General features: G+C 35.1%; 5 protein-coding genes across 6 annotated transcripts; 2 read left to right on the forward strand and 3 right to left on the reverse strand.

Moving 5' to 3' along the window:
• Positions 1-3,168: 3,168 nt before the first annotated feature.
• Positions 3,169-99,125, reverse strand: LOC124630491 (neuronal acetylcholine receptor subunit alpha-7). 2 transcript variants are annotated; one of them, XM_047164437.1, is made up of 13 exons: positions 98,973-99,125; positions 37,842-37,981; positions 29,193-29,237; positions 24,996-25,105; positions 18,300-18,480; positions 14,601-14,676; positions 14,202-14,396; positions 11,898-11,984; positions 10,743-10,829; positions 8,905-9,014; positions 8,314-8,540; positions 7,324-7,527; positions 3,169-5,470 (listed from the first exon to the last, which is right to left on the reverse strand). In XM_047164437.1, exons 1-13 carry the CDS (start codon positions 99,016-99,018, stop codon positions 5,386-5,388), a joined length of 1,593 nt encoding a protein of 530 aa, XP_047020393.1. In that variant the 5' UTR covers positions 99,019-99,125; the 3' UTR covers positions 3,169-5,385. The 2 variants fall into 2 exon arrangements, with proteins under 2 accessions (XP_047020393.1, XP_047020385.1); XM_047164429.1 differs by lacking the exon at positions 10,743-10,829.
• A 6,997-nt stretch (positions 99,126-106,122) lies between these two features.
• LOC124631222 (mediator of RNA polymerase II transcription subunit 27) lies at positions 106,123-107,560 on the forward strand. Its single transcript, XM_047165482.1, has one exon. The coding sequence runs from the start codon at positions 106,230-106,232 to the stop codon at positions 107,130-107,132; it is 903 nt and encodes a 300-aa protein (XP_047021438.1). The 5' UTR covers positions 106,123-106,229; the 3' UTR covers positions 107,133-107,560.
• Positions 107,561-107,698: 138 nt separating this feature from the next.
• Positions 107,699-114,053, reverse strand: LOC124631214 (RCC1-like G exchanging factor-like protein). The gene is made up of 7 exons (XM_047165470.1): positions 113,852-114,053; positions 113,384-113,559; positions 112,989-113,180; positions 112,623-112,825; positions 112,090-112,262; positions 108,198-108,362; positions 107,699-108,083 (listed from the first exon to the last, which is right to left on the reverse strand). Exons 1-7 carry the CDS (start codon positions 113,964-113,966, stop codon positions 107,746-107,748), a joined length of 1,362 nt encoding a protein of 453 aa, XP_047021426.1. The 5' UTR covers positions 113,967-114,053; the 3' UTR covers positions 107,699-107,745.
• A 385-nt stretch (positions 114,054-114,438) lies between these two features.
• LOC124629731 (centromere/kinetochore protein zw10 homolog) lies at positions 114,439-118,885 on the reverse strand. The gene is made up of 6 exons (XM_047163258.1): positions 118,689-118,885; positions 116,560-118,311; positions 116,239-116,445; positions 115,533-115,662; positions 115,028-115,169; positions 114,439-114,856 (listed from the first exon to the last, which is right to left on the reverse strand). The coding sequence occupies exons 2-6, from the start codon at positions 118,058-118,060 to the stop codon at positions 114,641-114,643; spliced, it is 2,196 nt and encodes a 731-aa protein (XP_047019214.1). The 5' UTR covers positions 118,061-118,311; positions 118,689-118,885; the 3' UTR covers positions 114,439-114,640.
• A 221-nt stretch (positions 118,886-119,106) lies between these two features.
• Positions 119,107-121,625, forward strand: LOC124629738 (translocon-associated protein subunit beta). Its single transcript, XM_047163271.1, has 3 exons — positions 119,107-119,237; positions 119,408-119,784; positions 121,074-121,625. The coding sequence occupies exons 2-3, from the start codon at positions 119,413-119,415 to the stop codon at positions 121,272-121,274; spliced, it is 573 nt and encodes a 190-aa protein (XP_047019227.1). The 5' UTR covers positions 119,107-119,237; positions 119,408-119,412; the 3' UTR covers positions 121,275-121,625.
• The last annotated feature ends 271 nt before the right edge of the window (positions 121,626-121,896 follow it).

Genomic DNA, 121,896 nt, shown 5'->3' on the forward strand with positions numbered 1-121,896 from the left:
TAGATGAGACTCGAAATAGTTAAAATCTTAGTTTACAGCGTCTGAAGTAGAATATATATGGAAATCCAAAATACCTGTTTCACGATTAAAGCATTTTGTTACTGTTGTGCAGTATGCAGACAGTCTGTATGACATATGTATGTATATATAGTTATATAAAATCAAATAAAAATATTTATCGAAAATAAACTATATAGTTGACCTAATTTTGAAATAGACATTTTTCTGCAATAAGTCAGCTAAAATGTATTTATAATTTAATCAAGAAATTATATGAATCAATATATATTATTATTTATATATTGTTATAATAAGATTATTAATAGCTGGTATCATTTATATAAATGTAAAATAATCTATAATATAAAAATGAATCGCAAAATGTGTTGGTAAGCGCATAACTCAACAACGCCTGGACCAATTTGGCTAATTCTTTTTTTGTTGTGTTTGTTATTGTCAGGAGAAGGTTCTTATGAAAAAAAATGAAAAATAGGGTAAAGTAGAGAAGTCAGTTGACGGGAGCGAAGCCGCGGGCAAAAGCTAGTTTTTCATAAAATTGTTAGTAATAATTTAAATATTTTATATATTTCGAGCATACAGCCTTGGCCAAAAGTATTGAGCACCTTACAAATTTCGCTAGATCACGGTAATTATGGGAGAAACCCGAATCTATCGTTGAAGTATTCTTTTATCGGTTATCTACAAAGATTTTAAAACAATGACTTATGCCGCAGCTGACAGTAAAACACCTGGGTGCAAAAAAATGTGTCTTTTACAATTTTTGAATTTATTTTCTAGTTCGGTACCATCGCTCGTTGTGACAACATCCAGTGATCTAGTGCGCCTTTGGTATTTTATTTCAAAGTTTTAAGTGTTATAGTTGCGATATGCCAAAATGAAACGAACTTTCTTTAGAATAACGAGTGCAGATACAGCTTCTGCACAAGCAAGGGAAATCACAAGTAGAGATTTCCAAAACTGTGAAATGTCCGCGCCGATCCGTGCATTATGCTATTCAGCGATTCTCTGATACCGGATCACATCAAAATAGACCGAGAACCGGGCGCAAACGCATCACCATAGGCCGTCAGGATCGTCAGTTACTGAGAGAGTCTTTAAGAAATAGCAAGAAAACATCTTCAGAGCTCGCTGCTGAGTTTTCAGAACAATTGAAGAAAACAATTTCTGCTCGAACTACTCGTAGAAGGCTTCAGGAAGCTGGTCTGAAAGGCTGTAAAGCTAAGAAGAAGCCATGGCTCTCCGAGAGCAACAAAAATGCTCGGTACAAATGGGCCTTACAACACCGAACTTTCACCGCTGAAGATTGGTCAAATGTTGTGTGGTCAGACGAATGAAACTTTGAGGTGAGTAAGTCAATATAATGCCCTCACAAAATAATATAAAATGTTTTAAATTCTAAACGCATAGAGGAAGTTCTTTTTATTTCCGGAACTCAATATTTTTCTCTTTATTGCAGATTTTTGGTACACCTGGTGTGACCTTTGTGCGTCGCCGGGTGGACGAAGAATGTAAGCCAGAGTGTGTGGTCCTAACCGTAAAACACGGCGGCGGCAGTATAATGGCCTGGGGTTGCATGACCGATTCTGGAGTTGGCGAATTGTTCGTGTGTGAGGGCCGCATGGACTCTTCTAAGTACATAAATGTGCTAGAAACTGCGTTGCTGCCTTCATTCACGAAACTTTTCGGTGACACGAACATGGATAGTGATAAATGCCAGCAGGATAACGCGCCTTGCCACAAGTCTGCCCGCACTATGACTTGGTTTCGGGAAAATAGCATAGAGCTTCTTGACTGGCCTGCCCAGTCGCCAGATCTGAACCCCATAGAACATTTATGGGGTTTATTAAAGCGTCGAGTTAGGCGCCACACAATTAACAACAGAGAAGAATTGAAACGCTACCTGCGCCTAGAATCGAACGCGATTACTGCTGAAGACTGTAAAAATCTTGTTAGCTGTTTACCAAAAAGAATTTCTGCTGTAATTAAGGCAAAGGGTGGACCCACAAAATATTAATTTTCAATTAATAAATAGTAAATTACAAATAAAAAAAAAGTTTTGTTTTATTTCTATTTGATATTCCGCATAAAACTGAAAGATGTCATGGGTGCTCAATACTTTTGGCCAAGGCTGTATGTCATACAAACATTAAAAATTATACATACATAGATGTATACATATACATATTAGTGTAGACATAGACGAAAGTGTGTAAACTGGTTCCTCAGTGTTTAGTGAAATTCGGAAATAGATTAGAGTTAAAATTCACAAAATGTTTGAGGAAACTTGTACACTGACAAACAGTTATAAACTATATTTATGAATCTTAACAAAACCATTTTTAGTGGGAGTTGAAATGACGGATTTTTCTTATTTTAATTAATTTGTTGCATTATTTTAATACAGTATCGAATTTAAAAAGTAAATGTTATAATTAGATTTTGATGAAATAAAACTGTTTTGTCAGTGACCACAGTTTCCCCAAAAAATTGCATTATTTTCGAAATGTGAACAAATTGTAAAAAATATCAGAAAATTTGCTATATCATTGTAAAAGTGAGAGATAAAACAATGAATACTGCTTTTAAATGTGTACGCATCGCATCGTATATGTTGTGGTTACGTCTGTTCGTCTGTTTGTCTGTCTGTTTGTACGTTTATAGTGTAACCCGGTCCCATGCAGGCGTTTTATTATTCTGTTTTATTAAATCGTAGATCGTCTCTACTCGTTTTTAATTTATCAATATTTTTATTATACTTTATGATTGAACCGCTACCACGGGCCTTACATTCGATTTCACAACCTCTCGTTTATTTTTTTCAAACAAAATAAGTTTAAAATTGGCTGAATAACCCGTAGCCGCGGCCCAATGCAAACATTAACCCGTTAAATTACATGTTAACAAAGACCCTAGTTCGTTTTTTTTATTTTTTCTTTACAATAATCTTCTCAACTTCATCGTTTATCCCTAAAACCAACTTAACTTCAATATGTTTATAAACCCTATTTTTGGCACTAACAAATCTAATTAAATATATTAATTAATTTTACAATTTTTATCATCACTTTCGAATTGAAATATACACAATCAAATATAACAATAGGGTTTATGAAGTTTTAAATAATTTTAACAATTGTTAATACGAAATAGTAAAGAAACTGCCACATGATATACTTCAGCACCACACTGTTGGAAATAAATTCTGCTAAACGACAACGTTTATAATCAATCTCAGGAACGATTAACATAATTAGGTTTTAATAATACAATTCTGGCAAATACAATTTACGCACAAGCTGTACTTCTCTCTAGAGACGTAATCTCTCCAATTCCTTTTATCTTAAGGATCCAGACATCGAGAAAAAAGTACAACTTGTTAAATACATTTGTTACGTCTTTTTTACCTATCGAAAAAGGATAAAAACAAATAATATGCAAAAACACTCAGATTGCGTAAAATTTTATATCTAAAGTTTAGTGAGCTTCCTTATGAATAGTTATTCCATTATAAGTTTAGCTTAAATCAAGGGACACGACATTCACTAGGCTATCACGACATCTATAAGAGTGAAATTGAGGAACGGACATAGATAAAGACTTTAAATTGTTTATTTTTAAATAATACGACTATTATATAGATGCTACAGTATGTGCTAAAAGGTTCTAATCGAGTAGACACTTGACGAATTAAATCGATTACAACCAATTTCAATGAAAAAACTTTTTCAATTGAATATTCGTCAGAGCGACATGTTGACGTCTTATTGGGCGCGAAAAAATTCTGATCGCCTCCAATCGATCTACTATTGAAATTAATCAGATAATACTTTACCTATCGAGGTGATATCAATAAAGACATTATCTAGTACTTACGAGTAATAGTGTACTCCTGCCCAATAAGACTGGTTGTTATAATAATAGAGTGAAAAATGCGATATTTTAGTCTTTTTTCCGATTTTTTTCTAAAATTTATATACAAATACACACCGCAATATTCTGTATTTACATTTTATCAATATGGTTACGTGATGGTTAGTGATATCAACAGCATTGTAATATTTTCGCTAAGCATAACATTAACATAAACCGATTCCTAATTAATGACTATTTCTGATGCTAATGACTTACTCCCATATCGATATACTAACAGTATAACATTACATTACGTTTAGTGAGCATTTATCGATACGAGAGATCAACAGTTATCCTCCGTTTAATCGACAATGAGTTTTAAAATTAAAAAGTTATCAATACACTCGCAAGTTCCTTTTAAGTCGGTCCTAATTTATGTTTTAATTCAACCTCCTGATGCTACACCTAGTCTACCTTTGGTTCCGTATTAATTGTTGATTTCTTATCAATTCCATAACTGTTTAACAATTCCTGGATTTAATCTTCGTAGTACATTCTTTAATAATAACAAATTTACGTCCATACTCATTACTAATGTTCCGATCTATCTAAATGTATACAATATCGATTCAAATCGATATGTATCAAAGTAGACGCAGCGACAATCGCTAATCGAATTTTAATATCGAATGGAATAATCTTAAATCGTTAACTATTCTTGACGCTACCGATATTTGATCCATTATGTACATTACTTAATACCCTAAGGTTTTTTGTCATCATCTGTGTTCCCTCATTACTTGTAAAAAGGATGCCGGTTCAAATCTTTTGTTTTAAAGGACCTCCTTTTCCCTAATATTTACGAGAATTTTAATTCCAGTATTAGCGCAGAACCGAACTTTTGTTTTACAAACTTTTTTGATCAAACCTTACTTTCCGTCCAAAAAGTTCCATTTTCAATAAACTTTTTTTCGTAATTTCTTTTTTCAAATTAATGCAACTCTGTGCCAGCTTAGCGTTCCGTTAAAGTAACCCTCGTTAGTACTTCGTTTATAATATCGTTTAGCTATAGTAATTAATATTGTTTATTTTAACAAATTATACACGTCAACATTTATCTGTATAACATCCTAGTCAACATCACATTTGTTTAAATAAATGCTAATGGAAATTTCAGCCTAAACTGAAGTGTATCTGCCATCGAAGAAACAATCATTTCAAAAGTCACATCCTGAAAGAAAACATTAGAACAACGATACAATATACAACAATAAGAAAAAATATATACAGACCTTCACGAAACTCCTTGCGCCGGCTAAAATTTCCATTACCACTCGACTTAACTACAATATGTAAATTTATCATAATTTAATGTCTTAAGACTTTGTTATGGAGACGTGTGCGTTTCAACCACGTATTTAATTTAATTACATTATCAATTATAATTACAAATCGGCGTTCTAATAATTATTTCTCTCATTCATGCGCCGGAGTTGCCGGCTAGTGGTTGGTTCATTGCACGATGATATGCGGTGCCGATAACAGGACAGCTACTGTCGCGATGATTGTGAAAAGTGTGAACACGAACAGGCAAAACCTGGGGACAAATATATCCAGTCAGCACACGTGGCCATTCTAAAATAATATTGAGTTGGCAACAAGATATGTCCTTGAAGAACCCCTTTGTATGAAAATACAATCATATCAATATTTTTACCAAAGTATTCTATAAATTGTTTATTGTAAGTCAACACTATTTTTAGTGCTCAAAAACGTATTTCACAGAGAGAAACGTGTTACATTCATCATACAATTCCTCAATATCAACTTACGCGCTAAATGCTCAGCGTGTAGAAAGCTTTTCTTAACTCTGTTACGAAGCAGCACTTTCTACATAAGTTCAGACTCGTAAAGCCCTTACTTCGTCATTTAAAACTGCTTGTTTGAAATTCAAAATGTATGACTGTATAGGATTTAGAGCATTAACTTAACATTTTAAAACAAATGTGAATTTCAGTGAAGGATTTTTGAACAACGGACGAGGTTTTGCAACTAAGCGTGCTATCCTATCTGACGGTTGCAGCCAGACTGTATTAACAGATTCTAGGACATTGCCCTCAGTCTGTCCACTGGGCGATCTACAAACATATTACACGAACAAGAGGATAATAATATGACGGCAGCGACGTGCCCCCATTTTTCATGTTTCCTTTACAAATTGTTCTACAAACCTCAAAATAAAATGAGCTCAAAATCATGTTCTAGTAAAACGTATTATCGTAAAAGTGGCGTTTTACGAAGTCTTGCTGCTTATTAATTTTCAGAGATTCTTACATTTTTATGAACTTATTTTTTTAAGTATTGTTTAAAAACACACACAATTTTTATATGTGATGGACACCAATTGTTTAATATTGTGTTTGCATCTCAGACAGTGAAGTGGTTAAGTTTCCAATTTTGGCTGCTCTATTATTTAGGAATTCTTAATATTATGTCCTTACTATATTTTTGCTCAACAGGTGAGCAGACTTGTTGAATTCAAAGACGATAGTCCCATATCACCGTCGACTTTACTTCATCTTGGCAGAGGCCATAAATTCCACGCATTTTATATCTTACCTCAGTCCACAACACGTGAATAATGCATATAAATTTTATGTGTCAGCCGTTGAGAGCAAAATGTATAAAAATGATAACAAGTCTGACTATCAAATTGTGCTTTTCATATTCCCTTTTCAATTATAAATGAAATTACTTTTACCGCTATATTTTTAATATCATTCATAGCAAAAAGTTTTATAAAAAATATTTTATACATGAAAACGTTATTGTACCGACCTAAAAGCGACAAAATGTAACAAAATCTTTTGACAAATAAAAAACATTTGTTCACAAAAAGTATCATTTAACACAGAAATGTAATACCAACGTATATTGAAGTGGGAACAAAAGCACGGCACTGGTTAATCCTCCTTCATTGTGAAAACAATACAGCCATAAATCAATGAATGTACTTGTACCATATTCATTAATCAATTCACTGGAGCTTTACCGATTTCAGCGAATTCCAAATTGAATCGAATTATTTCTTTATCCTTTACAATATTATAATCTCTTCCTGTTATTTACTTTCGTATCGTTTTATGGATGGTTAAGTGTTATTTACTCAATAACATATGCTCTCAATATAACTTTATATTAATATAATTTTAGCGCTGCTCGGAGTTCATTGTGACTAATGTCCAACAATACAGTAATTAATGTTAAATAAGTGCTACCTCCAATACTAGCACGTCAACTTACGCTTTTAATAACCACATAAAATTATCAAATCTTTCTACAAACCTAAAGCTTTCTCTTACAGAATCAAACCCTAAATTACCCTCGCCTGATCTCTGAATAATCAACATATGTGTGTTTTCCAATTAGACTTGCCATAAAACTCCTTACCTATCAACAACCATCGCAGCAAACTTCCAGTCGCTGATCAGCTCTGCTTCCTCATCAGCCTTCTTCATCCTGGCCGTGATGAACTGCAGCTCTCTCAGTATGAGGTGCAGTTCCCGATGGTGGCTGCCCAGACCCCCGCCCACGTCTTCCATGGTGGACGGACGGACGAACGACCGACGGAAATCCGTGCGGAATATTGAGCACCTAGCATAAAAGTGAGAAGTGAAGATGTTATAAGAGTGAGAGAAATGATGAGTTTGTCTTGTATGAAGGGAATTTAAAAATCGAGGTAGCGGTGCTAGTCTCTGGGTTTTATTGATGTACCTACATACAGACTATAAGATTCATGAGTAGATGCAGTTAAAATATATTACTATCTATAGTTCGGCCATTCAGAGAATGCGTTCCTGACACGTCGCGATTGAACTGACGACGTAACTACATTCATTGATTATTGATATAATAATGTTGTTTTAATGCTCCTCAATTGTTAAAACGGTAAACAACCAGCAAAAATATTTTTATCGTAACTGCAACGCCATTGCAAAGTTACGTCGTCAGTTCAATCGCGACGTGTCAGGAACGCATTCTCTGAATGGCCGAACTATAACAACAAATAACCCCCAAATTTTGAAGAGTACACTCGAATATTATGAGCAGTTTGGTCAAAAGAAATAGAATAGAATCATTTACACTAATTTAATTACCGAATTTGAAGACTATTTTAAGACAAAAGAAAATTTAGGCTATTGTTGGAATGAGTCCCCAGCGAATACAAGTTACTTATATAAGTATTTTTACGAAACAATTTCTGTTACCACTGTCATTTATAAGAAAGCCGTTTTTGATACTATTTTATTAAGCGCAATTTTCTTAACAATCCTACTCCCTTCATGTACCAGGGCCGCGGTAACTCTTTCGAACAATCCCGCAACCTCGGCAGGCCTTGGCTCTGGTGGGCTGTTCTTACCAACCGTCTCTTTCACTTACCCTGGTCCCAAATTCCCGGTCGAGGCAGTACTGTTAGGAGGCGGAGGGCCGTGTCTGAAATCATCATCGATGTCCAGAACATTCGCCAACAAGGACTTGGAAGACCTCTCCTTAAGTTCCAGCTCTCTCATCCTGGTGTTCATCATTATAGTCTTTCTTGTTATCTTCTTCCCTGGCCTCGACATGCGCAGTATCCATGGCAACCATTGTAGAAATACGGATTTTATCTGTGAATACAATTATAGTTATTATATAACTCGTTCCAAATAGTTACAGTAAGTATTTTTATGCAGTTATTGGGAAAAAAATTAAAGAGTGGGCATAAAAAATTGCTTTGGTAATTTTCATTAGTCATTATAATGAAAAAAAAATGCTCGTACTTCAATTTCGAAAATAATGTTTTTTTTTTTTTGCTTAAAGCGTAAGTATTTATTTATCGATTGAAAATTACTGTATCCCTTAACTGTGACACACTATTCACACTCATAGGATCATTGACAAGAAAAATGAACAGAAGTTGAATCACTACATTATACTGTTTTAAAAAAATGAGAAAGGTACTCATTCTAAGTAGTCTCTATTGATACTCACCCACTGCGGCATCTCGTGTATATCAGCGGTTCGATGATGATAGTTGAGTACCACGACCGTCAGTACCACAGACGACGCTACCATGAACATGATGCAATTGAAGTATGTTCCTGTTGCATACAATACGTATGTAGTACACTGTACTATACTAATCTTTTATACAGTACATATTTTTGTCACTTTAGGGTTAAAAAGCAAAATTTTTAAATTTTGTACATTTTTTTAAAGGGATTTTACTGATACTCTGTAAGCCAAATTGTAATTTTATAGCCAAGGGACTTCCAAAGCAAATTAAAAAATATATTTACATTCTCTTAAATCTACAATGACACGAAATAAATGGAAAACGGCAAGGAGAAAATTAAGTACTTTTACAATTTTTATTTCACAGTTTTTAAAGTTACATTTTAATTTGTAAATCTCATGTGGTTCAAGCTATAATTATGTCATAAACTAATTAACATTGACACAGAAAGCCACATTCATGCATTTTAATTGTTCATGCGATGGACTAATCTACATTTAGATGAGTTTTAACATTTATACGTTACATTAACGGTTCCAAAATTAATGAGTCGACACTTTATAATATTCTGTCGTGTCTATAAAAATAATCTTGGTTAAAAAAATAGACACGACAAAATATGACTCCAATTTTTGTAACAACCTACTTTTTATTTAAGCCAAGAAAGTGCCTGTCACTAAATTACTGTTAGCGTGGAAGTTACAATTATCGTAAATTATCGTTGTTTAGACAAGCTCTTTCAATTTATTATTTAGCGTCTCCTGTAACGATGAAGCTGATCTCGTAAGTTAATAACATATTAAAATTGTTACTTACGTTAAAAGAGACGTAACTTTGACAAAGGAATTTGTTATTGCTAGCTCGAAGCTCGGAATATTTTAATATGAGATCAAGAATATGTACGTAAATACTCGTAAATGGTATGAAGAGAAGAGTTATGCAGTGTAATATCTGTTTCAGTGAAGTCTATGTTGTTTTATCTGAACAAATATCTTTGTCAAAGGATTGAATAAGTTTTATCATTTCGTCAATTACAATGATAGTAACAGACCCGACAAAGTTGTGCCGAAGTTCTCGAGATACTTGGAGGCTGCCCCTCACTACCCGCATCCACTTTGTTGCTTTAAACTGTTGTTTAACTTTAAATCCTGCTTTTAAACTACAAGCAATTAAGTATTTAGAAGCTCGTTTAGGTAAGGAGAGTTTTACGGTAATTCTCGCCGTTTTACTGATTTTAAAACCATTTCAAACCATGCTCAAAGCTGACGTCTGTAGTCGCGTGACTGGCTGTCTACTGAGGCCAATAGAGAACAAAACAAAACAAACAAAATAGATTTGAAAATGGAATTTAAATGAATGGACCAAGAAGTAATGTTAGTAAATTATTTTAATACATTACAAGAAGATCGAAGTGCCAGTATGTTCAGGAAATTACCTTTGATAGACTCTGTATAGCTACGTATTTGAACAGCACGAATTTAAAGTGCAATAATTCTATTTGAAGTGTTGAGAGAGCCGCAAGAGCGCTGTAAAAGCATAGATCAGTCTCCAGAGACGGCGAGACTCTAAAATGCAAGTTGAAAACAGAAAAATATAAGAAACTATACGCTCTCCTTCAAAAGTTCAAGCAAAAATATCTATTTAGATCTTTGTTAAGTTGGTGTTTCACGAACGAGCTGAGGGACATTTTAGGTGGGGCACCACAAAATGTTCCTCGAACTGCATTCTTCTTTAGAAAAAAAAACTATTCATCATCATATTTAATTTCAGTTATTTAAGAAAATGAGTAACAAACGCGTGGTACTTTTCTCACCTATTAGGGGGATCGCCTCAGAGGTTTTTGTGATGACGTGTCCCACCAATAGAGAGAAAACAGTTTGCGACAGGAGGATTGTAACACCTGCAAAGATTAATATAAACTATGACAAACAAAATCAAATGAAAATATTTCTATTTACAATTAAACCTAAGTACCATCCAGTCTATATATCGGCGGATATGTCGTCCTGTTTGTGTGCTGAGTCGGTTTCAGGGGCTCAAGTGAAATCATAAACCAAACATAAGGATAGTCATGCAAACACTAATATAGAGGGTTTTATCTCTGGCGTTTTATCGTTTGTATTATATTTTACTTTTAGTTTAGAAGGGTTTTATCGAAGTTCTCGCTAAAATTACACCACCCTCCAAGTATCCTGAAACCACGGCTTTAAGCCTATGGATAAAGTTAATATATCAAAAAAACATTAACATTCAATAAACACCCAAATACAAATCTTACACCATGGAATCGATTACGTAGACAGCGAACTTACATAAATGTTTGAAGATAATAAATATACGAATGTAAAACATTTAGAATAAAAATATTTGAACTTACCTTCAGGGTCCAATAATAATTAAAAAGCTCTTGACAGAGTTATAGTCACATGCCATGCCACTCAAATCGGAAAGTTAGTATCGTTACAGAAGTGTATCGATCAAATAAACAAAATAATGAGTAATCAACTGACAAAGCTAAAGCGAAGAATCACGGAATCGATTCCAAGTTTTTAATCGAAATTATTATAAAAAAGAACAATACCTTCACAATTATTCTTGTCGGAATACTTTAAGTCGAGTTCAAATGAAACCATTTTCATGAATTAATTATATTTTAAGCAAAAGCTTTTAAAACGTCTAGTGAGTAATTGACGTTATTATTTGACAGACAATAATATAAAAGCTTGAAACCACTTAATAGCAACCTTAAGCTCACAACAATTTAACGTACATAATTTACTCCTTGTAATGTTTTAAAATAATTAATTAATTTATCGTTTTTAATAACAAAAACAAATGAGAGCTGAAATTAAAATAAAAATAGTATGAAAGATGAAATAAAAGTAGGACCTCATGAATATGAAGAGAAAATAAATGTGGGAGATAAGCGGGATGGACAAACGGTGTGGGTTAGGTTTGGGTAGTGTACCTAACAGGGGGATAGCGTCGGAGACCTGTGGCAGGGTCTCGGCTACCAGGTTGAGGAACACCGTCAGCGAGAGAAGAATAGTGACTCCTGCAATCAAACACATGGTTAACACCCTACAGATGACGATGACCTTTATCGAATGCTGATGTTAAATCCGTAGTCCCCTAAGGCCGTACATACAACGTATGAATGATGACAATACCGATGAATTCTACGCCGACAAAGACTTACCGTATCTAGCTTACATTTGTCTGGATCTTAGCGGGAAACTAACACAGACACAAACAGTCATACCACATTCTAGACAATCTAATATTCATTTCAGTACACGCTGCTTCCGAACGGCTCTTAAAAGTTTTATTACCCCTTTGGTACGTTCAACAAGCTGTAGAGCGAATTCTTGGCTTTTACGGTACACGTTTATTATTTCTGATTAATTCTTGCCTCCACAGTGTAATATTAAATGGTTTCTTGTTGCTTTTATCGTCGGTTTGGGATGAATGTTAAATGTGTTTGTAATATTCTGTTGTATTTTTAATATCTACTTTGACTTCTTGGCTTTGAGTTGTTTTATTATTATAAGTTTGATATCATTTTGCCTTAATATTCTGGTTATTATTTTATGATAAGCTTACTGTGGTCATAACATTGACGATATAATTTTAAGGCCAAGAATGAGGCTTGATGAATGGTCATTAACGTCATCCCCGTTACATTTTTGTAACAACGTTGGCTCTAAAATGCTGCCTATGGGAACCCATATCAAGCCAAGGGCAGCAGCGTGCACTGTTCCACCAGCACTATGTCCTACAGTGCGCTACCTATGAGAGGCACTGCATCTGACGTAGACGGCATCTTTTCTGCAACCAGGTTCAGAAACACGGTCAACGACAACAAGATTGTCACACCTGTTAACCGGCCAATGTATAGCATGAGATTCTTTAACATTATCAAGTGTTTCACAAAAACTCGACGAGTTCTACTAAGCACTTCATAGCATGTAATAAGATCATTAACAGTTTTTGTGTGTGATCATTATCTCTCAATAGCTATCGTAATTTCATTCGCATCAGCATTAAGAACATAAGTTGCAATCTTAGACTAAATTAATTCTTATTAAACGAAAATTCAAGCTTCATTTCACACTAACTTCACATAATCATAGTTAAGAACTGTATCAATTTATCAAACATTCTCATTAACATTGTGGAGTAACTCAGCCGTGACTGATACTTCAAATCTGAGACTGCCAACGGCCAATTTTCTAGTCTGTGCAATAATAATTCTAACGCCTCCTTCAGACACTGCCCCATTAAATTTAAGTACGTTCTTATAGTTCGGCCATTCAGAGAATGCGTTCCTGACACGTCGCGATTGAACTGACGACGTAATAACATTCATTGATTATTGATATAATAATGTTGTTTTAATGCTCCTCAATTGTTAAAACGGTAAACAACCAGCAAAAATATTTTTATCGTAACTGCAACGCCATTGCAAAGTTACGTCGTCAGTTCAATCGCGACGTGTCAGGAACGCATTCTCTGAATGGCCGAACTATAGTTCCAATAGAGCTGCTTTTAAATACTTAAGACGCATCTCTTATAATTAAATTGTAAAACTGTCTTTTATGGGCCATGAACAATGTTTAGTTACCACTTATAAAATCACATTTGTTGTCCATTAGCTCCTTTCTATCTGTCTTATGCTTCATTTCACTGACATTTGGTAAATTAATTATTATCAGCAAAGATTAGAATCCCAAAAGAAACAATATTACAATTCTCAGTCTCAAGCATACTTTAACACAATCCATTGTCATTAGCAGGATAATTTCTATTATGAACGCTAACCTACTTCGCAGATTCTCTGTTGACACATATAAAATTCACTGCAAACTTGAGCGTACATCAGCCGTCGTGCCATATACTCTAGCGATACGAATATGCACATTGTGGCCTTTTCAAGATAAGAAAATGGAACACGATTTCGCTCCGTTCTTCCGTACCTCTTTTACTAACGTTCTGCGTTATTCAGTTGTCAACGAAATTTTTTTTTGCTAAAGATATTTGGAGAGAATTATGCCCGTTTTCACTGACATCTTACCTTGTGATTATGTGATTTTTAGCTTCAAAATTCCTCTTAATTTGTTCAAAAAATTTCAAAGTCATTAGTGTTACTTCATATTGAATTACCTTCTATGATCCTGTAGCCATTACTTTATAGATCATCTCCCCATTTAAAGACTTAGGATGTTCTTAAAAACGGGCATTACCAACATACAAAAAAATCTGCCATACTGACCAAGTGTGAGTTTCTCTCCGGAGTCCGGTGGCAGTGTGAACCCGAGGAGTGCCATCGATGAGATGAGCACGCACGGGACGATGAGGTTGAAGAAGTAGTACAGGGTCCGTCTTCGTATCATGATGGTGAAGGTGACGTCCACGTAGGGCTCGGGGCAGCACGCGTATGTTATCGTGTTCTTTTTGCCTGGCATTCCTGTAGGGAACAATTTAGGAGCGTTAGCAAGAAAAACATATTTGGAAAGGATATCAAAAAAAAAGATTGAAGAAACATAAAAAATTAAAAAGAAAACATAAATTAGAGTAGCCATCAACACCTGGCAGATGACGGAAAAAAACAATAAATAAAAATCATACCCCTTCTTTTCAGTCGGGTAAAAATACAATACAACAGACTCACCTATAAGATACCACTCCCCATTTGTTATGAAGTCCGACAGATCCCCGCCCGCCTCATCTTTTAGCACCAGATCCAACTGTCAGGGCGAAACACGGTGTAGTTTCACACATTCAAACAAGATGCACTAATACTCAAACATATTACCCTAACTCATACAAGAAAAACATGCCAATCAAGACAACAGGACCAAAAGGACCAAAATTCCGACGAATTCAGCATTATTCGCAAATACTTCCTTGTCAACGCAATATCATTGCTGCTGAGGAAGCAATTTTCTAATGAAATCGTCCATACTTTTTCCTCGACTTTTCCCTTTTCCTATCATTCTTTTCTGAATATAAAATTCCAGACTTCTTAAGTTACAAACGTCTTCAAGCTGCCATTCGGGATTGGCTTAAAAAGTGCTGACTCATTAACCGTCTTTGATCCTGCTGTCTTCAGGGTTTTGAAGTTTCTTGTAAAATATTTATATACCTCGGACCGAAAGGGAAATGTGAGAACCTCTAAATGCAAGACAAGGAAAGGGATGCAAGAGCATGCTTAAACAGTTGGAAATATCGCCGCCATACGGAATTTTGTTGATAAAAATCTAAGATACAGTATAGGTTTGTAAGACTAAAATAATAGGAAAGATCTAAAAGTACTACAATGCAAAAAATATAACAAGAAAAATGCAAGCAATCTACTATCTGAAGCTATTGAATTCTGAAGGTACAATCTTTTCTTACCAAAAATACTAAGTATAAAAATTGCTTCACAATACCTAAGATCTACAAACATTATACCTCCTTACTCTTGAAGCATTTAACTTGTCAACCAGTAACTCTGCTAATCGACTTGCCGACGTCAGGCATCAAAAACTACTCATTAAAGTTCAAGTTAAAATAATACGCGAGTAGCAAAGTTAAATTATGTCAGTAGAGAACATAAGCAACTCAACGCTACGGAATTATTTAAGAACTTATCACTCAGAATATGGTATATTTATGACAGCCTCTTTGGTAGATTTTACTCAAGTTTTTTTTAAGTGGACAGTTTGTAAAGTTATATTACACAAAAAAGAGGAATACTTCAAAGAAAATAGTGGTGTAAGCAAAAAAGACCTATAAGTTATCGGTGAATTTGGGCGTAAGAAGAATTTAATATTTATTAACGTACCTACATATACGTTGTTTAGCATGCAATAAAAGCTACGTAAACTTACTGTTAAAAAAACATTCATTAATAAAGAAAAACCGTTCGTCAGTGACCGTGCAACAATTGACAAAGCTCGTGATTTTGGCACGGCAGCCATTTGTAAACACGACGGTCGCTTCGGTCAATCGGTCACAAACACTATGTACAATGGACTACAACATTTGTCTCCATCAACCGGATTGTTCAACAGAAATCAATCGAGTGACGAACTGACAGTACCGAAACACATTTAAACACGTCACATTTTATTTTATTTCAAAAACATTTGTGCAGGAAAATCTGTGGAGTAGATATAGCAGTCACAAAGAAACGGCCCGATTGAGCGCTTGATCGAAAATCAATACTACATTCTAATACTTTCGCTGTCATAAATTCCCGATAAGAGCTACAAATCAAATTCTATAATAACACGCGAATTTAGCTTCTACATCTAAAGAAAGAAGGGTTAGAAAAGCATGCAGATTGTAAAGAAAACACTACAACTGTAACTATACTAAGGCTTTAGAATATAAGGGAATAAGAAAGTGTGAATATGCGGAATTATTCGAATTATATGTAACAATGAAAAATAGGTTTTAATGCCGATGCAAGCAGCCATGTTTAATTTACATTGTATATGCGATAAAACCATCGGAATTTTATTTATTATCCACAATTACTCCAAAATTATTAAAATAAACGATAAATTACTATTATGATGATATTTTCTACAAATAGTTTCATAACTTATGATTTTCATTAAAATTAAATAGCAGAACGAGTGTAATTATAATTTTGCAATAAACACCAATGCTTTAAACAATGGCAGTCATTGTATAAAGTTATTAATTACTGCGATACGGTTTATAGAATGTTTTCATTTAATATGCATTGTTTTCATCCTTTCATCCTTGCATCGTGTATTTAAATTATCCATGACAACAATATTTGGACTTTTACCAATTTGTATATTTTAGGAGTCCTAAAAACGAAAATTAATTAAAATACTGGCATGCAATCAGATATTCCATTTGATCATACTTGTAAATAAACAAGAAAAACTCATTGCCAGCAGAAATTAAATTCGAATAATTTTGCATTCACAGACAACATCAAAATTATAAAATGTGAAACACACATTGCATGTGCATTTTTGTGCACACATAACGTGCATATTTGGACATAAACTATAATATAAAAATATACGCTTATAACAGCGTTTCACATTAAACATTTTGATTAAAACCAGTAATTTTAAAAAGCATTTAATAATTTAATCAGCGAGGTATTTAATTAATTTGAAAATTACAGAACAACCGCAGATTTCAATCAAAATATTTGTAATAAGGTTTGAATATAATACATAGATATATACACACATATTCTACAGAATTTTCCGTATGACGGTTCGTATTATTTTCATAAAATCAGTGACTTTTCTCCTTGTTATGTACAGTGCTAATTTTTTGCATCATGCAAAATAGTACACACAAAACTGGATATATAAATATCCTAGGTTTCTCACATGGTTCCCTTAGATTTCTCCCAAACTTAAACCTAGATCTACCTAAGTACTGAATCTAGCCTAATTATCCTAGTCTAGCTTTTAATTTAAATATCGTAGCTACGGCTCTTATTTGTGATGTTATTTCGTAATTAAATGTTGGTAATTTAACAATAATTTATTGTAACGAGGCTCAAATTATCTGCCTTGTTAATGAGATAATAAAAGTTGGTTGTTTTATTAAGGCTTTTATAAGTAGAAAGATTTATTCGCTTTGACTTATTTACAGAATCACCTGCGAAGCTCATTTGAAAGTCAATGTATTAGAATATATTAGCGCTGAAAGAAAGTAACCTTTTTACCATAATTGCAAAATCTAATAAAACGAATTGTATTTAATCTACAATTATGAAAACAAGATAACTACCATTAATTTGAACCAGTAAATACACAGTGACTTGTAATTTATTTACATGTACCCATTATTGTGTTCAAAGCCGATTCCAACGGGTTTGTAAACCCAATTAGGCCATAATAGATCTTCACAAATATACACAACATCTTATTTGTAATTCATATAACAGCTCTCAAGTTAATTACACTCCCTCTAAAATATATCTCGAGGTAGTACAGAATTCTCATTATTCACGTAAAATACCGCTTTTCGGTACACGTGATAATAAATCTCCAGTCAACATGTAAAAGAGACAGGTGAATCCGTAAAATGTAACTAATCTTCACAAGAAATATTTACATTACATACAACCTATAAGAGGCAAGCAGAATTAAAATCTATTCTAACCTAAGCAGAAAAGTGTTGACTTGTGCTTCGAAATATTTTAGTGAAAAAAAATTCGTGAAAGAATCGAAATTTAAAAATTCAAAATTTGAATTCAGAATGTTACTATCAAAGAGCTAGATTGTTTTGTTTTTTCTTAATGTGACATAAGAGCCAGAGAGACTAGATAGAGTGAGCCACTTTTGAAAAGTTTTTTTAACGTTCTAAAGAGGTTAGCTACCTGATTGCCGTCATACGTCCAGCTACCAAACTTCATATCACAGTGTTGGTCGTCGAAGGGAAACCACGTGATGTCTATCTTGCATGTGCTCTTGAATATGCCAGGAGGCACGTACAGGCAACTGCCGTTGTTTCTGACCACCACGTTGGTCTGGTATGTCCCGTCAAAACCCTCGTCAGCACTACGTGTCAATACAAATTGTTTCATCATGACATTTGTTTGGTAAATATGGGGTTACTGTTTCAGTAACTTGACATTTTATAATACATCAATAAGAATAATTACTGGAAGTTGATTAAAATTTAATATAATTTTCCCCTTTTTTAGGCAAATTGGTATCTTTCTTTCCCATCGTAAGATTTATATAACAGCGTTCCTCTCATTTAATAATCATAAACGAAGGAACATAAAATATAGAAAAAGTTGGATAAACCAACTGACCCTTTTCAAACCCTCACAATTTATAACGAATGTTGGGTACTAAAAGCATTCTTTGATCAGCTATCGTAATTTAATTAACATTTTCTTTTGAAAATGCTCTAGAGAGGATAAATTAAGATATTTTTTTAGGTCTTCTTAGAAAACAAAGTCAGCAAAGCGTCAGTGAAGTCGCATGAAAAGAATCGGTGTCAAATAAAATCGGAGTTCTAATTTAAATTAAGAACGTCAAGTTTATTTCATTTTAAACTAAAGAGTTTTTAATTAGATACAGTATGCATTATTTACTTTTTATTAAAGCTAAGTCAAAAGCAAAATGTGCCTTAGTAAAGCATTAATTATTTTAATTAGTTATTTATTTGTCAGTGCTTCGGATTCATCTGGGACGCTATTTAAAACAGATGTGCTGTCATTGACAAAGGTAATTAGAGTAGTTTTATCATTGACTGCACTTAAATCATCATCTCGCTCACCAGACAGAAGAAAAAAAAAGTAATTTATTAGAGAAATAAAATATTCGAAAAAGTGTAGCCAAAGAATAAGTTGCCAGTTATAAAAAAAAACATCTGACAAGCGAGACAATGACAGTGGTGTCTCAAATCAGCGACTAGCGTGCCATGTACGTTTATTTTATTTTTATTTGTGGCAGCACCGAGTAGGAGTATTCAACCACGCGAACGATCGTTACTTTTGAAAATAAAATAAAAAATATATTATAAAAAGGGGGGTCAAGCACCGATCGTCACATTCGGGACCACCTCCTACTGTGCTGTCACAATTCTGAAAATTATGTAGTTAAATATATTAATTTTAAAAATAGGAAATAAAGGTACACAAAAACAAAAAGTATAATTTTATAAAATTCACCTTAGAGCTAAGCAATAGAAAAGGCAGAATGAAACAAAATGCTAGCTTGATGCATAATGGAACTTACGCGGTTGGAATAAGTTTTAAAGTCCTGTAGAAGTTTGGAACAAACCTCCCGCGGGCTTACACGGTCTCCACAAAAGGTTCTATGATCTAAATAAAGAACACGGGGTCTTATCGGCCACGTTCATTTATCAACGCGGCCACAATCTGATCATTAGTATTTTTCATTCACTCCCCCTTAATGAACATTGTAATCGGACTTATCTGGCATCAAAGTAAATGTTAGCTGGAGAATCAAGCTTTAATTTATAACATTCGGGTCAGATGTTAACGTTTCCCTTGTATTTTTTCTGGCTGACGTATAAAAAATGTTTTTTGTATACCAGATTTTCCTTTTAAAATGAGGAAGGTAGCCATTGTCCAACAGCCAACAGACCACATTGTCATATTTGAGGCCATAGTTGACCAAATTCTTGACATTTCAGAACGTTAAATTACAAACTTCTAATTAAAATGGAAGAAGCATTCTTTTTCAATTTATCAGTCAGAGTAGAGCTTAAACTTCGTTATGTAGCCTCTAACTTAGAGATAGTTTCCGCTCAATATATTAAGTTCCTTATTTTATTTCTTAGAGTGACTGTCAACATTACTTCTTCAACCCACCTGATGTCCTTGATAACTGACCAAGTTCTCCAAACTGTTTTAGTACTCCATGGCAATTCTAGATTCCAATTAAACAACTTTTTTTCTTTTCTTTAAAGTACATATTAATTTCCCCTCGCATATCCATCCTCCTGCCCTTATCCCATATAAGATTAATTAATTGCAACTGAGGATATTCTCGTCTTATTTACCAACAGCTAGAATGTAACGTTAAACCACAAAGCTAAAATTCAAGATGTAGTCTGAGCTACAGTTAAACTGTAATTTGTCTGTGAGTGTAGTCTGGGGACTACAGTCGATGAAACGTAGATACTAGTTTACACCGGTTTGTAGCGGTCTTAACTAGTTTAAACTTACTTTTGATGAGGCGATTTAACTTTATTTCTCTATTTAGATTTATTTTTGGCTATTTCTCATTGTCCATTATTGCATTTCTTATTGTTATATAATGTGTTAATTAATACAATGTTTTGGGTTTATAACTCTTAATAAGCCTCTCATACTTGTATACACAATAAACTAAGCAGTGTGTTTTTGTTAATTTGCTTAGTCAATCGTGCATTAAATGCATTCCCAATATTACCTATTTGATACATTAAATACTGAACTATACTAAAATAACCTCCCAAAACCACGAACCCAAAAACACCCTAAAACAACAGATACAATTCTCAGCTCATAAAAAAAGGCCGAAAACGTCCGTGGGCGTTCACTACGACAAAAGTGCTGTCATGCTCGCATGTAGTATTCATGGTCGCGGGTGTAACCACTCCGTTAGTTGGACGCCGGCCAACAAATCCGTATTAACGTGGCCACAGTCACACCGTACTGTAATTCCGACAATTGAATAATACATGCGCTCGCCCCGAACGGTCAGTTTTCTTTTGTCATGATTTTATTGGCTGCCTCTTTGGGTTGGGCTTGAATTGTAAATATTTTGTCGTCGCGTTTGTTACTCGTAACAGTACTACTACTACATTCATTCAACTACATTCGGTATTGAGGTTTTGGTATTTTGAAACATTCATTCATATGTTGCGGAAATATGTGTGTTACGCCTAAAGAAATATTACGAAGTTTTTGATATTATTTACAGTTTGCTTTCCTTTATCAAATTTTTCAAAAAACAGATTATTCATATCGGAGCGTCCTTCTAATATTTTGAAAGTGTCGCTTCGGTGTAATACACAGCATCTGCCCTGAACAGCTTCAGTCACGAAGATGGTAAACAAGGTGCCACCTCACGGCTCCATAAGTGATTTAAAAGCTTTCATAATCGAATGCTGAACTGGCCAGTAGCCAGCACTGCCATTTCACGACGTATTGCCAATATCGTAACAGCTCACTTTTGTTTTTCATTCTTTTTAATATGTTTGTAGTGTAAAAAAATATTGAAAATTGGTTTGAGTGGATTTATGGTTATCGGATTAAATTGTTATTGTTAAATCCGGGGCACGTTTACTTAGCGAGAGTGTTTTTAAGTGAATTACTTAACGCTGTGATATATTTTCCAAAATGAAAAATGTTTTGATCTTTAGTGCAACAAATAAACACACCATTTTTACAATTGTATGAAAACCTTAATTTTAATCAGGTAATCTGTATTCGATCTAGTCTGATTTAAATAGGTAACTGATAGTCAGGTATTGAATATTGGTTAATAAGAGTTTATTAACCAATATTCAATACCTGACTATCAGTTACCTATTTAGATCAAACTAGATCGAATATGAACCGTCCATTGGTCAGAATTCATCTCAAGGTGTGGTAAACCGAATAACCAAGTTAGTAATCTAATATGATTCCGCTAACCTACTCCGGCTTGGTTTGCAGCAACATATTCTGCACGTATCACGTATCTAATTTTAGAACTTGCTCGTAACTTATATGATTATTTGATTAACTACATATCTTTGTAAAACTTATGATTTACACTGTTTCAAAAAAATGCTCTAAACTATCTCAATATTTGGGTATAGAATGAGCATTCATTTGTTTTGTTTAAACGCATTTTAAGATGGTCAAATAATAGTCGATTGTTATTTGTTTCTTTTTAAATCAATATACCTACATATAAACGTGATCGTTTTTCTTCTTTAAAATCCACTTAATCTGTCACGCCATCATTGGCAAAAAAAATATTTGCAGTCTGCTACTTGGGTAATGCTAAATTCCTTATTAATTTGCAATCCCTACTTATACAATCAAGTTAATGAATCGGATTTGCAGCATAATGACGTGGTTTGTACTATAGAGCATTTGTACTATACATATATGTAATACCTTAACAATATTGTTAGGCATTGTCAATCTATGATTGCTATTCTGATTAACATTCCTCGAATATGCTTAACATTTGCAATATAATATTGCGATGCATATTACATCTCCATTTCTTTCAGTAAAGCATCATTTCCCCATGGTTTCTTTCCATAATTTTCTTCATTTTCAGACAGGAGTCCCGAAAATTCTTTTCACACACATCTTTACACAAATCTCTTCCTCAAATACGTATATTCTCGACGTGTAGCTCTGTAGGTATGTATGTATGTATATTCTCATGTTCCCAAGGCTATATATTAATTATGTTGCTCCCACGTGAAATTGCGAATCACCGACGCCGGGCATATCATACGCCCGAATGTTAGAATGAACGCGAAGAATAAGCAAATCTCTTTCAGGTGTATTTTGTTCATGCGAGCAAAAAACTGCGAATGAAAATGTTCACGGTTTCTCGCTTTCGATGAAAAATCATTACGTTCATTTGGGGTAACGATCAGGTAAAACTTTTTGTATGTGTTCTGAAATAATATTTTATTTTTGTTCTCTTTGTTTTGTATTTGCATTTCTGTACGTGTTTTTTTTTTCATCTAATTTAAAACCCCATAAATAAACCCCTACTGAGCGAAATTAACCATAAAAACACCCATAAATCCCGCACATTGAAAACATTCTATTAGCAGATTGCAACCCGTGCAGTCCGTAATCGCCTCAACAAATCAGAAAAAAGTTTTATTTACAAAAAAGGATAGTTGACTGGCCAACTTCCAAGCTCAGTTCTCAACTACGTTCCACCATTTAAATCTGCTTTACAGTTAAAATCTTAAAAGTCTGGAAATGTTGAAATCCAGCCGTTATACCGCCATTACACGAGCCCAGTCGGCAACTCTGGTATTTACTCGACCTTTTAATTTGGAGCTTCAAATCTCCCTTAAAATCTTGCAAATTTTGTAAGGTACGCTTAAGCAACAGATAAATTATAACCCAGCTCTATATTACCGTTGATATAATTTTGGTTAATGTCGCAGATTCTCCTTGTATCATTAAGTAATATTTATAGCCGCTCTTTGTGTTTAATGCCTCGTTAAATCACAAAATTAACAACGAAATCAAATTATAGAAAGTTACAAACAAAAAGAGACATTCCGAGAGGTCAACGTACTTTCTATAAAATTCACTCCAAAGGGTATTAACACAATAAATAAAGTAGATAGCGTCTAAAGAAAACATAGTGGAGTAGTAAATCTTGTATCTGCTCCATAACATCTTAGAGTGTATGGCGTCGTTAAACTAGTAGTGTAGCCATAACTGCTTATCTATGTATGTTCGTAAAAGTTATCGGCCTAAGATACGCGTATAAACGTCTGGCTTCCGGCCAGGTAACTGCCGATAAACATGGAGCTCTCTTAACATTAAATCATGTGACACTGGGTTTATATCATTTGCTCCTTAACGTAGTAATGAATAGCATGTTTGGCGCGCCGCCAGATGGCGCCACTTCGCACCAAAGTCTGTTTGCCCAGAAAATTTGTTTAACGTTAACGACGTTTGAACGACGCGACTGCATTTGAATTTGGAAATAAATTGTATGATTATAGTACTGTGTTCTGGTTGTGCAAATTGCATGTTGCCGACTCAGGACCGGGGAATGAGGCATTTATCGCGAAAACTTCGCGCAGATGGCTAAATTTCAAGTCAACAGTTTGGACAAATTAGAAATACTAAACTCAAAATGTTCGCCAGTGTTCGGCTGTAATTAAAATCTTCTGGTTTTGAAATGTAAAGTAGCCTGGTAAAATATTTCTTCCCCTCAAACGTTGGGACGAACATTAAGGAAATTTATAATTATTTTGTCCGCATATTTCACAGAGTTAGGACCCTCTCGTGAGATTTTAGTCCTATTATTACTCCCAGACACAGATTTTTTTTTTCACCGGTAATGCAATTCATCGGAAAAAGAAATTAAAGCGTTAATTTGACGTATCATCTGAAAAAACTATTATTATTTTTTTTCAAAATAAATGGAAAGCACTATACAAATAAGTAAAAACAACGAACTGAAGAATTAAAGAAGATCATGTCTTCATTAATAAAAAAATATTACTTATATAATTTGTTCAATTCTATCAAAAAGAAGATACAAAGTTATTTCTCTCAAACGAAAAATAAAACCCAAGCCATTACTTTTCATTTTCTAATGAGGCTCCATTTCCAATAGCAATACGTTGTATGAATTAAAGTTTTTATTTACAAACCATATTGCTTTTTTATCTTCTGACAAATTATTTTCTTCTTCGAAAATAATTTAATACTTTGCACGATTATAAATAGTGCACTTAATATTTTTCAGTGAAAATTCTTTAAAGAAAATGGAAATTATAGTAGTTTTTTTTTTTTTGTAAAAACAAAAATATAAAAACTCATACCCGTATCTCGTACTCTCACCTATTATACATAAGGACGTCCGGCTTCCACAACTTGTTGGGCGTGATCCTGAGGTCCTTGACCCCGCCATACTCGCTGTCGTTCCACCTCAGGTTGTAGTCATTCCACTCCTGCGCATCAGAACACAATCAGACATATCTTCGCCAACTGTGAAGCTGCCAGCAAAAATATTGGAGCATTTCTGATCAAATAAAAAAAACAATAAAAATGTTCTTAATTCTAAAATGTACGTGACCAAAAAATGTGTGTGTATCAAAAATAAATGGCCTGTTTTATATTTCAAAAAAATAATGCATTAAAGTTAGAAATAGAGAAAGTGTTAGTATTTTCTGTGAGTCAAACGTTAAACTTGTAATAAAAAATGTGCTAAAATCCTCAAGAGGAGCAAGAACAACTTCTCAATGTCAACAGAGCAGCTATGAAGTGCGGTGCTGTGAATTGTGAATGATAAATCGTATTAAAATAGCGCCCTAAGTACTGATAGCGGTGTTATGAGATAAAACTTAATGGTGCTATCGTTAATGTAATTTTATGTAGATTTTGTTGATACATTAAAGCTTGTAATTGTGTATTTTATTATTAATGCTGCCTTACTAAATGAGCAGTGAAATATTTAAGTATTTACTGCGCGATCTAGACAAAACATTTAAAATTCTAAAGTCTGAAACAATTTGACACGCCAACATGTAGAAGTTTGTTATTGTGTGGACTCAAAGAATGGAATTTAACAATGTCATATAAAAATACATATCAAAAATATTCCAGTAATTCTGCTCGGCAGTGTAGGGAACAATGGTGGGTGTCGGTTTTACGGCCGATCTCAACGTAAAGATTTCCTTTGTATTTTGACATAATTTTGTATTGTGATGGCATTCTTTGTAGTTACGGTGACATTCCCAGACTAAGAGCGAGGGGAGTGTAAGTAAGCTGGTTTTCAATGTTTACAATCTGGTCAAATAAAGTGTACATTGAACTGTCTAAGAAATGCCAGAATCTAAGATTCTTGCTTATCGTCGTACTGCAATTTTATTTTAAAACGAAATTTTGAAACTTAAATACTTTTGATACTGAAGGAAAGTATGTGAATTCATATGGTTTTTATCACAATTTCAGATTTTCTACTAATGAATTCGTAAAGGATATCCTTACATTGAAATCGACTAATATGTCAAACATAAGTAGTAAGTAAGTAAAAATTAGGACAAGTGTATTCCAAATAAAATCTCAAATCTCATATTCGCCTCAAGTGTACTTTCCTGGACCCAAAATCAAAACCCTCAAAGAAAAAGCGAAAGGCAAACATGGACAAACATGGTTGTTTCAATATTGTCAGCTGTGATCATATAATATCAAGTGGGGGACGATAACAACCCGTTTAGCTTCGTCGAAACAAAGCCAGCCCTTCAAAGTTCGCCCTCACTCTAATATTACAAAAGTTAGCGCCACAACTAAGTTATATCTACCTCTAGGTACCCTCGTATTTGTTCAGTATCATATTAGATTCTCAGCCCGAGGCACTACTTACAAATAGGGTCGTAACTACGAAACTACTTTCGTGTTTTTCGTGTAGGCATAAATGGATAGCTGGGTTAAATTTAGAATATGTTAGCCTTGTATTTAAATAGGAAAATCCCCAAAATATGGAAAATTGTTTTTTTTTTTTTAAGCGAAAATACTAAGGATTTATTTTTCGCAAATATCTTTAAAATTGCTTTTGAAAGCATAGAAAGGTAACATAAAATATTCGGGGCTTGCTAACAACTTCATGTATTGCCGCCATATTGGAAATCCAATTTAATGAGATGTCACAAAAGGGTGAGCCCATCCTCACAAATGTACGGACATCTTAAATAATACGGACTACTAGGGGAATTAAACGGCTTATGCAGTTTGGGCAGTTTCGTGTACGAGTGCGAGGGAGAGAGTTACATAACAAATGTTCTATCTAAAGGTTTAGTATTATCAATTAAATAGTTTAACGGCTTTATTGAGACTACCCGTAGTTACATGTGGCACAGTAACACGTAACTTGAGAAGTAACTTGTGTGAAGGGGGTGTTAGAATTGGAATATTTTGAAAACTGCTAAGATACGTTTGTTTGCAATTTGGGGATAATGTTTTCGTTCTAACATACGTCCATAAAAAGTATTGTAAATTAAATTCATGCTTGTATGTATATGTATGCCATTTAAAAGTCAGTGACTTCTAACAAAAGTAAGTCTTAGTTACTTTTAATATTACAAACTAAAAACATTATAAAACGAATTCACTTTCTAGCAAACTTTCTCGAGAGTTTTGAAATTGGTTAAAGGACATGGTAACTTAGTAAATTGATCGTTAAGTTTAAGAACTTTGAAATATAAACTTTATGTAAAGTTCTTAGAGTTTGTTTTGAAGTGTACCTACCCAACAATGTACAATGAACTTAGATGTGCTGAAAAATTTGAATACAAAATTGTTTTTACAGATATCATTTTGGCAAGTCTTCGAAAAGTTTTTGAAATGTCTAATTTGAATCTCAAACAAAAAATAGAGTTTATTTTGTGCGATAGATCCAAAATTGATTGTACATATCTTAAAGTAATCTTATAAGAAACACATATACGTCACAAGACATCACAAAACAGTTCTATATACGTATACATAAGAGTAACGATAGATTAAAAGAGAAGTATATACATAATACACAACTAAAAAAGCGAGAAACACGTGCAATGGGAAACATGCTAATATATACAAATATAATAATTATTATATACTGTACTTTTTGTACCTAAAAAGCTCGATATTTCTAATTTCCTTGCAATGGTATTAACTGCCTTTTTTTCAAAAAACAAGACCGAGGGGGTTCACTACTTTTTGAAACTAAGCTGCCGTATTGGTAAATGCTAAAATAATTAGTTTTAATAGCTTAATTACATACCTTTAATGCTGGAAAATGAAAAACATAATACAAAAAAGTTCTCAATCAAAATGTAGGTATACAATCTATTTATAAATTCAATCAACGTTGTAAAATACAAAAACCGCCAACTTTAAAAGTATGTACATTAAGCGTCATGGTTTAAACTTTTTTTTTATTAAAATAATAAAAAATAAACAAAATCTCGCCGTCGATAAAATCGGGAACTGAAGCATAAAATCTATTTTTTCTTCAAAACAAAAATAAAAAACTAAATGGGTCTATTTGAAATCATTTTAAAACTGTGTACATTTATGTCAATTGTTGTACACAACATTTGAATAAGTAGTAACAAATTAGGACGCTATACAGGTACCAAGACACAAAACATTTGAAAGAATTACAAACAGTTTAAAAGTTCTATTTAGGAAAGATTTTTGAAAATGTCGTCCCATCGAGGTTTAACTCCGCAGGCAAACTAGATTCGAGCATGGTAACCGCACTTCAGTTTGAACGAGGATAATATCTCCCATAAATAACATTCCATGGCCATGCATAGTATGAAAAATACTACAATTCCTTGTAGCGAAAACAAAACAAAATCAACAGCGGGTACCCAGGATGTGCATAATCAATATACAGTGTACATGAAACACATTTCATCTCAATAACAATATTTGTGCATATCAATATACGTAAATCTGCAGCAATATGTCACTCCCAATTGACCTATCGAGACCCACTTTATCACATCGTTTAAGTTATTTTTCAATTGAGAAACATGTATGTTTTATGTTATCGTGAATTATATCGTCGCACTTATCGTCAACCATTAGTACATATTGTTAATCGCATTGCGGCTTACACGGCAGCTGTCTGATATACACAAATGTGACTCCTGCGCGATACTCACCACAGACATACAGTACACAGTACCCACTCTATGGACTACGTAAAGTTAAAAGTACTAAGTAGCTAACTTATGACAGTTTGTATGAAGGGATGCATGATAGGGGCTACTGACTAGTCTACAGCACGGGGTCAGCGATGACGGGACATGTCAAGCAACTCCCATACAAATATCATAAACAGGTTAAATACAAAAAAAGACTGCCGCATATTCCACAATGCTATGCAATTTTCATAACAGTCATAGATTAGAAGAATAACCCAAACAGATAGACAGAACGAAGGTAAATATACAAAAAAAGAAACAAATCAAAAAAGAGTAGAAACGAAAATAATGATTAGAAATTTTAGTGTTAATTTTAGGTTTGTCTTTTATTCACACTTACCAACGACAGCCATATATTGGTTATAAGTAGTTGATTCTTCTCGTCCTATTGGGTTAGACGATGTCAACAAAAACAGAAAGGGCGCAGTCAGTATGATGATCTAAACAAGTGTCGACACGCGGGGGCTGGCGGCGCGCGAACATCCTCATGCGAGCGGAGCGCATGCTCGCGCGCCGCCCACACACAGCTAAATAGATATCGTATGCGTAGTTACAACAAGTTAACACCGACTCCATGCGACAGATCTGCCGCGAAGGCGGCGCCCTCTGTCCGCGCCCGCCTCCTCTAACCTTCCCTCCAAGTGCATTAAATGGTGAATTAAAAAAGTGCTGTAAAATAGTGCTGATTGAATGTAGAAAAGTACGGTAGTTATCGCTCGTTACCCGGTAGTGTCGGGATAGCGGGGGGCGGGAGGGCGAAGGCGCCATACCCGGCTCCTACCACTTACCAAATTGAGCCAGACGTTTGTGGTCAGGATTTGATTTTTCTCATCCTTATTTTGTAAAAGGTACGCACGCCGACGCAACAAAGGAACGAAAAAATATGGTGAACAACAGTACCGTGAGGGGTCTAAGCTTATACCTCTTAATTTCAATTTAGGTGACTTCATACAAAAATGTACAACTTTATTCATTTGCTTGATGACATTATTTCTGGTCTTAACTTTTTAACAAAACGAACAAATTCAATTACACGAACAAGAGCAACATTGCAATATTCTTTGAAGTCAGCTAAATATCAATCTAAAAACACAGATGAACCACAAAGTCGTTTTAATCTCTTGCCCTCGATTTGAGTTGGATAATCCAGTTTTGCTTGGGCCAGTCGTTAAGACGGAGCAATTAAATATTCCAGTGAATAACAGAGAGCAGTTGGGTGATGAGTAATGCGTTTTACGATCCCACTCGACGGTTGTTTTATACAGCCGTTTCTGAAATATGACAGATTTTATTGTGACTAACTCGAAATATCTGACGGAGACAGAATTCATTTTGACGTTTTATGTTGCGCTGCTCATGTATTTTGTTGCTGCATCTCATCTCAAATTTTGTTGTCTTGCATCTTTGGAGCTGTAAGCGTAGTCTAATTTGGAGCAGCACTGACTTTGAGTACAGCAGTAAACTTTTAAAAGTGCGCAATATTTTCGTGACGACCAGGATTAGGTAAAGATGTCATTTCACCGCATATGATTGTATCTTACACCTATATGACATGACAGAAGTGTACCCTTCAGGCTTTTGAAAATTATAGTATTTTTTACCAACGATCATCATGATAATCCCTCAGTTGTCAATATCTCAAGTCCGTCTCACGTCTCTTTAAAATATTACTGATTACAAAAAGGCCTCATAAAACAAATCCAGGGGCCCTAAACAGTTGAACTATAACTTGCAAACCTATGACATGTTTATACCTAAGTTGAGGCATAAACTCAGATCTGCAGAGTCCAATAAACTTAGTACAGCATCTGATAAAAGTTTATGACATACAAAGATTTATGTACCGGAGGGAGAATTGATTGATTACGTGAATATATCCTTTTTATAGAATAATGTTATGCGTAATAACAATTTTGTTGGGTTATACCATACTTTGGATATAAGGAAGTATTACTTTAAGTAATTGGTTGATGGTGTTGTTTACTCGTTAGGATATAAACTTTTGATCAGTGTAAAGACGTTTTTCGTCTTAAATATAAATATAGAAATTGCCTTGATTCGAATAATATTTGGTAGATGGTAGACAGCTCTAATGCAAGTGACTTTTAGATAAAATAGACACGCTTATAAATGCTGTAGATTTCTATACAAAATGAATAATTAAAAATTCGTCATCCAAACTCGATTTAAACCAAAACCTTATACATTTTATAATTCACAGTCACGTAAATAAATATAAACACGCTGGATGCAGGTCGCCTCCAACAGGTATCTGTGGAAATCAAAGGGGGAGGCCTATGTTCAGCAGTAAACGTCCTATGGCTAAGATGATGATGATGAGTCATATAAATTAAAAAAATATAACTGCATATTCGTAACTCCATAAAACAGGAACACCACCAAAAGTTCTGCTTACCCAAGATAAGTTTTAACCGCTTTTCCAAAACGTTCATAACACGAACATCTTAATCCTACTAATATTATAAACGCGAAAGTTTGTATGTATGGATGTATGGATGTTTGTTACTCTTTCACGCAAAAACTACTGAATGGATTTTAATGAAACTTTACAATAATATAGCTTATACATCAGAATAACACATAGGCTACAATTTGTAAACATATTGTTCGAAATACTAAACCTGCGCAGACGAAGTCGCGGGCACCAGCTAGTACTTTATAACATTAAAGTTTAGAACTTGATGCGACAGCTGAATTTTATGTTCCAGTAACTTGACTGTCCCTCGGTAACCACGTCTAAACGATCTACATACTAATACTAGTGCGCATAAATTCATTTTATGTTGATATTTGCGAAGAAAGTACTTTTGATAATGATTCTGCATATACTTTATCTTACAAGATCACACACAGCAACCTTAATTTTGGTGTCCAAATTCTTAAAAACTGCTCTGACAAATTTTCACTTACAATTGGAAAAGCGCTTGCTATCGATGCAGTAGTGTTGTGAGTATTCAAAAATAATAATAAAAGTAAATCTGGGGAAGTATTCCATTAATATCAACAGACTCGCCCCAAATCTGTGCTTAACACATGAAATATTATCTTTTATTCCACCGATGTATAGTTTCAGATGAGAATAGCTAATTGTGATCCTCTTGTAAAACTCACTGCAAAATACTCACACTTAAATTTTAACACTCACGTGGAACTTTTTTCCCAACAAACGTCATACGCGTAGGACTGTAGAATTCAGAGTGACGCCGCAACACTTCAATATGTGAGCGAACAGAATTATTCAATACAGCACTTAAAGCGACAAGGGCTGTTGCAAAGAACGCCTCGCTCCAAGTACTTACTTGCTGTGGGCGCTTTACGCTTTTGTCCTATCTTGCAGTGCTCGATTTTTGCGCTTTTTTTTAAGTTTCAAATGGAATTTGAAGGAATATGATGAAGTTTGGTGCGTAGGTTTATACTTCTTTAATAATCATGGCGGTTCGACACTGCGAAAATTTATTATATCCTTTGTTTGCATTTAAAAGCAGAGTTTGAAAGTATAGAAAGGCTGCTAGCTACCTTCAAGATTATTTTGATTATTATTTAAATACAAAGTGCTCCTATTTCTTACTGATGTCATTATTTCGTTTATTATGACTAACTGATACGTTGTCAAAAACGATTTCACAAAACTCCAGGTGCCCTTAAATTACTAACCCGATGGGGTCGAAAATATATTTTAAACTAAAGTTACTTTAAAAATCTATCTATGTATCCCCAAGGATACACCTATCTATCCTTACAATAACATCTACCCTATTACAGCCAGACTTGCAATGTCACTGTCAGGCTGACATTTCAATTTCCTCTGCAGTTACAACTAACTGATGATTTCAAAATGCTGAATGTGTCCATATTTTAGTCTTCAATGAGAACCAACTGTTTGCAAACGTGAGCAGATTTTTTAATAGTTTTTTATTTGCAGTGTTTGTCAAAATATTTGTATGCTTGTGTATTTTATTGAAGTTATACCTCCCCACTCGAGTCATTTAATAGTTACTTAAGCCATTCCTCAGTGAAGGATTTGTATGACATTCCGTCACTAAGGAGTGACTTAAGTAATCATAAAATGACTCTGAGAGGGGAGGTTAATATATTAGTTTGTTACAGGATTTATTACCGATGTTTGTTATAAAATGGAATGAAATATTTTTTAAATGAGAAAAGGAGCTTCACAATAGCAAACGAAGTAAAACACTTTGTTTAATATCTCAATACAAATCAGTGGTTCTAAATCAATGAAATATTGTAGAAACATAGCTTAGAATCTGGAAAAGTTTATAAGGTTCCAAATATTTTAATATAAATGTACCTAATTGTGATTTAACGTAACAATAATTCTACTTGAATGACTTTCCTACTTATTTAATTAAGCTGAAGTCGGGGAACTTGTGGTAAGGCTCAGTTGTAAGCCACATTTAAATCAGTATTGTTTGAGATACAGCCTGTGACATTACATTAAGGCCCTCATAAAGCTACTTCCTGTATTTATAGAGTACCATGATAGTTGTAAGCATTTATAGAGTACCATGATAGTTGTAAGCATTTAGAGTACGAATATATAGATGTGTATTTGATTTACATAATAGCAATTCTTAATAAAAAAAAGTTCTGTTATATATTACAGAACACATATAACAGAACTTTTTTTTATTAAGAATTGCTATTATATAAATCAAATACACATCTATATATATAAAAATGAAACCCGCTTTCCGTTGTCACGACATAACATGACAACGGCTTGACCGATTTGGCTAAAAATTAGAGGGGAGGTAACTTAGACCCGGGAGAAGGTTTTAGTCATGCGAAAGCTAGTATAGAATAAATATATTTCACACTGAAGAAACTAGCGTTTAGTGATAAATGATATTTATTTTTAATGATTGAAATCAACAGTTTTTTTCTAGGTGGTATATCTTATTGGACTACCTTGAGAAGAAACATCGAAACAAACTCAAGGGTCATCAGTCTCTTTTTAAGTCCAAACATACATATATGACAACACCATGGATGTCTTTTCAATCATCACAAATTTTTCAAATTATGCTGCTTAATTAGCGACATACCGAACTAAATAAAATTACCCGCTATTAACTAACTATTTCCAATCGACTGAATAAAATTCCTGCAGAAAATTTTAGCAAGTTTATTAATATTGGTTCCGTTTTATTTGCAATATAGAATTCAATAATTCTACGGGAATATTATTGAACATATTTGCAGGGTACATAACTATTTCAAATTCATTAATCAATTATTCATTTCAGTCAACATTTAGTCGTAGTAAAAAGTGCATTATACAGGGCTACTTGTAAGTTGTAAGTAGTGCGCATCCTTTCCTGAGGTGTCGCACACAAAATCCACGAAAACGAGACTTTTGACTAATAATAAAAATTTATACGTGTATCTAGACTAGTTTTTAAGAAAAGATCTTGAAATTCGATTATCTTGAAACGGGTTAACTTTTGCATAGGTCCCCTGGTCAAATTTGTCCGTATTGACCTATACTATCACCTCATGAAAGGATGCGCTCTACTATGTTTACCGTATGTATTACTGGGAAGCGAGATAAAACTGTGACAATATTGTGCCTTATGAAAAGATCTCAATGAAATCAGACGTTTCGTAAATAACGAATGTTACCATTTAATCCATGGAAAACCAAGACTAAATAGACCATTCCTTTTACCAACATAAAAGTCAGTCAATACAAAATGGTTAATAGGATAATGTATTAGGTTTATCGAAGGCACTTAACAAAACAGCTCACTAATAAAACAAATAAACTTTATTAGTGTATACCTAATCTTGTTTGTTATTAAGTAGGGGTTAATGAACCGCGCTACTTAGTACTAAGTTAGTCAGACTAACAACAATTATAGGCTTCTGATAACACTAGAAATTTGGTAAAGTTGATGCCCTTTGTCTCCACAAATATCAGAACAATGTTTTGTTATGTGTGATAAATGTCGGAGTTTGAGGTCGGTATTGCTGTGCTTTACAAATATAATAAACAAGAATCTAGTGCTCTAAGTTCTAACCCAGATTATCATCTATCACTGTTAAATTCTTGATATGATCAGTCATAATTTCAGTTAGCCTTTATACATGAATAAGGCTTACGATTCATTTGTAAATGTACGGTTACAGCTTATATTATACCCCATCAATAGTATATTGCGACATGTCTAAAAAGTCATATCAAGTAACATATCTAAAAGTCATACATAAACAATGTTATTAATGATCTTACTACAAAAAAAATTAAAGCAGGAGTTCGTCACGTGTTTAAAAAAATTAAGGAGAATTTTCCTTAAACACCTGTTTAACTATTTTGCAATAAGGCCATAAGTTTTCAACGTATTCATACCCAAACCTACATACATTTTGTTTTACTATTCGCATCTACGTAAAAACAGGCACACATGAAAAAGCTGCCGTATTTTTTCTTTACGTATTCTCTTTTTAAAAAATCCCATTCGGAAGCTAAAAAGTTCACAGCGAAATTGGCAGCTTTGATGTTCGGAGCTTACAAAAAAAACAGATCAAAAGTTAGACTTTAAAACTACATAAAAATACGTTTTTGAAAACGTGTACATTGGGCAAAATTTCAGGTATATATTTTTCTGTTAATTAGTCAAAGTTAATACTAGATTATTTTTCGGAAAATTTGTTTTTGCATTCCGTATTGAATATCGAAACATTAAGCAAAGCGAATTTGTAAAATGTTGTACAAATTAAAATGAAACGTGAAATGTAAACAACGCTAATTTGGTTAAAGCATTCCATCAAGATTGTATTTTAGGCAGTTTATTTTTATTACAACCCAGGAGTAAAGAAAAATACAGTACAAAGAGGATTTACTGTAAAAATTGCGATTTTAAACTGCATGAAACATCAAAAACAACAACAACACGTCACGATATTTGAGATGTCTAAGATATCAAAATTATTGTAATTAGCATAGGTAACGACACAAGACAAGACAGAGCTTCACAAACACCTTTTCTTAATATTAACCGACTTTTGAAGGACCATTAATATTATCGGCTTAGTATCAAATTTAATCGTTTTCCCACATTATAGTGTTATACCAGTACTTAGCATAACGGGCTTCAGAAATTGACCGCAAACAAGCATCCAATTATATGGAACCTTCACTAATATGGATAATCGGGTATTAACTTATGACGTCATATTCGTCAATAGCTTAGGCCCAAGTTCATTGACCACATAAACGCCAGTTTACTATACACAAATGTTTACTACAAAATTTTACATACAATTTTCAAACTAAGTAGTCGTTTTAAGAAAAACTCTATACAACGCTATATATTTGAATTCAGTGCGGGCCGCGCCGCACGACGCAACGAGTGACGCCCCGCGTCTCCGTAAATGAGGCCTTAGAAACGTCTTAGACAAATTGGTTTTCTATTCCCATTTAGAGCTTTCTATTGCCACGAATGACTGCTATTTAAGTGCCGCTTAAAGTTAGAAAAACGTGTCAAAATTATGTGCACAAATGTAATATAAGCATGACAATAGTAAGTGACATTCGAGTATATTCGCCTTGTAACCCGAGCACAAATTCAAAACATCAAAATTCACCCTCATCACGAAAGCAGTATGATATTCCATCGCCTTATAATTCAGTAAATTCTAACAATATAATATATATTTATCCAAAATTTGCAAATGTATTATAATATTATGCTTCCCAAAAGTTTGTTTGTAACAAACAACGTCAATTTATCCAAATTGTTATCGAGAAGCAATATCACCACCTGCCTTGTTATTCACTGGAATACTTCAAAGATTTACATTTTCACGTTTAACAGAAATATCAAAGAAAAGGAAAAATTACGGAATTTTCGATAAAAATATCATTTGTTTATAATTAAGCATTAACGGTTGATACATCGATTACATAGTCTTCTGTTGTGTTGAGGTTAGGCCACTGGTTAAGTTCTAGCTAAGTTTTAATTATATAGGTAACTTAAACAAAGCTTAGATGATACCTAAACAAACTGCGGTTTCGTAAGTTAAGATTCGTAAACTTGAAAGTCTAACACTGACCGTTTACCTTGTAAGATATGTATTCTAAATAATAAAGATAAAACATAATGTATATTTTTATGATAGTTGCATAATCATATAAATATATTGCTTTATGAATGGGTTTGAAAAATTACTGATCATTTATTCTATTAAAGAGTTCAAAAACGCTCCGACCTTAACAAAAAAATCACCTTAAAAGTAAACCGCTATTCAGAAAAGCGTTACACTATAATGAAAAAAAAACTGGTCACCCACAGCCGTCAATTGGTGACACGGTCACCGCAAACTGTCAGACGTCAGACAGCCACAATCCCTTCAACACTTTAATCCCGTATAAAAGTGCTATTTCAAAGAGAAATAGCGGTTTTATGCAAGAAATTATGATGGCGAGATCGCTCAAGCGAATCACCCCGGTCCTTATATTAAAATTATGAATGAAACTACCCATTTATTTTTTGTAGAATGGAGATAAAACTGTCGTACTTTGTGCCTTTTTTGCTGGAATATGATGTGCGGAGTTTACTCACATGTTAGTTAGTGTTATTTTGATATGATTTTTCTGCCTCTAGTGTTAACAGGTCGATATTGAATTATTCTTAATCATGCGTCGATAAAAGATTAATGCAGAATTTGGTTAAGAAATCACAGATAGAAAAAGTTTTTTTTACTAAAAACTAATTTGATTATTAATAAATCGACTAAAATTAGGAACAATATTAACAAATACTAACTATGTTGAAGTTAAAATGACCCTACTACAACCGTAGCCCACAATGTTGATGGGGTTTAGCGCTAATTAAAAAAACTTATGGCCTATATAAAACCTATAAATTAACCTACTAGGAGTTCCCTTCCAGTTTTTCAGCCTCCTCAACACAACACAAGCCCCTCGTATCAAGAAGTCACTCACCACGTCAATGATCTGCTGCAGCGTCAGCCCGAACCTGACCTCTAGGGGTTCGCTCTCATTGGCCACCGGTCGCTCCAGCGTGTTGTAGTTGGCCAGCAGCGCGTTCAGGAGTCGCTTCTCGTGAGGACCTTGCTCCGATACTGTTGGTGGAAGTAATTAGAACATAAATGATGGTATCCAGCGAGGTATGTGATAGGAAAATAGATGACAAGTAAGAACAGAAAAAAAAGATTAAACAAAGTACGGGGAAGTTAGTGAAAGTCAAGAAATTTAACTTTATTTTCCATCAGATTATGAAGACAAAATAACATATGGATTGCAAATAAAAAAAAACATTTGGATGTGCAAAACATTAATTAATAATAAGCAGTTAAAATAAACTAATTAAATGAATATGAGTACACTTATCTAAACTAATAATATTCAAAGTTAAATAGATAACATCTGTTGGTGATAGCTGAGGTGTGTGTAAACCGTAAAAAACCTTAAGTCCTTTGTCAAAGAAAATGTATTTTCGATCATCTGGTTCCTCAGTCCTGAAAAATAAATATGAAACCTAAGCCCAGACAGCCGAATCCTCATGTAACTGAAATATAAACATGTTTATGAAGATCTAACCAAAATATATTCAGGACATGTTCCCAAATAAATATTCATCAAAGAATACTTCGATAGTCCTTACAATACTTGTATCTCAATCCTACAGAAAATATTACTTCCGATCAATATACCACGATACACTCATACAGAAAAGGATAAGAAGGAATTTATATAATATAGGAAGAAAATAATCCTTTATCTTCGTAAGGATCCGAACAAAGGATAAAAAGAAACTGCAGAACGTAACCATAGACAAAACTCATTATAATAAATCCTGCATCGAGGAAAGTCGCAAAGAAAAAGGAAACCTTTTCTCAAAAGCCATTGACTTCAAAAATCCATCTAGCTTCCTCTCTAAGTGAATAAGGCAACTAATCTTTGAAACAGAAGCACCCAATAACTTACAAAACGAAAAGAATTAAGAGCAACAGAGACCATAATTTTTCACAACAAATTGGACAAATCCCCATAGTTCAGTGTGAGAGAACTACGTACATCTGCCGGGGAATAACGACTGGGTAAGCCTGTCCACGCACCTGAACCTTTTAAAACCACAAAGCGACCTTAACTTCAAAGACATAAAGGTCATTTTAGCGTAGCTGAGGGAACCCACAAGAGTCCGGCTCGAAGGATCAGCAATAAACACTCATTTTAGGGGCTTACAATGCTCTTATACGTGATGTATGAAAGCTAGAGTGTGACAAGTATAACGCGCTCGTACGCCCGGATTAGTATGTTAGAAAAGGATGGATGTAAGTGCTCAGTTGCGCGCGAAATCAGGTAATTTATTTTTCTTTGCTATCTTTAGGTCCCGTGAGGATTTCAGTATGGTCTAATAGTTTCTTGACCAGTATATACGTTGTTCGATTTCGTTTGCTTTTGTATTTATCAATAGGAATCTTTTACTTGGTCAATTCATGAATAAACTACCTCCACGTTCTCTCCAGATTCCTTTGTATTCGTTGATACTTCCCACGATTCCACTGTGTTTTATACAAAGCAAACATGGTCAATGAGAATAATATAAATTGCTACACAAATAATCTAAACATTTTGGAGTCTGTCCCGACATTATCGATCCAGAATTAGCTTTTTATTTGTAATATTACTACAGATTTACATGCTCATTTATTTTTTGTACCTTCTCTAGACACAAAATGCCTAACACAACATTTTCAAACAAAGACCATCTTACATTACAGTTTTCAAAGTGTTTCACATTACCTCTTAAATCTAACAAAAGCCCATAAATTCAACATGTAAGAAATAGATACAAAACTCGTAAATCTTGGGTATTCTATGTAAATCCCGGTTGTAAATTATTCCGCTTAATATGTGTAACTAACTGGGTTATATAGGCTGGTGATTACAACTCTAACGGGTGGTTTGACTTAAACTATTAAGGGGATGAGCTTAGCAAGCTCATAGTTTGTCATACTACCTTAAATACCAGATGATAGGGAGTGAGATGAGGGAGTGAGATGAGGTGATAGGGAGTGTTATGACACTTCTTAGAAGATGGAGCAGGTAAGGGTGCTGAAAGGAGATGCTTTAAGCTGAAGAATTTATTTGAACGTGCTGATCTTAGGAACTGCTGGTCCGATTGGAAAAAATCTGTGCCATTTATTAGGGAAATATTTTTATCCGGTTGCACGAAATCGTTCTTTTGGAAAGCAGGTAAACCCAAATCTAGTACGAAATAGGTTAAGATGTAAAGCCTTCGTAAGTTTACATTATCTCATTATTCTGCTACCCTAAGCCTAAAATGTGTCCAAAATACATTTAAAATGGAGATAAAATCACTTTGAAAAGCCACACCAGTACCAGTGGTACTAGCCTTATGGTGAGTTAATCCCTAAGCCACTATATTGTCGTTGGTAACAAAAATCCCCACTTACAGTTTCGAATTACCTCGTAACTACGTAGCCAAATCTGTCTATCTGATACTCAACGTGTGGTTTGGGATCCGTACTGCAGACATACAAGAAGGTTCGTTAAAAAGCAAGATTTATTTATTAGTTCAGTCAAAGATCTTTTCTGCTCTCAAGAATAGTTTGCAACCCGTTTCATATTTAACTTTAACGGAACGTCTCAATAATATCTTAGTCTACACCAATTTTATAACAAGGATGTTTGTTTATACTCTTAAGTCTCCGAAACTACTAAACCAATATAAAAATGTTGTCACTGCTAGGAACATATACCATCATCGGGTTATATTTTATCGAAGTACAGGAAGTAGTTTCCACTAAATCGACTATTTAGGTTTATTTCTTCTTTAATTTGACAGCATAACACTCTTTCACTCCAAAAGCCACCCAAAATATCTCGCCCTCTAACACACTTCAAGTAAGTTAATCCCCCAGTTCACCCCACGAAGTGTACTTTCTGTCCGCCATCTTGCATAGTGACGTCACATAATCCATTCAGGTATTATCGCTGACCTCGTAAAGTCTCCGCGGTTTACCTCGGCCGTATTGAATGAATAGTTGCTGAATTATGGCTCGAGTGACGGCCATGTTGGATCTTACGCCCTTTTGGATTTTGTGAAAAGATTTTAATGAGGAGATCAGCGGTTGGTGAGGAATTAATACGTTGTAAAGATTTTAGTGCTTAACATGTTTAAAGTCTTTGACTTATTGCAACTTGTTTTATGTGCAGGCTGACAGTAACTTATTCTTCTTAAATATATTCTTGCCGAAGAAAATAAATGACAAATCAATTTTAAACATGTTTTAATCTTATTTTTTATATTACCATTGATCTGTTAGTACCATTAATAATATACAAAGAAGCATATTCTAGAATATCCGCTAACTAATTTAAAAATACTTTAGGAGAAGTTAAAATTAAACCCTGCCCAATTTAAACCAACGTTACCGATCGATCCTAATTTATACATTTGTGTACGCACTTACGTAGCTCCGAATTTACTTTTTACGCTCCGTCGTATATTGTATTACGCGTTTTATTATTCAATTGCCAAGTTTGTCGGGGTTGCCAACTGACGGAGTGGCACTAAGTACACTTGGGCCAATATAAATGTCAGGTTTCGAAGCGAAATTTTAAATTATTTCATAAATATGAGTTACAAACGGTTATGTAAATAAACCTGTGAAATGGAAATGGGGCTGCCAGCTTTGAATTTATATGGTAGTTCTTTGTTTTGTTTTGTTTTGTTTTTATATAGTAATGTAGGGCATAGCGTAAAGGTTTGTAAACACAAAATATTACTCAAAAAGTATACGCCATTTTTCCACTCTGATATTCAACCTCATTGTTGACATACTCTAAAAACCAAGATGGCCACCTGTCAAACATCAATTTGGCGCGAAAGTGATTAGTTCAAACAATCACGTTACATAGCTATATAGTTAGCGGAGGCTTTAACCAGAAACCGGGGTAGGCAATCGTAATCTTATCCCTTGTGAAACAAAGACATTGTCTAAGCAATTTATTTGTACATGCGACCCTCGGAATTACTTGAAATTTTGAAGACAGTAATAAGACGTCTGTCTGTAGGCACGTGAATTGGTGCCACGTTGTGAATACTCGTGATAAACTTTAGGGATTTTGAACTGTTCCGTTGAGTATATAATTCTCCGGTAATAAATGATTCTCACGTTGGAAGTGGTGCAGTTTTGCAAAAAAGATTTACTTAATATTGAAGCAGTACATAACTTATAGAATTGGTCCCTGACGAACTGCAAATACTTTAACCATAAAAGTCATAATTCACTTAAAAATAAATCTACACACTACATTCGTTTGACAACTTCGTCTATCACACCTTAAAACATTATAAGACCTATTAAATCATCTTAAAATGAAACGACCCCCTATTACAGAATTTCCAGCCATAGTCAATTCACACCTTATCACGTTCACATATGACCAAAGTTCTATTCAGGCAATTTCACCTGGAATCGAAGACTATTACAGTCTCTCAACCCTGGTACTGCTACAGTGAGTGGCTGGCACTCTGCCCACGAGGGTACAGCCTTTACCTCCGTTGTCTCTTATCCCCACTTGTGGCTACTCATAGATACTTAAGTTCACATGAAGACTGCTCAAAGTGACCCTTTGTCGCTCTTTGAACTGAAAAGTTGACTTATTATCGAATGAAGTCAAAGTTCTTTTTCTCTGTTGAAAGAAATAAAATTGAAGTGTATGTATATGAAATAAAAAATACCGTTTTCACTAATTGTATGAGGATTTATACACGGTATTTATAGCATTTTTTTTTCGCAAAAATTTCTCGACTAACTTCTGAAGTGGCTGGACCGATTTTGACTGGACTGTTAACGTCAAATACATGACGTAAGAAGGAGTAATTTAAGCTACTTTATGTCTGATTTATTTTTTATCAGTTCACCCTTCTGACTGAAAAACAGGAGCCAAATACTAACACCGAATAGGTAAGCAATTTCAAAAGGCTAAACAAGATTTGTAAAGTAGCCACAAAGCTGGGGATGCGACTTCGATAAGTCACAGCATGTCGACTGAAAATCTCAACTGTCAGTCGCATTGTCTGGTGGAATCGATGTTCTTCTACATGTCAGCCAGCCTTTTAGAATATATTTAGAGTTTTTATTGGGAATTCTATGTATATCTATGTTTGTGAATGAAGAATGGTGGAATTTATGTCTTTATACGGTAGTTTAAGGAGTGTTTCTAAGAATAATTACTTAAAACATGTCTTAAAGAAGACTGTAGATTTCACACCACAAGATTTCCATTATGAATTTCTCACACTTCTGTGTTTTTTTTGACACATAAACACTAATGTCCGATATTCTCAAAGAACTATACCTGCCTTTTAATATCGAACAAGCATTTTTAAGGCATAAAACATAAAAAACGAATATATAAACCACCAAAAATGTTTAACAACAGCTTAGAATTTGAGGCTACATTTCACGAAAAAGCGCACCGTCTTCAAACCACAATAAGTTGAAGCTTACCCGCTATTGCTTACATTAGACGGCAATAAACTTGCATCAGGCCGCTAATCTACCGCTGTGGCGCTACAGCGCTGCATCACACCGCTTCAAGCGCTGAGCGCTGATATTAATGTTCTATGGATTATATAATTTAAGTAAGGGAAGATGAGCGGAGATGCCATAATGCAGGTAGGTCAGGCGCCTTCTCCTAGGTCAAATACGTACGGTATCCATGACTGTTGGTCAGTTACGAGTGAACGAGACGTTCGGGTTCTTTGAGACATCTCTCAACGAATTTTGGTAATACAAAAAATTATCGGTTGCAAAGGGGGCGTGAAAAGGCGAAGACAGTAAAATTTCTTGTCCCCTGCACACACGCATTTGGCGCGCTACTTCTTAGGAGATCATCCGTTATGACACCTCCACTAGTCATTTTATTCTCCATGATTTTAACGCGTTTTCGCTTTATCAACACTGTTTTTGTTTTGTATGAAGCCGGTAGTGTTTTGTTTTGGTTTTAACAGTTTGACTGAACGACGGGAGTTTGTAATTTATTTATACGCTATAGGGTGAGTAAAGAGGATTTTTTTTTATCCATTGATTTTTAAATTGATGTTAATATTTTTTTCCGTTAACTACAGTACAGAATATTTATGGAAAGCCGTAAAAGCCAAGCTTACCGATGTTATACAAATTGAATGAATAAATGTGAATTTACGTAATAAAAAGCATTTCGTGTTGATAGTAGATTATTTTATGTATATTTTTGCATTTTTATAGTGCACCTAATCCAATATTATAAAAGTTTATGTAGCTATATTGACAAAAAATCTCTTTTGTACCTATCTACTACATTCTAACTGCATCAAATCAAAGCAATCATACTGATATCAATGAACCATACAAAGTCACGTACTCCATCTCCGAAACATACATAAAACTATATTAATATCAAGGAAAACACGTAAAACCATACGATTTATATCTTTGTTTACTATTTGAACAACTTGATACGTTTCTGTATAGCTTTTTTTCCACTAGTCTAGGGTTCAGTTGTTTTTCGCGTAACTCGTTTTATAGAGCTATGCATGCGAGTAAAAAATAGTCGCCTATGCTTTAAATGTTTTTATTCTATGACATGTATGTATGTGTGTGTTTATGGTGGTTTTTTTTTAAATGCAGTGTGGCTTTGTTTCGACGTATTTCGTGGTTGGTTTTCGAGCTCTTGTGTGGTTTTTGTAATAAAGTTTGGTTGTAATGATTTTATTCGTAGGTAGGGTAACGTTTAATTTAACTGCAGTTATATAACAGGACAGGGACTACTTCATCTAAATATTATACGACATATTATTTGTACTAAAGCTATCAAAACCTCAAACATATAAGATGGTTCAAATAAAAGTTATCAGGCGATTGAAAAATCTTTCCAAAATACTCTAATTAAAAACGTAAATCTACTTTCTCAAAACATATTTTTAGAAAGTCTTACAAACATAATAAATTGATCCGTACACAAAACGAATAAAGCAATATAAATCAAGTACAGAAACCAACAAAAGTTTCTTTATGAAACAAAATTAATTTCGTGTCAATCAAAGTCGAGGGCCATTATTCACAACACCAAGTGCACGTCTTGTGAAGTAAAACAACGATAATTTATTCTGTTCACGATAAAAGAAAAACAACGATAAAGACTGGGAAAGAGAAATATCGGAAAATATCGTCCGACACTACAGACATTGCTAATCTATTGTGGCAGGCGTCGAATTGACAGATTAAACCGGTTTATCATTGAATTATTCGCGCCGTAATGGAAAAATGTGAATGGAAAGGTTGGTTCAGGTTATCTGCAAAGAAAGAATAGGAAATAATCTATTTATTTTGTGTTGCAGCTTTCGATTTAGTGTAATTAGATACACATAAAAGAGTGCATTTCCGTGTTAATTTAATTACATTACGCAAAAAAAAATTGACCTAGGAATCCATATTATAACTAATTATTACAATTACATTAAAAAATAAATACGAGCATATTGCTTAAAAATGTGACTAAAGAATGAATAGAAGCTCAACCCCTACTATACTATACTATTCCTGTTACCTCACAACGAGCCAATCTTAAAACCTGTTCAAATATTCTCGTAACCCCCAAACGTCAATATTGGTTTCAGTAAATCAACAACAGAGCACGCAATAGTGTTCGCTGGCGGGGTACATTCGACCCAGCTAACATGGACTAGAAAGGGTTAATTAAAACGTCCGCCGCTTTCTAAACTGTTAACAGTATTAACTGAGGCATGCAGAGACGGAGTTAATGTGGGACAAATTGTAAATACTTACAAAACTGTTAAAAGTAAGACGCACTTTGAGGTAAATTGTCGATATTTAAGTATTAAATAGTACTAGTTAGAGAGATCAGTTACTTTAGAACTAGTTCTCGAACAAGAAATCAGTTAATGCTGCCCTGACATTTAATAAAGTAAATAAAACCTTGGGTGATTCAAAATTTACCGTAGCGAAGACCGTACTGATCTAATCCTGGGGCAAATACGAATGACTTTTGTTTTAGGCCATTTGAAGACAAAATCCAACTGGTAGTCGTTCCATATAAGGTACTAGTTCTCAGTTTTTTTGTCCAATATAATTGCGAAAAGGCTTGACAGATGATGATTTTGTCAACTTCAAAACGCATTCTAAAGACAGGACCACAATTCAAACATAAACCGTTACCTTACTACACGCCACGATACGAACAAAACAAACGCATTTTCCCAACAAAATACTATTGTTACTGATCCGGCCCTGTACCCCCGTTGTCAAATAAGTTGGAGACGAGTTAGTAGCCGAGTGCACCTGTACCCACCGTAAATAGTTTTTAGATTAGTTGCTATTGTTTCACCCGGATACCGTATTGGATACGGTACGGTAGCTATTTGTTGAGAGAGAAAATAAGGTCTTCTTTGGAGAGTCTTTGGTTAATGGATAAATATTGGAAGTTGTACCAGATATTGTAGAAGCATGGAAGCTGTACCTTGATGTTTTTGAAATGGGTAGGATTTTTTTTAGCTTAGCCATGAAAGACGAATTACTTCACAAGCGACAACAAAGATCGTGATTTACTTCGGTAGGATTTTAAAATTGCACATCAGCTTGCACTCTATTCTAATCTGCAGCCAATCTCGATATGACTTTGTATTTAAAATCTCAGTCTTAAAATAAATTGTAGTACAAATACCATAAAAACTACTTAATCAATATAAACACTATTTAACGCCGGAGTATTTTTTGTTAAATATGTATTTGTGTAAGAAGTCCCATTGCCTACTCAAATGGAGTATAGATATTCTCAAAAGTTCCTAAAGAAAAACGTCAATTTCAAAAAATACCATTGCTATCAAAAAACACCTTTCACAAGTCCAACATGCGTTCCTGACACGGCAGACTCGCTACTTCTACATATTGACCGCTATCTCGATAATTGCAACACGCTCCTCTGTAGGCGTCGACTGAAACAGGAGGGTGGGGTGGCGTGCGGGGCGAGGGGGGTGTCGCCAGACGTTCCGATGCTCGTCGGACACTCCGATTTTCGTTCAACTAAGCTCTAGGGAACGGACATGAGACAAATGTAGGTATGAAGCTTGTTTTGATTTTGTGATGTGAATACTGTTTTGTTTGTGGGACGAAAATACTTATTTTTAATGTCGTAAATTCAAAAATTTATAAAAAAAATGCAAATATGTGATAGAAATTGGTTAACATCTGGGGTTATATTAATAAAATATAGCCACTATTTTTATCACAAATGCAACCCACGTATCACTAGAAAACAAAACCTACGATATCACTTTAACCACTATTTGATAACGTACAAAATAACACCAGCCTCCATTAAATCAATACATTGAACAATAGCATTATTATATACTGTCCCACGCGTGTACCTGTACCAACGCGCATAGTGGGGTGGGTCTAGGGTTGCCAACCGTACTGTAATATATAGTACTGTACTATATTCCGGGCTTCTTTTTAACGACGGCAAAAATCATCAAATGACCCCTCCCGTTATGGATTAGCAGCGGTGAGGGAGTGTCAGACTCTTACTGACTAAAAACCGTCGTGTTCCGTCATAGGCCTTTATGTACCAGGGCCGCGGTAACTCTTTCGAACAATCCCGTAGCCCCGGCAGGCTATATTTCGGGCCTATGTACTATATACTGTTGAAAAAATATATAGTACGCAAAAATACTCTATTTTTCTAACAAACAAATCCTTAATTTTAAAAAATATGAAAATTCTATATTTCGCTGATGAAATGTTGGCAACCCTAGTGGGACATGAATGGACAGAGGTACAGTCACGCGCACCGGTGGTCCGGCGGTTATTTTTAATGGCCTGTATTTAGTTTAGAAAAAAATACGTGTTGAGGTGTGGTCATTTTTTACCTTTTTCTGGAGTGTGTGTGTAGTGTGATCATGTTTTATGACAAGTTTTGAGAGATAAAATGTATACATACGCGTTCTTTTTGGGAATTATTTTTAAAAATATTGTGCTATGCAGGGAAAATATTGTGAGGCGTGTTGACACCAACTAGAATGGAGGGGAGGATAAAAACCAATTTGTTGCTCTCCAAAGTAAAAAGCATTTAATATATAAATTAAAAAATTATAATATACGTTTGCATAACACTATCATAAAAAGGGGTGTTAGTTTTACCATTAAAACGATAAGATTTAACATGAAACCAACTTTTAGTTCATCAAACTGATAACAACAAAGTTGCCAGTACCGTTTAGTTACTCTATATAATGTCAAATTTTAAAAGCCGTAGTTGCCAGTATTTTTATCTGCTCTTTTAACAGCTTCTGATGAAAATCTATTCAGCCCTGAAAAAGGCTATTTCAGAAAACTATTCTCTCGCAAAGACTCCCCAAACTCCAGCAAAATACTTTCAAAAAAGGTTTCGTTGCATAAATTCTATCAGAGCCACTCAATGTTAAAAAATGCGCATATTCTCAAGAGCCGGGGCAAATCGTGCCCCAAGCAAATAAAAGCGACGTAAAATTCAAAGTTCCTCAACTTAAATACATGTACACTCAATATTAACAGAAGTTAACAAATGACCCCCTATACATGTGGTTAGGGGGTCACTTGTTAACTTAGGACCCTCAGATCGATGGGCAATATAATTAAGTCGTAAATTGGGGTCAATAAATATAGGAATGGCGTCATAAATTAGCAATTTGGTTGCGTCGGTTACCGGGTGGCTCGAACTGGATTGTTTACATTAATTAAGTATTATTGTTGTTGTTGGAGTTTGATGAATATGTATAAATGTTTATACTATCGGTCTCGGTTTGCTGTGGTGATATTTCTATGATGGTTTTGAGATGGAGACTGTGTATTATACTAACTTTTGTATCGCAATAATTATAACGCCCATTGTCTTTGCCTGCGTAATATAATTCACTACTATCTGCCCTTGAAGTTAATAAACACTCATGAGTCGTCATAGAACAGCCCTTATGTTTTGTTTTTGATAAATAAGATTCTATTAATGAAACAAACAGCAATAAATTTGTTGGTGCAGCAAACATAAAAATATTTATTATTTTACCCATATTCCCCAAAACCACCATTCTCTAAAAATCACAGCTTCAAATTCACACAAACATTAAAACGTTCAAACATGAAACGCCCACAATACGTATTCGCAGAACGTCGGCTGAAGCAACAGCCGAGGGGGCGTTGCCATGGCAACCGGAGGCTCCGGAGCCACCTCAATTTTTGCCCCAGTTAGCCCGGCGAGCAAGGGCAAGCCTGTCAGACTGCATCGATTGGGTTCGTGTCTGGGTATCGGTAAATGTGTATTGGTTAGTGCGTATTGTCAAATTCGATAAATATTTGGATTTCGTTACAAGTTGTATTAGAAGTCTTAAAAAAATGCGAACGAAAGCGATCAAGCCATACTTGTGTGTGTGTTTAAATATAAATGCATATTGTCTTTGTGTAACTCGGCGACTCGGCTACTACTAAGCGCTATCGAAACAATGTGTAGGTATCGGTACTTACGCATACAGAGACGATGTGTACATACTTTTACACACAAGTGTGGTTCCACCGCTCTTGTAAAATATAACATCTAAAACTATAAGCTGTTTTCGATCATTTTACTCGTTTAATCTTAAAATTCACAAAAGACAAGGTCATCCTAAAAAAAGGATCACGGTTCAGCGAGTATAGACACAGAATAGGTCTTCAACATTCTTACATAAAAGAAAAGTAATTAATTTAATTACCGATAGAGTAGAGCCTTCCATTAAGAAGAATGAAAAGCCGTAAGTGGCAAGGATTCATCAATAACTTGGGATCAAAATTAATTGCGGCTGAATATTTAAGCTGAACTTTTAGAAAAAGGGAGACGAGGTAACATCGGGGTTTTTATAGAACTTGAGCTAACGGATTTTTTTACTTCAGTACTAGAATTTAACATATTATTTTACTGTGTTTTATATTCACGTAAAAATAGGTACTTGCTGATGAAATAATAAAAGCCAGTACATTGAATTCAAGACCAATAAGTATTTTGCTGCAATACTACCCGTTTCAAGTGAGACGCCACTATATTGCTCACTAGAAAAGACAACACAAAATAGTATGAATACAAATCAACTTATGAAAACCAGAAATTGGCAATGCTCAAAGAACTAACCATATCCATGATTGCAAACTTTCAAAAAATACCATATGCAGACCATAACAGTTCCAGTATCCTCATAACAGTTAAAAACTTCTACCTTTCCTCCACAGTTGTACTCTCAACATAACACAATAATATAAAGGATCGCAGCATCATAACAACAAAGCCTCGCTCAAGGAAACAGCCAAAACTCCGCCGAATATGACTGCCTTAATCCTCCCCTCCATTTCACCCCCATTAACGTGTCATTCAAACACGGAGTAAGGAAAGGTAAGCAGAGATGCCAAAATGCAGGTAGGTCGAGTGCCTTCTTCTAGATCAAACACGAGGTGAGCATCACCGAAACAATCAGTAACAATTAAACAAACGTGGCGTTCGGGTTCTTTGAGACATCTGCCAACGATTTTTGGTGATACAAAAAAATATCGAAGACAGTTACTTTCCTCGTCCCCAGCACACCCGCATTTTGGCGCACTATTTTCTTAGAAGATTTTTCGTTATGGGACCTCCGCTAGTCATTTTGTTTTCCATGCATCCAAACGATTATCGCCATTCGCGGTCCAAGGCTGCACGACTGCAATCCTAACTTTAATTCGCCGAACAAAACCGGCAACGTGCAATAATATTAGCCACCTAATCGCAGTATTCCAAGCTAGAGTACCCGCACACTGCTAAATTTTAGTCGGCCGAGAGTTTGTTAGGGCTCATAATCGTATAATAGAACGCACATTATAATGATAGAGTATTTGGCCGGTATCAGACTAAGAAATAACTTTGCTTGAATTCACGATTTTTTTTAATAATAACTTTCAACTATCGGGCGAACTCTCTGTGACTGAACTGTCGACTGACAGTTGACCCGATGGTTGTAAGAAAATATTTTCAATCAAAGTTTTTACTCAATCTGATACCAACTAAATACCTGATCGTTGTTATGCATGCACTCCCATACATCTTCATACTGATTTATGAGCGCAAAAAAAACTATCGGCCGACTAAAAATTTGCAGTGTGCAGCTGCTCTTAGCGGTACAAAATAAAATGTAATTAGTAAAACTCAGTTTCTGTTCAGTCTGATGTCGTTAACCGTGTATAAGTTGATATCATTAGTTCAACAAACACAACAACTTCGGAATATTCCAGAAACTTTGGCAGCGCACCAATCAACGTTTAATATGTGTTTAATACGATAGTCTTGCTTTAGTTAAATGGATTAATCGAACTGCTGTTTAACTTGTTATATTAATTTCGTAGTGTTAATATGTGGTTGCGATTCCATGAACCAATACTACTAATTAATGCAAACAAATCATTGATCTGCGCGTATTTAGTTAGTGAGCTTGTGGTGAAGTAAGAGCCGCATGCTTGGAGAGGTCGGTCTGTGGATGGGTGACCATCTTGTCATGACAAGATTCTCCGTATTTCGGAAGGTATGTTGACATTTTGGGTCCCCGCTGTCATTTGAAATTATTGGCAGTCGTGACGCCAGTGAGTCTGACAACCAACCTTACCAAGGGGCCTTAAGTTGCCCCGGTCTGAGAAGGTGCGATAGACAGATCTGAGACTGAAATCCGACCCCAAAACAAGTTGAGAAAAAGGTATATATATGATGATGAACTACGGTGACTACGGCGTAGCAAAACCACTACAACGTAGTCAGTGCTACGACTCAAAACAATCATTAAACGTCAAGGATTCATTTAAATGAAACAGAACATCTGTGTAGCTAACGAGAGGGGGTGAGGGATAAAGGGTGGGGGGACGGATTTAATTAATTATTTTTACTATGGCGCTGACGTAGCTAATGCACGGGTGTGCTTAATGAAACTCTGTTGCTTTATAGCCGAGTCGGGATGAGACAAAGTGCCGCCAGGGTTAGACAGATTATATTAAATCCTTCAGAAGAATGAAAAGTTACATTCTATCTTGATAGCAATCACGTCTTATTGCTATTGATACAACAAAGAGTTTTCACGAAAAACACTTTCACAATGCAACTTTCACGAAAACTACTAAAAACTAACAACAAATTACTGGTTCTCAATCTAAACGTTTCAAGCTAAAAAACTTCGAAAACAGAACAATGGCGAACTAAATCCAACTGAAATCGTTTTCTGCGAACGCAATCAACAAAATAGTGGAAACACGCAGGGCTGTCAGTTTCGACCGAACATTCACAAAAACTAATCAACGTTAAAAGGCAACGTTGACAACCCTGACCGCGCCTGAAAAATGTACCGATTATACCTGCCTACGTAGCCCATAGCGGATTGCTGAAACCCATGGAGAATGAAATGACTGGGAGAGATGTTATAACGCAGAATCTCCTATGTAGCACGCCAAAACGAGGAATGTTTCTAGCCCCGCCCTTACACTTTAGAAACAGCAATTTTTTTTAACTAAACCAGCTATCATAGCAACTGTATAAGATTAGTTTTAAGTGTGTTTTATGTAAATATTTGTGTTCGTATGTTTATAGAATAAAAGTTTATTTTTCCAATCGTCAATCAATAAAAACTAATCTTTGACAGGTTCATCTTGATTTGACAAGGAATCCGAATGACTAATGGGTAATTCGGATTCGTTGACCTTGTTTTAGTAACCGATCACGCCTACCGTACATTACTTGACCTACAAGAAGGCTTGACCTACCTTCTTTATGACATCTCCGCTACATTTCAATCCTCCGTGCTACGGATGTACTACGTAGACGCTACGCCGTAGCAATTTGAGTGTCAGTATTGGATTTTGCGGGGTAAATGCTTTTTTGCTATACGAAGTAAGGTGCAATGAAATGCAAAATTGTTCGGCGTTTTTCGGATTCTTTGTTGAGTGAACCTGTTGTGAAGTAAGTAGTTGTTTTGTGAGATATAAATCTAACTTGCACTGAGAAAATTAGAGTTTCTTCTTAAATGAAAATGTTGAAAGTTGTTGCTTAAAAAGGGAAGCCACACTAACTTTTCAAATATATAAAGGGATATTAGTATATAAAGATAGAAAAACTATACAGTGCAATCAAATAACAAACATTATAGTTTGCCAGTTTAATATCATCACTCTTTTAAAGAATAAAATAAAAACGGTATTAAAAAGCCTTAATCCAGCTCTATAAATGCAACAAAACCCTCTCACAATGATCATCACATTGCTTTAAAATGACTCAGGAAAAAACAAACATCACACAGACAAAAGCCAATTATCGCACATTCGTAGCACCACGCTACGACGCTACGAATGTACGTAGCTATAGGACTACACTGCTACAATTATACGTAGCTATGGGACTACGCTACTACGATTCTTTGTAGCTATAGGACTACGCTGCTACGGCGCTACGGCGTAGTAGGTAGAAACAACAACGTATGGAGCGTACGCCATAATGAAATCTAATGTACACAGGAAAATATAAAAACTGTTCACGTATTGTCTTTAATGGGGACTATTTTTCTCTTAGAAATGAAAACAAATTGAATACGTTTGATTATAAAAGCGGTTTTACAATAGTGATGAAACAAAGCTGTTTGAACGCAAGTCTTCTCAATAGTTAACAACATGGCTAAATCCGAAAGGCGGAGTTCATAAACACGAATTTTCTTTCATTATTACTAGTTTAGAGTAGAAACAGACATTTACTATTTTCTTTCACTTAAGACCCAGCTTAATGATACTCAAGTCCGTTCGAGCTTGAACAAACAGTTACGTTAATGACTTCAGACTGAATCGTTTACAATGAAAAGTATTAAACCGTCACGTACTACGTAGTCATAAACGGTAACAATTGTCTTGTTTCGTAGCGCTACGAGGCTATGGCTCTCGTAGCGCTACGTTACTACGGTTTCTCGTAGCGTTGGACTACGATTCATACAATTATAAACTGAAATTGAATAGGTCTAAATGTGAGTAACTTGGTTTTAATGGGTTGGATTTATTTGATTTACTATAAATAACTGGATTATATGATTTACTGGTTTTGACAGCTGTCTCGCATATTACTATAATTTTCTAAAAATATGTAATTATTATAGTAAACCAATTTTCTAGAATTTAGCTTTCTATTTTAAATATAGCTTCAGGCTTTCTTGCTTGAACTTCGAGATTTACGTGAAGTCTGTATTAAAATGCAAATAATTGGCGCTCGGCGAAGTTAAAGTGAAAAGTTAGGTCACAATAATTACCTATTAAGTTCAGACGGTCTGCCATAGTTTTACATAGACTCCGATTTTGTAACTTTAATGGAAAATGAAACTCTTTTTAAATTACAGACTACAGAAATAGTTGAGACATAGAAAAAAAATATTTAGCTTATGTAAAATGTATCCATTGGTTTTGTAAAATGTAATTTTTCTCCAAATATAATATTTTACAGTGATTGATTTCACAAAATACAAACTAACAGCCAAATCATAGAAAAATATACTTTACTTATGTGAAATGCATCTCTATTATTAAACAGCATGTGTGAAAACAAATTGATCATATAATTCACAAATTAACTTTTTAAATGTCCGTAATTTTTCTTCGTACAACAGTTGATCCCACAACACACAGTGTAGCATTTTTTTTAAATAACAACAACAATGTATTCTTTGTACAATTATAGGTACCACAATAAACAACATAACAGCCAAAAACCAAACCTTACAGGTTAACAATAGATTTGACAAACGCGGTCCAAACGGTATCGACATGTTACCTAGACCGTGACAAGTAACAACCACAACGTGACGGCCGCTCCCGTCAGCCCCGCTAGAACACGTTACTACATGTCTTTTCTCCTCACGCCTCGCTAAACACGCTTTTTAATAAAAGATAAAAGTAGATAGATAACTGGTTCTTTGTTGTGGAATAGATGTTTGATTTTTTTTGTTATTGTTGGTTTATAGAGAGTATTTGGAGTACGCGTATTTATGTATGTGAAATATCTAGGCACCATTAACTCTATTGTTATATAAATTCAAACACTATAATTAGTGTCTCATCCCATTTTCTTAGCCTTTTCTCAACTATACTACCCTATATAACTATACTATACTACTATATAACTATACTGACTTCCAGAGTAAACGGTTGTAGAGTACCAGTGTTTAACATGGAGCGACTACCTACCTGACCTCCTCAACCCAGTTACCCGGCCAACCCGATACACCTTAGTATGACATTTCAGACATTCCGACTTAAATACCCGTAATGACTTCCAAAAGCTTACCACGAAGTAAGTAAATATAAGCTAAAAACACTAAATCACACCACCCAAAGCACATCAGAAACAACATTAAATTACACGAGAAAACATAGTTTAACGCGCCGATACGTCTTTTGTGGCGTTTCTTTTATATCTACCCCCATTCATGGCTAACTAAGATTAATGTGGTGCAATCTGTCTCAACGATAACTATCTATGACGCCTGATTATTATCGTAGAGGACGGCGAGCACCATTTTTGTAAGCGAGAAATATGACAGGAGCAATTGTTTTTTGTTTAGAATCTCAAAACATAAAAGTCGCGACGAAAAAATTAATAATATTTGCACAGAATTCAGATGTTTAACTTGGAGACTAGGGTAACTACTTCATGGTCCCGAATAAAAGACCCGTCTTCAATAATATATCATTTTCAGGTCAACCATTTTAAATTGAAGTGTGGTTCAAGAAAGAAAGAAAGAAAGAAACATTTTACTTGATTTACATTTTACTTTATTTAACCAGATTTTACAAAGGTGAAAAGTTCTAGCTATATTCTGCCCAACTTGGCATGCAAATATTTTTACTTTCAAGCCCGTAAAGCTCCTCTATTCTCAATGACATTCATTTCGGCAACATTTAAAATACCATCGTAGCTAAGACCTACAAAACAAAACTCAATATCAAAGAAAAGTTTCATACCTCAATAACATGCCAAGTAATTCAATATCTCTCATTGGCCTAAGTATCCAAGACTTGTTCAATTTTACATTTCTCACGCTTACGTCGGCGTAAACTGTTTTTTTTATTTATTTGCGTATTTGAACATTTCAGTCCACACTGTTTTATGCTTGTTAAACAACAAATTGTATTACATACCTCGTTAAATACTTATTTATTAAATTATATGCTTAGATTTTCTTTCGTGTGTTTATTTAGAAATTAAGGGTGCGTCGATGTTTGGGTGTATGGTTGATGTAATATCAAGAATATTGCGCTCAATTTACAATACAAAAACATACGTCTAAAATTCTATCAGTCCATTTCTTTATTGCGAGCATAATAGAACAGACAAAATAATCCAACATGACATTATTTCGATGTCACACTGACAGTAATACAATAAATTATAATGAGTAAAGAGTGGATACAAGCCGGCTGATATAACAACATTATGGAAAAGCAATTTAAATGCACACACAGATGCCTCCGAACGTAATTATATTTGTCAAATTAATGCAGCCGTCTAAATGTATAACAATTTAAAGAGGGTACATGTTCCCTCTCTTATGAAGACATGTAAGATGCCTTAAGGTGCTCCCTCACTGAGAGCGTTTGTTTGTTATATAAAGTTACATATCAGATGTGATGGTTATATAATACTCATAAAGGAGAACCGAGCATTACATGGTTACCATGTGAACCATACCAATACTAAGTAGTTTGTTGCGCCACTTCGTATTTGAAAAGTCCTGTTTTCAGCCCATGTTGATAGGTAAAAATTTTGAAAACTTTGCTTAGAATATGATGGGTACAAAGAAAAAACGAGATAAGCCATACTTTTGTAATGAAAAGGTTCTATATTAGAATATAATTTATAGATTGCTTAGTGGTCCACACAGCAGTGAAGATTTATTACTCAAAATCGAATCTGAATTGTTACAATCAAATGCTCATTAGCCAGGGAGGAACTCCTTGCAAAGCCCGAATTTATAATGTTACAAGCAAAATCTGTGAGGTAGCACCTTTATAAGATACTTCCAAAAATTCTCATTTTCCAAAGCCATTTGTGTGGGAGTAATAGATCATTTTGCGACATTAATTATTTCGCAATATCCTCAAGAGCTGATTCGCGTCAGACACGGCACAGGTCGGACAAATTTTACAATTAAGTCTTTAAATAAGTACATGATTAATGACTTCGGGAGCCTGTTATAATGAAAAGGGGTCCCAAATCCTGGGATAGAGTAGGTTTCTTTGTATGTTAGAGTGTAATCAGAGTGCGTTTTGTGTGTTAAAGTTTTGAAAATCGGGTTTGAAGTGAAGGATTAATAGATGGCTAGAAGTGAAAGTCATTTTAGATGGCCTTAATTTTACCATTAGCATCTATTGCCGGAATATCTGACTTTTACTTCTTTAGATACGGTTTCTATTAAGTATGTCTTCCTGAAATCACGTTGTATGAATTAACTTTACATTTATTATTTCTGAAAGCATTTGAATATTTTAATAACGAGTAATCCTAACATTTCCTGCTAACTCCATATTTTCATGCAACAATATAAACATCAGAGCAAAGACACACATTTTACAGAAATCCTCATACATATTCCGCCAACAAACAGACAAAAATATGTCTTTTAATATACTGAGTAATAATATAATAGTGAATGGAGTGCGGAGGTATGAGGTAGCGCCCTCTACCGCAATTCTGAACACATAACCCGCTTAGAATTTATTATGAGGCGTGTTAGTTTCCTTGCTATTTTCTTCAGCATTTCGAGGTAATAAAGTGTGAATGGGAAGGTTGAAAAATGCATTAGTACATTGAGAAATGTGAAGAGAATTCAGCTGGGAAGATGATTATTGCTTTAAGCGAACACCAAGTTTGGAAGTGTGAATGGAAAAGATTTGAAGTAACAGACAGGAGGTATTTGCGCTGGATTTTAAAGCAATTAACAATTTTTTTTTTAATATAATAACATTGCTTGGATGTTTCAATCTATTAATTATGGACTGTACATACAGTTCCTTACCCTTTGACCTTCCACCATGACAAAGGCCGAAATTCTTAAGTAAATATTCAAGAAAATTCAATATCTCCCTAAGCCAAGCTTATCGGTGAATTATACACAGCTAAAATTAATAAAATACGAGCAAGATCAACAAAGCAATTACGCAAATCCCGGTACAAGGCTTCATTGCCGATGGGATTTGAGAGTTTTTGAACAATACTTAAGCAGCAGAATGGCTTTTGTGTTACTGTCTTAAGTATTAAATAAGGTTTTGTTCTAAAAGTGGTAATCAAATTTTTTGTTTAAACCAATAACATTTCGCTGTTATAAATAAACTAAATAAAGCAAACTAAAACATAAATATAGTTGGGTAACTTCAAGAAAACTTCCACTCCAATAAAACACGTCAATAAAACATTACAACCTCCATACACGTCAAATCCAAACGAACTAAACCAAAAACAAGACGGCCATTAACAACAATATCGTACTCGCAAACTAATAAAAAATAACACAGGTCGTAACATGAGAAACCTTTGGCCGTTTACCTCAGACGAGCACCATAGACACGGGACACTTTATGACCAATAACTGGCAAGATGGCCGCCGTGCGGGAAAATATTTCGCGATGAATTTGCGAACTGAAGTGGCCAAGATTTATCGTGTCTTCTACAAAATCGGTTACACTCGTCCCCAATGTTAGTTGGGAAAGTATTTATTTATGTTTTCGCGAAGTTTCCTGGCGTCGAAAGCAATATTCGTACTTAACCTCACTTTGTCGCGCTGGGCGTTCTGTTCGCGTTATGTTTTCGTTTTATTGCTTGTTGTTGAAGATTTTATTGCTTTATCTTTCTTAGGTACTTATCTAAATCAAAGTCATTGATCTGAATTTGTATAAGAATAGGAAAATAAGTGTATACGGAGATTAAACGAGTAAGTGATATTGATCTCCCAGCATGAAAACTTAGTTACAGATTTATTATGTACTTTAGTATTGTGTACATAATAAAATAAATGTCAGTTTGTAACAAAAGCAGCAATTCAGTGCAAAGATCGGTTAAAATAACTAAAGTTACAACAAGTGTTCGACTTAAAATCAACTTTGAAGGAACAGCGAGGGCAAGAGAGACGTCAATGCTAAATAAAGAATGACTAACTTAGACCATGTTCTGGCAGGCAGGCAAAAGGCGGCCATTGTGAAAGTATCGAAAAAGTGTTCGAACCTTTTTTTAAGAACCTCATTTGCTTCAGTTCAGTGGATTCAGATTCAAAGAGTATTTAATAATTGATTTATTATCTATGCTCCCTTTATAAAGTTAAGGTTAAGTACCTTACTTCTAAAGATTTTTATGTGGTTATTTTTTTGTTCAGATTATTCGTACGTATATGAAACTTCTGACCTCTGAGAGATTTCGAATAATTCTTATAATTGAGTTATTTTGTGGTGTTTTCAAATGAAGGATTCTTATGTAGATACATAGCTACTAGAACTTATATGTCGCTTATTAACACTGACAATGACCAAGTCATTACCGACTAATATGACAAAACTAATTCACAATTAGTGATTACCAGAACCACTCGTACTTCAAACCACTCGAAACCTAATAACTATGAACTGAGATGAAATTAAACTATAATTGGATCTAACATAATATTATATTGTATTATAGTTATTAAGGGCATATCCCTTTCTAATTTGATCGAATGTTATATGAGCAACAACTGGCCCTTTCAGTTTTGATTATTAGACGTCCATTTTGGTTCAGTAAAAGATATTTCTGGGCAGCTTGTATGTATGAACAATTAGTTTAAATAAAAAAATAATAATATATGTGTATTCGTAATGATTTCATGACGATTCTAGGAAAAAGCTTATACTATTAAATATTTAAGTATCACGCCTTATTTCTGTACATACTTTTGTTTTATACTCGTTCGTTTTATTTATTGTTTTAGTTTTATGTAGTTTATAGTGATTGTTGAATAGTATTTTATATTTTTCTTAAATAAATTCACTGTCATTTTCACATCTACACAAAAGTGATTTAGGTCACAATAACCCAAAACAAGGTTAAGATAAATCTTAATGTAACAAAATGTCTACCAGAAAAAAATACATTTTTATCAGCATCACATAAATTGAGTACAAACGCTGAAATCAACCAACCAAACCGTACCCACATTACTTTCCGCGAACAAAAGATCTCTGAAATACACACGAACAGTAAAATTATGCATCGTCTCCACCCAATTGCCACGAGCATACAGAATCACTTCCCGCATACCATGGAGAACAAGATGACTAGTGGAGATGACATAACGAAAAAGTTCTTAAGAAAGTAACACGCCAAAATGCGGGTGAGCGGGGGACGAGGAACGTTACTGTTGTCGCCCTTACACGCCTTCTTTGGATCCGACCATTCTTAGTAATACCAAAAATCGTTGACAGATAACACTGATACTGGTAACTGATCGTTTTTGTCATGTATCTGACCTAGAAGAAGGTACCTGACCTACCTACATTATGTCACCTCCGCTCATCTTTCCTTATTCCGTGTCTATACCTACCCTCATATACATACATATTTGTACACTCAGAGCCTTTTATAAGAGCGTAGTCAACAAAAGACGGTGTTTCGGATAAGAGGGAATTTTTCCGGGGAATTTTTCCGGAGGTATCATATCAGACTTTGTTCCTTTGGTCCTTCGCCTCTTTGGTCCTTCGAGGCGTATCATGACAGGTGATCTTAGAAAGGCGTCGGACCGTAAGATGATGAGTATTACTTGTGTCGGACAGTCGGGCTGCCGCGCAGGTGCCATTTTGAAACGGATCCGGTCAGACGTCTAATTTTTAAGGGGAATTTGAAGAGGCTTTATTTAACTTTTGAATTTGTTTTGAGATGATACAATAATAAATATTTGCTGAATATTCATTTTGATAGATGAATATTAATGAGACGAAATGTGTTTATTTAAATTCGCAATTTAATTAATACGGCAGTATATTTTGATTTTGCTATAATCACACTGTTTTTAAAGCTTTTCTCAACACTAACGGCCACAAAAACGGGGCCAGCAGAAATTCAATAGCAAAAAATAAGCTACGTTTTCAAACTTAAAAATAATTCAATGGAGTCTTTAACAACGAAGTCATGATTATCCCCGAGGGTAACTCGTCACGGTTACTTGCGGTTTTACACGATTCAGCCCTAATTTATTAAAGTTCCGCCGTCCAGGTAAAAGGAATTGGCTTAAACTTGACAGGAAACCCTTTTCGCCTTCTTTCCTGGTTTGCTATTTTAATTAAGTTTAGAATTACTGTTGCTTTCCTGCTCTTGTACAGTTATGATGATTTATTTTTGTGGTAATTATGAATGGTGTACATCTTTATTAACGTTATTTATAGTTGTCCACTTTAAAGACAATTTCTAATCCTCATTTCAATCCGAAAAAGAATCTTGTTAAAACGAAACAAGTTGACTCTTGACTCTTGAGAAACAGTCACACGAAATAATCTCAAAGAGAGAAGAAAATACTCTAAATTGGAATTGTATTTGCTGTTACACAAAACGAAACGCACACAAAAGACAAAAAACTGAAATTCCAAAAGACCAAAACCGCCGCCTTATCACGGCCATTAACAGAACCAAGCGACCAATCCCGCGCAATTATTCACGTCCGCCATCTTAGAAATACACCAAGACATCGGTTCGTATAAACAAAAGCACATCATGCAAGATGCATGCCTTCCTCGAATGAATAATTTATACAGGTTACCGGTCCTTGCATTTCTTGGTACCTAGGATTTATTTAGTAGCGCATATCTTGGGGTCTATTTATTTTGCACTGCAGTGCATCGGATTGCTGTGTCACGCGGCATAAATAAGTCTCTGCCGTTTCCTTTCTGCTATCGAGGTCGCATTTTGCATTTAGGTGCATAATTATAGCGTTTGATAAGCCAGCTTTATAATTTCCTTTGGCTTGCTTTACAGGGGTTTATGGTGCTTCCATTTTGTGGTTATGGTTTTGTAATTTCAGTAGCAGTTGTTAATTTTATTACGGAGAAATGTTAGGTTTGTGACAAAAAATGGCTTTTATATTTTCTAGAAACGACTGTGGAAATTCATTTCGTTTTCATTCATTGCAACTTCATAGGTATTATTGTTCAAAAGACTTCACCTACAAACTGAATCCTGAAAAATATTTTCAAAACAGTCTGTAAATTATTTTCGTTGTGAAAACATAAAATCCTAGACTTAACGGTATATAAAGGAGTCTAGAGAAGAATTCTAGTGCCAAACGTCTCGGTGTATTTTTCAAACCTGTTGTTTCGGAAAGTCTTAAAACTACGTACGTTGGGAAAATATAACTTCTTTTGCTTTTCTTGGATTTTTGAGCGCATAATTTTTCCACGTTTGAGTATACAGGTGTTCTGAGTAAAATCTTTACAAGAATACTGGCAGTCCCTTGTGGTTTCGCTCTGTTAGAACCACTTCCCGCAACCGGGTGAAAAAATAGACTAGGTATAACCTTTTTCAGGCTCTAGACTATTAATGTACCATATTTCCTAGTCTTTTGTCCTCCGTGCATAGTTCTTTTAAATCAGTTCAATCGTGTGGGCGTCAAAGCACGTGAAATCTTTATAATATTAACAAGAATTTATTTGGCAAACATCTTGCGCTTACAACATAAAATCTTCTACCATTTACTATCCCTATATTCTGAAAAACACATATTAATAAAGTAAGTTTCTTTCCTCTAGCCAATAAGGTTTATACCTAAGATTGACTAGCATTGCGCGAAAGTTTTTTTTTTATATTATTTGTTTAATACACGCCTAGAAAAATTACTTTGTATCAAATATATTATGAAGGTAGCTTACAATACGTATATTTAGGTTACCTAAATATTATTATACAGAGTAAGTTATAAAATATTTGGAGACTATATTAAAAACGAAAGGGATCTAATATAAAATGATTTTAACAAGAGCTGACTTTGGGATACCACAGCAACTTGAACAATTCAAATAAACCGATTCACAGATTCTAAATTTGAACAATATAAATTCAACCAGTGCCAATAAAGCTACATTTATATTCAAATTCGCTATCATTCTTTCCATTTTCAAACCGAATTGTTCCACAATCTCACTACTAGTCGATGGTTTCTATCGACCCTTTACAGCGCTTTTACACAAGCAGATTTTGTCGCACGATTTTCGCTACCTGTTCAAACAAAGACACGTGAAACCCTGTGACAGATTTTTGCCGCTCAGAATCTGTCTAGCGTAAAAAAAACTGAGTGGAAAATCCGCTGATTTGAAAGCGCTGTTAAACGTAGTCTTTTGCACCTATAGTTGTCAATTGTTTACTGTGTCACGCACCTACAAACTTAGCAATGCTGTGCTGAAAATCTGCTAGTGTAAAAGCACTATTAACATTTACCACAGAGCTATTCTATCTCGATCAATTCTAGCATACCTCCCCCATCGGAGAGGGGGGAACGGCTTACAATGTTTTTAAATTGAAAATAGTTGTTCAGAGATTATTTATGCCTGATACAATACTGTCTGGCGGAGACACCCTTTATTTACTGGGAGTTTATTAATTTGAGTTGCCAATCATTTTGAATAGGGATTTTGTTTGAAGGGTTTTCAAAGGAATTGTTTATTTTCTTACTGAGGATTCTATTGTTTTGTTCTGAGAGGAAAATTGTTTTATAATAATGTTGTGTAAAGCGAGTATATTACTTTTTTTATATAGGGCTTTATAAATCTCATTTTAGAAAGGCTAATTTTCGTATAGGGCTTTATAGATATCTTTTTAAAAAGGGTAAGAATTTTAATGTTTAAATTTAAATTAATTATATAATTTAAAAAATTTAATTTAAATTTGTGTGTTGTGTTAAATTAAGTCCTCGATCCAGATAAATAACATGGTAAACGAAGGATATTTTATATTTATGAAATGACATTTTAACGGTACCTAAAACAGCTATAAGAAATTAGCTCTTCAAAACAATATTAGCCCCTCTTTCTTCATAAAATACCCACCTCAAGAAAATAAATATCGTCTTGATTCGAAATTCAAATCAAATAAAGCCAAGCCCTGTCAATCTGAAGTACCTTCACGTCAGAACTCACAATGGAAGCTCGCTCGAATCAAATTCAAATGTAAACTTCGCAATGAAAACTTCAAGTAAATTCATATCCATATTTGCGTGGTAAAGCTTAGATTCCCCGGCAATGAAAAATGAGCTTTAATGTGATGATGATTTGGTTGGGAATTCAGTGGTTATGTAATTATTTATTAGATTGTTTGTTTCTTGTGCGTTTGCTCGTGTGTGGTTTGAATGAATCTTAATTTTGATGTTCAAATAATTACGATTTATGAAGCTTTATTTCTTCAATACATTAGGAAAAACACAAGTATTATACAGAGTACTTATAAATCAGAGTTTTATTGCTATTTGTGAAAAGTTGTGATATGAAAAATACATTTTTTGATACAGAATTGAACCACGATACTCCCGATGAACAGTGACAAGACTACAAAACCATCTTATCAGAATTTATACGAACGAAGTCAAGTGAAGCAATATGTATAGTAAAATAGTAATAAAACTCGTATTATATTAAAGCTTGCCCGTTGCCTGCTTATTGGGTGTAATAAGAGGCAATGAAGCAGTATAATTACATTTACTTCGCGAGTTAATGACGGAAAAATTAATAAATAGTAGCCTTTGCTGGCGCTCTTAATAGCCACTTAATGAGCTCAGTATTAGATAAAAGTATTATCATATTATGTTTATATTTAAATTGTATATGAAATGAAGGAATTTGAATATTTTACATTTACACAAATTTAGCATTTGGCTGTCATTGAACATCCTTTGCAGTCCTTAAGGGTAGCCAGAAACCAGTAAGTCTGACAACCAGTCTTTACCAAGGGGTACCGGGTTGCCCAGGCAACTTGGTTGAAGAGGTCAGATAGGCAGCCACTCCTTGTCAAACTCTGGTACTCAGCTGCATCTGGTTAGACTGAAAGCCGACACCAACATAGTTGGGAAAAGGCTCGGCATATGATGTATGTGAAATGAACGACTTTTAATATCAACATTTATTTTTCATATTTTTTCAGGTGAAACTATTTATCCATCACGCTATATTCTACACGCTGACTAAAGTTTCAACACCAATAAATCTACGTTTATAAAGAGGTCACACAATGAAGTGATGAATGGTGTAAATAAAAAATGGTGGGATTAAAATACCTATATATCGGCCGGTGACAGTTTGTGAAGCCATCGCTCATGGACGCCATGGATGTCCAATTTGCCTCATGACTTAACAGCAAATATGGGGTAAAAAAGATGTGAATACAGAATACCTATATTTTTTATATGGAGGCTTACCATTTTTATTAGGTTTTACTTAAAACGGCGTCAGAAACGGTCGTTAAAACGCTAAAACAGTCCATGCCAAATAACACTACCTATGCGTATTTCTGTAGTTAGCCACCGTGTTTTGTTCATATTTTTCTTTGACAGCCAAATTCAAACAAGCAAATTTTCTTGATCAGATCGACAAGTACGTCGACAAGTGATCCTAAGTTATGTAAATCGTTATCATTCAACCCTTTGATATCAACACTTGTTAAGGCCTTTTTTTTATTTATTGATTTCATATAAATTCAATTCCTTTTAAAGTTACAACATGCAATTCTTGGCACCATGTAACTGATTTTCCATCTCACACTATCAAAACAACAGCAATAAAGCTACCAATTTTTCTTTGGCAACACCAAATAAATTGAATTCCGCTCGATCTCCTTGGAACGAGCTCAGAGACAAACAACCAACTATAAGCCATAAACAATAAGGAAATCCAGTACAGTCACACTATTTGTGATGGAATTATGTCATAGCTCCGTTAACCTGTACGTAAAACTGGCTGTCAAGCTGTTATAGCTGGTTGATTTTATTACAACCTTGTATAGTTCGGCCATTCAGAGAATGCGTTCCTGACACGTCGCGATTGAACTGACGACGTAACTTTGCAATGGCGTTGCAGTTACGATAAAAATATTTTTGCTGGTTGTTTACCGTTTTAACAATTGAGGAGCATTAAAACAACATTATTATATCAATAATCAATGAATGTAGTTACGTCGTCAGTTCAATCGCGACGTGTCAGGAACGCATTCTCTGAATGGCCGAACTATAATAGTTGTAATTTAGATATTTCAGTATATAATTTAGGAGAAGAAGATGAATTACAATTGCATCTCTTTGACCGGATGATTTTCAATTTATCATAGGTGTTTTACTGTTCTACGTCTTGTTATAGACTGCTTCTTACAGTTATGAATGTCACTTTAAAATCATTTTATTACTGACAGAACAGAATAACTACTCCACCGAGATAAAAAAAATGATTTCACACTTTTTGACACGTACAGTTTGGTTTAAAAAATATGGATCCTTCCGAGCTATGTGAGTACGCCACCATAAAATGCACGTGACACAGTAAACGGTAACATAACCAGTAGGTATATGACGAGGTTGGGGCATATTATTACATTCCACCTACCTACATTTCTTTATTTTACCATCCCCATAGCGTCACGAATAAAATGCTTCAATAAAAAAAATCGTGTTCAATTTTTTCCGGTGTCATAAACAAATTATGACGCTAAGTGTACTTTTTATTTTGTGTTAAAATTCCTTCTGATTTATATACACTTTTAAATGGTTTCTTTTTTGCAGATTCAATTAGTCTAAAATAAAATTCCAGTTCGCTAGCCAAAACTAAGTAGAAACATAGTTGGACGTTATCAAAAATTCATTGACTTTGATTACATATGCACTGCATATGCCAACGAGAGTTAGTTTGTATTAACTTCTAGAGTATCACAGTTGGCCTGATGATTGGCAATTTTTTTGAGACATTCCTGAATTCAGTCAAATGCTTCAGTCGGTCTGATACCGTCCAAATACCTAATCGTTGTAATGTGCGTTCTACCATTCATTTCCATGATTTATGAGAAAACAAACAAATTATTGGCCGACTAAAAGTTGGTAATGTGCTCTTAAACTACACACGTAGCATGTAGATATTACTCAAAATATAATTCACTAAATAACTTTGAACATGTGAATAGTAACTGAAGTTTCTCTTCACTCAGAATTCAATACACGCAATGACAGTTTCCATATTACCGATTTTGCTGCAATTCAGAACGTTGCACATTGCAATAATAATAATAATCCCCAGTCAAAGCATATTATTCAGTACAATATTCGATAAACGAAAAGCCATTCAGATATATTCAGCCACAAAACTGTTATAACTTTTTTATTATCTGTACAAATATTCAGCGGATTATAGACTAGTTGCAATTACCGATCCATCAGTTGTTTTTCGATTGGATATTGAATTTGATCAGTTATTGTAATCCGCATTAAAATGAGTACATCATTTTACTACGAATTTCTAGCTTTTGTCCATGTAGATTCAGTACTTTTACTTTTTTATCACAGTTTTAAATATGAATTTTATTCTACTATTCGGAAAGAAAAGTCAAAAAAATCAAAAGCTTTTAACATCGGCCTAGCTATTATCAAGTTTCATATATATGACTATATATGCAAAGAATATTTAACAAAACAATGCTTTCCCGTCCATATATTTCTGATGGAATATAATATTATTCCACGTGAAATAAAAAAGCTTCAGTCATTTTATATACCATAAACATAGAGAAAATAAAAAGGAGATTCTTCAAGTTATATTCTAAAGAATAAATGTCTATTTGCGTATGAAGTAGCGTATAATAAGTACCTTTTTTACTTGCAAATTAATATCTTGAAACAATCAGTCAGTTCACAATATGATTGTAAAGAAAGTAGTGAACTTTGTCCAGACAAATAAAATCGTAGGTACTACAGTTGAGTATTTCTAAAGAACGTAGAAATCCACGTATTTTGTTCTGAGATAACAATTCTTTAGTTTCAGTATTAGCACTAAGATACTTCAAGACACTCCTTTAAGTACAAACTTCATTACAAAATCCCTCGTCTGTTCACTACACGATGCATCTTAACATAACATTCTCTAAAGAACCTAATTACACGCCAACACAAAAATCCCGCTACAAAGCTAGTTCCCGGGACAGGCCATCACTATTATCTACCGACGGTCCCGGCTAACGACCGAGCAGATCCCGCTTGAAGCGTTCAACAATATCCAGGGCAAAGTATCCCGGCATAATACCTATACATACTTTCACCTATCTAGTAATAAAAAATAACGGTACATTTCTAAATTCTTGTAGAGCAATGGCGAGTTATGGCGGACCCGAGGCTCAGGTGGTCAGACAACTTATCATAAAATAGATTTTACGAGCGCCTCGCGACCTATGCAAGCGGTTTTGTTAGGCCGATACACAAATGTTTTGGTACAGAAACAACTTGTGTATCGGTTTGACTTTTCGTGTCTTTAAAGAGTTAAGTAGTTTGTTCTATAAATGACAATGCAAGCATTAGATGGACCGGTAAGTTGCGTCGTACATATAAATGCCTCTGGATTTCACACGCCCGGATAAAAGGCAACTACCTATGTCCTTTTTCAGGCTCTCAATTTACCATTCCTATTCGGTTTGGTAGTTTTAAGACAGAGTTACTTTCCCATTTATAATTTTAACTAAGGATAAGCACACTTTCACAACTTGTCTTAGTATTAAGAGCACATATGTGTGCAGCCACTTAGTGTGTTATCCGGCTACTGCTCTTATGTCTGTAATCTAGAATTCTAGACAGATTAGAGAGGACACGTGTCGTCGTGTTCTCTGTAATCTCTCTCAAGTGCTTCGTATCAATGTATCGAGACAGGATAACGAGAGTAACTAAATCCTGTTTGTGCACTCAAAGCGAAGAGAAGGACGCTAAGTAATTTAACAAGAGCACTATTGTTTTTTTTTTTTTTTTTTTTTTTTTTAAAAAACATAACACCTTTAGACTGAAACTCCAAAAATAACCCCAGTTTTACGAAAGCCGCTAAAAAGCGCGATAAAGACAACAGCATCGCAACTTTAAATTGCTCGATACTGCTCCTAAACTGTTTGAACCATGGAAGAAGGAAAGATAGCGGAGATGCCATAAGAAAGGAAGGTCAGGTGTCTTCTTGTAGGTTCGGTTACGTACGGTAGGGCTAACGGTGCATTGGGGCCATTGTCAAATCAAAACCAATCTGTCAAAGAGAGGTCTTGATCGATTAGTGATTTGATTATGAAAATAATGTGCGGATTCCGTAGATGGTGTGCAAAAGAGTGCAGCAAGTAAAGTTCCTCGACCTCCGAAAACCCGTATTTTGGCGCGTTACTTTCTTAAGAGATATTGTGTTATGACATCTCCGCTAGTCATTTTGTTCTCTATGTTTGGTACCAAGACAAATGGTACAAAGTTCTGGGACTTACAATCGTGGACGTAAAAAAGTATCCCAAACGACCAATATTGAAACAACAAGTCGAATATTTACGAAAGAAATAAGTATGGAAGCAATTGTTCGGTTATAGCTGAAGTTGGCAAGACACTGGAATTTAGGCAATCCACACGCTGTGACTGTTAGTCTGCTGTTTTGTTATACGAAAGAGTTGTGCTAATATTGTTCAGGATAAAGTTCTGTTTGTTTCGCTAGAATCGGAGGTAAACTTGTTTGATTTGAAAGTTTTGGATGTTGTTATACTTATTCTTAGAGTATATAATACCCTTTGGAGACTGACTTCTTTATTCCTCAGCTAATACCTACTTCTACGTCTGACCTTATACCAGGTAGTCAAGAAGATATCAATATCACGGAGTGCGGTGAACATATGTATGCTTTTGTGCGCACAGTAGTTATTTCATCTAATCTTTTACCTAATTTGAAATCTTTACAAGATCTAAGTTACAAACTAGTCATATCGTTTTTAATATTCTTTACTTCTAATCTATGTTCCTTCCAATAATTACATTATGCTAATAACCTGCCACATCTCTCTCCATCATCCATCAAATAAACAGACAAACATAAACTAACATCTATCCCATAATAGAACACGCAATTATGGTAATTCACGCCAAGCGAGCAAATACCCAATTTACAAGATTATTTAAACAACAAACAAACACGTATGTATGTTCAGACGCGTCTGCGTTCAACGGAATACAATTTTAATTGAATCAATAGCTCAACAAACGTTCAGAAATAAGACGTCAGAATGCATAGATGTAATATGCTATAAACAAGATTGCGCACTCTCAAAATATATATTTACGAAAATGAACTCTATTCCAACGCAATAAGGTACTAAATTGGTTGCATAATACACAGAGGCAAATCCGAGCCGAGAGGGATAGTTAGAACGGAGGCCATTTGTCTCTTTCTAACACCTTGCCAGCATAAAAAAATGTTGTTATCAAGTTATTTTTGGCCAAAAAACAATTGAATCACTTATATTTTTATCTTATTTTAACAATTGTAAGTCAACAAATTAATAACAATCGCATTAATTTATTCGTATTTATTCTTAAAACATAAACAACATAAATTTTTATTTAGCTTTTTTTTATTTTCTAGTGGTAACCCTGAACATTCTTGGCGCGTAATCAGCATTTAAAATTTTGTTTATATTTTTTTGTATTAAATCAATTTAAACTATTAAAATGGTGAAAAAGTGTTGCTTTTATAATTGTGAAAGTGAATCCTATGGTGGTTGCAATATGAACATATCGTTCCACATATTGTTCCACATAATATCATTCCACAGGTAAGCTAATAATAACATTTTCGTAAATCAAACAACTAGGGTGTCCATGAATTCTTGTAATGGGTCAAAATATGGGTGATGGATTTTAAAACTGTTGTACTATTGTTATAGCTTCCCAAAAAAATGTAGAAAGGCGATATAAATGGCTCAGCAGTCTATATGTGAAGCAAAAATACAAAAAAATCAGTCTGCACTTCGAATCTTCCCGTTTTTATTACTGCTAATTCCCGCTAATTATTAAAAGCCTATATTAGTATTTTAAGGTCACAAACTGCGTAAGTTAAAACTTCAATACCAATCTGTGTTTAATAATCTTAGCAAACTCGGATTGGTCTCACATAGCTTAATCTCATAGCCACCCTATTAGAAAGGGACAGACGGCCTCCGTACTAACTGTTTCACTCGGCTCGTTTTTTGGTTAAAAATGCGCAGTCCTGTTTACTATATTATGTCTATGTCAGAATGCTGCAAGAGGGATTTGAAAAGCATTTGATTTCCGAACGTGTCTTCTATTTATAAGCTGACGTTGTCTATGTCGGTGAGGTCTAGGCTAGATATTCCTGGCCAGCCAGTGCTAATACCTTTTTGTACCTACTATCCCCGAATTTGACAATGCTATTTACAGACGTAATATACGTCTGTAGATAGCATTTCGTCACTCCTTATTACACGTCTCATTACAAATACAAGTACATATAAGATTTAGGTGTAAATATTTATTGGCGCCTACGTTATCTAATTTATAGTACCTACGTAACACAGTTTGAGGTGGTCTATGCTCGATAAAATTACATTAACGGTTTTCTTAAAGACGAGGCCTATGCGAGTCTTTAGGAGACCTATATTAACCTTTACCTTTAACCACATATTTACCAAGAGTGGCTATCAAAACCTATTTTACAAAGCACCTAACCTATTAGGGCACATTCTGTACTAAATATTTACGGGCTAATATTCTGAGTTCAATCCCAATAATGTAATGAATATGTGTTTCCTCCCACGCAAGTTAGACGAGGGAACTTACGTAAATGGGTCAAAGTAGGTCTTAAGTGTGAGCTCAGTAAAGTGTGACATTTAATGTTCTATGTTCTTTATGGTTACGTTTTGTGAATGTCGTTTAGAGGCTAAGGAGTTTGTTAGTGAGAGTAAAGAGTGTATATCTTGTGAATGGCAGTGTTTGGATATTTAAGCTGTATTGAATAGCTACGTTTACAGTATTGAAGGTAAAACTTGTGATAATCTAAATACCAATAGGAAATAACGCGTGGGAAGAAAGCAATCGGAAATCAAATTGCTAAATTCTGAGAATAGATGTAGGTACAACCATTAGACAAAAAATACAATACAAAAATGTTATCATTTGACATCCTCAAAAATATTTTTTACATTTCGAATAACTAAAAAACAACTCAATTATTCAAACCGTCAACAAGATGGCGTCCACAAATCCGTATTCCACATTTAAAATATTGCAAAATAAACCACAATTTCGTAAGCATACTTAATAGGGCCGTCCCTTAGAAAACCCATTTCATCCTACTGTCAGCTATGGGCAAAAGGGCTGAATTTGCATAGACCGCTCAATATAAGACAAATAAGTATGAATACGTATATTTCATATTCTGTTGCCAACTTCAAAGAGGTATATTCTGTCTATAGGACCTGAATATGTGTCTGTGTTGAGTTGTCGATGTGTGTGTGTGTGAGTTTACTTGTGTGTCATGTGTGTGTTCGTAAAGGGAATTGAACGTATTAGTATTAATATGAATGATGCATCATGTACCTAACTATCGCAAATATCAGAGTTTCGTTTGGTTTATCAAAGCAGTAATAATATAGATTTTGATGTGTAAATAGAACCGTTGGAACTCCTCAATGTAAGCAAAGTAGGTATGTGTTTGATTATACTTGGGTCAGTAGGAAGATGTCCAAGTACATGTTTCTATAATCATTGCCATATCATCTGTACTAGTTTAACAAATGGCAGATATTACGGAGAAAATTGTCGAATATTGCTTTAAAATATAAAGAATGCTAACAAAATTTCATAATATCACCCTAAATTTCCCATAAAATTATCACCCCATAGACACAGTAGCATCGCGAGCAATAAATCAAATAGCTTGGATATAATTCTATAAGATAAATGAGGCACTCCATCTTTAAAACGGATGTATTTTTTCTAGATACGATTCCTGTGGGCGTAGTTTTGTACGCCGAGTGGGCGGAGTAAGGATCAAGTACTTGTGGGTAATAAGGTTCTAGTTTTGGTATGTTTTTATTTACGTTCTGTTGATGGAAATAACTAAAGATATATTGAATGTTATATCGTTTATAAATACAAACTGACGTTAATGTTTATGGAACTGACAGAGCGTTGAAATATATTTTTCGTATTTTTCTATATATTAACCGTAATAGGTATTTGCTATATTTTACCTTTAATTACTTAATCTCATAACCATTCTAATAATAACAAGGAAAAAAACACCAAGAAGCGCCAAAGACGTGGACAGATTAATGAATAAAAACAGAGAGAACCAAATTACTTAGCAACGAATAAATTGCCACGCTACCGTGTAGACAGGAATTTATTCTCTGGCGGATTAACCTCTGTGACGGTACGTGTATGAATGTAATTACATCACGGAATTAGGAACGCAGGAAAAGGTCAAAACAATTTTATGCTTGACTCCTTTATCCTGCATAAGACAAAGGTAATAAAAAATACGCATCGTCATCAACATGGGCGGTTTGTTTTGGAAGTTGCCGTATCTAGACGTTAGTTTTCTTTGTGTTAGGATAACTCATTCTGAAAATGCCAATGTGAATTATACCACGATAAAACAGTTTCAATGTTAAGAAAATATCTAGTTGTATGTAACAAAAATATTCGAAGTCAATCGAAAACTGAACCGACCTTCACCAGCGTGGAAAATTGGAACTATTGACTAACTAAACGGCATACACTCGTGCAAAAGAAAACAATTTCAGAAAACTAAGGCTTGATGAATACACAAAACGTTTCACCCAAAAAACTTGGACCAATTTTATTGAAACAAAAGTTACAAAACCGAGTGCCGACGAAATATTAAACTTAGTGGCTTCACTCATTCGGTCCCGAGAGAACCATTCATTCACTCACTCTTTAGTCCGAATGCCAAGTTAAGTTCAAGATTAACAATTCACTTTGTCGTTCCTTTTTGTTTTAATTTGTTATTATAATCTGGATACCAGAAATGGGTGTCCGAATAATTTAACAACTTGTAGTAGAGAGATGCGAGATGGATAATATTTAACACAGTCAGTCTAAAGACAAAGAGGTAGGTACATTATATTAACTATATCTCAACAGTTTTCTTAAAGCTGAAGAGCTATTGTAAATTCTGTCATTGCTGAATAGCCCATTATATCGAAGAAAGCTATCGGCTACTTTTTGTGAAAGAGTTCCGTCGAGAAACTATAATCGAATGATACTACCAGAATATGTAAACTAAAATAACATTGCATCATTATTATACTCACTTTATATCAAAACACCACGACACACACATGCGTAACTTTCACACAAACAATGTACCTTCGTACCTACACACACGTATATTCTCCTCTCACAATGGCCGCACCCCTATGACCTAATAACCAGTCCCTAGTCAACACTAATCAGAGCAGTTTTAACTTAAACCACTAGAAACTCCTTTACTTTGAAACTAAGCTAACGAACACTTTACTTACACTTGGCTATATGTTATGTAAGTATGTGTATTTTTTTTCTAAGCAAACTGCCCCTTTGAAAGTTACGGACGCAGTATTTTGCAGCCACTTCGTTTTAGAGTCAGGAAATTGAAACTTATATTGAGCTAACTATCAGAATTTTGAAAAAAGAACTTCAGAAAGACAATTTGGGTACAAAAGCATGTATTAGCAAGTATATGTTTAACAACAGAATTGCGATGGTCAAATGTAAACAGAAAGGTACACTTTACTAACAATAAATATATTATTTTTCATCTATTGTTCAATAGAGAGGAAAGAATAACATATACGTATGTACTTGTAGTTCGATATAAACTATCTGCTCGTATGTTTAGTTCCATCAGCCCGGAGGACCTATAAAATTCCTACAAAAGGTTTTATAGTCGAAGATGGATGCTCGATAGGGGATTCTATTTTAAAATATTCAATATCCTTGCAAAAACTACAAGTTATACAAAAAGCGATAGCTTTATCTAACAAAATAGTTTAGATTATTTTGCAAAAATCTTTCTACACGGATTTTTTGTCATACGTTTTATTTGAAGCAATAATGTGATAGATATTTTTAATTTTCAACCGTATACAAATTCACTTACAACGCATTTTCCTTTGACCCTTTTATCGATCGTTATCACAGAGCAAACTCCCTTTACTGCCCCCATAAAGGCCATAAATTCAAAAGCATAGTTCCCCTCTTAATATAAAATATCTAAACGACATATTAACCTAATTTCCCCATCTCCCGTACTTATGGACGAGGTTCTAATTCGCACTTTAATTAATTTAGAAGCTGGCCTTCACTGTACCAACACGGCTACCTATGTCGTGTACTAATTTATTATGAAATTTAGCCATTGTTATTGTTTATGTGAAAATTGTTTGTACTTGAAATGTGTGGGTTGAGTGTCACACGTGTAAGCCTGTGCTTGAAAGGAGGGCAAGCGTTTTAAAATTGTATCTGACAATTTATTCAAGTTTTTACACGAGGCAACTTGAAAAAGGTAAAACTGGATAAAATATACTTCTTTGGAAATGATGTCACATCATAATAACTTGTACCTATGCTGGTAACCAACTTATTGAAAGACCAACTTTTTATTGCACTGTGGAATATAACATAAACCACAAAAGAAAACTATGAACCAAAATATATAACGTTCAATCAACTCGCAAAAATCACAACCAAGAACAAAATAACGATCCACATCGAACCTTTGTTGGACAAAAAATAAAGGAAAAGGGGAAAAATCTCCATCATCATTGTACCGTGCAACTCATTGAAGGAAAAGGAAAACTTCCCTGCAAGGTATCATGGCCGCCTCGGTGAACCCCGACGCGATATCCACGAAACAATGACTGTGTATTTTATTTTATTTTCAATACTCGTAAAAACTTATAAAAATTCACTGGAAATAATAAAAATTGCAGCACCCTTTCCTTAGTGTTTCTTGAGATACGTCGGTGACATAGTTTGTATGCATAGTTTGTGTTTCAGCTTAAAGCTTGGATTTATAATTTGTAATAATATCATGATAATATATCAACTAGCTTCTGCCAGCGGTTTGACCCGCATCCCGTAGGGCCTTTTATAAGAACCCGGATAAAAAGCAAGCCTCCTCAATTAATGGAATCTAAAGCTGAAAGAATTTTTTAATTCGCATCAGTAGTTCCAGAGATCCAACGCTTTTAAGCAAACCAACAAACAAGTTCTTCAGTTTTATATGCTATGTTAAAAGTAATTATTAAATTCGACGTGATCTTAGCCAATTTCAAGTTTGATATATTTATGTCACCATTATACGTGACTTACGTAGATACTACCTTCACGGTTAGACAGAACCCACTGTAAGTTATTCGCACGGTTTAAACGCATTTTTTTACATTCTTTTGCCGCGTTAATATTTTTCAGTCCACCATAAAGATATGCATGGTGGAAGTTAGCTTGGGGAAACGAGAATGCTCAAAGGCAGGCTGGCTATTATAACTTATGCATTGCAATCATGTTTTCTGCTGTGCGGCCCACAACATACTTTGCTAATGAAAACTAAGTGAAAAACTGCTTGTTTTTTATTTTATTTGTTAGATATTATAATCATGGTGTTATGAATGTTATTATATTAATGGTCCACGAAATCAGCATGTCGATTCTATAAAATATCACAACTCACTTCGACATCACTCTCACTTCGACTTCGATCTAAAGGTAGAATTCCGTGGACGCGACAATAGTCAACCTTTGAAAATGTATGGCACCGTTGTCGAGGCCCGTGACAGTCGCGCGCGGCCGACGAATTTCGTAAGCTGCTCGCGGCATTGTCAAAAATTTAATTCTGGTTTTACTAAAATTCTATAGATGTTATTAAGCGCTAGACCATGTTGAGAAGCGTACGGCCGCGAGCGGCTCACGAAATTCGTCGTCCGCGCGCGACTGTCGCAGCCCTCGGCAGCGGTGCCATACATTTTCATAGGTTGACTTTTGTCGCGCGCGGCTGCGACAATCGCGACCCACGGAATTCTACCTTAAAGTTTCGTGATTGACATTGTCAAACTACACTAGCGCTTCACTATCGAGCGTGTTGACAAGTTGAACTAAATCAAAGTCGAGATTTTGACAGATTTGTCAAAATCTGTCTATCTATAGGGGAGGTAGGGGAGAGATGGGCAGTTGGGAGACATGATCAAATCAGAATAAAAGGGTCCTTTTATTCTGATTTCTGATCATAGTTTTGTTTTTTTTTAATTGGGTAGTTTACGTTACCGACTGGTAACGGTGTTCATCCATAGACTATCTGTCATTTCTGTGAGTTGTCAAGAACAAACACTCGTAAAAGTACTTAAATATTTTGTTGCGGTTTCGGATCGTTATAAAGAGAAAACTAATGAAAGGTATGTGTATTTTCTATTATTAATTATTGATTGTCAAAATCTCCAGTTACAATTATAGTAAGTCGATGCAATCCACACCTATTATACCTTTAGAAGAGAGTACTACAGCAATAGTTAATGGGCCCCACGTTTTTATTTTAGTCTAATATGACCGGGACCACCTACGTAGGTTGACAGGTAAGTAACTATTTTTTATTTTCTAGTTTTCAGTGCACATAAGATAAAACCGTTTAACTTAAAAGTTTTTTTACCGATTTTTTTTTCATAAACTAAGTCAAAAGTGTCCAATGCTCTCTATGGTAGGGAGGCTTTTCTTCGTCAGTGAAAATTTGTGAGGTTATAAATCTGCGCGAAAAATCCTTTATAGAATCTTGTTTCAGGTACCGTTGCCAACTTGATCTAGAGACTATTATATTTAAAATAGTGTTTAAATAAAGTTCTAAGTGTTTTAAAGTGATTAAGTGCCTACATTTAACGATGGCTAGAATGTTTTTGCTTAAATCTTTATTAGAAGAAGCTCATGCTTTAGATAATTTAGAAAAGCGTCAACAATCTGCTAGAATTCGTAGTTTACCTTTATTAACTCGCGATGATGACTATGTGAGCATACATATATAGATTGTCAAAGGAGCTAATTGACCAACTGGAGTCTGATTTACTGCCCCTGATAAAGCCCACAAAACGTCGAGGCAAAGGACTTACAACTCGTGTAAAAGTAAGTATTGACACAGTTTATAGTTGAAAAATTGTAATCAAGCACACAATAATAAGAAAAACACTTAGTTCTTAATAAGGAGTATTCCCTTTATGTGGTTTCCCCGCCAGCTGATATGTTTTCAAAAGCCTCTGTACTTCAGTTATAATATTGGTATTCTCTTAAGCATGAAAATAACCAAATTGGTCTCAATTTTGTTTTCACTAAATCCAGATAAAGTAGGAATTACATTTTTTATTGATTTATTGTTTCACAGATACTATGTACTTTATCATTCTATATATCAGATCCTTGTTTGTAAAATGAGTTCATGATATAACGTGAATTAAGTGTGTTAAAATCTGTCATTAAAGAAACAGCGCCGAAATGATGTAAATGAATATAAAATGTCTTACTAAATACACAACTTACATTTAATGTAATAATCATAGGCATCATCATTTAACTTACCGGCTAAAAATACTGTACCAAAATAACCTCATTACCTTAATTACTATTCCAATTACTAATCCGAACTATTTACTCACACCGAAAGCAATAAATACCAATCCCACAAGTCTTTGGAAGTATAGCATAATTTGCTTAATCATTAGCAAACCCTCGCAAACTAACTTCAATAAACTCATTAGAAACTATTCAATCTTCATCTACGTCTCACCTATTTTCTTACAAGCGAAACATAATAAGCATAACTCGTATCATTGAGCAAACTTGATTACTTCTATCTCACGGCCCGAGGCGTAAACCGCTGTTCCAAGTTTACAAATGAGGTCACATTAGTAGAACTAATCATAATAATCTGTGAACACAAACTGGTTTATACTCTGTGGAGTTTAAAACTTTGGAATTGGCGCCCATAGATAGTGGTGTTCGTAATTTTCTTAGGCAATTGAGTGACTATTTAACTAAAATACTATTCTATTTTACAGTTTCGTGAAAATTAATCGGGTTCACGACTAAAACAAGGTAATTTAATGAAGATTTGGAAATATTGCACTTTATGAAGTATACAAAAACGATTTCTCTATTCATGGCTTCAATTTGAAGTGTCATGCTTTCAAAATGGAAAGTCTTTGAGAAATATGAACTAGTCATTTTCTCATATTCTGTTTCCTAGAACTGGGCCAATTATCGCAAGAGCTTAAAGCTTTCTGATACTGAATGAAAAGCATATTGCTTTACATCGTCTGTAACGAAAGGGAGTATATAAATGCTCAGTAACAAATATTTGTATGTACAAAATATCTCATTTACTTACGTAATTCAATCTCTAATTAAAACGACGGATGGATCAGTTATTGCAATCCGCAGTAAGCCTTTCATCGTAAAAAGGTTTTAAAGCTACCAAAATTATTTAGAATTGTTAAAAAACTGCCACAAAGTTATAATATTATAACATCATATGCGCCATTCAAAAAGTTTTATACAGATAAAAATCTGTTTTCTAAAAACACAATGTACTAAAAGCGATGGCGGAAAATGTTTCATAAAAACTTTTTATTTTGTGTCCTGAATTTGTAGGTACAGACACAGACTATAAAGTCTACATGACTAGGTCCATAGACAATGCTGTAAAGTTTTAGTTTTAAAATGCTATTATTGTTGTTAACTACTTATACTTCTGTGGTTGATCTTATGGCATTATGCCAAATACCATGTTGCTTTTAAAGACAAGTTTTGGGACAAAAGTTTTTTGATTTACATGTAATGTTTAGAAGTTTAAGAAATTGTAACTTTCTTTTACTGTTCCATTGTTTAAAGTGCTTACTATATAATAAGCAGCTTCACTTTGTAGTAAAAATACTGGGAGTAAATGAAGTAAATTAAGTATAAGCACGTTGTCTTAATAATTTACCTATATACATAGGTACCCCAATCCTTAAAAGACTTCACTAAACCCTGCCAAAGACAAGCTTTGCCCATGCCCAGCCCTATAAGACATAAGCATTTCTCTAATCGAAATAAATCAATCACGAGATAACAACTAAAAGAGAGTACTTACATTAGTAAGTATATGATACATTTTTGCTCACAAACCCATTAGCATTGATTGATTGGTATATAATATGATTGCTCATAGGTTAAGAACCAATATTCTCCTTAGTACCTTTTTTCTTTTATTTTTTCTTGTAATAAAGGTGATTTGTCTTTGTTTTTTATAACACCTGTGGTACTCGGTTATTTAGAGAAATATGGTTGGGCGATTTATTTTATTATCGCACTTGAATTTTATTTTATTTGGTGCTTCTTTGTGTGATTGATGATGAAAGAAACGATGGTTTTAATTCTTTGGGCGAGTTTGTATGGATGTGTGTTTGTTACTCTTTCACGGAAAAACTACCGTATTGGATTTTCATGAAAGTTGGCAATTATATGGCTTGGATATCTATCTATTGATAGAACTAGTTCTCTCGTGAAGTGGATACCCTGGGTGGAGGCTAAGTAGTTTGTTTATATCTACTTGATATAAGTTCAGATAAGTCCATGTTGATGTAAACGTAAACAGCCAGGCATAGATTAATTCAAGTTTAGAAACTTCTTTCAGAGCTTAAAACCTTACGAACCTAATTCCATCAATGGATAATCCAACAGACATTAATGAATGAATGAATCTGAATACAACCTTACCTATTGAATGAAGGAAATAAAATACAGACATAGGTATAAAATCTTTTCACTATAATCTATGGAAGGTTCATTCGTTCGTTCACGCCCCTTCCATTGAGGGAGCCCTAATTAGTGACAACATCTCTTATCAGATATTAACGACTTTCCTTGGATATAATTAGCGGGATATAATTAGCTTTATCTGTGGATGTGTGAGTTTTGGTTCATTAACTGTGCGATTTCATTTCGGGTAATTTGCGCCTTTATTTCACGTGTTTAAGTTATAGTTACGTATATGTTTTTTGAGAGATTTATAAGTTTGACTGTAAGGAGGAATTCAGAAAAATATAAAATCAATTCAGGCAGCTATTTCAGAGACTGATTGCCTATTCATTCACACAAAGCGGGCAAATATTTCTCAAGAGCTAGAGCTTACCAGGTACAATGACTTACACGTTAGGAACTAAAACAAAAACCCAAAGAATCATTGTATTCTTCAAAGGCTATCATTGTATTCTTGCTATGAGAGGACGTATAGTTTGTTGTTGCGGTCTTGTCGGATTTAATTATTTCTATTTTTGAGTGCACTTTTTGTGAAACATCGGAGCCTCTCTTATTATCTTGGGGGGATCACCATTTGCGAAGGCGGCCATATTGAATTTTGAGTCTCCATCTCATTCACGCAGCCGTGCGTCCCACCGATGCGAAGCTTGTAAGTGAATCATTGAATAAACTTATATTTGACCGTGAAGAAACACTAAATAAGATCGGAGCGCTTGGCGGGTCTCGAACCATCGACCTCACGGTACCGAGCGGCATCCGAGTCGAGCACAGAAACCGCTGCGCCACGGACAGTGAGCGCTGCGACGAGAAATTAGTCACCACTTTGTGCGTGGCGGTATCGATTTGTTATTGGTGTTTCTATTACTTAAAATGTTCCACTCACCAAACAAACAAAGCTCATCCAACCCGGATATACCCTCAACATCGGAATTTTCCCAAAATATTAACAATATTAGAGCTGGAAAGCGTAAAACACCGGATGATGAACTTTTGGATACGATCAATTCTGTTAAATCGGAGTTATTAAAATCAATTGATGGGTTGCGACAAGGCATGAAAAATAGTTTTGAACAAATAAATGAGAATATTAGTAGTATGAAAAGCGATTTCGACCAGTACAAGATTGAAATTAAAAATGAGCTTAAATCTCTGCTTGCGGGGCACTCAAAAATTGTGTCCCAATGCGTAAAGTTGTCAGAGGAAGTATCAGAATTAGAGGAATCTAATCAATTCTTGAGTGAACAGTACAATGACCTGAAAAAACGAGTGCATGACATGTCGTCGAAAACTAATTTGCAATACGAAAAAAACGTTTTGGACTTGGAATCGAAAATAGACCTATTAGAGCAGCAAGCGAGACAGTGTAACATCGAAATCTGTAATGTACCAGAAAGAAGGAATGAAAATCTCGTGGATATGATCGACAGTATGGGTAAACAGATTGGATACACTATCAGTAAGAATGATGTTGTCTCTGTTCACCGTGTTCCCCATGCAACGCAAAATAATAAGCCAAAGAACATCGTTGTGAAATTTACGACAAGAATCCTGCGTGACAATATAATTAGCGCTTACAGGCTGAAAAAGGGGCTGTCGTCTGAACAGCTAGGAATTTCGGGCACATCACACAAAATCTTCGTGAATGAACATCTCACATTAAGGAATAAACAGCTTTTTCGTAAAGCCCGGGAAGCAGCAAGTCGAGAAGGATATAAATTCGTGTGGACTAAGCACTCAACAATACTCGTCAGAAAGGGCGAAAACTCTACTGTATTGGCTATCCGAAAACTCGAAGACATTGATAAAATTAAGGAGGGTCCGACTAAAACTAACTCTTCTATGCAGAATTGAATACTGTATCGCGTTTTTTACTGTCTTCCTTTATTTTTTCATTATTTTCCACTCATACCCTATTTCAATTTCGTGTTTTTTGGCATATTGTGTTATCTTATTTATTGGATATTTGCAGAAGCATACTATAAACGTAGGTATATATTATTGTAAATCCTTCTCAAGCACTGTGACGTATTTGATGTCAAGGCAATACTATAACTTAAAGCATTTAATAATTGATCTCAGAAGTAATGGCTAATTACAATACAAATAACTTGACGGTTTACTACCAAAACTGCCGCGGAATGCGTACAAAGCTGAAAACAATCTTTTTTAATATAATGTCTAATTCGTACGACATAATCATCTTGACGGAAACTTGGTTAAACAATAGTATATATGACGAGGAATTCATGGATCAGCGTTATATCCTTTACAGATGTGATAGAGATCTAAAGCTGACGCAAAAATCGGATGGGGGAGGGGTTTTGGTTGCAGTTATGAAGTGTCTCAAACCGTCCCGTCTGTTTGTTCCGGTTTCGTCCCTTACACCATTAGCAAAATATGCTGAATTAGTTCTTCTTCAATTACCAAGTACTGAAATAACTGGCCCTTATTTGATTGGCGCAGTTTATATACCAAATAAGTCACCCCTAGCTGTGTATAATTTGTATTTTGAAGTTTTAAATAATATTATAAGAGACAATAGCATATCTAAACTGTTGCTAATTGGAGATTACAACATACCTGATGCAAACTGGCAACACTTGACGGACACTTCTATACTTGTATGTACCGGAACATCATCAGTCTGCGAGAGTCTTAAAGACTTTATGTATCATCACCAGTGCTCGCAATATAATGAAATAAGAAATTCAAACGGCAAAGTTTTAGACTTGTGCATTACAAACCTAACTGAGTGCTCTCTACTGCAACCGCAGGATCCGATTTCTATCCCAATAGATTCTCATCATCCCCCATTTTATATTGTTATCCCTTTTACATCTAACATAGACACTATGGGCCGTAGCACCGTAAGAAAACCCAACTTCTTTAAAGCCAATTATGATCATATTAATAACGAGTTGATGGACGTTTCATGGAATACAAAACTTGACCAACTATCTGCAGAAAATGCCGTCAATTTATTCTATGAAACTATATACGATATTGTCAGAAGGAATGTCCCCCTTTCAAAACCAAAATCGACGCGATACCCAGTATGGTTTAGCCCATCTCTTATACATATTTTTAAAAACAAACGCAAAGCCTGGATTAATTGGAAAACATATAAAAATGATTCGGATTATGAAATTTTCTCCTTATATAGAACCCGATTCAAAAGTGAGGCTACAAAATGCTACAACCAGTATATAAATTCTGTAGAGGACTCGATCCCAAAAAATACTAAATATTTCTGGGCTTATATAGCTAACAAAAAAACCAGGTCAGGTATACCATCGAGCATGTCTTACGAAGGCAACAGTTCACAAGACCCCAAAACTATCTGTAACTTGTTCTCCTCATTCTTTCAATCTGTTTACCAGCCCTCTACCTTAAGCCCACAGTGGTTACCACCAAATGATATCTCGGATCAGTGTGATCTATTACATGACATTTATTTCGACATAACTGCAATTAAACGAGAATTACATAAACTAGACCCCTCCAAGGGTCCTGGTCCAGATGGGCTACCTGCTGTATTTCTTAAGCGTACTGCTAACATTATATGTGATCCTTTACACATCGTGTTTAATAAATGTATCACAGAGGGTTACTTTCCAGACACCTGGAAATGCGCCCACATTGTTCCAATCCATAAAAGTGGTTCTAAACATGAGGTTAAAAATTACCGTCCTATATCTATTATTAGTGCAATATCAAAACTTTTCGAGAAGCTGGTTCATAACGCTATCTACCCCTTGATTCACAATTACATAATACCTGAACAACATGGTTTTGTAAAACAAAAATCCTGCATAACAAATTTAGCAATTTATTCCAATTTCCTCTTCCATAGTATAGACAAGGGACATCAAGTGGATGCTGTATATACAGATTTTCAGAAGGCATTTGATACAGTGGACCATGAAATCCTTCTCAATAAAATCGCGTTTAATGGAATTAGGGGAAACCTTTTGCGGTGGTTTTGTTCATATATTACTAACCGGAGTCTTATAGTTGTTATAAATGGGTACAAGTCGGAACGTGTTGGAATGTCATCTGGTATTCCTCAGGGCTCCATATTAGGACCTTTACTTTTTGACATATTTATTAACGATATCAATACATGCTTTAGGTATACAAATTTCCTTTTATATGCTGATGATTTGAAATTATATAAAATTATAAAAAATATTAATGACAGCATAGAACTTCAGAGTGATCTTAACCGACTCTCTGATTATTGCACAATTAACAAGTTAAAATTAAGTCTACCCAAATGTCATATCATCAACTTCAGTAAAAAAAAAACTATAATAAAACATGATTACACCTTATGTGGCAATAAACTTAACAGAGTAACGAATCTTAGAGACTTAGGAATACTATTTGACTGTAAACTACACCTCGATCTACATATAGAAAATATCATAACCAAAGCGTTTAAAATGTATGGCTTTGTTACCAGAGTAGCAACTGACTTTAGGCGTCCAAGCACTTTTTTACATCTGTACCGGTCTCTTATTCGTTCCCAGCTCGAATACGCTTGTTTGATATGGGATCCCCTATATCAAAAATATAAAATGGCCATTGAAAGAGTACAGCGAAAATTCTTACGAACCATGCAATTCAGATGCCAACTGCCGCGTTTGCCTTATAACAACCTTTTAGTTAAGTATAATTTACTCTCACTTGAGAAGAGACGAATGCTTCTGCAAATAATGGTTTTGTATGATCTTTTTCATAACAAATTAAATTGCATAGAACTAGGCAATGATGTAAAATTTGTCGTCCCAAGATCAATTCATCGTCGTGGAGTGCGCGTTTACCGGTTGTTTGATCAGGCACCACACCGGACAAACGCGGGTAAGCGGGCACCCATTGGACGACTCATGCGATTGTACAATGAACATTTCATGGATATTGATCTATTTACTTTAAAGAGAAATGATTTTCGCATAAAAGTTATAAATGTACTGAACGACATTGATGTTTTTATGTAGAGCCTGATTGGTCTAGTGTTCTGAAACTGCAAAGATGTTAGATTAGTTATTATTACTAAGTTAGCAATAAGGTTTTCTCATAGCATATATTTGTTTGTTAATATGTGGAAAATGTTGTTGTTACTGCATTGATTTTGTTTAATACAACCTCTTGTTACTTTTTATACACAGAACTATGTAATGTGGTATCGTTTGTTTTCCCAAATAAAAAAAAAAAAAAAAAAAAAAAAAAAAAAAAGAAGTATATAAATGAGAAAAAAAGCACTCACATGATTGCCAGTAATTTACAACTGAAACATTGAACTGAAGTAAAAAGTCTTACAAATACATATATGTACAAGTAAACTTATATACGTTCAGACATCAGATAACATTCTATATGCCGACCGAATAAGGGTCATAAGGCGATTGTACGGACTCCGCAGAGAGCCTCTTTTCTATACTAAAGTAAATAAATAGCTAGTGCCCTAATACCGGCCTTTCAAAAATACAGTTGCTTTGAAATATTCATGGAAGCCAGCTCTCTGTTTTACCTTATATTTTTTTGGTTTCCAAGAAGTGGTATTGGAGTACTCTTAAAGTACTAGTAAGATTAGTTACATTGAGTAGTTTTGCTTATTTGGAAAATGTATAATTTGTCAGCAACTGTCTGAATAAATTAGTCTATATTTTTTTTAATCTATTTTAGTAAAAATATTTGTATATGTGTGTTATAAATTAACATTTTTTTTTACCTTTTAAAATTCCCTAGGCACAAACAAACGGACAATTATCGCAATACAACGTAACATAAGATAATGTAGCGTGTTTAGATAAAGCACAATTTTCGTGTTTTCAAAGTGTTTTGGTCTGGAAGTGGAATTCACACATTTCCATCAACATAATAATATAAGCACACTAATGTTTTATGTCAGTGTGTCTGACATTTATTGCGGGTATCTCTCTAGGTAATTTTAGTACAAACAGTCACGAAATTAGTGTCGCCATTTGTGTCTGTCTGCAAAACATAGCAGAGTTTCTTCTAACTATTATTTAGCTAAAATTACAATAGTTTGTATGTTGTATTTAATTCTAATTGTTTTTCTGGCATTCTAATCGTCCTTTGTACGATTAAAAATGAATTACACAAAGCAAAATAAATTAAAATCTCTCACCAAAAGTCCCCTCGTTCTACTTTCAAAACTGACGTTAAACCATAAACAAAATGAGCGCGCCATTTTCGTCCCCATAAAGTCCGATATACATACTTATTTAATTTCCATAACACCAATAAAGCTTGTGTATCGGACTGTGGCTAATAGATTCCCAGTGATTTATATTAAGAAATATTCTATTTAAGTTTGGTAAAACGATGGTATTAATATAAAAATGTAATACTTATGTTGCTACAAACGTTGCGGGTTCCTAATAAGATTTCTGAACGGTTTATCACAAGTCAGAACATAAATTCTATGATTTAGCACTTGGGATGGTTAGTTTTTTCCGCATCTTTGCCAAGTTTATGTGATGTTTTAAGTTTCTGTGAAATTGTAGCTTCTCCCTGTGTAGGCTAGATACTAAGACTCTAGATTTTAGACCTGTCGAAGACCAGACTACATATTTATTTTGGACTTAAATCTATGTTTAATTATTATACCGGATTCTTTAACGTAAAATTATCAAATATCTATTAATACAATTTCTAAGTTTAACTATGTATTTTTATGCTTAGTAATATCTCTTTGTTCATCTTCATTTGTTCAATTCATGTAACGAAAGAATTTGTTTCTTTCCCAAACAAAATTACATTAACAAGAAAGACCATTATTACCTACACGAAATTATATCTTATTTCTCATTCTATTACGAAATAACTCATCATATTTCGTTTGAGGAGTATCTCCCGAATATTGTAGCGTGTATATATTTAGCAGTTTTTTCGAGCGAATATGACAGGCACCTGCGTGGGTACTATCATCTGCTTGACCAAACTTCTATATTTGGGCGCAGATATTATTAACAACAGCCTCATGTGGTTATAGAAAATTCTTGTCTGTATTTTGTATTTAGGTTATATCGTAAAGCAAAAAGAATTCGTGATAAAACGCTTTCTTTTACCCAGAAAGTATATAGCACGATTCAAATAATAGAAACAAGATGGCCGACTATAGTGATCGTCACATTATGTACCTACTGGCTGACACTATAACACCAATCTTAAATGAACCATGAAGCTCGTATTTTGAAAATCTACCCCTGAAATAACCTTTAAATTGTATTAAATTTGAAAAATACCGATATTTTTAACTAAACAATGTTATTCCAGATACTTCACTTTCTAACCCAAGACAAACGAGTCTTCATTACGTTATATTTTGTTCAAAAACAAAAGCTTTCCTTGTTCTACCAAAACAAAACACTAGCAGTCTAGCTCATACACTGCAGCAACAGAGCAACAGACCAACAGCCGTCCATCAAGGCGAAGCAACAACAGCAACACAATTAGTTGTACTGAACACGATCCACAGATAAGCAAGGAATTTGTCTCGAGTGAGAACAAGCTGAGCGTTGTACAAAACTCGACGGAAGCTCAGTTACTAAGCACACCAGTTGTTTAGCTGACAGACAACATGTAGTTTGCATTTCCTTGCTAGAACTGCAGTTTTAGTGTGTGTTTTCTTTTGTAATTGCTGTGTATAAGCGGTTATAAGATAGTTTGTAAAATGAGCATGGAGGTGAAGATATCGTATCAAAGTGTCTGCTTTACCACCGTAATTCACCAATCATAATTTGGTCTCTTATACTGACTGGAAAGTCCTACTATTCCAAGGATATATCTTTTGGGCTCCTAACGACCATTCCAAGCTTCAATTTTGTAAAGTCCTATAGCAATACGTTTCTAAATAAATAGTGCGCGAGCCCCAGTGTCGGTTGTCATGGTAACAATGGTCGGTCTCTGAGAGCCGCCCTTTATGCCCCGAGCAGTCTGCGGCGCAAGGACACACGCCCTGCATTATGCACGACACATTCTATACACACTTGTGTTATATCGCAGCAATTGTGTTCCAGACTCGTATTTGGTGTGACTGTTTCAGAAAATAGAGTAAAAAGACGTTTTATTTATTTGACTGTTTAAACGCCAATCAAAACGCCCAAAAAGTAATTTTATTTTCTTCACATAAATAACAATGTTCAGTAGGTTTACTGTCACGTTAATTAATAAAACAGTAACGTCACGTCCAAAACTAAGCCAGTCGGACAAAGCGTCAAATTAAAACGTTCTCCCCACAAATTAATTCAAAGCACATTACTTGAACAAGCGTCTTAATTTACCGTAAATATCAATTAAAATTAAACAACGGCCAACATTTGAAACAAAACCACGGTCTAGTGACCGTTTCACGAAACAATTGTTGAACAAAACGGCACAACAATTACAAGGCGAAGCCGACAATTCGGTAGTCGGTTAAGCATTTCCACATGAGAGGAAACTTTTGTGGGTAATGGCTGAAAACTGACGAGCATTATTAGCTCAGAGCGTCATGCGCCCGTGCTAGAAGAACAACTCATGCATAATTCCGTTCTTGAGCGCGGAACGTCTTGAGGAGTATAGAATATTTTCGTACCACGGTTATCTCTGACTTAATTTTTAATAAGCATAAGAAAAGACCTGGAGCCTTTAAAAATATAGGACCGCTTTTGCAACCTTTTTTGATTACTTTTTTGTGTACGTGCGATAGAACTATCCATCCAATTCACATGGGAAGGACACACTTGTCGTATTGTAAACCAGGCTTAATTGCGAAATGTGGCAAAGCCCGTATTTTGGCGCGAGTCTCGGTGAAAAGTGAATCCGCGCTAATTGAAATTCTCACACCCACTCACACCACGAAACCTCGGACGCTGCCAAAGGCCTCTGGTACGTTGCCGAAAACTTGTATCGTGGAACACGAATTTTAAAACTAAATCGACTAATTGGCGGTTGTTTATGGTCGTGTGGGACTTAATTTGGAAAAAGGAAGGTCCTTTATGCGAATGTTTTTATATAATGGAGTGCGGCTACCACGCCAACTTTTACTTCACATTACACTAGTGCTGGCTACTTCTACTATATGTGCGCTGTAGTCGTAACACGAGGATGTAGTTTTAAATCAAAACAAGGTTGAAGCTGGTTCGCGTAAACATCGTAAAAGAGAATGAAGCGGAAAATAATTCCGCAACTTTCCTCTGTTTTATATTCATTAATTGATTCGTACGCTTCGCTGTTCATAATTTATTCGAGTGTTTTTATTTGTCCAGTTTTTGCGAATTTCACATAAATATTTCATTCAATTTCCACGTCCTAAAAACTGTTTTTATAACAGCGTAGCGGATCACACAGCAAAAGCTCTGACATCCATTTTCCATGTGCGGAGCCAAACGAAAAGTAAATAAAAACTATCGAAAATTCTTGAACGTTTTTCGTGACACGCTCAGTGGCGGTATCGATATGGTTCGATACATACTCTAGTTTGGTTCGAGTGAATGGTGCCAATATCGGAGTGAGCGTTAGAGGTGATCCCCGCTAAGTCGACAATTTAATCCGACTAGCTGGATCGATACATGAGCATTTGATCGAGTCCTGAACTGTGCTCAGTAGCTTACTCCCCCAGTACAATAATGTTTATGATTGTAAAGGAAACCGGAATAAGGGATAAACATTTTCTCATGAAACGAGTTCAAAGGAAAATTCTGTTTGCGGAAATAACAACAAAACATATTTTTCGCCATCTCATGTTCGCAATCCGATTATTGCTTGAACAAACAAAATAAAAAATCTCAACCATACAATAGAATACAAAGTGAGAAATTATTATTATATTCTGAGACGACGGTGACTAGTGATGTACGATTTTCATAAAATCAGAGAAGAAAAATTTTAAAAAATATCTTATGTGCCTATAATAACACTGGCACACATACCCGTCCGAAAAAGCAATGCTATTTATTTACCGGTTCAAATAGGTTTAGCCGTTGGCGATAATACTTTCCTTCACAAGGTCCTTGCACAAATAAAACCCACTTATTAGGAATATAAGTAAGAATATAAATCTAGATAGGTACATTTAAAACCATTTGATACATTGGAAATAATTTGCAGCTTCTGAGGACCAATTTAGTGGACAAGAATAACTACTAACATCAAAATCACCCATTTGTCTGACCTCGTCACGTGACTTACAACCCCTCAGGTTCTTACTTGGCAGCTGGCAGCCGACAGTTAGCTGTTCACAATCCAATGAGCCGCGATTTTCATGCGCTCCCAAATGACCACTCTTTGAGTTCAGATAGTCCCCAACATTATTTGTTTGTACGTATTTAAATATCCAGCGGCCATAAGCCGATTTTCGTATTTGCTGAATTAAAGTCTGAAGCTGAGAGTGGGTGTATCTTTTAGTGTTGATTCCATTTATTATGGATGGATTTGGTAATTTTTTATAGTTTCTTGGAAATGAGCTCGCGCTAGCGTCGCTTCTTATGATGAGAAAATTGAAGAAGATGTCAATATCATTTTTAAGAACACATCATACAATAGTATAAACTACATAAAAGTACTCCATGAAGGACCATATACCCATAATAATATCAAGCCGGTTGTCATGTTTTTTTAGAAACCACATCACAGATACTACAAAGACTTTTACTCAAGTACTCTATCTCTGAAGATAAAAGAACAATTAATTACAGTTATAACAGGACATGATAATCCAGAACTACAAACTATCCTCGAAGAAACTTAAAGCTCCGTACATTAAAAGGAACCGCCGCGGTTACTAACTACTAATAACCATTTACACTGGAGTGCTATTGGAAACAAAACTTGCTTTAACATTTTACAAAGGTTGAATGTTTTTTGGGGGAAATGTAGCAGGAATCATACATTAACAGCCGATTCAGTTTTTAAACACACATGCATTTTTTAATCTTTACTGTTATAATTAAGTGAAAAAACGCTCTTCTCTTGGCCGACAAAATAAGTTTAATTGAGCGAGTGAAATTGAAATATGCGTTGTAAGTAAGCAATACGGCACTAGCTCAACATAATGCTAAGTCCTTATGAGAGACAAGATACCTGATTTTATAGCTAGTTAATCAGTACTTCGAAAATCATTAAAATAATCTCTTTTCTGAACGTGTAACTACTCATATCAATCACTATACCACGTTAAACATTTTCGTAATTTTCACTACACTCGCTTTTCATCGAGCGTATGAGCGAGAAATATGGTGTACTTGTCACATGATACAAGCCGAGGGCTTTGCTCAAATGCTGTGGAGAAATGACAAATTCTAACACTGTTTCAACTGCACTGCACTTTGAAATGGTGAGAAATATCGTTTAACACTTATTCTTTATAGAATTTCCAGTGACTTGAAATGGAACCCTTGTTTTATTACGTGCAAAAATAATCAAACAATCGGAAAACCTGCAGAAGTTTTAATTCATTGACAGCATATGATTTTAAGATATTATTAATATTACCTACGTTTACCTAGAATTTCACATTTAAAGTACTTACGTAAGCAAAACTTAAGTAAACAATAGTTACAGATCGACAAAATTATTCCCCATTGAAGTGGTATTGTATGTGACTGTAAACTGACGTGTGCACGCTGTCTCAAAATATTTCGTCACAAATGTTTCTAACTTAAACGTAGGTGCAAAAAAATACAAACAGCTACTTATATAAATACTAGGTACATTGTTATATAGTAACATAATATTTAACCACAAGGGGCTCGTTACAGTTAGTTATTCACCAGGTTTCAATAAACCAATACCGAATACATGTATTATAGATTAGCGGACCCTCGCATTAATTTGAGCGGTTCAAGGAAACTTCTCTAGTTAGAAACTAGGATTTACAGTATTGTTTATTAGTTGGCTGAGTATTAAAAGGTGTTATAATGTAGTACTTGGGTTTAAAAAGCTTTTGTACTGGTACAGGATTGGACTGACTTTTGAATATGGACAAACTAATGGAAACTGTTTAAATAAAAGTAAGAGGGTTTTGGAGAGAAAATTCGTCCTATTCTTTTATGGTCTAGAGTTTTATGGTCTATGGACTGCTTTCTATATAAAGCAATATACGTCTGTCAATTCCTAATCTTCTAATCAGCATATTCCTAAATACAAACAAATTAACACGATAAGAAAATGATGATAATTAAAATCATTTACCCAACTCAGAATATACAGCCTTCGTAATGGCGAACACATTAAACATATTATACACACTTAGCAATATATTTCGCCAACTGCTCAACCCACAGGGTTGCCATATTGCAAAAATGTGATTCTACCACCGAATAGCCTTAATACCGGGGTAAATTTTCATAATAAATATGGTAATTACTTGTTTGGGTAATTAAGGGATTCTGCTCTTTGTACGTCAAATTGAAAGGTTTTGAATGCCGAAGTTTTTAAGGTGTTTCAAAGGAAAGGGTCAATATTTACTCTTCAGGTAAAGCTTAAGTATATTTTTAGCTGATATTTCATCATTAAATAAATTACTGAAGGAGGAAAATGTCATAGAAATATGGCTACAACGTAGAGAAGACGTAAGTTTGAATTCTTTCATTCGTTCCTATTGAAGTAATTGATATTTCACCTAACAAAAACATGTTTTCACCGTGAAAAAAAGCTAGCTAAGCAAAGATACAATGAGTCATTCATTTCCCAACTGTCGAACTCAGGCCGCACAATCGGGCAATTTGAAACTGGCAACATTCGCGGAAAATGCTTAACAAAACAGAAAACATAAATCTGTGTCAATACCAATTAACTGTGGCCCACAGACTGAACACAAAAACACTGGGAATAAATCAACTGACGTACACAAAATTGTTATTTTGCCTGTTAATTTGTGGAAGCAAAGGTACGATGTAGTTGGCAAAGCTTTTGAGACTCGTAAACAGTTTTTCAGTGGTAATTAAGTTACAGGTTAAGGCAGAAAAAAATATCCTGCTGTCCCATCGTTCTCAATCGTCACAACAAGATATGAGTAAAAGAATGTCTCTTTCAACACCTTAATAATTATATCTACTACTTCAATTGGTTTTTATTTGCCAAGAAGTTTTTGTTACAATATGGCGAACTTACTAAGTTTACTTATGACTTATGTCATAGACATTTCTTTCAGCCAACATCATTACTTACACGCACTACAAACTCCTTCGTCACAAAGCCTACCTCTAGCTTCAAAAACAGCCAATCATAAATCGCGACACACTTTCCTGAACCGAACTTTTCTAACCAACTAAACCAATACAGCATTATCGGGATAAATGACGGGACGTCAGCGAAACGTTCAGAAACAGCGACGAACCAGTGAGCTCGCGAACTGCCGAGCTCGCGACGGTAATGGCATGAAAATGATAGATCGACACACTGAACTGTGCTAGACTGTAAATCTTGGGGCTCTAGAGTAAGCACTGTTTGGAGTAAGATACAGCGGCTGACGTAGCGAAAGACGTTGGTTAGAGGACTGGCTGGTAAGTCATGAGTTCTATGTTTAAAATTGTTATTTGAACTTTGAATAATGATCCGTCATGAGATTGGAATGTCGTTTATTTCTTTTGGGCGCTTTTGGTTTAGATTTTTTTTTACTAGTTAATTATATATGGTGATGTGTCAACTTTTTTGATAAAGTGTTTTAACATAATTTAAATTATTAAAACGCAGTTTCAGATAACTAACACATCGATTGATTGGAAATATTATATTGATTATTTTAGGTTCCTATACCTGTACGGCGGTTGCAGTCAGTGCATGAAAATTAATAACTTAGATTATAACAAAGAAATTATGTATTTAAATCTTCTCTCTTCATTTCCTATTGATCTAACCATAACTTATTATATCCTGCAAAACTGTAATTCAAGAATTTTCACAGCCTTTTTTTTTCTTTTTTCATTCGAGCGACCGTAGGTATAGGCACTAGAATGATAGATCGGCACACACTGTATTGCAGTACCCGTTGTTAATCTCTTTTCCATTCGTTCTCACAGAGCTAAGTAAAATAGACACGTTCTCGACATTTCAGACTTATGTTTTCAATATGGTTTACTTGGATATAGAACCTGCTTCAATAAATAAAATGCGAGGTTAACAAAATAGATCACATTAACGCAACTATATTTTTGAACGGTGTAATTTATAATAAAAAATTTGCGAGTCACAATAACGTAATAAATTAACGAATAATGTCAAATTTAAATCATGTTACTGGCAACAATATTTCGCCGAAGATACAAAGAAAATGTTTGCATTGCTGAAAAATATTATCCCATAAATATGGCGTCGCTTTACAGAATGTTCGCGAACACGGCTTGTGATTGTAATGGCGTCAACTGATATTGCCACATGTTGCACTGAATGCAAGCCAAAAAGCTTATGGCTTTTAATTTTATCGGCAATTCAAGTTTTTAACAACGTTTTTGCGTATAATGTGACTTAAAAGAAATGAGCGTACAAGCTACAAGCCACTTGGAAGACACGCAAAGATCTCTCTAACCCAACTTAGCAGTACTTTATTAACAATCTCCCCGAATTGCAAAAATAGCCATGTCGATCCAAAGATAAGACAAAACAAATTAAAACTTGAGATCTTAATTTTCGCTCAAACAGACAGAAAAACAGATTTCTTCGTTCAGAAAAACTTTCCGAACTATTAAAGGCGACCGTAAGCAATTAGGTAGATAGTTTAAGCGGCAATCGTTTAGCTAAATGAGGTTTTTATTTTCTTTGTTTAATTAAATGCCTATCATCACACGTTGAGGTTTTTATATCATGGAGTTTCTTGCTCTTTCATTTCCATAGAAAGCTACTTTTGGAATGGGCAACTAGAATCAAACTTATCTATACCTTTGACGTTCTAGTAAAATGATTTGACTTTGACCTTTATGTACAGAAACATTGCTTTGTCATTTGTCCAGATAATGAAGTATATGTCTGACAAGTTAAAGAAGATGGATCAAAATTGCCTCACGTCCTATAACAATGTGACGTAATATAAACCCAAACTCGAGGTAGTTTACCTACATATTCAGTTGTTGAGTTCCCTCGATCTTTTTTCGTCTCCATCATCAGGTCAGTTCCAAGCCTTCACTGTTGCATAGTGTTACCAGACATACACCTCGTAGTCAAGTTTTTATCCTGCGCATGCCTACAACTTTTAAAAGTTGCCCTGGGTTTCTCAGGGTTTCCATCATCAGATCCTGACCTGATGATTATGGGACCACCTGTGTGGTATACCCTATCAAACAAAAAAAATATTTAATAAGATGGTCCATAAATAGTCCTACGAACGATGTTTTCATAACAGCGCCTGAACAATTTTTAAAGCAGTTTTTTCGTATGAAGGTGTGAAAAAAATAAATTAGAGAGTATGCCATATTTTTTTTAACATTTTTATCTTTTTTTTTTGAGATACGTCACATTGTTATAGGACGTGGGGCAATTTTGTATGGATTGTGATCCGTCTTCTTTCAAATATGAAAAACAGACAATATTATTATATAGTCCTGTAAAGCTCTGTTTCTTTTCAGCCCAGACATCTGGGTCATCTTAAGATGTCATCATATTCCCGGAGCCAGAAAACATGTCAAATACTTAGTATATTCTCCCACTTTCTTAGCAAATAAAGTTAGTAAAGGTAACCTATATTTACCTACATGTCGAATGTCTATCACAGAATTGCGATAACAATCGATTTTGGTTATAATAGAAGCAAATTCTCATTGAATTTTAAAGAGAATCATACGTGAAATCAATAGGCTAGCAGCAAGGGCATAGACTTCCAATTCAAGGACTGTAGAACAATAGTTTGACGGTTCCAGATCTTAGTCAATTGAACTATGAGAATACCTGCGTGTACCAGCTTAGAAACACTAACAGTATAGCTAATTTACTGACTGAAATAATATAGGTACACGATCAATTATGTTCCTTAACAAACCTGTACCGTTTACCTGAACCCAAATCACATTATCCTAACCGATGTCTCAGGGGAGACCAAATCTTTAACAAAAAACGCCTTAATTTCATGCCGTTTAACCTACATTCAACCATGTTTTTATTGCTATCAAGCTTTACTGCCAATGTCCTTTCTTTTTCCTTATCTGTAATAACCTTCATCTTCCGTCCTTCCTCACTTTGATGAAACAAAGAATCACTAATTATTACTTTAGATTTATCTGAGAGCTTCATCAAATTCACGAATTTTAATCTTTTATCATCTTGTTTGTGTAATCAAGCGGGAACTCAAAATGAAAATGAAAAATTAGATGAAAAAGGTATGGAGGCAAATGTTGCCATAGTATAAAATATGCTTATCTTTGTGGAGATAACGTAGTATACCCTTTCTGTCCGTCGGGCGCCAGTTTCACGGGTGTACGTTGTGTGCATATTTTATCGGAAAAAATGAGCACCATTCTTTCGTTTTCATAGAATTTGATCTTCATTACGAGTATATTGTGGAGAATCTAGGTTGGTGGATAAACAAGAATAAGTTATTGATTTATTGAGAGCTTTAGAATGGAACTAGATTGCAAACCGTTTTTCCTATAACAAAGGCGTCTCCCTGCCTGCATTGACTTATGAATTGTAACGACTATATATCAAGTCTGTTCTAGATTATATAGCATACATGATACCTACTTGGTCAATACGTTCCTTCCTACCATTTCTAGCTAGGCATCTATTGCATTTCCACAGCATTTGATTTAAGTAAAGACTTCACCTAGAACAACCGACGCTGTGCAAGGTACATAAGATCGATAACCTACTTTATATTACCCATGGAGACAATGGTAGTGCGAAATCCGTGTACAGTCGGTAGCTTCGCAGAGTCGAAAGGAAAATGTAACCCATAAACCCTTTCCGTAACACACTGACCCTATTATACTTCTCATAGGCGAGTACTCAGCGAAGCTTTGAACTCGATACGAGCTCATCAATAGATAGTCTGTTTGTCCAATGTAAACGTTACTCCGGCAGCACTAACTTTGAAATTCAAATCTATGAGCGATTTTCGCTCCTACAAAATGTTTTTAGGGACACATATAGACCCCTTTATCTTTCCAGACAGAAAAATCTCTGACTAAAAAAAATTCTAAGCGTTCAGAATATAGGTCCAATAATCTGTAACGATCTAAATTTTAGCTTCGTCAGTCCCTAATTTTGGAAACTACGTTCGTAAGATAATGTAGTAAGATGTTAACTGTAACAGGGGCGAAAGAGACGAGAGATTGTAACCTGTTGGCAAGTCAACAGGGACTGTACTCCCGGGAGACTTCCCAAGTGCTCATGAATTTATTCATCGCGATACCTGCCTCTGGGGCGACTCCTGCTTTTTAAGACTTAATTAACTTTAGAAGCGCCCTGATTTTTACTTTAGGTTTTCATGTGCGTAGTTTAAATGGATATGAGTGGTATCTTTTCGGATTATTCTTTGTTCTTGCGAAACTAAGTCGAAATACAGAAAAGATGGCAGGGACGGTAAAATAGTATAGGATAGCAAGTACATTATACCTTTTTGGTCGTATCTCGCTATACAAAGGAATAACCTTCACAAAGAACGGAAAAATCTCGGAACATAAAACACGTTCACCTTGTCCATAAAAAAACATTTTCGGAGGCGAATTCCTGACGAGAAAATCGAAAGACCTCACATTTTTAGACGAGAACCATAAAGTTGGCACCTCGGCTGCGAGTCGCGGTAACCAAATCATTACCATCACGGTAACTACGGACAGATTCCCTCGTAAAACCTCAATTTTTGCGTTTTATTACCTCGTATACAGAACCGACTGACTTGCCGAATGGAAACTTGACACAACACGTGCCACAACTTTATAAACATAAAACAGACCATCGAATGTTCCCCAAATTGGGAATTTCCTCGCAGATACCGATTACCTGACCGACTCTAGAACCTGATCGTCCGGAGCGCACCGAGGCGCGGCTCCTCCGCGGCCACGGTCCGGGCTCAGCTCATGGCATGTATCACACACAACACCTCAGCTCTCACCATCACGCCAATCGATCCCCACAGGGGTAAACAAACGCGGGGGCGCGGCGGACGCCTGTTGCGTCGGTCACGAGGCGACACTCACCGGGCAGCAAAGCCAGCAGCGCCAAGGCCGCCAACATAGGGGCCATAGCGGCGACGCGCGGGCATACCACACCCGCGCACGCTGCGCTAGCACGCCGGCGCGCTCATGCGGCCTGGGACAACGTGCGGCCGGCCCGAGCGGCGCCCGGCGCGGGACTGGGCGCGCCGCCGCCCCCGCGCCGCGCTGCGCAGCCGCCAGGACAGGTGCGCGCGGCGCCGGCCTGAGCCCTACCTCGGGGAAAAGCCTTTATTATCATATCGACAATAAAATAATCACTTCAAAGTAAGCGCCATCTAAACGTTTTACAAATATAAGATACGGCACACCCTGAAAATCATAGGGGCGATAAAAGTGAAGGGCGCTAAGTAGGGCAAGGGCCCAAGGTCGGTGCAGCCCGGGCGGGTGACGCTCCGGCGACTCGCGCCCAATCTTTATGCGCCCTTGGAGCGTTTAGGGCACATCCCTACGTGCCAATAAAATATTTAAGAGGAGCGCGCCGCAAGATAGACTATTCATTAACAATTCGTTAAATCTCATTCAACTTTGATGTATGGTAACGTATGGAACTCACAGTATGACGCTTAAGAAAGTGAAAATCTATACCGAATACGCCTTAGAGGTTTAGGGGCAGTAAACACAGTATGATTACCGTAATAAAATATATTAAACCATCAATTTTATAGCGTAAAGGGTTTAAAAATTAAACATTACTTCTGAACACGGTTTTGTTAATGCAGCACCCTTAGACCGACGAAAATGAAATAAACCGCTTAACCATAAAAGTATCGTAATAATAAATGAGCGAAATGAAAAAGGCAAACTAAGCATAAAATGGCGACTTTAACACTTGTATGTCGCGAGTTTATTTTTCCCTGAAGATTAACTTGGAAGGCAGGCAGTCATCAGTCAGGAATAGCGTAAAGATGGAGAAATGTTAGAACTGTTAAACTATCCATTTATTTATGCACTGTTTGTTTATTGCCGCAATATATCTATTTTAAATATAAAATAATAATGACTGATCTGTAAGTAAAAGATAGAAACAAAGAAAAGTAATTAGAATCAATTGGCAAATAAAACGATACTTTATTTAAGTAGCCTGAAATCTTAGCTTTAGCTTGTTCTTTCATTTTACTTTACTTCATTCACATAAATAAAACGGTTAATATACAAGATACTCTCAATTCAGCCTTTCTAGAATGATCTTCAAAGCTTAAAACTCGTTACGTTTCCATCGAATAGTTGGCAGTCCGCACCGAATATTATCTATTTAAACAGAACCTTTTGAAATGCCCAAAATCTATATTTGTAGAGGGCATTACGTTCAACACGGCCTGTTTAATATTCTTTGAGGAGAATGCTCGTTTTTCAACCCTGCCTCGCTCATAAATATGACTAAGATCGCCGATGAAAATTGATAAAAATCGACGTTCAACCACGCCTTTAGTAAGATTAACATTTTGAAACCCAACTTTTAAAGCATTCGGTGAGATATCTGTGCTCACGCCGAACGCTTTGTGTGCCAAAAAAAGTTACGATGAAAATAGAAAAACGTAGGTAAGTGGCTTTTACAGAAATTAGGTTTGCTACTTAAGAGTTTTTTCTTATTTTTTGTAGTGTAACCGCTTGGTCATTGCTTAATTCATTGTATGTACTATGAAGTTGTAAAAAAATGACATTAGTTGTAGACGGTATTATTCGAATACAGAGGACTCTTTTTTTTTTATTCCTAGCTTAATAATAGACAAACCGTGACAGATCTATTTGTTTGTTCGTAAATCACACCTAGGTCGTTGACCCCAGATAAATGTTTTTCACAAGTAAAATATTAGGTCAAAGAAAATAGTGTACGTTCTATCTTGACTGGGCACATAGATAGTGTCTTTGCTTTGGCGAAGATGGAGTGTCGTTTTTCAGAATACAATGTACATTTTATACCAGTAAATATAAAATACTGATTCCCGCAGCTTAACAGACAGAGAAGATTATTGCAATTAATTATAATATTCATCAATGAGGTCAAAAGTCAATCATACCTTCAATCTTGGAGTAAAAAAAAAAAAACGTTTTTCCACGTTCTTCTCACATTTTAATATATCGTGATACGAAGAGATTAAAATAAAAAAATGGCTGCGTAAAAACAGTAATTACCACAGACAAATAAAGCGAATTCAAAACAAGAACAGGGTGAATGACCTGGTTCCCTTCGTGCTAACATTTATAAGCTAAAGCCGGGACGTTTGCGATTTGTGGCCATCACCATTTTATAGCGATCAGGCTCGCTGTGATGTACTCATAAAAATATATTTCAATCGAGCCTTATCGCTCGCCTGAACGTTAAGTTTTAATGTAACAGTAATAGATATTAATATTAAAAGGTCTTTTATTTCTTTGTTGAGTAACATAATGGTTGCTGTCAAGTTGTATGATTTTGCAAAATAATTTTGAAATTAAATGTAAATATATGTTCATTGTAAATGTTTTAATTTTTAGGCATTAACTTGTCTTTCATTTACGAAGCTTCGTTTTGTTAGTCTCATAAAAGAAGTATTATTCAGATTACATGCATTAATAACGCTAAATCCAGTCGCCGACTAAAATAATTTAAGGTAGGTATACATTTTTACGACTGCCAGATTTCATTTGCAGATACTTAAAAGAAGCAAAAAATATAATGATGGCTTTATATCTCAGTCTCGTTATGAAATACATATTTAATTTCAGATTTATTTTTTAAACATATTTGAAGGTGATAAGGACGAAGTTTTCATTAAGCTGAAGAGTTTGTTTTGCTTGAACGTGCTGATCTCAGGCACTAGTCATCCGATTTGATTTATATTTCAGTGTTAGATAGGTCATTTATCCCAGAAGGCTACTTTTATCCGGATTCGTGGAGAAGTTTTCACAGCACGCGGATGTAGGAAGAAGCTACTTCTTTAATAAGCGTAAAAAGTGAGCCAAATAAAAACCCAAATTCCAATTTCAAACCGCAACAACGAACGATAAACAAACTTTAACTGCCAACCTATAAAAAAAAATATTTCAAAACATGAACGCTTCTATAATGCCTAGTGCACATTACGAGTGACTCGGGCCACGGTGCACAATTCCCGCGTATTTCCATACGTCGCCGAGGCTTCGTATTTACGATATAAAACGCAGGTAAACGATCCAGATGGATTTTCATGATGCGCCCTCATGCACGCGAGGCATCTTCTAAAGTGAAAAATTGTAGCTCCAACATGCAAAATGCAATAATAGTAATATTTTTCCGACCAAATTCTTTTCAAGTTTTCTGAGCTAATAAAATATTATGAATAAATATATGTTCTTATGTTTATTAAAAATATCTTCTGGTAGCGCTTTCAATCATATCTCGTGACTTCTCGTAATAGTAGCCTAATCTAAAATAAAATATCCTAACACTAAAATATTTTACTCTAATCGAACTCAGTAGTTTCTCAGATAAACGCATTCAAACAATTAAACTGTTCAGCTTTATCAAATTAAAGTACACATTAAAAATTGCGTTCTTTTCGAGTAGAACAAACCTGTGTAAATACCACAAACACGAAATGTGAATCGTCATGGTCGGTGAATGCTACGTCGTAGCACTCGTAGCCAACCTGCTACGCCAGCTGTTTTAGTGCATGGCTACGCGAGTTTTACTTATTCAGTTTTACCTTCTACGTATTTACAAAATGTTAAATATTTCTACTTACTATCTACTGTTACCTAGTTTTTTTTATGAATAGGTTAACTTTGAGACTTCATGTTCGAATTTGTTACTCATTCACAGGTCATAAATTAAGTGAATAAATCCGTGCTATGTTGTTGAATACAAGAAACATCGAAATATAAACGACACCTAGTTTTATTTATACCATTTGTATTTATTAATACTTATTTGCAAAAAATAACCTACATAGGTATAATAGTAAAAATTAAACAATAATCACTTTACAATCACGATACCGCTAGAGTATCATAAAAGACGACTACGGCTTAACCCTGAGGTGCACATACCTGCCACTGGCCTGTGATCTCTAACTGGCAGTTAACTGCGACGGTTATGTGCTGCCACCACATTCTCCGCAGATAATATGACGATCATGCTTATTCCGCCATGGTAATATGCACTGTTTACTGGACACAGGTAAGTTCTATACTTGTTAATGTTATAAATGAGAAAGAGTTTTTAGCCCTCAACCATACCCAAATTTCATTACAATCGTGCATTGCAATTATTTCAATCGTGCATTTGCACGAAATTTTTAATTTGTTTTACTATTTAGTAAAATATTTTAAACAAGTAGGGTACATTTTATCCGCGAGAAGGAAGAAGTTCCTTCGGACACTGGTGGAAGCTAATACAAAATTAAAAATGACGCAAAAATACAACAGCTACCTACTCAATCAATCACATACACATTTGGTTAATTTGATTGGTATTTTTTATCATCGTCAGCTTCTTTCTTGTAAGTACTACATTCAGCATTCCCTTTTTAGAAGAGTGACACTCAATCCAAAATCAACATTCTATTACACTGTTATCATTTTTGTATTATTTATTTCAATATTGAGTTAGAACCGTTGTAATGTCACTGCAGCCCCACGTCAGACCTGTCCGTCTGTCACAAGATTGTACCATTATGGGCTCCCCTTATATTATTACCTATAAAAAACAGTGGCTACTAGGAGGGTTGGACCGACTTTTCAAAGGCATGTCAGGTAGAAAAAAATATAAATGATTAACACAAAATTGTAATCATTGTTGTACAAAAAGTAGGTACTTACGTGTGTTATAAGTAGGTAAGTTAATCACTACGCTTGCTATACCAAGGCGGTTTGGCTATACCAAATGTCCATAAGATGTGGCCCTCCATCTTTATCCAGTCATTGGTCGCCAACATATGCTTAGAATGGACACACTCAGATAAGTTACATTGGTACTTGCCTGACCTGAAATATGAAATACACGCTTCAATACTATACGTAGTTTTCTGCTATCCATCGGAAAAATAGTACGTACATACGAACGATCGTGCAAAGTGGAGCGGAAAATATAATATTTTTACTTTCATTCGATGCTTTTATTTGCATCGGACATTCTCGATGTGGAATACACAGATATACAGGTGTAGATAGGTAGGTACATCTGTTGTTCCTTTATAATGATGCTGTGCTAGATACTTTAAGACTTGAATGTGGGCCTACATTTTACCATCGACTTCACTAACTAATAGGTAAATTATAATCATATATTGTAAAAAAATGCAATATTAGGACTAAGTATAAGTCACTATGGAAATAACTGAACTTTTGCTCTCCTAAAAAATAAGCACAGAAATGGTTCTTTCTGAAGATTTAATGAACCAAGAATGCGTCTACATCGTGGCACACAAAAATAAACACAACAATACTGTCAATAGGTTTTAATAAACAGTCTAACAAACTGCCTGGAACTCAGGCATCAAATGTTGAATATAATTCGGAATCCTGTCCAAAAAGTTTTGAATCAAATCAAAAGCGAATCTAAACTTTTTGGGTACAGCAAGCGTTAATAAAACCGGCTGACAATACCCGTAACTTTTACAATGCGTATTTTGTCGTTATTGTCACCGAGTTAGGCTAGAATTTTAAATGCGATTGCCGCCTAAAATATACCTAACTTTAGAGCTTTGTATTAGGATGTTAAGTAACTACCCTTTGCATTATAAAGAATTGATGGAATAGACTAGACTAGAACAAGATTACAAGAATAAGTAATAAAAAAGTTTTATTCGTAACGTTTACCTACCTACCTATCTTCAAATATGATAGCCTATATTAATTTCTTAGCAGAAAATAACAAGCAATTGTTTTATTAGCAATATTTTGATCTGATATTGATAAGGATGACTGGATATTGTAATTTCACGATAGGCACGAGTAAGCTTACTTGCTCTCACAACAAATATGTAGGATGAAAAAAATAGGTCGTGTCTAGCCAGAGAAAAGCTAAGTAATTGTTTTCTATTTAACTAACTTTCTATCGTAGGAATAACTAGGTACACCTATACCTACTGATGTCGTTAGGTTTAATTATGAATAACAGAACTTGTTTAACTACAAACGAATAGTAGGTGCGGGTCCTTGTCAGTAGCTGTATACCACAAAGCCCTAAAATGCCCACTCACCAAACGTTTTGAAACAAACACACCTATTCAAATGTGAATTTAATCCAATAAGCAAAGACACCACACGCAATTTAAAAAATGCTTTAAAAAGAATAGGCACAAACACAGGCAACCTTATCAAAACAGTATAATCTTTTTATTAAATATAGCCATTCTGAATACGTAAAAAGCTTAGTGCTAATTCGGGAAGATGGCTGCCGTGAAAATGTTCACATTTGCATACAAAATACGAACTTGAGTCAAGCAGTAATGGAAGAACGCATTGGAGTAGGTGCCGTCTGAATATACAGGCATTTTCTCGCTCAAAAATTCTTACCTACCCACTTTGCGAAGGAAAAATTTCACAAAAAAAAACTCAAGATGTACCTACCTAGTGCCGGCTCTGCAAACATCGTTTTCATATACCTACTTACCAATGGGCATTCTAGCTTTTGTACTACCCCTATGTAATCTTATATTATCCCTTATGTACTCCCTCTAATGTTGTTCATATACCTGAATTTGATGAATATGAATTTTCAGCCAGAATTTTCATTGAATTTGATGAATGAAAGGTAGGTACCGAAATATTTTGATGTAGTTTGATAATAGTGCTTACTTGCAAACTATTTTCCAAACAGTATGTAAATAGATACATGTTTTTTTTTAAGTAGGCTAGTGCGGTTTCTGAACCACAGCACAGATGAAATTTTAATCCTCCAAAGTCGAATTTAAAGAAATCTTTATTCTTCGTGAGCATTCCTCATTTACTATAGTGTGCTGCGCTCTTGTTGCAAGATTCAATACTATTTTGACTGTGATGCAGCGGATGAGCTTGTTTGTTGGTATACGGTAACTGGTAACGACTCGAGCCGGTAATAATAGATGTCGCTATGGCCGTATGAATACTTTAGTCAGGCCATAGTTTGACCATAGATGGACCACCGTAGCGTTGCTGTCAACTGTCACCATTTCTTCACTTTTTAGCTGTCACTTGTGTCACTGTCATTTATAGACGTAAATTTTATTGTTTGTATGTGCGGTTGTTATTTCCTTACTTTAGATAATTTGTTACTTTGTTACTCGTGAAACCTCTAAAATGAATAACAGCGCGATTAACGTGGATCAATTGAACTCTGCTCTAAACTCTCTTCGTGTTTTACGATCGAGCGTCAGTCATGTATTCGAAACACTTTCAAATGGACTGCGGGCCGACCACGGCGAAGATGGCAAAGATAAATTCCTCCTTGAACTCCAGGAGCTGCTAAATAACGTGAACATTAACTTAAGGGACCTGGAACAAACTGTAAATGGACTGCCGATACCTACTGCACCTTTCAACCTAGGAACAACGTCGTTCCTTAGCCATGAAACGACACAAGACCGGCAAGCACTATATACTCAACTCGTGAACAGTTACAAGTGGACGGATAAGATACACGAATACAGCTCGTTCGCGCATACACTGCTGAGCCAGAATTCACTCAAACGTTCGTACATAAACTCTGGTAGCACGAAACGCCGTGGAAAACTGCAAAGTAACCACAACGTTGCGCCTCTACAAGTCGATAATGTAATCAATAACATTGACAGATCGTATAGCGATATGAAAATAACAATATCGCGACCATTCGCAAGCAATGCAGTAGTGCAGATCAACTTGAGCCATGTTCTAAAAGCAGTTGTTGCTTTCAAAGGCCTGCTCATGGAGTGGGTAATGGTTAAAGGTTACGGTGAATCCCTGGACCTGTGGTCTGAGTCCCGGCACTTCGTCTTCAGGAAAGTGACAGAGAATGCTCACGCTGCTATGCTACATTTCTATTCTCCAACATTACCGGAGCTGGCTGTGCGTTCCTTCATGACATGGCTGCATAGTTATGTGAACTTGTTCAGCGAGCCATGCAAGAGGTGCAGTTGTCACCTCCACCACACGTCACTACTGCCTCCTGCATGGCGCGACTTCCGTACCCTGGAGCCATTTCACGATGAATGTAAACAATAGTCAATGTGGTATTGATCGGGAGAGCCCCCCAATCAGTTTGGGGACTCTCCCTTTCAATAATTGAAGGTACAATGGACACTAGATTGTAGGTTTGTAATGGCCTTGTGAGATAGTGATTTGGTGTATTTATAGCAAAAATGTTAGTTCTAAGATTTCTTATATTTCATAAGTAAATAAAGACTATCAAGATTCTTATGTTATAAGCAGTAGTATGTGAATGTAATAGGCACCTTCTTTACTTCACCTGTATAATAGCAAATTAAACTGTTACATAGAGTTTGTAATTTCTACTGTACATAGGTATTAATGTTCTTACTCTGTACTTTTAGAAATTATACATAAAACTTTATAAATTACACTCTCTAGTTTTGTATGTGACTGATAAAATATACTTACACATAATAAAGAAATCTATGTGAAATTCTCTACACACCAAATCTTACTGACTATGATATAGTCCTCCTTTTTGAATCACCATGTGATATAGTCCTTTTTTTTTCATTTTCATTTTTCACGTTATATTCATGATATACATATTATTAGCACAACAAAATAAAACAATAGGATAACAAATATTACAATTTATTCACTAACTGTCTTAAATAATAATAAATCACGTGAAAGGTCTGCAAATTGCTACACTATGGTCTACACTACATAAAACTTTTAATACATGTCCTCCGATGGCTACTTTTAGTGGGAAATATTGGTCTTTAGTATAACCTAGACCGAGACAGCCCTGTCTGTTTCTGCCCCACATATACAGTTGTCCATCATTGGTGATAGCTGCTAAATGTCCTATGCCACAAGCTACCTTCTCCACACGAGAATCTGTATTGAATTCATTTCGTCCGAATAAAGTGCTTGGTATTTGTTTTGGTTTGTTGGAGTGTTTCACGTTGGGCCCAAGTCCTAGCAAGCCAAAGCCCCAAACGAAAGCATCGCCAGCCTCTGTAAAAAAAAACAATTAGTCTAGTAGCAAAAGCAATTTTGTGGCCTGCTATTTTTCAATAGGTATGTCTTTTTTTTAAACGCGTTATATATGTCCGTATTTATCTAACATACCATTAACAATCAAACAAAAAGATCCTCCGGCGGCAATATCAGTAATTTTTCCCAAACCGCGGCAGAATTCGAGCAGAGAGTATGACATGTTGACCTGTTGTGATCCACACTGCATAGGGATCTGACCGTACTCCGAATTGCCCCAGCCAAACACCTCGCCTTGATCTATAAAAAAAGTTGGATACTTTAGCCAAAAGATATTGCAGAATGTAAATACAAATATTAAAAACTTTCAACATCAATTTCTGTATTATTTTCAACTAGGGCAGCTGTTCCCAAATGGGGTTCCGCGGAACCCTGAGGTTCCGTGACAGGCCCTCAGGGGTTCCGTGGAAAATTCAAGATTTCCATATGGTAAATCATTTCACTTTTAACAATATTAAATTATTATTCATTTTCAACTAAATTGTTTTAAATATTGCATTCCAAAATTCCATTTAGGCACCATGTAGGTGGGTACCACTCGGGAGTGTAAGTACGAGTTCGCGACAAGTGGCGGGGGAAGGCCACGGCAGCAGATAATTTAATTCCGTTTTTTACAAATTGTGATTAACTTAATAACTCCAGGTCTTCGGCAATCGGCAAAAATAGGTAGCGACTCGGCCAAAAATCACCGCATTTTTGGGCTTATTTTATTGCCAGGATTATACGTTTTCATACATTTGACACGACGTGAAATGACACGGCATACGAGTATTTCCAGTGGCTATTTTTACCATGAATCAAAAAGTGACATTATTTCCATTTTTGCACCTCCGCGAATCCGAAAATTTCGCGCTCGCTTCGCTCGCGATTCCATGTTACGTGTGATGCTTTTGTGTTCGTTAAATTGCTCAGGTATCGAATACCGAAAAAATTTCGCGCTCTTCCGTCGAGGTTTCCTTTGATGTTTATTTTTTATTCCTCTGGTTCAGAAAAATCAATAGCGCTTTCTTCGCTGGCTGCTTCTTATTCATTTGCATTTGATTTTTTGTGTGGAAATTGTACTTTTTGAGACCTTATTAATTTACAGTGGTTTTGTTTATTTTGTGTAGGTACTTAAACTAAAAAAAATTCGCGCTCGCTTCGCTCGCGATCTCGACTACCACTGAATGTCTTTCAATGCTAGCTGGTGCTTGAAACTTCTTCTTTTAGTTAAAAAAAATCGCGCTCGCTCGCCTCGCACCTGTACAAACCCAATCTATTTCTTTTTGCGTTTACTTTGTCAGTCTTTAAACTGAAAACTATTCACATAATACGCAAAGTCAAGGGCGGCTAAATTGTTTTCTGGCTCGTGTGGCAGATAGCCATGCTACGCCTGAATATACTAAATATGTCTCTAACCATATAACCATTTGGTGCGCTACCTCACGCTACGAGCCGTACCTAAGTGAATTTACGTCTTTAGTTTACTTCTTACTTAAGCTAAGGTTCCGCCGAAAAATGCTGAAACGAAAAGGGTTCCGAAGCCAAAAGAATTCGGGAACCGCTGAACTAGGGGCCCACCCTCGCTTCACTTAGGTAACAGACTTATATTATGCATGTAATATGTACACACGGCAAAATAATTAGCTGGGCAGGCAAGTGGCTCCACCCGGCGCGGCGCGGTGATATTGAGAAAAACATACATGTTAGTGTGCGTAAAGCAAAACGTGTTTAACTTCGCCTATTCATAAGTCGCCGCGCCAGTGGCTCCACCCGGCGCGGCGTGGTGATATTGAGTATGTGACTCAATAGTTTTGCTTCACAATAACACGGTGTCCCCACTCAAACATTTGCAATATCTTATGCCTCTAATGATGCAGGGAATATGACGCATAAATTTGGCGTTCATAACTATCGTTTCTATAGCGCGTTGGTCGAGCGGACAGAAATTAAAATTCTACGCCGCTGGGGCCGTAGGATCGTATCTCGCTTACGGCACAGCGATTTTTGTATGTTTTAAAAATAAATATTTTACATTTGTTTGTTGAATTCATTGCTTTAAGTAATAGTAAGTCTGCGTTGTATTTTGGATGGAATATATTTACCGTCTACCCTCTAAAAATAACAAACCATATCTAAGCTAATTATTAGTTTAAGTTCACCGTCATAAATTCATAATGCTATTGACTAGCGGGCTTTCGATACGTTTTTAGACATTATACCAACTATTATAATAATCTGTGATTATACTTTGCGTTTATTGAGAGAGGAGTGCTTTTGTTTGTCAAATCAACATGAATCATTTGACTACACTTTTAAGAGCAGAAATCATTGTTTTGCATGAGCAAAACGTTTCAATTAGTGAAATTGCGAGACGTTTAAAGTTATCGGTGAGTAATTTTATTTTATTATTATACTAATATGTAATTTAATAATATTAAATGTCATATTAACATAATATATTTATATATACTGTGATTATTGTTATGTGATTATAATATGAAGTTTAATATTATTAACTTACATATTATATATATGTAATATATATATACAATGACCATTATATATATTATATACATATAATATATATATTATTATATATATATATATAATATTATGTTACTTTGATTTAGATTTGTATGTAATGTAATCGATTGCTGTTATTTATATCAATATTTAATTATTGTTCACAGAGAAGTACTGTGCAATTGTGGGTTCATCGATATGCCGATACGGGAAACATTGATCCTCGCCGACCGGGACCGAAGGCTGGATTTGCATACACAGAAGCCAATGCGCGGCACCGTGATATAGTTTCTGCGCATATGGCTGAGCCTTTCCTCAGCACTCGTTCCATGGCGACTAAACATGATGTGACACTACAAACTATAAGGAACCACTTGCATGCAGCTGGTGTGAAATGTCGTAGGCCAGCTAAGAAAATTTTACTATCCGACATTCACAAACAAAACCGGGTACGCTTCGCAAAAGAATATTTGGATTTTGATTGGTGCAATAATATATTTAGCGATGAAAAATGTTATAAGTCGGACAAGGATGGTCGCAAAATACTTTGGCGAAAGGATGGTGACCGCTATAACTCAAAAAATTTTCTTCCATACAGGTCTAGTGGCGCACCAATTGGCTATTAATAAAAATATCAGGGGGTAATGAAATTTGTTTTATGTGAGTGATGTTATTGTTAGTAAGATTACAATTTAAGATACTTGCATCTTAATAATTATCTAACTTACTAACATGTTTATTCATATCACTAATAAATTAATAATTACCCACTGAATATGAAAAATAACGCTAATTCTTGTCCGACTTAGAATAGTTTTGTCATACATAAAACTTATTAATTTGTGATTATAATATAAATAAACCTAGTTGCTTTCTTAATACAAATGTTGTTGTTTAATTTATACTTCCTTATTAAAATCTAGATTAATATTCGTATTTTATTTACAATAATAAAAAAATACATAATGAAAATAAAAAATGGTTTTAGTTATGAAAAAAGTCTATGCAGATGTGAGACTCGAACATAAAACTTCCGAATCGCTAGACGAACGCTTCTACGCCTCGGCTACGAGCCTTCATAGTCTTGTCATTAAATTTTAACTTCATATTCTCATCAGCATAATAGTGAAAAGAAATTGCAAGTGTGTGCGTGCACAACGGGTTATTGAGGTTTGTATCCAATAACCCGTTGTGTACGCACATTAATAAACAGGCGAAGTAATACACGCGTGAACTTTACGCACACTAACATGTATGTTTCTCTTAATACCACCGCGCCGCGCCGGGTGGAGCCACTTGCCTGCCCAGCTAATTATTTTGCAGAGTGTACACATAAACCTTCCTCTTCAAACAATCTATCTGATAAAAAAACCGCATGAAAATCGGTTGCGTAGTTTTGAAGATTCGAGCGTACAGAAAAAGCGACATTGTTTTATACTAAGTAGTGATGCATTCTACATACCATTTAAAGCCAGAACGCAGTCCCCAGTCGAAGCTACTTTCACGATTTTCTCCGAAGTAATATCGCCTTTCACCTGAGCGGGTATGGCCCGGTTATCATAGGTGCCTAACCCGGTCTGGCCGTCCGCGCCCCAGCCGCAAGCGAACACCTTGCCGCTCTCTGTTATGAATAGACTGAAACATGATTTATATGTAGCCAGTATGTTTGAAATAAAAGAAAGATATCACAAGCGTTAAAAACTTCGAGCACTCGACGACAACTGGGGAGTTCACTGGGTTGACTTTAAAAATATAGTCCTTTCTGGGGTAGCCCAGTCCAAGTATCCATAAAAACGGAGCGGAATTTTTAAACTACCACTACTACTGAGATGTCTGAGTAAAGAAATGGAACTCTAGTGGAGTCTGGGCTTTCTGTCAGTCAGTTATTAAAGAAAAAAAAGGACAATGGGCAAATGTCTATTGATCCTGGGCTAGCAGCTCTCTATGAATACCAATTCTCTTTTACATTTGTTTCTGTATAAATAACCTACTTACGTATGATCCTGACCACAACAGACACTAGTAATCTTCTCTCCGCCTAGCCTCTTGATGTTATGCGAATTCACACTCCCTTTATAGTCTTCATTTTGGTTTATCTTGCGACCACACTGGCCATATGCATTGTTGCCCAATGTGTATACACCTTCATTGTCTGTCAGTATTGCTGTATGGGCCCGACCAGCATCTATTCCGATTATCTGTAAAGTAAGTTAAAAACTTGGATTATAAAACAAATATTGTATGTTTCTTTATTCAGATATAGGTGATGGACGATTTTATCACCTTGGTTATATATAATATAATTAGAATCTTGATGCAATAGTTTACCTATTTGTGAAAAATATATTGTGAATTACCTACCTTAGTTTCTAAAGATTTGTAAGGCAAGAATATTGGGGCTGGACTGAGCAGCAATTCCAGGGGGTGGCCAATCCGTGGTGCATGATACCCAATCTGTGAGTCTGTATTGATACCGGTTCCAAATACTTTGTGTTGCTCTTCTGTCTTTATGGAAGCCACTGTGAAGCCATAGCCAGCAGCTACATGTTCTACCTGAAACACAATATATTTAAAATGTAAATTAAAAATTATATGAGGCTTATTTAATTTTTGTAATATAATAGTGATTTTATTTTTTTAATTTTATATATTTTTAATACATGAAACGAAATCTCTAAGAAAGGGGATGTAGTAGAATGATAAACTTATCGTTTCTGCTACTATTTGAATGAGTAAGCATGAAAAATTTCACTCACATCAAATCTTTCAGCAAAAGCAGAGCGCATAGGGTACCAGCAGAGTGAGAAGTTGTTCCGGTACTGCTTCCTGCCCTTCTTACCGCGAGGCATGTGAATACCGAGGGCGCCAGTCTCTGCTAGACCCCACATATACATGTTGCGGTCTGATGCCTTGCTTGTCGGGTACTGGAATACTAAATTGGGAAAATAATAAACATATTTTCGTATTAGTGATAAAATTTACTTCTTTGCTTTGAGATTATTAGAACAGCAGGTCATTCGAATAGTATATAAAAACTAAAACTGGTCAGAATAAGACACTCGAAAATCGAAAACAATAAGTGAAGTAATTTTAATGAGAGTTGTAGAAAAAAGTATTTTATGTTAGAATTAAATACTGTATATTCTGTGTATATTATAATAGTATGAGACACTAAAGTTGTTGCAAATATATTTAAATAATTGAGAAAATAATTATTAGCAAACCTGGGAGTGAGTCTTCCTCCTCGAGATCAGGAATTTTCTGTTTTGATGTAGCATAGTAGCGACCACAAAATATTTTTGCACTCTTGTTTCTCAATAACACTTTAATTGCATGCATTTTTGTTATAGTTTAGAACATTTTATCGTAAATTTAAAAGTTTTTGAGGTTAGAATGCGTAAAATAACAATAGACTTTTGAAGTTTCTGTGACGTATTACGTTCTTTTCTACGCAGGAACAAATTGTTTATCATAAAATACTTCAGAACGCGTATATAGGAACGCAAACAGAACTAAACTATAAAATTAATATTGCGCGTAGAGAGTATTGTTCCTACAAATTATTTGTCGTTAGCTATTTTTATGTTCTTCATTAACAATATCTTCTGGGACCCAATGTAAACCCAGCTAGATTCTTATTGTAACTTTTCGCTCGTAGTTCATGTTGATGTCTGTGTTCCGGCAAGACGCCGCCGACTCCATATCCTAGTAGATAATGGATAATAATTGCAAATAGCAACAAAATTATTAATTGGAGTAGGAAAAGGGTAAAAAATAATAGTCATGTTTCTAAAACATAAAAACAACCGAATACAGATATTCTGTTCTTCTGTAAACATTTATTTGGATAATTTAATTTAATGTTTTACAATTTAAGTTATTGTAATATTGAATTATCTTGTGAGTAACATCAATTCTTACACAAATGTTTGTAGTAGTAAATGAAATGACACATTTAATAGAATTTAACACCGTTTTATATGGTGAAACTGACGTCTAACACTGAGAATTATTTATTTTATTTTGGAGAGAAGGTTGGCACGCATCTGCGTATTTTGGAACAGGGCTTTGATGAGGCTGCGGAGTTCTTCATTCCTGAAGTGGACGGCGAGAGGGCCGGTACCGTCTTTCCAGTGGTTCTCGATATCTTTAAGGGAACCACCTAGGACGAATATCAATTCTTGAAGCTTGATCCAGGATTGCACGTGTTGTTCTATGTCAGTCGGGTTCTGGAAAAATACGAAATTATTTTCAGTACAAAAATCAGTCTTGACTGTGGAGAAATTAATTCATTATATGAGATTACAGATAGCGGGATAAATCTAGTTATGTAGATTACAAAAAATGGATTTGTATGGCCATACATGAAATAATAATAAGAATTTCTTAAGCTAATTTACCTGGAAAAGATGTGGAGCCTTCTGCACAACAATAGTGTACATTTCAGTGAGCTGTGTGGCCATTTCCATGGATATATCTTCCACGGTGCACACGCGGTGGATCAGCTCGTCCAGGAACATGTTGACTAGTGTTGCCATCAGTCTGTTTAGCAAAGAAAGTAAAATTATATTTACAGTGGAACCGATTATTGCGTAAGTACGTAACAAACAGAACTGAAAAAAATCTTCAATAACTTGAACGCTATTAATTTTTTTTATAACGTTCTTATATAATGCCTATAAGAAATAATTTGTGCATAATCCCCAAATAACCACATCAAGACCATTCATATCGTTAATTCTAACGCTGTGGCAAAATTGTTAGTTGGGAACAAGCATCCGTGCTAAAAGAATTTGTGTCACACATACACAAGATGAGAATAAGAAAAAATAAAATCTATAAACATCGGAATGAGAACTTCTATTTTACGGTAGTCAACTAAAACAAATATTTCACAAGACTTACCTAGTAAAGACATTATTAGGAAAGACTCCTATCCAGACGTTCTTCAGTAAATGCAGTTGTCGGAGGCACTGACGGACTGCCGCCTCCGCGTTGTCGCTCAACACGTCTTTTACGACTATGCAGTTCAGATCTGCAAGAATATCAATGTTTACCATTAAAAAAACTCTAGATACAACAACAAAAACAAAGGAAGTGATGAAGAACGGTTGCATTATGCTTCCGAAGAAAGTGCTAATGTTCAGTATCACCATCATCAAACTTTTTATTTTCCTTATGCAAGGCACAGGCCTCTTCTTACGCAGAGAAGGAATGAGAATAAATTAAAATAATCCGCGACATAAAAATAGTAATAAGATTAGATACTAGATAGATACTTTGGAATACATAAAGATTATGTAGCTCTGCTTGCAAGTCATAAAACATTCTCAGTAAAATGTGAAAACCAATTTGTAAAGTTATTCACGGTAAAATAGGCGAACCAATTAGCCGCGTGAAAATAGCTAGAAAGATTTTTTAATAGGCAGGTACAATACCTAACTTATTTAATAAAACAAGCGAAGTCAGTGGTGTAGAACGGCGCATAATAGAAGTGAAATCACTTGTTTAGATTTATTGAAAGCAAGGCGTTGATAGTTACGCTTATATCATTTCATGTAGGTAATATGATGAACAGCATTCAAGCGAATTTAAACCTTATGCAACTGACCTGAAGACCTAATATTGTCCAATATCTGTTTCCTCTGCTGCTGCATATGTATAGTGAGGTGCTTGTAGCCCAGGTCTCGAATCTTCTGCACCAAGTCAACAAAGCCGATGGGATAGTCGAGTTCCCGTCCTTCCATGAGGACCAGCCATTTGTCACCAAAGAGTTGGAGATTGTGCGCTAGGTACATACAGTTATTGTGGAAGAGGGCTGAAAGACGAAAAAAAAATATTTACACAAAGGCATTGGGAAGACAAGGTCTGATAGTCAAAATATAAATCGTCCAATTAAAATGAATGAAGAATTAAAACTAAAGTGACTCACCAACATACTGTGGGATGGTTTGCAGATAGTTCTCATGGTGATATGGTACCACTGCATCATACAGCTCAAACACCAACCGAGTGGTGTTATACAGCTTCTTGCACACCACATCGGAACACTGCACCGCCTGCTCCATCATCACATAAGCCACATCCAACAGCTCCTGAGCAGTCTTTGATATCATGCACCTCGGGAAGAAGTACAAACTCTTTGGAATAGTCTTATCAAGAATATTCAATGCCTCTGCTCCTTCTTCCTCTGGCTTTATGTCCAGCCCATCATTCGGCACATGCTCCACCCCAATAGACATTGAAGCACTCAAATCTTTCAGCATAATAGCCCTGGCTGTCTCCAAGAAATGCTGACTTGACTTATTAGCAAACAAAACATCAATGTTGTTCAGATAATGCAATATAGAGAGACAATCTTCAGTAAAGAACTTGACTAAAACTAAGAAGTTCTGAAACTCCTGTATTTCTGAAGTGATCCTTCCATATATCTGTAGATCATTTATGTTGTTTGGTATGGTATCAATCAGGCAATCTTTGATCAGTATGTCTCTAAACTCCGAACTGATTTCTATGCCAACCATCCTCATTATTGTGGTGTCCCGCTTAAAATCAACATTTAGCTTATTGTTCAAATAATTGAAGAGTATTCTTAAGTTAGCTATGACAGCATCATATCGAGGTTTAAAATTCTGCTTGTGCATTATAGTAACAGTCATCAATTCATCAGTTTCATCATACACAGTCACATCACTGTGTATTATAGGCATCAGTACTTCTTTTAGAAGAAACTGGGCAAATTCAGCTACTCTTTCAGTCAATTTCTTACTCCTATCAAGGGCATTAAGAATATCAACAACAATGAGGGACTCATCAAAGCTTAAATTAATGGTGACTACAGTTTTTCGAGTGCCAGCTTTTATATTCCAAGTTACCATCCTGCCCCACTCAGTATACAAATCAGTGAGCAGGTTTTCCCAAATTAACTGAGCTGTATGTCTAGTGTTGCTGTACACTTCTAAGTTCTGGAACCCTTCTGCTGGAGACTCAGCATGCTGCAGAAGATCATACACAGCTTCCACAGCCCTAGTGAAACTCTGTGCCTCCCGCCCATCGTCAAACTCCTTGACAAACTGCCCGCAAAGAAGCACATCACGGACTATGTTGAGAGCAAAGTTGATGGATGTAAGTTCATTCTGCAGCTGATCACGGTTGGCTAACGACTTGAGTATTTCAGCCATAGTCTCCTGTTCTATTTCCACCTTACAAACTTCCATATCCTCGGCTAAAGTTTGTGTCTCTGAACATAATGCTGCACTTTCCTCCAGTATTGATGTCACATCATGTTCAGTAGAGATCAAGAACGACTTTAAGTCATTCTTTAATTGTTCTATTTCTTTGGATATAAGAGGAATCTTCTCAGAAGGTTTCCAGTTAGTTTCATTGACATCAAAAATATTTTTCAGTACATTATCTACATTATATTCCTCCATTTTAATGTTTTCTTTTGGATCTATCTTTTTTAATTGAAGGCTCTGGATGTTTTTCACGATTGGGTGATTTGTGCGAGTGTCGGCGTTGCCTTGAGTGGTATTTGTTAGAGGTTACAGCATTTCGTAAAGTATTTACTAAGAAACGCTTGTTGGTTTTGTTTTGTGGAGCTTTTATCCAACCAGAAGGCCCAACTATTTCAGCCCTTGCAGCTCCTTGAACAGCTTCCCGCATTAATTCCTCTACAGCGAGTCTGAAATTGAATAAAATCAAGATGTTGCTTACGAAGGAACCTGGTGTATTCAATAATAGTACTTACATATTTGCTGCAAAAATATATTAAATTATATGATACCATATACCATGAATTTACTTTATTTTATTGCATTTATTTTATTATGAAAATCACTATTATTCGTAATTTCAATATATTAAAACCGTGAAAACTCTTATACCAAGCGAAATGGATTCTAATTGGAACGTTGTGCAGGATAGATAAGATTGCTATGTCTACAATAATATTGGTCTAATAATAACGCATGGAGATAAATCTCCAGTGAACAGACGACTTAAAATCTCGAATACTAAAGTTCTATATCAATAAATGAAAAGAAAACAAGAGATACTCACTTTTCTAGGGCTTCGTCATCTAATGGTTCTTTTTCGGGTTGATTAGTAACATCTTCCTTCTCTGTCATAGTTTAAATTACAACTAATATGTAAAATATCACTACACTAACGTATAAATATTAATTAACCAATTATTTATTTCGAATTTCCGCAGAAATCCATTTTCGATAAAATCCTCAACCTACGAGAAAACAATCACGTATTTTTGACAGTTGTTGCATAAAATGCGTTCGTTGTTTGTATCTGTGTACAAATCAAAACGTTATTTTTAATTTCATCTGAATGTCATGATTATAAATCTAGTTTTAGTGAAATAATTATACAACTATAAAAGACCATATACTAGGTATTCAATAAAATATTAAGAAAGATAAGAGTTGATAATGTTTTAGTCACGAACGCAGCTACAGGATTTATCAGTTTTTAAAACTGGCAAGTATTTTGACTGCGTGGAGTGAAACGTCAGCCACGTCCGAACGACTGTCACCGATCGTCTTGCAGCGTTCGCCAAATCTGCTTTTAGTTGTTTATTATTAAGCATAAAATAAGGTAAGTTCAAGTTATTTTGCCCTAAATATCTGTAATTTGATGCTTTCTTATTATTCTTCATCAATGTAAACAAAAATCGAACTCTTTTCATTCAAAATTATTGTATTAGAATACCATCCATCTGCAACCTATTTTAGAGCCAAGATAAAGTCTCTATTTTAAATTTTCAGACACAATGAGCGCCAAGCTGCTGTCCCTGATCCTCATCATCGCTACTGCGGTGACCGCTGAAGATGAGCCAGCGATTGCGAGGTTACTTGTATCGAAGCAAGTGCTGAACAAATACTTGGTGGAAAATATGGATATTCTGGTGAAATACACGCTGTTCAACGTCGGTACCGCGCCCGCTGTGGATGTTAAGCTGGTAGACAACGGTTTCCACCCTGAAGTGTTCCAAGTTGTTGGTGGTCAGTTGACAGCTCACATCGACAGGATACCTCCTCAGACGAACGTGTCTCACGTCGTGACCGTGAGGTCTAGCAGATACGGCTACTTCAACTTCACGTCAGCTGAAGTTTCATACAAGGCCAGCGAAGACGCCACTGAGGTGAGACACTTTTATTACTTTCACTTTATTAAGTGGCCCATTTCAGTATACAGTTACTTTTAACTATTATAGGTATATAAACTTATCTGATACTCCTAGGTTACTGAATAGAAACATCTGTGTACTTTCTCTTTGAAATACTATGTTTTCTGACTAGCTTATCAGTTTCACCTTGTTCTAACTAGACTATAAGCACTATCCCCAATTAGAACATTATTTGAAATTCTATCAAATTTTTTTATATTGTATTTAACAGTAAACAGTTTGTTGGTCTCCGTACTAACAAATAAGATAAACTTTTGATACAAGATCTTCCATAGATAATTAAGCACTTGAACTAAGTTCAACAACCTTCCATTATTAAATAATATATCAATGAAGGTAGTTCTATTCTAATTCTAACTATAATGTAGCCCCCAATCAGGTGAATTGTACATTGCATTACTTATAAAATGAAGGTTCTAAGAAGGCATTAGCTCAGTCATTATAGTAATGTTATTCAAATAACTTAATTAATAAAATGAAAAGTACTTTTAACTTTTCATTTTGTTACTTTTTCACATAAAATCTATGATTTCGATGATCCTTTGCAGTAACTTACCTTATTTATCAGAATAACATATAGGCTCGTTGTTTCTATCAATGCGCGAGAAGTAGATCCCTTAGATTACGGATAAAACTGCAGATGAAAGTCAGTACTCTCTAGTATCTCTTAATAAATCATGTGTATAATAAGCTGGAGCCCACACTGGACCGCAGTGCATAGTTATTTTTATAAATAACACCATATATTTTTACCATAAGGAAATATTCCTGTAAATAAAAAACACACTGTGCAAGTAGTAGGCACAATTTTCTTAACTGAAAAAAATAAATATAAAAAGTAATAAAAAGTATTGTTCATTGACCATTCAAACTTTTTACTGCATGCGGGGTGCATGCAGTAAATAATATTTTAACTATTATTACTTTACAATCATTGTCAATATAACAGACTTGTAATTTTTGTTTTATGTTGCTGTGAAGCGGCCCAGTCATTAGCCATTTTTACTGCTTAATTCAACAACATTACAATCCTTAGCGTTTAATAACAGATGCAACCATAAATAATATATAAAATAATTTAGACCCAACAATTCACATGACTTTGTCTTGACTCAGCTTTCAAGTTCAAGATAGGTCCTTTATATCCAACATTATACATTGTAACTTGACCTATTTATTGTACAAAAAATATTTTTTAACCATGTAACCAATAAACTAACTCAAAAATTATTCTTTAATTCCAGGTCCAACAGTCAATCAGCAGCTCTCCCGGTGAAGGTGCTATCGTTGCATTCAAGGACTACGACCGCAAGTTCTCATCCCACATCCTCGACTGGACAGCGTTCGCAGTCATGACCCTCCCCTCTCTCGCCATCCCCTTCGGCCTCTGGTACTCCTCCAAGAGCAAATACGAGAAACTAGCCAAGCCCAAGAAGGCCCATTAGGTTTAGTTAGGTAATTAGATCACTGCTAATGTTGTATGTTGAGTTTCTATGTGACATGACTGATTTTCTTTTTCATATGTCACATCCGATTTCATTTGTTTTTTTATCTATGTGAATTAGTGTTACCACCTATCAATTTTGGTTCAATCGTTTTCACTATTTATTAATTTCATCTGATTTAGATTTAAGAATTTATGTAATGCATTAGTTGCCCAGTTGGATGATTCATTTTAGTTGAATAATTACGCAAATAAGATTAGCAGATGATCTATCTCACTCCATTAGCTATAGTACATCAACATCTTGTTAATATTAATTTATATGAACAATAAAAAGTTTTTTATAAGTCAAGCCTCATTTTTATTGCAGCTGTAGCACATACTCCTCAGTATAAAGGGAAATTATTGTAACAACTTTACATGTATAATTTATCTCAGTGCAGTTTGAAGCTATCATTCATTATAAGTAAACAAACATATAAATCAATTCCCCTGTCGCCATTTCGTTATATCCAACAAATAAACTCATTTTCCCTCTGACCTGCGACGCCTATGTAGATACACCCTTTTGTCTACAAACACTAAATTAATTTACGAAAGCTGACCCTGATTTTTCAAGATCT

This window comes from Helicoverpa zea, chromosome 1, assembly GCF_022581195.2.
Source record: "Helicoverpa zea isolate HzStark_Cry1AcR chromosome 1, ilHelZeax1.1, whole genome shotgun sequence".
Classification (NCBI taxonomy): Eukaryota; Metazoa; Arthropoda; class Insecta; order Lepidoptera; family Noctuidae; genus Helicoverpa; species Helicoverpa zea.

What these genes read in the sequence shown, in the direction of transcription:
- LOC124631214 (XM_047165470.1), bottom strand. Translation starts at nt 113,966, where the DNA reads ATGCATGCAATTAAAGTGTTATTGAGAAACAAGAGTGCAAAAATATTT. An exon ending in CTGCGTTCTGGCTTTAAATG is followed by an intron (nt 108,363 to 112,089) that starts GTATGTAGAATG and finishes CTTTTTTTATAG; the next exon opens with ATCAAGGCGAGGTGTTTGGC. An exon ending in TTTTTGTTTGATTGTTAATG is followed by an intron (nt 108,084 to 108,197) that starts GTATGTTAGATA and finishes TTTTTTTTACAG; the next exon opens with AGGCTGGCGATGCTTTCGTT.
- LOC124629731 (XM_047163258.1), bottom strand. Translation starts at nt 118,060, where the DNA reads ATGGAGGAATATAATGTAGATAATGTACTGAAAAATATTTTTGATGTC. An exon ending in CCTAATAATGTCTTTACTAG is followed by an intron (nt 115,170 to 115,532) that starts GTAAGTCTTGTG and finishes TTTGCTAAACAG; the next exon opens with ACTGATGGCAACACTAGTCA. An exon ending in AGGCTCCACATCTTTTCCAG is followed by an intron (nt 114,857 to 115,027) that starts GTAAATTAGCTT and finishes GTATTTTTCCAG; the next exon opens with AACCCGACTGACATAGAACA.
- LOC124631222 (XM_047165482.1), top strand. Translation starts at nt 106,230, where the DNA reads ATGAATAACAGCGCGATTAACGTGGATCAATTGAACTCTGCTCTAAAC.
- LOC124630491 (XM_047164437.1), bottom strand. Translation starts at nt 99,018, where the DNA reads ATGGCCCCTATGTTGGCGGCCTTGGCGCTGCTGGCTTTGCTGCCCG. An exon ending in GGACGTATGACGGCAATCAG is followed by an intron (nt 14,677 to 18,299) that starts GTAGCTAACCTC and finishes TCGCCCTGACAG; the next exon opens with TTGGATCTGGTGCTAAAAGA. An exon ending in ACCGGGAATTTGGGACCAGG is followed by an intron (nt 7,528 to 8,313) that starts GTAAGTGAAAGA and finishes CTTTTATGCTAG; the next exon opens with GTGCTCAATATTCCGCACGG.
- LOC124629738 (XM_047163271.1), top strand. Translation starts at nt 119,413, where the DNA reads ATGAGCGCCAAGCTGCTGTCCCTGATCCTCATCATCGCTACTGCGGTG. An exon ending in CCAGCGAAGACGCCACTGAG is followed by an intron (nt 119,785 to 121,073) that starts GTGAGACACTTT and finishes CTTTAATTCCAG; the next exon opens with GTCCAACAGTCAATCAGCAG.